This window comes from Heteronotia binoei, unplaced genomic scaffold (genome assembly GCF_032191835.1).
Source record: "Heteronotia binoei isolate CCM8104 ecotype False Entrance Well unplaced genomic scaffold, APGP_CSIRO_Hbin_v1 ptg000878l, whole genome shotgun sequence".
Classification (NCBI taxonomy): Eukaryota; Metazoa; Chordata; class Lepidosauria; order Squamata; family Gekkonidae; genus Heteronotia; species Heteronotia binoei.
Window position 1 is genome coordinate 1 of NW_026800116.1, and position 108762 is coordinate 108762.

A 108762-nucleotide genomic window follows, 5' to 3' on the forward strand; every position below is an offset into this window, starting at 1 on the left:
CAAAAAATGTAATACCAAGAGAGCCGTTTTGGTGTAGTGGTGAAGCGTGCGGACTCTTACCTGGGAGAACCGGGTTTGATTCCCCACTCCTCCACTGGAATGGCCTTGGGTCAGCCAGAGCTCTCACAGGAGTTGTCCTTGAAAGGGCATAAGAACATAAGAAGAAGATGATGTAGAAGATATTGGATTTATATCCCACCCTCCACTCCGAATCTCAGCGTCTCAGAGCGGCTCACAATCTCATTTATCTTCCTCCCCCGCAACAGACACCCTGTGAGGTGGGTGGGGCTGAGAGGGCTCTCCCAGAAGCTGCCCTTTCAAGGATAACTTGTGCCAGAGCTGTGGCTAACCCAAGGCCATCCCAGCAGGTGCAAGTGGAGGAGTGGGGAATCAAACCCGGTTCTCCCGGATAAGAGTCCATGCACTTAACCATTACACCAAACTGGCTCTCTTCATAAGAACATAAGAGAAGCCATGTTGGATCAGGCCAATGGCCCATCTAGTCCAACACTCTGTGTCACATAAGAACATAAGAGAAGCCATGTTGAATCAGGCCAGTGGCCCCTCTAGTCCAACACTCTGTGTCACACAGTGGGCAAAAAAACCATCAGGAGGTTGCCATCAGGAGGTTCACAAGTGGGGCTAGAAGCCCTTCCACTTTGCCCCCCTCCCCCCAAGCACCAAGAATACAGAGCATCACTGCCCCAGACAGTTCCAACAATATCCTGTGTCTAATAGCCACTGATGGACCTCTGCTCCATATTTTTATCCAATCCCCTTTTGAAGCTGGCTATGCTTGTAGCCGCCACCACCTCTGTGGCAGCTTCTGGGAGAGCTCTCTCAGCCCCACCTACCTCACAGGGTGTCTGTTGTTGGTGTGGGGGGGAAGGTAAAGGAGATTGTGAGCCACTCTGAGATTCAGCGTATAGGACAGGATATAAAACCAGTATCATCATATAAGAGTCCACACACCACACCAAAAGAGGAGAAGGCGGGCCCTATTGGGTGTTTTCATGAGGGTTCTTTTCCCACTCTGATTCCCCCCCCCCCCCAAATCAACCGGGAAGGCAGTTGCCACTCTCGACCATTCTCAGCGGTAACAGGTATTTGCACACGGTCCCTCCTGCAGCCCTGGGATGTCCTGCACCCGTTTTTTCTCTTCTGGCCCCATGCCCGCCTTTCCCAGGTCCTGGCAGAAGCGCTCTTGACCCTCTGAATAAATTACCTTCCGCTCTCTTTGCCGTCTCTGTTCCCTCTCCGTGTCTCGGATCTTTCAACAAAAGGACTCTGGTGCGAGACTCACTTAGCGTCTGGCGGCGTCGCCTTGTTGATTGGGCAGCCACTCAGCTTCTGACAGGACAGGCGGAAATCTGAAACTCCCATCTGTGGTGCAGACCTGACCCCCTTCATTTGAGACAAACACCTCCCCACCATTCACTTCACAGCTCAGAGCTTCGAAGAAGAAGAAGATGTGCTTTCTGTCCTTGCAGAAAGGGGTGGGGGTGAGGGGTGGGGGGAAGCTGCCATTCTAAATCCAGAAAGAAAAGGGCAGTTTCCTCTCTAGAGCAGACCATAACATAAAAACATAAGAGAAGCCATGTTGGATCAGGCCAATGGCCCCTCCAGTCCAACGCTCTGTGTCACATAAGAGAAGCCATGTTGGATCAGGCCAATGGCCCATCCAGTCCAACACTCTGTGTCACATAAGAGAAGCCATGTTGGATCAGGCCAATGGCCCATCCAGTCCAGCACTCTGTGTCACATAAGAGAAGCCATGTTGGATCAGGCCAATGGCCCATCCAGTCCAACACTCTGTGTCACATAAGAGAAGCCATGTTGGATCACGCCAATGGCCCATCCAGTCCAACATTCTGTGTCACATAAGAACATAAGAGAAGCCATGTTGTATCAGGCCAATGGCCCCTCCAGTCCAACACTCTGTGTCACATAAGAACATAAGGGAAGCCATGTTGGATCAGGCCAATGGCCCACCCAGTCCAACACTCTATGTTACACAGTGGCCAAGAAAACCAGGTGCCATCAGGAGGTCCACCAGTGGGGCCAGGACACTAGAAGCCCTCCCACTGTGCCCCCCCAAAACACCCAGAATACAGAGCATCACTGCCCCAGACATAAGGACATAAGAGAAGCCATGTTGGATCAGGCCAGTGGCCCCTCCAGTCCAACACTCTGTGTCACATAAGAACATAAGAGAAGCCCTGTTGGATCAGGCCAGTGGCCCCTCCAGTCCAACATTCTGTGTCACATAAGAACATAAGGGAAGCCCTGTTGGATCAGGCCAATGGCCCACCCCAGTCCAACACTCTGTGTCACATAAGAGAAGCCATGTTGGATCAGGCCAGTGGCCCCTCCAGTCCAACACTCTGTGTCACATAAGAACATAAGAGAAGCCATGTTGGGTCAGGCCAGTGGCCCATCCAGTCCAACACTCTGTGTCACATAAGAACATAAGAGAAGCCATCTTGGATCAGGCCAGTGGCCCATCCAGTCCAACACTCTGTGTCACACAGTGGCCAAAAAACCCAGGTGCCATCAGGAGGCCCATCAGTGGGGCCAGGACACTAGAAGCCCTCCCACTTTTGCCGCCCCTAGCAGAATCCTTGTTGCCGTTGCCAGCCACCTCCTGAAATTCTCACTCGATCTAGGCAGGCTGCAGGCCCTCTATCTTGGACAAACTGGCCAATCTTTACGACAAAGAATCAAGGAGCGTAAGTCTGGCATTAGAAACCGCAATGTTCGAAAACCAGTGCTGACTTACAAAGGGATTTCAAAGGGAGATTAGAAAGAGGGACTGCCGAATTGCAACTGATAATGAAGCTCAAGACAAAGCGTCCCCCTGGACTGAATCGAGATCTCGGTTTCCTGTCTCATGGCCAAGGCTGATTTCTCCATGACTAGGACCCCTCTGCAGATCACCCCTCGTCCAATCACATCCTTTGTTGTCATCCACCTGCTATTGCCGTTTGGCATCTGAAATCACTCCACTCTCCAAGATACAAGGACAGAGGAACTCACCTTCTAGCTTTCAGGGCTGTTTCTGAGCAGGAACGCAAAGGAATGCAGGAATGGCTTGGCATCAGGGGGTGTGGCCTAATATGCAAATGTGTCCCTGCTGGGCTTTTTCTAAAAAAAAAAGAAGCGCTGTCTAACTGTACCTGAAGCAGCGACTCACGAAAGCTCATTGCTTGCCTCAAATTTTGTTAGTCTAAGGCAAGCGTGTCGAACCCATTTGCTATGAGGGCCGAATCTGACATAAATGAGACCATGTTGGGCCAATTTAAGATTAGATAGCAGAGATATAAACTTTATGAAGGACACAGACAAACAGTAAGTTTAAGGGCAAAAAACCTTTAAAAACATGCTTAAAACATTAGCACTCGATGGTCTTAAAGGTGCTTTCTTTGTATCTCTTCCTTTGGAACTGAGCAAAGGAAGCTCTGACTCTATCCTTCCTTCTCCAGGGGACCAGGAGGAGGAAGAGCCTCAGCCAATAGAAGGAAGAGAGGCTTGGCTCAGTAGCTCTGCTGTGTGATTGAGAGAGCCTGGCAAAGCAAGCTCTGCCTCCCCCCCTGCTTCCTCCCCAAGGGAGGAGCCTAAGCCAATGGAGAAAATAGAGGTTTTGCTGTGTAGCTCCTGTGTGATTGAGCAAGCCTGGCAAAGCAAGCTCTGCCTTCCCCCCGCTTCCTCCCCGAGGGAGGAGCCTAAGCCAATGAAGAAAATAGAGGTTTTTGCTCTGTAGCTCCTGTGCGATTGAGCAAGCCTGGCAAAGCAAGCTCTGCCTTCTCCCCCACTTCCCCCCAAGGGAGGAGCCTCAGCCAATGGAGAAAATAGAGGTTTTTGCTCTGTAGCTCCTGTGCGACTGAGCAAGCCTGGCAAAGCAAGCTGTTATACAGAAGGAAGCAAGAAAGAGGGAGAAGGAAGCAGATGACAGCCAGTTGCTCGAGGGCCTGATTCAACCCCTGGGCCGCACGTTTGACACCCTTGGTCTGAGGCACTACTGGACGCTTGCTCTTGTCACATTCCGTCTGCATCTAAAGAGGAGACCGCTGACTCACGAAATTGCCTCCTCTGCCACGAATTTTGTTAGCCTTTGTGGCGCTACTGAGCTCTTGCTGTGTTCCGGGGAGGGACGGTGGCTCAGTGGTAGAGCATGTGCTTGGGAAGCAGAAGGTCCCAGGTTCAATCCCTGGCATCTCCAAAAAAGGGTCCAGGCAAATAGGTGTGAAAGACCTCCGCTTGAGACCCTGGAGAGCCGCTGCCAGTCTGAGAAGACAATACTGACTTTGATGGACCAAGGGTCTGATTCAGTAGAAGGCAGCTTCATATGTCCATATATGTCCATATGTTCTGCTGCTGCGGTCTTTGAGACGGGTGTAACTGCTGGGTGAGCATATTCTATTCAAACCTGCACAGTTGGGTATGATACGGGCTCCAGAGTAGCTGACTTACAGGTGCCTCGTCGGAGCTCCTCTTAAGCGCAACATCAGGCCAACATCAGGCAACATCAGACCAAGCGGAATTTGCACCTCTGCCAGAGTTGCTCTGTAGCTCCTTTTCTTCAGAAAAGGTGGTCTTGCCCAGGGGTCACAGTCGGGTCACCCCAGCGACTGGCTTCTTTCGTAAAGCAAGGAGCTGCTTGCAGAGGGGATCGCAAGAAGTGATCACGGGATTTGCTAGCTTTGTGGGCAGACACCAAAAGCACGCACTGACACCTAAGTAGTAAGTTTCAACTCAGAAGTCCCAAGCAGTCCCCCCGCCTTCCTTTTAAAACTATGCATCTTTTAAAACTCGAAGGAGGCAGCAGACGGGTGGTGGCTAAACAGGATTGGTGGGAAGGAGAAAGGAGATCTGAAGGAAGAACTTCCTGACTGTTAGAGTGGCTCCTCAGTGGAACAGGCTTCCTCCTTGGGAGGTGGTGGGCTCTCCTTCCTTGGAGGTTTTTCAACAGAGGCTAGATGGCCATCTGACAGCGATGAAGATCCTGTGAATTTAGGGGGAGGTGTTTGTGAGTTTCCTGCATTGTGCAGGGGGTTGGACGAGATGACCCTAGAGGTACCTTCTAACTCTAGGATTCCTGACCGTGGGAGCGGTTCCTCAGTGGAACAGGCTTCCTCCTCGGGAGTTGGTGGGCTCTCCTTCCTTGGAGGTTTTTCAACAGAGGCTAGATGGCCATCTGACAGTGAAGAAGATCCTGTGAATTTAGGGGGAGGTGTTTGTGAGTTTCCTGGATGGTGCAGGGGGTTGAACTAGATGACCCTAAAGGTCCCTTCAACTCTATGATTCTATAAGGAAGAAATAGTACGGGGTACAGATTAATAGAATGAAGGTTTTAGTATGAATTCAAACCCTTCCTCCTCAGATGGAGGTCTCTTTTGATGATAGCCAGATCCGAAAGACCACTTTCTCCTTTTATAATCAATGAGTCCTCCCAGGGTCTCCACTTCCTGTGACTCAAGGTATAACCCCTTCCTTCCTCTTTTTCCCTGCAGCTGGCCTTGCGTGGCGCTCCAGGACCAATGGGATACACTGGCCGTTCTGGGATCTTGGTGGGTATGAGCAGTGTGTGGGGGGTCTCTCCATTACATCTTCTGGGGCTCCAATAGGGGGGACATGTCTACACGCAGCAGAAACTTTGACGTATGTGGGGGGAAAGGGTCTGCGTGTGTTTGTGTGTGTCTGAACCCTTATCAGATAGTTTTCCGCCGTCTTAGAAATGAGAACATGAAAACATAAGAGAAGCCATGTTGAATCAGGCCAACGGCCCATCCAGTCCAACACTCTGTGTCACATAAGAACATAAGAGAAGCCATGTTGGATCAGGCCAATGGCCCCTCCAGTCCAACACTCTGTGTCACATAAGAACATAAGAGAAGCCCTGTTGGATCAGGCCAGTGGCCCATCCAGTCCTACACTCTGTGTCACATAAGAACATAAGTGAAGCCATGTTGGATCAGGCCAATGGCCCCTCCAGTCCAACACTCTGTGTCACATAAGAACATAAGAGAAGCCCTGTTGGATCATGCCAGTGGCCCATCCAGTCCAACACTCTGTGTCACATAAGAGAAGCCATGTTGGATCAGGCCAATGGCCCCTCCAGTCCAACACTCTGTGTCACATAAGAGAAGCCATGTTGGATCAGGCCAGTGGCCCATCCAGTCCAACACTCTGTGGCACATAAGAACATAAGAGAAGCCATGTTGGATCAGGCCAATGGCTCCTCCAGTCCAACACTCTGTGTCACATGAAAACATAAGAGAAGCCATGTTGAATCAGGCCAACGGCCCATCCAGTCCAACACTCTGTGTCACATAAGAGAAGTCATGTTGGATCAGGCCAACGGCCCATCCAGTCCAACACTCTGTGTCACATAAGAACATAAGAGAAGCCATGTTGAATCAGGCCAGTGGCCCATCCAGTCCAACACTCTGTGTCACATAAGAACATAAGAGAAGCCCTGTTGGATCAGGCCAGTGGCCCATCCAGTCCAACACTCTGTGTCACATAAGAACATAAGAGAAGCCATGTTGGATCAGGCCAGTGGCCCATCCAGTCCAACACTCTGTGTCACATAAGAACATAAGAGAAGCCCTGTTGGATCAGGCCAATGGCCCCTCCAGTCCAACACTCTGTGTCACATAAGAACATAAGAGAAGCCATGTTGGATCAAGCCAATGGCCCATCCAGTCCAACACTCTGTGTCACATAAGAACATAAGAGAAGCCCTGTTGGATCAGGCCAATGGCCCATCCAATCCAACACTCTGTGTCACATAAGAACATAAGAGAAGCCCTGTTGGATCAGGCCAGTGGCCCCTCCAGTCCAACACTCTGTTTCACATAAGAACATAAGAGAAGCCATGTTGGATCAGGCCAATGGCCCCTCCAGTCCAACACTCTGTGTCACATAAGAACATAAGAGAAGCCATGTTGGATCAAGCCAATGACCCATCCAGTCCAACACTCTGTGTCACATAAGAACATAAGAGAAGCCATGTTGGATCAGGCCAATGGCCCATCCAGTCCAACACTCTGTGTCACATAAGAACATAAGAGAAGCCCTGTTGGATCAGGCCAATGGCCCATCCAGTCCAACACTCTGTGTCACGTAAGAACATAAGAGAAGCCATGCTGGATCAGGCCAGTGGCCCCTCCAGTCCAAAACTCTGAGTCACATAAGAACATGAGAGAAGCCCTGTTGGATCAGGCCAGTGGCCCCTCCAGTCCAACACTCTGTGTCACACAGTGGATAATACATGTGTGTGTCTATATATATATATATAGACACACACACTCACACACATATATATACACTGTGGCTAATAGCCACTGATGGACCTCTGCTCCAGATGCTTATCCAATCCCCTCTTGAAGCTGGCTAAGCTTGTAGCCGCCACCACCTCCTGTCGCAGTGAATCCCACATGTTAATCCCCCTTTGGGTGAAGGACTTCCTTTGATCTGTTTTAACCCGACTGCTCAGCAATTTCATCGTTGGGAGCCCTCAACAGCCGCCGGACTAACTGCCGCTCCTTCTGCATACCAGCGCAGCTGTACGGAATGAGCCAGATTCAGCCCCCAAAGCGTTGCCCCCGGACTGCCAAATACGGCCACGGTGTGGAGCATGCCCAGATGTTGCCTGGTCCAGGCAGCCCGGCTTTCTCTCCCCTTCCTCTGGGCATGCTCGGAGCAGTTGCCTTGGCGTGCAGAAGGAGCTGAGCGTTCCTCACATGACTCTACTTTGGCGTGAGGGTAAAGCTGGGTTCCTTGCCTTCCATGGCTTTCTCCACGGAAACGCCAATTTGCCGGTGAAGGCGCACGAAAAACCCAGCTCCAAGGAGAAAGCGAGCGGGGCGGGCACCGTGGGCAAAGCCCTCTCCCCAGGTTTATGCATCACCGGCCGGACCAGAAGTGCCGTTGATGGGAACGTTCAAGCTCTCCCCCGATCCTTATTTCCCTGGCTTCCGATCCCTGCCTTCTATTGCCAGGACCGGCTTCTAGCATCTCAGGCAGGTGAGACAGCTGGTTCCCTTCCTTGAGCGCGGCGACCTGGCAACTGCGATCCACGCTACGGTCACCTTGAGATTGGACTACTTCAATGCCCTCTACGTGGGGCTGCCCTTGTCCTGAATCCGGAAACTGCAGCTGGGGCAGAATGTGGCGACCAGTCTGCTGGTGCCGGTTATCCCCTTTAAAGCGCTATATGGCCGAGGACCTGCCTACTTTTGGGACCCTCTCTCCCCACATGTCCCCCCAGAGGCTACTTCGATCGGGATCTCAACATCTCTTATCATCTTCTGGCTGAGGGAGGCAAGACTTAACAGAGAGGTGACAGAGCCTTCTCTACTGCTGCCCCCTTCTGGTGGGACCAACTGAGGGAGGAAAGATTGAAGACTAGGGAAAGAGCCTTCTCCATCGCTGCCCCCCCACATTGGTGCCCCCCAACTGCTCAAGGAGATTAGAGCCTTGTGGGACCTTGCTCAGTTCTGCCAGGCCTGCAAGAGGACATTATTTCGGTTAGCCTTTAACTGGAACTGCTGATATGCAGAGTGTTTAAGCTGCGGTCCTAAGCTCTGCTCATGACCTGAGTTCGATCCCCGGCGGAAGCTGGGTTTTCAGGTCGCCGGCTCGAGGTTGACTCAGCCTTCCATCCTTCCGAGGTCCGTAATATGAGTCCCCAGCTTGCTGGGGGGGGGGGAGTGTAGATGACTGGGGAAGGCAATGGCAAACCACCCCGTGAAAACGTTGTGAAAGCAACGTCCCCCAGAGTCAGAAATGACTGGTGCTTGCACAGGGGACTACCTTTACCTTTAAGAAAACTGCAAGAGCCCCATGGCGCAGAGTGGTAAAGCTGCAGTACTGCAGACGGAGCCCTCTGCTCACGACCTGAGTTCGATCCCAGTGGAAGCTGGTTCAGATTGCCGGCTCCAGGTTGTGTGTGTGTATATATATATACACACATACACACCCACACACACATACATACATACATACATATACACAACCGCACATCCACACACACATACATACATAATACTGTGGCTAATAGCCACTGATGGACCTCTGCTCCATATTTTTATCCAGTCCCCTCTTGAAGGGGTTTTTATGTATTTTATTGTATAATTTTATGTATTTTAAATTTATGTATTTTATTGTATAATTTTAATCATATTTAAATTGACCTCTGTTAGCTTCTATTGTTGTAAGCCGCCCTGAGCCCACCTCGGTGGGGTAGGGCGGGATATAAATCGAATAAAGTAAAGTAAAGTAAAGTGAAGCTGCCTATGCTTGCAGCCGCCACCACCTCCTGTGGCAGTGAATTCCACATCCTTCCGAAGTCGGTCAAATGAGTCCCCAGCTTGCTGAGGGGGAAAGTGCAGAGGACTGGGGAAGGCAATGAACGGCAAACCTTCCCGTCAAAAGTCTGCCATGAAAACGTTGTGAAAGCAACGTCACCCCAGAGTCCTAAACGACTGGTGCTTGCACAGGGGACCTTTCCTTTTCCTAAGACTACTGAACGCCATCTGTAATCCAAATGGCGATGAGCACCGAATTGTTTGACATTGTTTGACGGTTTCATTAATGTTCATTTCGGTTGTTACTGCGATTTTATTGCGTACTGCTTTGGCGGGGAGGGCAGGGCACAAATCTAAGAAGCTAACTAACTGACAGAGGTCACTAACTAACTAACACAACAGAGGTGTGTTTCGTCTTCCAGGGTCCACCCGGCAACCCCGGCTTAAAGGGTGAGCCTGGAGACTTCGGGCCCCAGGTAAGAGGACCCTCGACCACAGCGACGAACCTCCCACCCTGGCCCCGGGCTTTGTCTTTTCTGCCCTGGTCTTTGACACATCTCCCCAACCCAGAACTTCTCCTTCCATCTCCACCACTCTCTCCGGAGCCCGTTGCAGCCTCCAGGTGTAACTGAGAAGGAGGGACGCGGCTCCTTTGGACAGCCACAAGGCCTTCGGGCCTGCGTCACTGTCCACGCGAGTCCACCTCCTGTGACCCCCGTGCCACCGCTAAAACGGCAGGCGACTGGAGTGGAAGCCGCAGCGTAAGTCTCTGTCGTCTGTCTCCCTTTCTCTCTCTAGGGCCCGCGGGGGCCTTCGGGGCTGACTGGCCCGCCAGGGAAAGCAGGCCGCCGGGTAAGTCACTGGGGGGGGACGGAGGGCTGTGTGCGGAGAGCAGGCCTGAGGCCCAGGAGATGGGCCAGTTTGGTGTAATGGTGAAGTGGGCGGACTCTTATCTGGGAGAACCAGGTTTGATTCCGCGCTCCTCCACTTACAGCTGCTGGAATGGCTTTGGGTCAGCCATAGCTGTCTCAGGAGTTGTCCTTGAAAGGGCAGCTTCCAGGAGAGCCCTCTCAGCCCCACCCACCTCACAGGGTGTCTGTTGTGGGGGGAGAAGATATAGGAGATTGTAGGCCACTCTGAGCCTCTGTCCTTGTAAGGGCAGCTTTTGGGAGATCTCTCTCAGCCCCACCCACCTCACAGGGTGTCTGTTGTTGGGGAGGAAGGGAAAGGAGATTGTGAGCCGCTCTGAGACTCTGTCCTTGAAAGGGCAGCTGCTGGCAGAGCCCTCTCAGCCCCACCCACCTCACAGGGTGTCTGTTGTGGGGGAGGAAGGGAAAGGAGATTGTGAGCCGCTCTGAGACTCTTCGGAGTGGAGGGCAGGATATAAATCCAATATCTTCATCTACCTCACAGGGTGTCTGTTGTGGGGGAGGAAGGGAAAGGAGATTGTGAGCCACTCTGAGACTCTTCAGAGTGGAGGGCGGGATATAAATCCAATATCTTCTTCTTCTCATGCCTTCTCTCGGTGTGCTCTCCCCTCCCCAGGGTCGAGCTGGAGCTGACGGGGCCCGGGGCATGCCTGGAGAAAATGGGGTCAAGGTAAGGCAGCATCTCCCCCACCGGGGAGCCCCAAATCCCTTTCTGAGCTCTTCTTCGCGGCTCCCACACCAAGACGTCAAGGGGCAGAGAGTGAGGAGGGCGGGCACCCTTTCCCTGGTCTCAAGGTTTTCTCTCTGCAGGGCGACCGTGGTTTTGACGGACTCCCGGGCCTGCCAGGGGAAAAGGGACATCGGGTAAGTGGGGCAGGAAGGTTGGGGAGGGAGGGCAAACCACAATGACCCCATCTTCGTAGCCCTTCTACCTTTTCCCCCCAGCAGCTGCCTGACAGCGTCTTTGGCACCCTGCACTACACCTGTGTGTGAACTAACTCACCTTCAATGCTCTGTGAACAAATGCTGTCTGCTGCCCCCCAATGGCGTCCGAATGCTACAACGCCTGACTCCCCTCACGTCAATGCCCCCCCCCTTCATTTCTGCAGAGCCTCCTCATCTTCCTTCCCACCCCCCACCCCCCGGGGACATATTTTCCATTTCTGTCTCCAATTCTGCACTACAGACTCTGGCTGGTTTTCACGGTCATTTCTTAGAAAGCCAGTTTGGTGTAGTGGTTAAGTGCACAGACTATTACCTGGGAGAACGGGGTATGATTCCCCACTCCTCCACTTGCAGCTGCTGGAATGGCCTTGGATCAGCCAGAGCTCTCTTATCTGGGAGAACGGGGTTTGATTCCCCACTCCTCCACTTGCAGCTGCTGGAATGGCCTTGGGTCAGCCATAGCTCTTTTATCTGGGAGAACCGGGTTTGATTCCCCACTCCTCCACTTGCAGCTGCTGGAATGGCCTTGGGTCAGCCATAGCTCTCTTATCTGGAAGAACCGGGTTTGATTCCCCACTCCTTCACTTGCAGCTGCTGGAATGGCCTTGGGTCAGCCATAGCTCTCTTATTTGGGAGAACCGGGTTTGATTCCCCACTCCTCCACTTGCAGCTGCTGGAACGGCCTTGGGTCAGCCAGAGCTCTCGCAGAGCTGTCCTTGAATGGGCAGCTGCTGTGAGAGCTCTCACAGCCCCACCCACCACACAGAGTGTTTCTTGTGGGGGGAGAAGATATAGGAGATTGTAAGCCACCCTGAGTCTCTGATTCAGAGAGAAGGGCGGGGTATAAATCTGCAGTCTTCTTCTTTTTAGAAAAAGAGGTGCCAGAGCTCATTAGCACACCTCGCAGAGCTCCTCTGCATATGCCATACGCCCCTGACATCAGGTGTACAAATTATATCAGCTCAGCATCTTCCTTAAAATGCTTCTTGAATTACAGCTGTAATTTACAAAACCTTATTCCCATCATAAAAAAGAGCCCCATGGCACAGAGTGGTAAAACTGCAGTACTGCACTCGGAGCCCTCTGCTTACGACCTGAGTTCAATCCCAACGGAAGCTGGTTCAGGTCGCCGCCTCCAGGTTGACTCAGCCTTCCATCCTTCCGAGGTCGGTAAAATGAGTCCCCAGCTTACTGGGGGGAAAGTGCAGAGGACTGGGGAAGGCAATGGTAAAAAGTCTGCCGTGAAAACATTGTGAAAGCAACGTCACCCCAGAGTCGGAAACGATAGGTACTTGCACAGGGGTCTACCTTTACCTTTTTTATTCCCATCATACTTTTAAAACTAGTTTCTCCTCTGTGGCCACAGTGCTAGGATGAAAATGTCCATATGTCTGCTTCAAATGTTTTGACTATTTTCCCATTTTTCGTTGGGGGGAAATATTAGAAAGTGTGTCAAATCTTAAGAGTCAGGCTCATGGTTTTGTTTCTCTCCTCCTCCACACCAGGGTGACTCCGGTGCGCAAGGGCTTCCTGGGCCCCATGGCGAAGACGGCGAGAGGGTCAGTACTGGTGGCGGAAAATGGAACGGAGGGAGTGGGGTGGGATCTGTGTGCGAAACCAGCCCAGTTCAGCAAGTCCTGGACACTCCAGTCTAGTGGCTGTGTTGCCCCACACACCCTCAGCCTAGCCTACCTCACAGGGTCGTTGTGAGTGCACAACGAGAAAAGTCCCAGAGGGCAGTTGTGTTGATCTAGCCAGTTTGGTGTAGTGGTCAAGTGTGCGGACTCTTATCTGGGAGAACCGGGTTTGATTCCCCACTCTTCCACTTGCACCTGCTAGCATGGCCTTGGGTCAGCCATAGCTCTGGCAGAGGTTGTCCTTGAAAGGGCAGCTGCTGTGAGAGCCCTCTCCAGCCCCACCCACCTCACAGGGTGTCTGTTGTGGGGGAGGAAGGGAAAGGAGATTGTGAGCCGCTCTGAGACTCTCCGGAGTGGAGGGCGGGATATAAATCCAATATCTTCATCTACCTCACAGGGTGTCTGTTGTGGGGGAGGAAGGGAAAGGAGATTGTGAGCCACTCTGAGACTCTCCGGAGTGGAGGGCGGGATATAAATCCAATATCTTCATCAACCTCACAGGGTGTCTGTTGTGGGGGGAGGAAGGGAAAGGAGATTGTGAGCCGCTCTGAGACTCTTCGGAGTGGAGGGCGGGATATAAATCCAATATCTTCTTCTTCTTCTTTGGTGGATCGGCTCGATCAGAGCCCACGAGTGCCTCAGAGACCAACAAAATACTCGCCAAAAATAAAATAAAATTGAGAAGTGGGAGGAAATGTTTAAGCCCATTTGGATCCCCTTTAGGTAGAAATTGCGGCCCCGTGGCGCAGAGTGGTAAAGCAGCAGTACTGCAGTACTGTGATCTGAGCTCTCTGCTCACGACCTGAGTTCAATCCCAGCGGAAGCTAGTTCAGGTAACCAGCCCAAGGTTGACTCAGCCTTCCATCCTTCCGGGGTCGGTCAAATTTGTACCCAGCTTGCTGGAGGGAAAGACTGGGGAAGGCAATGGCAAAGCACCCCATCAGAAGTCTGCCGTGAAAACATTGTGAAAGCAACGTCACCCCAGAGTTGGAAACGACTGGTGCTTGCACAGGGGACCTTTCCTTTCCTTTTGTAGAAAAGCGAGATACGAATAAGCTGAAATTAAATACAATAAGAAATTCCGTGTGCTGGAAAAGAGTGTCGAAATTCAGCAGCCAACCCCAGGGTCATCAGGTTCTGCCAAGTATCGAGAAATTAGTAGCTGATCTTGCTTGCTCGTGGGGATTCATTCAGCTCGCCCTATTCACAGATGGGAGGAAAGAGGGACCAAGCCTCACCCGGCCCACTCATGAGGCTTCCTTATTCTTCCCACAGTCCTGAGAACGAGACGTTCCCGTGTTCCTCTCAAAGCCCTAAAACTGAGGTCCTCAGGATGAGAAGCACCTATCATGACTCCGGGGGGGTGGTCTTACTGTGCTGCCACCACTCTGGGTTAAAGGTTCCCCTCGAGAAGGCCTAGAGACGCCCCCCTCCCAAACCCTTCAAGCCTCCTGTAGCTTAGGCCAAATAGGTGCGAGGACCAGGCAGAGTGAGCAACAAAAAGGTTCATTTCAGTGCAATAAAAATTAACTCTCTTATCTGGGAGAACCGGGTTTGAGTCCCCCCTCCTCCGCTTGCAGCTGCTGGAATAGCCTTGGGTCAGCCAGAGCTCCCTTATCTGGGAGAACTGGGTTTGATTCCACACTCCTCCACTTGCACCTGCTGGAATGGCCTCGGGTCAGCCAGAGCTCTCTTATCTGGGAGAACCGGGTTTGATCCCCCACTCCTCCACTTGCAGCTGCTGGAATGGCCGTGGGTCAGCCAGAGCTCTCTTATCTGGGAGAACAGGGTTTGATTCCCCACTCCTCCACTTGCACCTGCTGGAATGGCCTCGGGTCAGCCAGAGCTCTCTTATCTGGGAGAACCGGGTTTGATCCCCCACTCCTCCACTTGCAGCTGCTGGAATGGCCGTGGGTCAGCCAGAGCTCTCTTATCTGGGAGAACAGGGTTTGATTCCCCACTCCTCCACTTGCACCTGCTGGGATGGCCTTGGGTCAGCCAGAGCTCTCTTATCTGGGAGAACCGGGTTTGATTCCCCCCTCCTCCACTTGCACCTGCTGGAATGGCCTTGGGTCAGCCAGAGCTCTCTTATCTGGGAGAACCGGGTTTGATCCCCCACTCCTCCACTTGCAGCTGCTGGAATGGCCGTGGGTCAGCCAGAGCTCTCTTATCTGGGAGAACAGGGTTTGATTCCCCACTCCTCCACTTGCACCTGCTGGGATGGCCTTGGGTCAGCCATAGCTCTGGCAGAGGTTGTCCTTGAAAGGACAGCTGCTGTAAGAGCCCTCTCAGTCCCACCCACCTCACAGGGTGTCTGTTGTGGGGGAGGAAGGGAAAGGAGATTGTAGGCCACTCTGAGTCTCTGTCCTTGAAAGGGCAGCTGCTGTAAGAGCCCTCTCAGCCCCACCGACCTCACAGGGTGTCTGTTGTGGGGGAGGAAGGGAAAGGAGATTGTGAGCTCTGAGACTCTTTGGAGTGGAGGGCGGGTTATAAATCCAATATTTTCTTCCTCCTCCTCTTCTTCTTCTTCTTCTTCTTCTTCTTCTTCTTCTTCTTCTTCTTCTTCTTCTTCTTCTTCTTCTTCTTCTTCTTCTTCTTCTTCTTCTTCTTCTTCTTCTTCTTCTTCTTCTTCTTCTTCTTCTTCTTCTGTCAGACCTGGGGCTACTCACCTTACCTCACAGGGTGAGGATCTCTCCCTGGCAGCAGCCCTTCCTCCTAGGAAAAGAACCCCCGCTTTCTGGGCTTGGCCTTTATATATTCTCTTCCCAGGCCCCACCTGGGCCTGTTTCCCTCCAAACTTCTTGCTACCCAATCAGAGGGGATCCTGAGCGATGTAGGCTTTTCCCAGTAACTCCCAAGCAGGCTTCCCTGGGGCCTGCAGGCCTCGCTAGGCCCAGCATCATGACAGTACCTCAGCAGGGTCTCTGGCCCAATTAAATGGGGCAGCTATTGTGAGGGGGGCACCTCTCTGAGCTGAATCCCCCCCCCCCGCCCCCGGCCCACAACAGACTATCCCCCGTGTGACGCTGAGATTCTTTCTTTTCCTGTAGGGAGACGATGGAGACGTGGGGCCACGTGGGCTTCCTGGAGAACCGGTAGGTGCCGCCCTGCCCTTGGCTCCTGCAAAGGATTCTGGGAAAGATGGCGCAGCTAAGGACTCCGCAAAGACCTTGGTGCTGCGCTTGTGTAGCCCAGGCTTCTGAAACGTCGAAGGAAGGGGGTCCTGGATTCTCAAACAGCACACAAGGGGAGCAACTGGACCATGCAATGCCCCCCCTCTTTTTTTTTTCTACAGAGGACTATTTCAGCCCTGTGAACCCTGAGCAGGGGTGATTTTGTAGAAAGATAGGTGGTGGAGCTCAGTAATCACTCACTAGCATATGCCGCCCCCAATGCTTCCTCTAAGTTGCAGAGTCTTGTGAGCAAAAAATTCTACTTTGTGAGCTCCTGGCAGTAAAGTGGTGAGCTCCTGCATCAATGAATGTGCCCTGGGGTCATCCTTTAGGGTTGCCAATCCCCAGGTGGGGGCAGGGGATCCCCCGGTTTGGAGGCCCTCCCCCCCGCTTCAGGGTCGTCAGAAAGCGGGGGGAGGGGAGGGAAATGTCTGCTGGGAACTCTGTCATTCCCTATGGAGATTTATTCCCACAGAAAATCAACGAGAATTGATCCACGGGTATCTGGGGCTCTGGGGGGGCTGTTTTTTGGGGTAGAGGCACCAAATTTTCAGTATAGCATCTAGTGCCTCTCCCCAAAATACCCCCCCAATTTTCAAAAGGATTGGACCAGGGCGTCCAATTCTATGAGCCCCAAAAGAAGGTGCCCCTATCCTTCATTATTTCCTATGGAAGGAAGGCATTGAAAAGGTGTGCCGTCCCTTTAAATGTGATGGCCAGAACTCCCTTTGGAATTCAATTATGCCTGTCACAGCCTTGAGCTTTGCTCCACCCCTAATGTCTCCTGGCTCCACCCCCAAAGTCCCCAGATATTTCTTGAATTGGACTTGGCAACCCTATCATCCTTCCTGAGCTAAGACAAAAATGTGTGAGCCGGAGGCTGAAAATCTGTGAGCCAGCTCACACTAACTCAGCCTACAGGGAACACTGGCCGCCCCCCCCGCCAGCCAAAAGCAACCCGACGCAAGAAAGGAGAGCCCCCGGCGAGCGAGGCCTGCCTGGGCTGGCTAGAGATCCAGCCGTTCCAAGCAGGCCTCGCTCACCTGGGGCTCTACTCGGCCACTACCCCCCCAGTCAAGAGGCCAACAAGCCTCCTGCCACCCAAAATCACCTAAGTAGTGGAGAAAGGGTGGCAGGGGCTTCTCCAGGGGTTCGTGAGGGCTGCTGGGGGTGTGGCAAAGCCCCTGCTGGCTGGCTGGCTGCCCGCTCTCCTCATCCACGGATTGTTATGCAGCTGCATCTCCTGTTAAGTGCTAAAAACAGTATGCAGTTGGTGCTAGATGAGATGTTACTCATTCTCAAGACAACAGTTGTTCCAGGATGCTCCTACAGTCAACTGAAATTGTGCTTTGCTTCTTCGGCTCCAGATATCAGCCCTTTGCTGCCCCCGGGGCTTTGAGTGCCAAGAGAAGCTGGCAGCCCGGGGTGCCCAAAACTCATTGGGAAGCAATCTAGGAAATTATGTTGCTGGAGAGCAGAGCGACGCTGGGGGGAGGCACCCAGGGTGTGGAGAAGGACGACCGTGGGCCTCAAAAAGCCTGCCTTGCGGGGGGCGGGGGGACCTAGGGTTGCCCAGTCCAATTCAAGAAATATCTGGGGACTTTGGGGTGGAGCCAGGAAACTTTGGGGGTGGAGCCAGGAGACATTGGGGGTGGAGCCAAGATCAAGGCTGTGACAAGCATAATTGAACTCCAAAGGGTGTTCTGGCCATCACATTGAAAGGGACGGCACACCTTTTCAATTCTTTCCTTCCATAGGAAATAATGAAGGATAGGGACACCTTCTTTTGGGGCTCATAGAATTGGACCCCCTGGTCCAATCTTTTTGAAACTTGGGAGGTATTTTGGGGAGACGCACTAGATGCTATACTAAAAATTTGGTGCCTCTACCCCAAAAAACAGCCTCCCCAGAGCTCCAGATACCCTCAGATCAATATATATATATATATAATTTTTTGCCACTGTGTGACACAGAGTGTTGGACTGGATGGGCCATTGGCCTGATCTAACATGGCTTCTCTTATGTTCTCCATGATTTTCTATGGGAATAAATCTCCCTTGGAGGACAGCTCAGATCTGAGGTCTTGCAAGCCGGGCTCTCTGCCTTGCTTGGAATGAGCCAGATTCCAGGAGCACTGTGAAGGCTAACAACATTTGTGGCAGGTGGAGAAGCTTGCGGAAGTCACAGCTCACTTATTCTTTCAGTATGCCAGTTTGGTGTAGTGGTGAAGTGCATGGACTCTTATCTGGGAGAACCGGGATTGATTCGCCACTCCTCCACTTGCACCTGCTGGGATGGCCTTGGGTCAGCCATAGCTCTGGCAGAGCTGTCCTTGAAAGAGCAGCTGCTGGGAGAGCTCTCTTGGCCCCACCCACCTCACAGGGTGTCAGTTGTGGGGGAGGAAGGTAAAGGAGATTGTGAGCCGCTCTGAGACTCTTCGGAGTGGAGGGCAGGATATAAATCCAATATCTTCATCTACTTCACAGGGTGTCTGTTGTGGGGGAGGAAGGGAAAGGAGATTGTGAGCTGCTCTGAGACTCTTCGGAGTGGAGGGCAGGATATAAATCCAATATCTTCATCTACCTCACAGGGTGTCTGTTGTGGGAGAGGAAGGGAAAGGAGATTGTGAGCTGCTCTGAGACTCTTCGGAGTGGAGGGCGGGATATAAATCCAATATCTTCATCTACCTCACAGGGTGTCTGTTGTGGGGGGGTGGAAGGGAAAGGAGATTGTGAGCCGCTCTGAGACTCTTCGGAGTGGAGGGCGGGATATAAATCCAATATCTTCATCTACCTCACAGGGTGTGTGTATGGGGGAGGAAGGTAAAGGAGATGGTGAGCCGCTCTGAGACTCTTCGGAGTGGAGGGCGGGATATAAATCCAATATCTTCATCTACCTCACAGGGTGTGTATATGGGGGAGGAAGGTAAAGGAGATGGTGAGCCGCTCTGAGACTCTTCGGAGTGGAGGGCGGAATATAAATCCAATATCTTCATCTACCTCACAGGGTAACTGTTGTGGGGGAGGAAGGGAAAGGAGATTGTGAGCTGCTCTGAGACTCTGAGATTCAGAGTATAGGGCAGGATATAAATCCAGTTTCTTCTTTTTCTTGGTTGCAGCTGAGCTGCTATGCAAAGCGCTCTCTCAGGGTCCGCGTGGAGGAATTACTCCCATCCCTTTCGTACACCTTTACAGCTTAAAAGTGTTGGGGGAGGGGCATATGGGCAGGAACCCTTTCATTTTCTTCAGATCTGTATGATGATCTCGCATTTTAAAACTCGTCCTCTCAGCCTCTCCAGTAGGGTTCCTACAGCCCGCTCTTCTTTCTCCTGCCTCTTTACAGGGACCCCGTGGTTTGCTCGGACCGAAAGGGCCCCCCGGAATCGCAGGCCCCCCGGTAAGTCTTGGGGAAGGGATCTGCCGTCTCCCAGAGATGCAGCTCTCGAGTTCTGCCACTAATTGCCTCACCTCTCTGTCTATCCGTGTCTCGGCAGGGCGTGCGTGGAATGGATGGACCTCATGGATCGAAGGGGAACCTGGTGAGTATCTGTGTCACACGTGGCCATGCAGTACGGCTGCCAAGTTTCTCCCGCCCCTGAGGTTCCCAACCCGCCGGCCCACATAGGGTCAGCGGTGGGGATCCTCCCCCAACTTCGCCAACGCGATGATGTGACTCACAGTGATATCATCGCGCCGGCGACGAGGAGCTTCCAGGGAAACTCTATGGTTTTTTTCTCCCTAGACACTCTAGTAATTTGGGAGGGAAAACTCTATGGTATCAATTGTACCATAGAGTTTTCCCTCCCAAATTGCTAGAGTGTCTGACAAAACCATAGAGTTTTCTAAGGAAGCTCCTAGAGCAGCCACAAAGAAGCAAACTTGCGTGTACCTCTGGGCATGGGCAGAGTGCCCTTCCAGCACTGTTCCGTAGCCGCAACCCGACTTCTGAGATTAGAGCACGGTTTCCAGGGAGTTTGGCGCACCGGCAACTTCCCAGTTGGTGGGATGGGAGAAAAATATTTGTTTCCCCCGGAGGAACAGGGAGGTTCTCCTGACAGTTCCTTCCGTACATCAGGCCAGCAGGGCCAGTGGGGTGGTGGCCCCAGGCCCCTGGCTTTCACCCAAAACCCAACCTGGAGGAATTTAGGGGAGATAGAGGACAAAAGACTTCCCAGGCCCCATTTCTTCTGGCCTTAAAGATCTCCTTTTAAGCTGTCTTGTGTTGTTTGGTTGTTTCGCCTTAAGTGGCACAGGGAGCTGCCCGCGGAAGAGACCGCCAGCTTTGTGAGTTTAAACCTCTTCTTTTTTTCCCAACCAGGGGCCACAAGGAGAGCCGGGCCCTCCCGGCCAGCAGGGAACCCCAGGGACTCAGGTAAGTGGGGGCCTTGGAGGAAGGTGAGCCCCGCTGGGTCGGAAGGGTGGGGCACCTGGGCCCGTCTCCTGTTTCCCACAATGGCTGGCCAGATGCCTCCAAGGAGGCCCCCACAACTGGGGAATGGTGGTAGCAGCCCCCACCTGCCTTTTCATGGTCCCGAACATCTAGGGCAGGGGTGTCGAACTCATATGTTATGAGGGCCGGATCTGGCATAAATGAGACTTTGTCGGGCCGGACCGCGTTGGACCGGAACATATGTGTACCTAGGGTTGCCAATCCCCAGGTGGGGGCAGGGGATCCCCTGGTTTGGAGACCCTCCCCCCGCTTCAGGGTCGTCAGACAGTGGGGGGAGGGGAGGGAAATGTCTGCTGGGAACTCTATTATTCCCTAGGGAGATTTATTCCCATAGAAAATAATAGAGAATTGATCCGCGGGTATCTGGGGCTCTGGGGAGCTGTTTTTTGAGGTAGAGGCACCAAATTTTCAGTATAGCATCTAGTGCCTCCCCCCAAAATACCCCCCAAGTTTCAAAAAGATTGGACGAGGGGGTCCAATTCTATGAGCCTCAAAAGAAGGTGCCTGTATCCTTCATTATTTCCTATGGAAGGAAGGCATTGAAAAGGTGTGCCGTCCCTTTAAATGTGATGGCCAGAACTCCCTTTGGAGTTCAATTATGCTTGTCACAGCCTTCCTCCTGGCTCCACCCTCAAAGTCTCCTGGCTCCACCCCCAAAGTCCCCAGATATTTCTTAAATTGGACTTGGCAACCCTATGTGTACCTATTTAAGATTAAATAGCAAATATATAAACTTTACAAAGGACACACACAGAGACAAACACAATTAAAGATTTTTTTAAACAAAACTTAAAACATGCTTAAAACATTAGCACTCATGGGTCTTAAAGGTGCTTTCTTTGTATCTCTCCCATGGGATCCAGGGAACCGGGCAAAGGAAGCTCTGGCTCTTTCCTTCCTTCCCCAGGGGACTAGGAGGGGGATGAGCCTCAGCCAATAGAAGGAGGAGAGGCTTGGCTCAGTAGCTCTGCTGTGCGACTGTGATAGTCTGGCAAAGCAAGCTCTTACTCTCCCCCCTTTTCTCCCCAAGGGAGGAGGTTCAGCCAGTGAAGAAAACAGAGGTTTTGCTCTGTAGCTCCTGTGCGATTGAGCAAACCTCAAAGATCTTTTTAAAAACTTAAAACATGCTTAAAACATTAGCACTCATGGGTCTTAAAGGTGCTTTCTTTGTATCTCTCCCATGGGATCCAGGGAACCAGGCAAAGGAATCTCTGGCTCTTTCCTTCCTTCCCCAGGGGACCAGGAAGGGGAGGAGCCTCAGCCAATAGAAGGAAGAGAGGCTTGGCTCAGTAGCTCTGCTGTGCAACTGTGATAGCCTGGCAAAGCAAGCTCTTACTCCCCCCCCTTCCTCCCCAAGGGAGGAGTCTCAGTCGGTGAAGAAAATAGAGGCTTTGCTCTGTAGCTCCTGTGCGATTGAGCAAACCTGGCAAAGCAAGCTGTGATGCAGAAGGAAGCAAGGGAGAAGGAGAAGGAAGCAGATGACAGCCAGATCTTTGGGGGCCTGATTCGGCCCCCAAGCCAGATGTTTGACACTCTTGATCTAGGGTAACCAAGTCCAATTCAAGAAATGTTTGGGGATTTTGGGGGTGGAGCCAGGAGACTTTGGGGATGGGGCTGGAAGGCATTGAGGTTGGAACCAGGAGCCAGGTTGTGACAAGCACAACTGAACCCCAAAGGGAGTTTTGGTCATCATATTTAAAGGGACCGCACACCTTTTAAAATGCCTTCCCTCCATTGGAAATAATGAAGGATGGGGCAGCTTCTTTTGGAGCTCATAGAATTGGACCCCCTACTCCAATCTTTTTGAAACTTGGAGGGTGTTTGGAAGGGAGGCACTGGATGCTGTGCTGAAAATTTGGTGCCTCTACCTCACAAAACAGCCTGCCACAGGAAGTTGCAAACCAAGAAAAATGTGTTCTTTGCAAATGAATCGCAACACCTTAAAGAAGACTTTCAAATTCGCTAATCTTATTTATCAAATGGGAAATTACTTCGAGAATTAAACCACTCTTTCAATAGAGTCATTCACAAAACCAATGTATTTATATAAACAAAACAACAATAAAGAATTCAGTACAAGGTAGAAAAGCCCATCGCATAAGAGTCCATAAGGATGCACTACTGAAAAGTAGTTTTTTTGTTGACACGCAGACTTCTCCTTGCCAAAAATAGACAGGCTATTCAACGATGCTATGAATGTTCTGTCGAATGGATTCAGATATTGAAGAGAATTACTATCGATAACACGATCCCCAGGTAAAATTTCGTGTTTCGATTAGTAACTTCTTCCGATTGATATACTTCGATAATCTGGAAGCAATGCTCAGAGGTAATTTACATGCAGGAAGTCTATTTCTTGCAGTGGCTTTAGCAGTTCTCGACTGGGGACTGGGGGACTGGAAACGTGGGGGGATCCAGGGGGTTGGTGTCAGAAAAGTCAGCCCGGACTATCTGACGTTGTGTCTTCCTCCGGGTTTCTTTCTAGGGTCTGCCTGGACCACAAGGCGCCATGGGGCCTCCGGGAGAAAAGGTGAGATTTGCCCCACTCGACTGCTGTGGGGACGTCTGGGCTAGGGTGCCGAGCCACTGCTGGTCTGACATGTTTCTTCCTCTCTCCCACTCAGGGCCCCAGAGGGAAACCTGGCGTACCAGGGATGTCTGGCATGGACGGACCCGCTGTGAGTATTTGCCCCCTCCCTGCAGTCTCTCAAGCCCGTCTCTTGCCCCACACGTAGGGTTGCCAATCCCCAGGTGGGGGCAGGGGATCCCCCGGCTCGGAGGCCCTCCCCCCGCTTCAGGGTCTCCAGAAAGCGGGGGGAGGGGAGGGAAATGTCTGCTGGGAACTCTGTTATTCCCTATGGAGATTTATTCCCATAGAAAATCATGGAGAATTGATCTGCGCGTAACTGGGGCTCTGGGGGGGGCTGTTTTTTGGGGTAGAGGTACCAAATTTTCAGTATAGCATCTAGTGCCTCTTCCCAAAATACCCCCCAAGTTTCAAAAGGATTGGACCAGGGGGTCCAATTCTATGAGCCTAGCTACTGTTTTGAACAGGAAGTGCTCAGGTTTTCTCTGGCCTAGCAGCCATTTTGAACAGGAAGTGCTCAGGTTTTCTCTGGCCTAGCAGCCATTTTGAACAGGAAGTACTCAGGCTTTCTCTGGCCTAGCAGCTATTTTGATCATAAAGTGCTTAAGCTTTCTCTGGCCTAGTGACCGTTTTGAACAGGAAGTGCTCAGGTTTTCTTTGGCCTAGCAGCCATTTTGAACAGGAAGTACTCAGGCTTTCTCTGGCCTAGCAGCTATTTTGATCATAAAGTGCTTAAGCTTTCTCTGGCCTAGCGACCGATTTGAACAGGAAGTGCTCAGGCTGGCCTAGCAGCCATTTTGAACAGGAAGTACTCAGGCTTTCTCTGGCCTAGCAGCTATTTTGATCATAAAGTGCTTAAGCTTTCTCTGGCCTAGCGACCGATTTGAACAGGAAGTGCTCAGGCTGGCCTAGCAGCCATTTTGAACAGGAAGTACTCAGGCTTTCTCTGGCCTAGCAGCTATTTTGATCATAAAGTGCTTAAGCTTTCTCTGGCCTAGCGACCGATTTGAACAGGAAGTGCTCAGGCTGGCCTAGCAGCCATTTTGAACAGGAAGTTCTCTGGTCTCCACTACCTACAGATGCCATTTCCTAGCCAAATTCAAACCCATTATCACTAAACCAATGTTCTCACACCGATTCTGTTCTCTTAGGGCCACCCTGGAAAAGAAGGTCACCCTGGAAGCAAAGGAAACCAGGTAAGAACAGGCCGTGAAAGGCATCATCCAAAGATTTTTTTTCTCAGGTGGGGGCTTTCTGAAACTCAGGGCCCTGCAAAGTTCAGTTCAGTGCAGTAAGGCCACAACACAACTGATGCCCACGGCATCCAAGCGACCGGATCCCCTCCAAAACAGCCAGAGAAGGGAAGACACATTTTAGAACAATGCGGTTATAGCATTGGAGAAAGTCCAGAAAAGGGCAACTAGAATGATTAAAGGGCTGGAACACTTTCCCTATGAAGAAAGGTTTCTCTTTAGCTTGGAGAAACGTCGACTGCGGGGTGACATGATAGAGGTTGACAAGATTATGCATGGGATGGAGAAAGCAGAGAAAGAAGTCCTTTTCTCCCTTTCTCACAATACAAGAACTCCTGGGCATTCGATGAAATTGCTGAGCAGACAGGTTAAAACGGATAAAAGGAAGTCCTTCTTCACCCAAAGGGTGATTAACATGTGGAATGCACTGCCACAGGAGGTGGTGGCGGCCACAAGCATAGCCACCTTCAAGAGGGCTAACTTAAAATCCTTTTATATTTAATGAGAAGCTGGTTTTATTTTCCATAGCCTTGAGATTCCTTAGTAACTGAAATCTCTGGTCAATAAGCTTGTATTGAAGACCAGAATCTGAACTTTCCCCCCCCCCCTTTTCTTTCTTTCTTTGGTTGTTCTGTGTAGATTAAAGATTAACATAAGAGAAGCCATGTTAGATCAGGCCAATGGCCCATCCAGTCCATCAGTGGCTATTAGCCACAGTGTGTGTGTATGTATAAAAATTTTGGCCACTGTTTGACACAGAGTGTTGGACTGGAGGGGCCACTGGCCTGATCCAACAGGGCTTCTCTTCTGTTCTTATGTGACACAGAGTGTTGGACTGGATGGGCCATTGGCCTGATCCAACATGGCTTCTCTTCTGTTCTTATGTGACACAGAGTGTTGGACTGGATGGGCCATTGGCCTGATCCAACATGGCTTCTCTTATGTTTTTATGTAAACTGTGACTTTCCTGACACGAAGTGAGACACACATGATCCCACCCATGTTCCCTCTAAGCCGCAGAGTCTTGCGAGCAAAAATTCTACTTCGTGAGCTACCGGCATTCAAGTTCTGGGCTGCTGCCTAGATTAGTTTGTTCTGGGGGGTCATTTTTCCTGAGCTATGACAAAAATATGTGAGCCGGAGGCTAAAAAAACTGCGAGCTCGCTGACACACTCTCAACTTAGAGAGGACCCCACGCACGCGAAGGTGCCTTGGGCTGAATCAGACCCTTGGTCACTCAAGAAGATACTTTGCAGACACAGCCTCGGTCCGTATTCACATGTTCTGTTTCCCCGCCTCCTCCCTTGAAGAGGTGTCCATTGAAGCTCCCAGGGGGGGTGGGAGAAATGGATGCCTTCTCTATCCACCAGGGGGCAGCACAACCACGGCCCACAAAAGGGGACCACAGATTTAAGGCATTGGAGACACATTGGGCGTTTTCGCACTTACCTTACGCCGGAGCGACGTCCCTCTTCACCGCGCAGCGTCTGCGCAGATTTCGCACTAATTGCTCCGCAGAACCCGGAAAAGCCGCAAAGTCCCGCGGCCTTTGCGTCGCAAATGTAAACTGGTTTTTGGTGGTTTACATTTGCGACACAAAAGCCGCGGGACTTTGCGGCTCTTCCGGGCTCTGCGGAGCAATTAGTGCGAAATCCGCGCAGACGCTGTGCGGTGAAGAGGGACGTCGCTCCGGCGTAAGGTAAGTGCGAAAACGCCCATTGTATGTGTGGGTGTATCTGTTCACAAACACACGCACATATACACCTCTCCCTGCAGGGAGCACAGTGGTGTGGAGGAAAAAAGGGCCCTTATTTCAGGAGCAGAGAGAGATTCCAAGCAGCCCTGGGATAAGGACGGGAGAGCTAGTTAAGTGACAAAGAATCGTAGAATCCTAGAGTTGGAAGGGACCTCTAGGGTCATCTAGTCCAAAACCTGCACAATGCAGGAAAGCCACAAATACCTAACCCAAATTCACAGGATCATCATTGCTGTCAGATGGCCATCTAGCCTCTGTTGAAAAACCTCCAGGGAAGGAGAGCCCACCACCTCCCGAGGAAGCCTGTTCCACTGAGGAACTACTCTCATGGTCAGGAATTACAGAGTTGGAAGGGACCTCCAGAGTCATCTAGTCCAACCCCCTGCACAATGCAGAAAACCCACAAATACCTAACCCAAATGCACAGGATCTTCATTGCTGTCAGATAGCCATCTAGCCTCTGTTGAAAAACCTCCAAGGAAGGAGAGCCCACCACCTCCCAAGGAGGAAGCCTGTTCCACTGAGGAATCGCTCTAACGGTCAGGAAGTTCTTCCTAACGTTGAGCCGGAAACTCTTTTGATTTAATTTCAACCCAATGGTTCTGGTCCTACCTTCCGGGGCCACAGAAAACAGTTCCACACCATCCTGTAGATGACAGCCTTTCAAGGACTTGAAGATGGTGATCCTATCACCTCTCAGCCACCTCCTCTCCAGGCTAAACATCTCCAGCTCCTTCACCCTTTCCTCATAGGACTTGGTCTCCAGACCCCTCACCATCTTCGTCGCCCTCCTCTGGACCTGCTCCAGCTTGTCTAGAGCCTTCTTAAAATGTGGTGCCCAAAACCGAACACAATACTCCAGGTGAGGTCATACCAGAGCAGAGTAAAGCGATACCATCACATTACGTGATCTGGACACTAGACTTCTGTTGATACAGCCCCCCCCAAAAGGCGGCGAGGTGCCATCTCCATTTCCTGTGCCTTTTTTCACCGCCGCGTAGCCGGTCGAAATTCAGTTCTTCTTTTTGACGTAGAGGCAGTGATAGAGGAAAGCTACTCCAGCTGGATTTCTGTCTGCCACCCAGCATTTAAAAGACCTAGGAGTCAGATTGCTGGTGGGGTGAGGAGAAAAGTTCGGACTGTTCTGTAAGTGGATTCAGGCGCAGAGCTATGTTGCTCTGATGCGGCAGAACAAAGCTTTAAGTCCAGGGGCACCTTGAAGACGGGCCAAGTTTTATTCTGAGGATAAGCTTTTGTGTGTAAGCACACTTCTTCAGATACGCTCTGCATCTGCATGCATGCGAAAGCTTCTTCCTTTTCTTGTGTAAGTGTTCAGGGTGAAGGAACTGATCGTTGTGCTTCTAAATTGGTCTCCCTCCCTGCTTTTTCTCTGTGTCTTCCAGGGCCCGTCTGGTCCTCAAGGTCCAATTGGCTACCCAGGCCCTCGTGGCGGGAAGGTAAGTACCCGATTGGCTCACAGGGCTTGACACGACCAGGTTACCCATCATCCCTAGCATGCGATACGCAGAAGTGCCATTTCTCACCCCCAAAGGACATCCTTTCTGCATTGGCAAGCAGAGTGAAAGGAAGAAGAAGAAGATGAAGAAGATATTGAATTTATATCCCGCCCTTCACTCCGAAGAGTCTCAGAGCGGCTCACAATCTCCTTTACCTTCCTCCCCCACAACAGACACCCTGTGAGGTGGGTGGGGCTGGAGAGGGCTCTCACAGCAGCTGCCCTTTCAAGGACAACCTCTGCCAGAGCTATGGCTGACCCAAGGCCATTCCAGCAGGGGCAAGTGGAGGAGTGGGGAATCAAACCCGGTTCTCCCAGATAAGAGAGCTCTGGCTGACCCAAGGCCATTCCAGCAGGTGCAAGTGGAGGAGTGGGGGATCAAACCCGGTTCTCCCAGATAAGAGAGCTCTGGCTGACCCAAGGCCATTCCAGCAGGTGCAAGTGGAGGAGTGGGGAATCAAACCCGGTTCTCCCAGATAAGAGACCGCACACTTAACCACTACACCAAACTGGCTCTCCAGGTATCGAGCGCCATGCCCTTGAGAAAGGGGGAGGGGCAAGGCCCCTGGCTTTTGGGGGGGTTGGGAGGAACCATATTTGGGAGTAGAGCAGACTTCACCCCACTCAGATCCTTGAATTGTGGAGCCGAAGAGGGTCAGATTATCAAGGGATCTGTAGGACAAGGAGGGGCATCGAGGTCTGAAGCTGCCAACGCTTCTTCCTGGGGGCCGCCCCTGTGCTTCCATTCTCAGCTACGCAGGAGCCAAAATTCAACTGGCAGCAGAATTTGTCCCATCACTGCACTTGGTTAAGAGCCAGCTCGGTGTAGTGGTTAAGTGGGTGGACTCTTTAGCTGGGAAAACAGGGTTTGATTCCCCACTCCTCCACTTGCACCTGCTGGAATGGCCTTCGGTCAGCCGCGGCTCTTGCAAAGCTGTCCTTGAAAGGGCAGCTTCTGGGAGAGCTCACTCAGCCCCACCCACTTCACAGGGTGTCTGTTGTAGGGGGAGAAGATATAGGAGATTGTAGGCTGCTCTGAGACTCTGATTCAGAGAGAAGGGCGGGTTATTAATTTTCTTCTTCTCCTTTCCTCCTCCTTCTTCTTTTCCTTCTTCTTCTTCTTCTCCCTCTCCTTCGTCTTCTTCTTCTTCTTCTCCCTCTCCTTCGTCTTCTTCTCCTTCTTCTCCTCCTCCTTCTTCTCCTTCTCCTCCTCTATCGCCTCCTCCTTCTTCTCTCCTCCTCCTCCTCCTCCTCCTTTTCTCCTTCTTTTCCTTCTCCTCCTTCTCTTTCTTCTTCTCCTTCTTCTCCTTCCTCCTCTCCTCCTCCTTCTTTGCCTTCTCCTCCTTTTTCTTCAGCTTCTCTTCCTCCTGCTTCTCCTCCGCCTTCTCCTTTCTCTTCTTCTCCTCCTTTTTCTTTTTCTCCTTCTTCTTTTCCTTCTCTTCCTCCCCTTTCTTCTCCTCCTCCGCCTTCTTCTTCTTGTTCTCCTCTTCCTCCTCCTTTTTCTTTTTCTCCTTCTTCTTTTCCTTCTCCTCCTCCCCTTTCTCCTCCTCCTCCTCCTTCTTCTTTTCCTTCTTCTCCTCCTTTTTCTTTTTCTCCTTCTTTTCCTTCTCTTCCTCCCCTTTCTTCTTCTCCTCCTCTGCCTTCTTCTCCTTCTTCTTCTCGTTCTCCTCTTCCTCCTCCTTTTCCATTTTCTCCTTCTTCTTTTCCTTCTCCTCCTCCACTTTCTTCTTCTCCTCCTCCTCCTTCTTCTCCTTCTCCTCCTTCTTCTTCAGGGAGATCTCCACAGCTGAATCACAGCTGAATATCTCCTCACCGTCCTGTGTGCAGCTCTTTGAAAAACATAATGAGAAAAGAATCCCTTTAGCCCAGGGAGAAATAATTTTAATACATGTAATACCTGGGGAAGACCGTTGCATGGGGTGGGGGCTCCCCTTAGGACCCTCCCTCACCCTGGCCAAGTTGTTGTCCCAAAGGTGGAGACCAAGAGCTGAGGTCTTCTCTGCCTTTAAGACTCACCTCCCCCACCCCCCGCCCCACACTATAACCTCCCTGTACTTTCTCACCCCTCCCCAGGGCGTTGATGGCATCCGTGGATTGAAAGGGCACAAAGGGGAGAAGGTAAGTGTGGTGTCTTGGGGACGAAGATCGGGAAGGGAACTGGGGTGAGGGATATTCCAAGATACAGATTTCCTGGGGCCAGTCAGAGGTTTCCTTTCCCATGAGCCATGGTCCGTCCACGCAAGCCAACTCAGCCTAGGGTGGGCTTCCGTCATTGGCTCTGTCGTGCCAGAAATCCTTCTGATAAAAAAATATTTCAGCTGTCCTTAAACTGTGAGTGACTGTGCTGATTATCGGGCCTCAGATTCAGCAGGAGCTCACAGGAGCACGCAGCTCCTGAACCTTTCTAAGGGTTCCCCCTCCTCCTCCCCACCTACCTTGTCCACTGAATAGGAGGTGCAGCTGCATAACAATCCCTGGATGAGGAGAGCAAGCAGCCAGCCAGCCGCCAGGGGCTTTGCCACACCCCCAGCAGCCCTCATGAGCCCCTGGGGAAGCCCCTGCCACCCTTTCCCCACTTCTTCTGTGATTTTGGGTGGCGGGTGGCTTTGACTATGGAGGGGGGGCGGCTAAGGAGAGCCCCAGGTGAGCGAGGCCTGCTTGGGCTGGCTGGATCTCTAGCAGGCCTCACTCACCCAGGGCTCTCCTTTCTTGCATCGAGTTCCTTTCGGCTTGGGGGGGCGGGGCGGCAACTGCTCATTAATTATGCTAATGAGCTCCACCACCTATTTTTCTACAAAACGACCCCTGCCGATTATCAAACTTGCATGTGCTTACAGTGAAGAGAGAGATGGATCGGCGGAGGTGGGGGAGGTGTCGCTTTGTTGGTCTGAAGCGGCAGAACAAAGTCGGAGGCCAGTGGAACCTTCAAGACCAACCAAGTTTTATTCTGTGTATAATCATGCAGCACCCAGGATGAAACTTCATTGGTCTTAAAGGTGCCAATAAACTCAAACTTTGTTCAGTAAAGACAGAGGTGATAGACCTTGAAAAAGACAGACGAAGGTGGGGGTGCAGTTATAACAAGGGGACAGAACTAAAATATATGCCAAAGACAAAGAAAACAGAGATACTACGGCAGTTTGGATGGCTGACTTGATTAAGTTATGGGCTTCCCAGCCATCCTTCAGGTGGGATAAGAGCATAACATAAGAGAGGCCATGTTGGATCAGGCCAACGGCCCCTCCAGTCCAGCCTCTGTGTCACATAAGAACATAAGAGAAGCCATGTTGGATCAGGCCAATGGCCCATCCAGTCCAACACTCTGTGTCACATAAGAACATAAGAGAAGCCCTGTTGGATCAGGCCAATGGCCCCTCCAGTCCAACACTCTGTGTCACATAAGGACATAAGAGAAGCCCTGCTGGATCAGGCCAATGGTCCATCCAGTCCAACACTCTGTGTCACATAAGGACATAAGAGAAGCCATGTTGGATCAGGCCAACGGCCCCTCCAGTCCAGCACTCTGTGTCACATAAGAACATAAGAGAAGCCATGTTGGATCAGGCCAATGGCCCCTCCAGTCCAGCACTCTGTGTCACATAAGAACATAAGAGAAGCCATGTTGGATCAGGCCAGTGGCCCATCCGGTCCAACACTCTGTGTCACATAAGAACATAAGAGAAGCCATGTTGGATCAGGCCAATGACCCCTCCAGTCCAACACTCTGAGTCACATAAGAACAAAAGAGAAGCCATGTTGGATCAAGCCAATGGCCCATCCAGTCCAACACTCTGTGTCACATAAGAACATGAGAAGCCCTGTTGGATCAGGCCAGTGGCCCCTCCAGTACAACACTCTGTGTCACATAAGAACATGAGAAGCCCTGTTGGATCAGGCCAATGGCCCCTCCAGTCCAACACTCTGTGTCACATAAGAACATAAGAGAAGCCCTGTTGGATCAGGCCAACGGCCCCTCCAGTCCAGCACTCTGTGTCACATAAGAACATAAGAGAAGCCATGTTGGATCAGGCCAATGGCCCCTCCAGTCCAGCACTCTGTGTCACATAAGAACATAAGAGAAGCCATGTTGGATCAGGCCAGTGGCCCATCCAGTCCAACACTCTGTGTCACATAAGAACATAAGAGAAGCCATGTTGGATCAGGCCAATGACCCCTCCAGTCCAACACTCTGAGTCACATAAGAACAAAAGAGAAGCCATGTTGGATCAAGCCAATGGCCCATCCAGTCCAACACTCTGTGTCACATAAGAACATGAGAAGCCCTGTTGGATCAGGCCAGTGGCCCCTCCAGTACAACACTCTGTGTCACATAAGAACATGAGAAGCCCTGTTGGATCAGGCCAATGGCCCCTCCAGTCCAACACTCTGTGTCACATAAGAACATAAGAGAAGCCCTGTTGGATCAGGCCAATGGCCCATCCAGTCCAACACTCTGTGTCACATAAGAACATAAGAGAAGCCATGTTGGATCAGGCCAATGACCCCTCCAGTCCAACACTCTGAGTCACATAAGAGAAGCCATGTTGGATCAGGCCAATGGCCCATCCAGTCCAACACTCTGTGTCACATAAGAACATAACAGAAGCCATGTTGGATCAGGCCAATGACCCCTCCAGTCCAACACTCTGAGTCACATAAGAACATAACAGAAGCCATGTTGGATCAGGCCAATGGCCCCTCCAGTCCAACACTCTGTGTCACATAAGAACATGAGAAGCCCTGTTGGATCAGGCCAATGGCCCATCCAGTCCAACACTCTGTGTCACATAAGAACATAAGAGAAGCCCTGTTGGATCAGGCCAATGGCCCATCCAGTCCAACACTCTGTGTCACATAAGAGGAGCCATGTTGGATCAGGCCAATGGCCCATCCAGTCCAACACTCTGTGTCACATAAGAACATGAGAAGCCCTGTTGGATCAGGCCAGTGGCCCCTCCAGTACAACACTCTGTGTCACATAAAAACATAAGAGAAGCCCTGTTGGATCAGGCCAGTGGCCCATCCAGTCCAACACTCTGTGTCACATAAGAACATAATAGAAGCCATGTTGGATCAGGCCAATGGCCCATCCAGTCCAACACTGTGTCACATAACAACATAAGAGGAGCCATAAGAGGACACTCCTGTGTCCTACACTTACTCACCCTGCACACCACGGCCCAAGAGCAACATTTGCCTCCTGACAGAGATGGCGTGCTTGTTTGTGGGGTGGGAGGGGAGACCCAGAAATCGATGACTCCCCCCAATTCGACCTCATGGTTTTTGTTTCCTGCAGGGAGAAGAAGGATTCCCTGGCTTCAAGGGGGACCTGGGGGTGAAAGGCGACCGGGTGAGTGTGCCCCCCTTTGCTCCTCCCTCCAGGAAACCGCCCCTGTCTTCTCCACGCCTGTTTGGGCAGTTCTGCTTTCCGCTTCACCCACTCTGCCTTCTCTCCATGCTCAGGGGGAAGTCGGTGTCCCAGGATCCCGAGGTGAGGACGGCCCAGAGGGTCCCAAAGGGCGGACCGGCCCCCCTGGAGATCCAGGCCCCCTCGGTCTTCTTGGAGAGAAGGTGAGGAAGGGTCTCGGCTGGCTGCGGCCAGGCTCCTTGAAGGGGGTGGGGGGATGGTGGGTGTCCTCTGCGGCGTGTGGCTGGAGCTCGTCTCTTCCAACAGGGCTGGTGCGTGGAAGTAGGCAAAATAGGCAGTCGTCTTGGGCGCCACCTGACCTAGGGGGCACCACTGGGCATCCCCTCCCCTCCCCGACGCCTGACTCTGGCTCCTGCCAGCTGTCACCTTGTCCTCTCCCATCACCCAGCTGCCCTCAACAAAGCCAAGCCACCCCCTCGCTCTCCCCGATGCACGACTCGGCCTCTCACCTCATCCTATCCCGCCATCCTGCTTTCTGGCGTAGCCGGCGAGCACCCGTTTCCACAATCTTTTAAAATAACTATCACATTTCCTTTTGGGTTTTTTTGGAAAAATCAGACGTTAAAAATCGGTAAATTAAAAATGTAAAAAAGTTTCAAGTTTGGCACCTTCATTTTCTCCTATATTTTTAAATAAGGGGGGGGAGCGCTAGTGGGTGATTCACCTAGGGCGCCAGATTTTTGACAATAGTTAAAGGCTAGAGGAAACGTAAACGAACTATAGTTTAAAAATGTGATTATGGGACTAGGGTTGCCAATCCCCAGGTGGGGGCAGGGGATCCCCCGGTTTGGAGGCCCCCCCCCGCTTCAGGGTCATCAGAAAGTGGGGGGAGGGGAGGGGAGGGAAATGTCTGCTGGGAACTCTATTATTCCCTATGGAGATTTATTCCCATAGAAAATGATGGAGAAATGATCCGTGGGTATCTGGGGCTCTGGGGGGGCTGTTTTTTGGGGTAGAAGCACCAAATTTTCAGTATAGCATCTAGTGCCTCTCCCCAAAATACCCCCCAAGTTTCAAAAATATTGCACCAGGGGGTCCAATTCTATGAGCCCCAAAAGAAGCTGCCCCTATCCTTCATAATTTCCTATGGAAGGAAGGCATTCAAAAGGTGTGCCGTCCCTTTCAATGTGATGGCCAGAACTCCCTTTGGAGTTCAATTATGCTTGTCACAGCCTTGATCTTGGCTCCACCCCTAATGTCTCCTGGCCCCACCCCCAAAGTCTCCTGGCTCCACCCCCAAAGTCCCCAGATATTTCTTGGCAACCCTATATGGGATTATACCCTTTCTTATTTTTTTTCCCAACCTATTTTGATAAGGATTATCGTTAAAGTGAGACTATGGGAATTTATTTTTCTTCCATTTTATTTTTACGAAAAAGACTGAGGACTAAAGGAGTATAAAGAAGATGGATCGTCATCATAGTGAATGGTTTTTCCCCTTATTTTTAATTTACTATAGCTAAACTTTTTTTTTTAATGAAGATTCTTAAAATGTTAACACTACCTTTTATTTCTTTTTAGCACTCTAAGTAAAATGCACCGGTGGAGGTCACGAAAAAGGGGGAGGGAGGTGGCAGATGGGATGCAATGCAACGGTACTAAACATTTAATAACAGTTGAATGTTATTATAATACGTTGCAGAATAATAAAAATTTGTTTTAAACGAGACAGCCTGATACCGGCCCTGCTTCTTCATCTCTCTCTCTCTCATTTTTCCGCAGGGGAAGCTGGGAGTTCCGGGTCTGCCTGGCTACCCGGGGAGACTGGGCCCCAAGGTCAGTAGCTCCTGCTCAAGAAGGCCCTTGACCCTGATGGTTTGAAGGAAGGGAAGCAGAAGGGCATGAGGCCCAAACGCTGTCCTCTGAGGCTGCCCTTTTCAGTCCACGTTCGGTGTTATCCTTTGAGGTCCGGAGAGCCCACGTGATGGAATTTTGGTTAAAAATCAAGATGGGCTAATACATGGAGGAGGGGGAGGGGGAAAGAAAGCAACTTGAACTTTAGGAAGAACTTCCTGACCGTTAGTGCGATTCCTCAGTGGAACAGGCTTCCTCCTTGGGAGGTGGTGGACTCTGCTTCCTTGGAGGTTTTTAAGCAGAGGCTAGATGGCCATCTGACGGCGATGAAGATCCTGTGAATTTGGGGGGAGGCATTTGTGAGTTTCCTGCATTGTGCAGGGGGTTGGACTAGATGACCCTGGAGGTCCCTTCCAGCTCTATGATTCTATGAAATGCATCCTCCAAGCCATTGTTCCTTAATGCTTTGGAGTTGGGAGGAAGCAGTGAAGTGGCCAAGTTTGAGGGTGACACTGAATTGTTCAGGGTGGTGAGAACCAGAGAGGATTGTGAGGAACTCCAAAGGGATCTGTTGAGGCTGGGTGAGTGGGCGTCAATGTGGCAGATGAGGTTCGATGTGGCCAAGTGCAAAGTAATGCACATTGTGGCCAAGAATCCCAGCTACAAATACAAGCTTATGGCTTTGGCATTCCCATACCTGTGGGACCACCTCTCCCGCCATTTTCTGCCACCCCAGTTTTGTTGCTTCAAGTGCCAACCTGCCAAGGGGCAAAACCGATAACTACCTTCACATATAGCCTTTTCTGTTGTGGCCCCCCCACCCTGTGGAACAGTTTTCTGGAGGAGTGTGGGAGGCTGTGCAAAACAGAGCCGGTCCAGAGGCATTTTGGCCCAGGAAATCGGGCTGCCCTGTAACAGCTACGTTTCAGCGTGAAGTGTGGCATAAGGGGGTGGGGGGCCATAGATTGTTCCTCTGTGCCTACTTTGTTTTATCCGTGGCTGCAACTGTGCTCTTACACTGTAGTAAGAGCCAGTTTGGTGTAGTGGTTAAGTGTGGGGACTTTTATTTGGAAGAACCAGGTTTGATTCCCCACTCCTCCGCTTGCAGCTGCTGGAATGGCCTTGAGTCAGCCAGAGCTCTCTAATCTGGGAGAACCGGGTTTGATTCCCCACTCCTCCACTTGCAGCTGGTGGAATGGCCTTGGGTCAGCCAGAGCTCTCTTATCTGGGAGAACCGGGTTTGATTCCCCACTCCTCCACTTACACCTGCTGGAATGGCCTTGGGTCAGCCAGAGCTCTCTTATCTGGGAGAACCGGGTTTGATTCCCCACTCCTCCACTTGCAGCTGCTGGAATGGCCTTGGGTCAGCCAGAGCTCTCTTTTCTGGGAGAACCGGGTTTGATTCCCCACTCCTCCACTTGCAGCTGCTGGAATGGCCTTGGGTCAGCCAGAGCTCTCTTATCTGGGAGAACCGGGTTTGATTCCCCACTCCTCCGCTTGCAGCTGCTGGAATGGCCTTGGGTCAGCCAGAGCTCTCTTGTCTGGGAGAACCGGGTTGGATTCCCCACTCCTCCACTTGCAGCTGCTGGAATGGCCTTGGGTCAGCCAGGGCTCTCTTATCTGGGAGAACCGGGTTGGATTCCCCACTCCTCCACTTGCAGCTGCTGGAATGGCCTTGAGTCAGCCATAGCTCTCTTATCTGGGAGAACCGGGTTGGATTCCCCACTCCTCCCCTTGCACCTGCTGGAATGGCCTTGGGTCAGCCAGAGCTCTCTTATCTGGGAGAACCGGGTTTGATTCTCCACTCCTCCACTTGCAGCTGCTGGAATGGCCTTGAGTCAGCCATAGCTCTCTTATCTGGGAGAACTGGGTTTGATTCCCCACTCCTCCGCTTGCAGCTTCTGGAGTGGCCTTGGGTCAGCCATAGCTCTCTTATCTGGGAGAACCGGGTTTGATTCCCCACTCCTCCGCTTGCAGCTGCTGGAATGGACTTGGGTCAGCCATAGCTCTCTTATCTGGGAGAACCGGGTTGGATTCCCCCCTCCTCTGCTTGCAGCTGCTGGAATGGCCTTGGGTCAGCCAGAGCTCTCTTATCTGGGAGAACCGGGTTTGATTCTCCACTCCTCCACTTGCAGCTGCTGGAATGGCCTTGGGTCAGCCATAGCTCTCTTATCTGGGAGAACCGGGTTGGATTCCCCCCTCCTCCACTTGCAGCTGCTGGAATGGCCTTGGGTCAGCCAGGGCTCTCTTATCTGGGAGAACCGGGTTTGATTCCCCACTCCTCCACTTGCAGCTGCTGGAATGGCCTTGGGTCAGCCAGGGCTCTCTTATCTGGGAGAACCGGGTTTGATTCCCCACTCCTCCACTTGCACCTGCTGGAATGGCCTTGGGTTAGCCACAGCTACGGCTGGAGTTGTCCTTGAAAGGGCAGCTTCTGGGAAAACCTTCTCAGCCCCACCCACCTCACAGGGTGTCTGTTGTGGGGGGATAAGATATAGGAGATGGAAAGCTTTAAAGTGCTGTCCTCTAGAGGATGGTGTGGAATTGTTTTCTATGGCCCCAGAAGGTAGGACCAGAACCAATGAATTGAAATTAAATGAAAAGAGTTTCCAGATCAACATTAGGAAGAACTTCCTGACCATTTGAGCAATTCCTCAGTGGAACAGGCTTCCTCGGAAGGTGGAGGGCTCTCCTTCCTTGGAGGTGTATAAACAGGGGCTAGACGGCCATCTGACAGCAATGAAGATCCTGTGAATTCAGCGGGAGGTGTTTGTGAGTTTCCTGCATTGTGCAGGGGGTTGGACTAGATGACCCTGGAGATCCCTTCCAACTCTATGATTCCTGACCATTAGAGCGGTTCCTCAGTGGAACAGGCTTCCTCCTTGGGAGGTGGTGGGCTCTCCTTCCTTGGAGGTTTTTAAACAGAGGGCAGATGGCCATCTGACAGCAATGAAGATCCTGTGAATTTAGGGGGAGGTGTTTGTGAGTTTCCTGCCTTGTGCAGGAGGTTGGACTAGATGACCCTGGAGGTCCCTTCCAGCTCTATGATTCTAAGCCGCTTTGAGTCTCTGATCCAGAGAGAAGGGCTGGGTATAAATCTCCAGTCTTCTTCTTTCTGCATTGTTTAACAGGCCGCATTAATCCTCGCGCTTTGTTTCAGCTCCTTATTGCTTTCTTAACTGAGTGTCCCGTCCTGTCAGTTGTGTTTGGTCTGCCTTGTAGAAGCAGGCGGAGGATAAACAGCGTAAATACATACAATTCCTTCCTCTCCCTGGGGCCTTTGATGCCTTCTGTGGTTCTGCGTTCCTAGGAGGGATCTGCCAAGCACTTTTCCTCCGGGTGACTTTCTTCTTTCTCGCCTCCACGCCACCTTCCTCACCGCCTGTCTCTTCCCCCTTCTCTTTCCCCAGGGCTCACAAGGTTTCCCCGGATTCCCTGGGACAAACGGCGAGAAAGGAGGACGGGTAAGCAGCAGCCCCTGTCGTATTCCAAGATCCTCTCTGAAGGGGGGAGGTATCCCGGCCTTGGAAGGGATAAGAAGGGTGGGAGGAAGGCCTAATTTTGGGGCCAGGAGGCTCCTCTTGTGTTGCCCCGATATGCAGAGTGGGGGGCTGAGAAGAGAGGGTCTTCCAGGGGCCAGGCAGGGAAATGCCCTAGAGCAGAAGTTTCAAATATCCAACTTAGGGGCCAGATTAGACCCCTGAAGGGCTCCTATCAGGCCCGCAAGCAAATCTGCTTCCTTCTCCCTTTCTCTCACTTCCTTCAGTTATCAGAGACGATCGAATAAAACAGGGGCGGCCAACGGTAGCTCTCCAGATGTTTTTTTTTGCCTACAACTCCCATCAGCCCCAGCCAGCGTGGCCAATGGCTGGGGCTGATGGGAGTTATCTGGAGAGATACCGTTGGCCACCCCCAGAATAAAATATTGCAGAATTGCTCATCTTTTAAGCATGTTTTATTTAAAAAAAAAGAAAACCTTTAATTGTGTTTGCCTGTGTCCTTTATAATATCTCTGCTACCTGGCATTACATTTTATGACATGCATGGTCTGGCCCAACAAGGTTTCATTTATGTCAGATCTGGCCCTCATATGTAAACATCTGAAGCTGCCTTCTACTGAATCAGACCCCCCTGGGTCCATCCAAGTCAGTATTGTCTTCTCAGACGGGCAGTGGCTCTCCAGGGTCTCAAGCTGAGGTTTTTCACACCTATTTGCCGGGACCCTTTTTAGTTGGAGATGCCAGGGATTGAACCTGGGACCTTCTGCTTACCAAGCAGATGCTCTACCCCTGAGCCACAGCCCCATTCATGGCTCTCCAGCTGAGGTTATTCACGCCTACTTGCCTAGACCCTTTTGAGTTGGAGATGCCAGGGATTGAACCTGGGACCTTCTGCTTACCAAGCAGATGCTCTACCACTGAGCCACAGCCCCATTCATGACTCTCCAGGGTCTCAAGCTGAGGTTCTTCACACCTACTTGCCTGGACCTTTTTGAGTTGGAGATGCCGGGGATTGAACATGGGACCTCCTGCTTACCAAGCAGATGCTCTACCACTGAGCCACCGTCCCTCCCTTAAAGAACATATGCAGCTGCCTTCTACTGAATCAGACCTCCCTCGGTCCATCAAAGTCAGTATTGTCTGCTCAGACTGGCAGCAGCTCTCCAGGGTCTCCAGCTGAGGTTTTTCACATCTACTTGCGTGGACCCTTTTTAGTTGGAGATGCCGGGGATTGAACCTGGGACCTTCTGCTTACCAAGCAGATGCTCTACCCCTGAGCCACAGCCCCATTCATGGCTCTCCAGCTGAGGTTCTTCACGCCTACTTGCCTGGACCCTTTTGAGTTGGAGATGCCAGGGATTGAACCTGGGACCTTCTGCTTACCAAGCAGATGCTCTACCACTGAGCCACAGCCCCATTCATGGCTCTCCAGGGTCTCAAGCTGAGGTCTTTCACGCCTATTTGCCTGGACCCTTTTTAGTTGGAGATGCTGGGGATTGAACCTGGGACCTTCTGCTTACCAAGCAGATGCTCTACCACTGAGCCACAGCCCCATTCATGGCTCTCCAGGGTCTCAAGCTGAGGTCTTTCACGCCTATTTGCCTGGACCCTTTTGAGTTGGAGATGCCGGGGATTGAACCTGGGACCTTCTGCTTACCAAGCAGATGCTCTACCCCTGAGCCACCCTCCCTCCCCACATCACAAATGAGTTTGGCACCCCTGCCCTGGAAGCTTCAGATGTGATTTGCGGGTGGAAAGGATCCCACTCCATTGGTGGGGAACTGAGGAGAGCCGTCCTGCTGTTAGACTCTCTGGTTTTTGGTACTTCCAGGAATCCAGATCAAGCGCCACAGTGCTCAAACGCTATCTAATTCAGCAGAACCGGGACTGTATGTGTGCAGTCCACCTACAGAGCGGCGCAGTTTTTCTCAGTTTCAAAGTAATAATAGACGCAAGGAGAGTCAACAGGAAGATTGGCCCACAGTAGTCCTGTCTGTCTCACAGACTCTTTTGTAACCCCCCCCCCCCCGGGAGGTTCCAGCACTTCCGAGTCCCACTCTCTGGCCTGGGAAGACCCTTTCTGGTCTTTCATCCAGACTGCACAAGATTTGTTGGGGTGGGAGTATGTGGAGAAAAAAAGCACTCTGTACATGCTCAGTGGTCCCTCGTTCAGTGTTTTACAGCTCCCCTGCATGTATTTTACTTGCTTCTGTGTAGGCCAGTTGGGGATTTTGCCCCTCCCTCACTTGCTGAACCCCGTGGCGCAGAGTGGTAAAGCTGCAGTATTGCAGTCGAAACCCTCTGCTCACGACCTGAGTTCGATCCCCGGCGGAAGCTGGGTCTTCAGGTAGCCAACTCGAGGTTGACTCACCCTTCCATCCTTCTGAGATCGGTAAAATGAGTCCCCAGCTTGCTGGGGGGAAAGTGTAGAGGACTGGGGAAGGCAATGGCAAACCACCCCATACAAATCTGCCGTGAAAACGTTGAGAAAGCAACGTCACCCCAGAGTCGGAAGCGACTGGTACTTGCACAGGGGACCTTTCCTTTTCCTTTTCCCCCATGCTTACAGGGCCCTGTGGCGCAGAGTGGTAAAGCTGCAGTACTGCAGTCGGAGCCCTCTGCTCAGGTCCCTAGTTCGATCCCAGCGGAAGCTGGATTCAGGTCACCGTCTCCAGGTTGACTCAGCCTTCCATCCTTCCGAAGTGGGTCAAAGGAGTCCCCAGCTTGCTGGGGGTGAAGTGGAGATGACTGGGGAAGGCGATGGCAAACCACTCCGTCAAAAGTCTGCCGTGAAAACGTTGTGAAAGCAACGTCACCCCAGAGTCGGAAACGACTGGTGCTTGCACAGGGGACCTTTCCTTTCCTTTCCACTTGCTGGTAGGGCCGCGTCAAAAGAAGGGAAAGGTCTTTGCAGCGTTCGGCTTTTGAGGCCTTGCCTTGTTCTCTTCCTCCATTGCAGGGTCTCTCTGGGAAGGCAGGCCCCCGAGGAGAGCGCGGGCCCACGGTGAGTACTTCGGAGCTGTGTTGGTATTTTTGAATTTTAAGTAGAGTTGCCGGTGGGGGACTTCTTTCACACATGCACACGGCACAACGACATCCCCCAGAAATCGTACCATAGAGTTCCCCTCCCCAAAATTGCTAGAGTGTCGCCATGTGAAACCACAGAGTTTTCCACAAATTCCTAGAGCATCCCCGTGTGACATATTCCACTTCCAGGCACTGCACACGCGGTGCGGGAACAGGACCCTTTGGGCCCTCTTTCCGTTCCAGCTGCTCTCCTTCTGGCCTCTCACGGGCCCTTCGTTTCCAGCAAGAGGCCTGGGAGATGCTCCCTTCCCTCCTTCTGAATACTTAGGAAGTCGTTGTTCCTGGAGTTGTTTGACCTCCCTTGTAGAATTTGCTTTGAGTCTCAGTGAGAAAGTGGAGTAGAAATCATTTGACCCAGTCCAGTTCACGTGTAAGTGATGGGGTTGGTTTACTCTGCTCTGGGAAGAACTCACCTGGAGTCTTGTGTTCAGTTTTGGGCACCACATTTCAAGAAGGGTATAGACAAGCTGGAAAGGGTCCAGAGGAGGGCGACGAAGATGGTGAGGAGTCTGGAGACCAAGTCCTATGAGGAAAGGTTGAAGGAGCTGGGGATGTTTAGCCTGGAGAGGAGGCGGCTGAGAGGTGATAGGATCACCATCTTCAAGTCCTTGAAGGGCTGTCATATAGAGGATGGTGTGGAATTGTTTTCTGTGGCCCCGGAAGGTAGGACCAGAACCATTGGGTTGAAATTAAATCAAAAGAGTTTCTGGCTCAACATTAGGAAGAACGTCCTGACCGTTAGAGCGGTTCTTCAGCGGAACAGGCTTCCTCCTCAGGAGGTGGTGGGCTCTCCTTCCTTTTAAGAAGGATATAGACAAGCTGGAACGGGTCCAGAGGAGAGCAACAAAGATAGTGAGGGGTCTGGAGACCAAGTCGTATGAAGAAAGGTTGAAGGAGTTGGGCACATTTAGCCTGGAGAGGAGGCGGCTGAGAGGTGATAGGATCACCATCTTCAAGGACTTGAAGGGCTGTCTAGAGGATGGTGTAGAATTGTTTTCTGTGGCCCCGGAAGGCAGGACCAGAACCAAAGGGTTGAAATTAGGTCAAAAGAGTTTCCAGCTCAACATTAGGAAGAACTTCCTGACAGTTAGAGCGGTTCCTCAGTGGAACAGGCTTTCTCCTTGGGAGGTGGTGGGCTCTCCTTCTTGGGAGGTTTTTAGCAGAGGTTGGATGGCTCTCTGACAGCGATGAAGATCCTGTGAATTTAGGGGGAGGTGTTCGTAAGTTTCCTGCATTGTGCAGGGGTTGGACTAGATGACCCTGGAGGTCCCTTCCAACTCTAGGATTCCTGACCTTTAGAACGGTTCCTCAGTGGAACAGGCTTCCTCCTCGGGAGGTGGTGGGCTCTCCTTCCTTGGAGGTTTTTCAACAGAGGCTAGATGGCCATCTGACAGCAATGAAGATCCTTTGAATTTAGGGGGAGGTGTTTGTGAGTTTAGAGTGGTTCCTCAGTGGAACAGGCTTCCTCCTCTTGAGGTGGTGGGCTCTCCTTCCTTGGAGGTTTTTCAGCAGAGGCTAGATGGCCATCTGACAGCAATGAAGATCCTTTGAATTTAGGGGGAGGTGTTTGTGAGTTTAGAGTGGTTCCTCAGTGGAACAGGCTTCCTCCTTGGGAGGTGGTGGGCTCTCCTTCCTTGGAGGTCTTGAAACAGAGGCTAGATGGCCATCTGACAGCAATGAAGATCCTGTGAATTTAGGGGGAGGTGTTTGTGAGTTTCCTGCATTCTGCAGGGGGTTGACTAGATGGCCCTGGAGGTCCCTTCCAACTCTGTTTGTTAATTTATTTCCATTTATTGTTTAGGCTTCTAGGCTGCCCCTCCCTGCATGTGGGGCTCGGGGCAGCTTATAACAAGAGAAGACACTAAAACAACGTACAGTCTAAACCAAGATGAAATATTAAAAGTTGAATCTATGATTCTGTGATTCAGGATGGTGGATTCAGGATGGCCCTAGGGGTGCCACTTCAGTTTGGGACATACCCGGAGGGCAGAGGGGGTGGAGCCTGAAGAAGGCGGGGTCTGGGGAGGGGCTTCAGTGGGGTTCTATGCTCTGGAAGGCCGCTCCCAAAGCGACCATTTTCTTCAGAGGCATGGATCTCTGTTGCCTGGAAATCAGTTATAAGCAGTGTTCCCTCTGAGCTGAGCTAGTGTGAGCTAGCTCACAGTTTTTTAGCCTCTTGCTCACACATTTTTGTCTCAGCTCAGGAAAAATGGCCCCAGAGCAACCTATTTGAGGCAGTCACTCACAACGTTCATGCCAGTAGCTCACAAAGTAGAATTTTTGCTCACAAGACTGCACAGCTTAGAGGAGACACGAAGAGCTTGTAAGGTTATAGCAGTGAGAGGTCTCTGGCTACCACCAGGCGATTGGGAAGAACAACAAGGTGCTCTCTCTGCTTATGAAACTATTTCTTGGTGTAATATTTAGCCACAATACATAGTACAAAAAAATTTCACAGTACAGAATGCAGTTAGAAAGACATCCTGTGCACGAATCCAGTCCAGTTTGGATTAGTGGTTAAGTGTGCGGACTCTTATCTGGCAGAACCGGGTTTGATTCCCCACTCCTCCACTTGCACCTGCTGGAATGGCCCTGGGTCAGCCATAGCTCTCTTATCTGGCAGAACTGGGTTTGATTTCCCACTCCTCCACTTGCACCTGCTGGAATGGCCTTGGGTCAGCCAGAGCTCTCTTATCTGGCAGAACTGGGTTTGATTCCCCACTCCTCCACTTGCAGCTGCTGGAATGGCCCTGGGTCAGCCAGAGCTCTGTTATCTGGGAGAACCGGGTTTGATTCCCCACTCCTCCACTTGCACCTGCTGCAATGGCCTTGCGTCAGCCAGAGCTCTCTTATCTGGGAGAACTGGGTTTGATTCCCCACTCCTCCACTTGCAGGTACTGGAATGGCCTTGGGTCAGCCATAGCTCTCTTATCTGGGAGAACCGGGTTTGATTCCCCACTCCTCCACTTGCACCTGCTGTAATGGCCTTGCGTCAGCCAGAGCTCTCTTATCTGGCAGAACTGGGTTTGATTCCCCACTCCTCCACTTGCAGCTGCTGGAATGGCCTTGGGTCAGCCATAGCTCTCTTATCTGGGAGAACCGGGTTTGATTCCCCACTCCTCCACTTGCAGCTACTGGAATGGCCTTGGGTCAGCCATGGCTATCACAGAGAGCCAGTTTGGTGTAGCGGTTAAGCGTGCGGATGCTTATCTGGGAGAACCGGGTTTGATTCCCCACTCTTCCACTTGCACCTGCTGGAATGGCCTTGGGTCAGCCAGAGCTCTGACAGAGGTTTTCCTTGAAAGGGCAGCTGCTGGGAGAGCTCTCTCAGCGCCAACCACCTCACAGGGTGTCTGTTGTGGGGGAGGGAGATAAAGGAGATTGTGAGCCGCTCTGAGACTCTTCGGAGTGGAGGGCGGGATATAAATCCAATATCATCTTCTTCTTCAGTCCGACGACTAAAGAGAACTGGTCCAATTTCGTTTTGGGTGTGAACCACCCTTCTAGGGACTGTGTTCCGTATTCATAGGTTCAACAGGAACAACAGTATGCACAACTCAATCGTTATAGTTGTGAGACTCTTCGGAGTGGAGGGCGGGATAGAAATCCAATATCTTCTTCTTCTTTAGTGACAAATTACTGTGTAATAAAGTGCGAATACAAAATACAAAACATAATTCATGAAATTTCTTCCACAAGTTATCTCGATGTGCAGGCTGCCGACTTTAAAAAGTCCCGCTTCGATCGCTACTCTTCCAGCAAAGGGCGCTCCGTAAATTTTCAAAAAGGACGTCCTCGTTCAACACCGCTCACTGTTGATCACAGTGCGTCGTTTACTGCTAATTGCTTTTTAAAGATAGTGTGGGAATGTAACTTCTCCAGGAGAAGTTGAGCCGCCTTACAGCATCACGCCAATTTGGAATCCTCCTGGAGAAGTTACATTCCCACACTACCTTAAAAAACGTTTAGCAGTAAGCAACGCACTGGGAAGGTCAACGGCGAGCGGCGTTGAACGGGGACGTCTTTTTTTGAAAATTCATGGGGCACCCTTTGCTGGAAGAGTGGCAATCGAAGCGGGACTTTTTAAAGTCGGCAGCCTGCACGTCAGGATTCCTTGTGAATTGTGTTTTGCATTTCGCGTGTGCGCTTTATTACATAGTAATCTGTCACTACGGCGATCGAGTTGCGCACATTGTTGTCTTCGTAGGTTCCGCAGGCTTGCGGCGCTGCAGCAGTTCTGCGATATCGTAAAATGCGTCCCAGCATTACAAAAAAGAACTACATCGAGATTGGGATAGCCGACAAACCGCATGGCATAGAATTGGCGGCTCTCAAGCAGCTGCAATTTACTCTGTGCGGCTCTTACTTTAACCTAGTTCGGCCACCCCTGTTCTGGATCCTCCGGGCTCCGGGACATGCCAACAGGCGTGGTCAAGCTTGGAACCTGATTGGCAGCCGGTCAGACGTCACAGTCTTGCCACAGAAGATATTTTTGCCTCTAAGTGGTGTTGGGAGGGGTGCGGGGGAGGAGAAGGCCCTTCAGTATAGATCTCTCAATGCTTGTGGTTCTGCTGGGCGGGGGCCTTCTTTTCTGGGCTCCTGAAGACAGCAGAGGGAGGGGGGCGGTCTGTGGGGAGAAGCCCCGGCTTTAATTCTGTGCTTCACCTCCCCATGTTTTCTCCTCCCTTTCTCTAGGGCCCCCGAGGTCAGCGCGGGCCAAGAGGAGCCACGGGGAAGCCGGGAGCAAAGGTTGGCTTAAGGGGCCACGAGGGAATGGGGGGGGGAGGCTGGTGTACCCCCAAGGGGTTGCGTGGGGCTTCTGGGGGAGGGGGGGGGGACGGGGCATGGCCTGTGCCATTCAGTGTGTGAAAAAGTGACAGCCGGAGCAGCTGCAGCCGGCCTCAGAGGCCCAATGCAAAAACTGCCGGGCATTTGTAATGCAAGTGAGCCTTCTGGCTCTCGCCCGTGTAATATTTACAGGAAAATGCTTTTCTCCCACGTAACCACGGGCTGGTCCTAAGGCTGGGGGTGGGGCAAATGGAGGTTTAAGCCTCACGTGGAAATGGTACGCGTGCGCTTATATGCGCCCATGAACACGCAAGCCACGCAGCAGGTGCAGGATAGCGGCTCTGCGGGCACAACCGTTCCCACCTGCGCGCCCCTCTGAGATCTCCCTTCCCCTCTTCCTTGTCGTCTCTCCACGCAGGGCACCTCCGGCAGTGAAGGACCGGCAGGACCTCCCGGCGAGCGGGTGAGTGAGCCCCCCGGACCACCTCAGCCGGGCACAACTGGCGCTCCATGCCACAGGGCGGCGGGACTCACAAGACCCTCCCTTCCTTCCTCACGGGCTGCTCTTTCTCCTTCAGGGGCTGCCGGGACCGCAAGGGCCAAACGGGTTCCCTGGACCGAAAGGACCGCCGGTGAGTCAGCAGCCCCCCTCTGCCCTTCTCCCCCACTCCCCCTTCCTGGCCCCCTGACGCCTTTCCTACCCTCTGTCCGCAGGGTCCCCCCGGAAAGGACGGGTTGCCAGGCCACCCTGGACAGCGTGGAGAAGTTGTAAGTCCCCTTCTGGATGGGTTTCTCTTGCCCCGTTTCTCTTGCTGCTGCTACTACTACTTAATGCTTCTGGTTGCTTCTAGGTTGTTCCGCCCCCGCTACTCTCTTCCGCTTCCTTCTACTCTGCTTGTACTCCTTATTTCCACGCTACCAGGTAATGATTTATCTCCGATCTTTATATTTTCACCTTTCGATGTAGTCGCCCGGCCGCCTTCTGGAAAGGTGGCCTAGAAATGTTCTACGGAAAATGAGTTCTTGAAGTACTCAGAGGTTACTCTCTGCTTAAGCCTTTTTGTGTTTCCTTTGCAGTAACATTAGCCCCTCCTTGAGGGTTAAAATTCTAACCACCTGCCACTAACTCGTCAAACGTGCGATGCATTTTTGGTTTCTCTCCTGTGCATTGTTACTCCAGCGTTACTCCGGATTTACTCCTAGGTTACACACTAGTCATAGAAACGGTTTTGCAGACACGTCATAGAAACGGTTTTGCAGACACTTCTGTTGACCCTAGTCTTCAGTTATTTCCCCCCTTTGGCCGCCTCTTCGCTTGGAGGTCAGCTCAAGACCTGGTCCCCGAAGGGGGTCCCATTTTGGAACATGGAGGCTGGGCTTATGCGGTCACCTTTAGGATCCCTGCAGCTATTCAGCGCAACTGAGGTTAGTTCGGCAACTTGTGGGAGGAGCAGGCAGTCTGTGGCCTGGGGTCTTCCGGTGGATCTCCAACCCACCTTCTGCTCACCCACGGACTAATAACGTCCATCTCTTTCCCCGCATAACCCCACGAACCATCCTCCGTTGTTTGCCTTGCCAACTCGCGTTCAAAGGTAGACTGCTGATGAATATAAATGTTCCACTCCCAGTCCTGCTACTAGATTTCTGTGCCAGAAACCAAAACTATCCCCACAGCCTAAAATGCTGATCCAGATCAGACCCTCCCCAGCCCTGCATCCCGGCGGACTCTCAGAAGGCACCGAACGGCGCCTCAGGCAATCAGCCCTTCTGTACTGCAGCCGTGGGCACTTTGTGCTTGTTCGGGGCAGGGGGGTGGGAAGGGGGGTTACTCTTTCTTCTCTGCATGCCTTCTCTGGAGCCGGGAGCAAACTCACCAACACCTCCCCCCTAAATTCACAGGATCTACGTTGCTGCCAGATGGCCATCCTGCCTCTGTTTAAAAACCTAGAATCATAGAATTGCCAAAACGAAGTGTCCGATCTGAGCCTAGCGAAATGTTTAGAGTTGCCAAGTCCAATTCAAGAAATATCTGGGGACTTTGGGTGAGCCGCGAGACTTTGGGGGGGGGAGCCAGGAGCAAGGGTGTGGCAAGCACCATTGAACTCCAAAGGGGGTTCTGGCTATCCCATTTCAAGCGACCGCACACCTTTCAAACGCCTTCCCTCCACTGGAAATAATGAAGGGCAGCTTCTTTGGGGGCTCCTAGAATTGGACCCCCTGATCCAATCCTTTTGAAACTTGGAGAGTATTTTGGGGAGAGGCACTGGGTGGTGTGCTGAAAAATTGGTGCCTCTGTCTCAAAAAACAGCCCCCCCCCCAGATACCCGCAGATCAATTCTCCATTATACCCTGTGGGAATCAATCTCCATAGGGAACAATCGAGTGTCCAACAGAAACTCACCAACACCTCCCCCTAAATTCACAGGATCCACGTTGCTGCCAGACGGCCATCCAGGCTCTGTTTAAAATCCTAGAATCCTAGAGTTGGAAGGGACCTCTAAGGTCATTTAGTCCAACCCCCTGCACAAGGCAGGAAACTCACAAACACCTCTCCCTAAATCCACAGGGTCCACATTGCTGCCAGACAGCCATCTAGCCTCTGTTTAAAAACCTAGAATCACAGAATCCTAGAGTTGGAAGGGACCTCCAGGGTCATCTAGTCCAACCCCCTTCACAACACAGGGAACTCACCAACACCTCCCCCTAAATTCACAGGATCCACATCGCTGCCATACAGCCATCTAGCCTCTGTTTAAAAACCTAGAATCATAGAATCCTAGAGTTGGAAGGGACCTTCAGGGTCATCTAGTCCAACCCCCTGCACAATGCAGGGAACTCACCAACACCTCCCCCTAAATTCACAGGATCCTCATTGCTGCCAAACGGCCATCTAGCCTCTGTTGAAAAACCTCCAAGGAAGGAGAGCCCACCACCTCCCGAGGAGGAAGCCTGTTCCACTGAGTAATTGCTCTAACGGTCAGGAATCCTAGAGTTGGAAGGGACCTTCAGGGTCATCTAGTCCAACCCCCTGCACAAGGCAGGAAACTCACCAACACCTCCCCCTAAATTCACAGGATCCTCATTGCTGCCAAACGGCCATCTAGCCTCTGTTTAAAAACCTAGAATCCTAGAGTTGGAAGGGACCTCTAAGGTCATCTAGTCCAACCCCTGCACGATGCAGGGAACTCACCAACACCTCCCCCTAAATTCACAGGATCCATATTGCTGCCATACAGCCATCTAGCCTCTGTTTTAAAACCTAGAATAATAGAATCCTAGAGTTGAAAGGGACCTCCGGGGTCATCTAGTCCAACCCCCTGCACAATGCAGGGAACTCACTAACACCTCCCCCTAAAGCCTGTGCAAGAACACAGACACACAAGCCCTCTTTCTCTCCCGTCCACAGGGCTTCCAAGGCAAGACGGGCACCACTGGGCCTCCCGGAGTGGTGGGACCTCAGGTAAGGAGCGGCTGGTCTCGTTGCCCCCTTCCCCTTGCAGATCCGGGGCACGGGCCTCCCGATGCTGAGGGAACTGCCTGGCTCTTAGGGCGGGCACGGAAGGTGGGAGCGGGTAGAGGGAGCTTGCCCATGCCGGTTTGGGGATCAAGACCAGCTTCGCAATCCTGAGACCTGTGGCAGCCATCTTCCTCCTTCCTCTGACAGGGAGCTGCAGGAGAAACGGGACAGATGGGGGAGCGAGGGCACCCCGGACCACCCGGACCCCCCGGAGAGCAAGGCCTGCCTGGACCGTCTGGCAAAGAAGGCACAAAGGTCAGGAGCCTTTCGATTCGGGTGTCGTCCCTCGGGGGCTGCGGGAAGAAGGGGGGTGGTCCACGGGGAGGAGGGGACGCCTCCACATGGAAGGATTTGAAGCAGGAAGAGTTTCTCTGTGCTCGCCCTGCAGAAGTGAATCGAGGCCTGCAATTGCCTTCCCTTGAAGGGGGGTGTTGGGGGCCAGAGTCGTCTTTGTGCTTGTGGGCTGTGCGTGTTTGCGGGACAGCCAGATATTGTGTCTGTGTTTCAGGGGGATCCCGGCCCTCCTGGGGGCTTAGGAAAAGACGGCCCAGCGGGACTGCGAGGTTTCCCTGGAGAACGCGGCCTTCCTGGGACTCCCGTATGTATCTTCCTCTCTTTCCAGGGGGATGTGTAGTTTCCGGAAACGTGGAGGCATGAATGGTTCACCTTCCAGTCTGAGAGCCAGTTTAGCACAGCGGTTAAGTGTGTGGAATCTTATCTGGGAGAACCCGGTTTGATTGCTGGGCTCAATGCCTGCTGGGTACTGAGTCATGGCATGTCAAGCTAACCTGATCTCTTTTTTTAAGAAAGTGACTACCTTGCTGGATCAGGGGAATGCTGTAGATGTCATTTATCTTGATTTCAGTAAGGCTTTTGATAAGAAGAATTCAGATTTATAACCCACCCTTCTCTATGAATCAGAGTCTCAGAGCAGCTTACAATCTCCTATATCTTCTACCCCCGCAACAGACACCCTGTGAGGTGGGTGAGGCTGAGAGGGCTCTCGCAGCAGCTGCCTTTCAAGGACAACTCCTGCGATAGCTATGGCTGACCCAAGGCCATTCCAGCAGCTGCAAGTGGAAGAGTGGGGAATCAAACCCGGTTCTCCCAGATAAGAGAGCTATGGCTGACCCAAGGCCATTCCAGCAGCTGCAAGTGGAGGAGTGGGGAATCAAACCCGGTTCTCCCAGATAAGAGAGCTATGGCTGACCCAAGGCCATTCCAGCAGCTGCAAGTGGAGGAGTGGGGAATCAAACCCGGTTCTCCCAGATAAGAGAGCTATGGCTGACCCAAGGCCATTCCAGCAGCTGCAAGTGGAGGAGTGGGGAATCCAACCCGGTTCTCCCAGATAAGAGAGCTATGGCTGACCCAAGGCCATTCCAGCAGCTGCAAGTGGAGGAGTGGGGAATCGAACCCGGTTCTCCCAGATAAGAGTCCGCACACTTAACCACTACACCAAACTGGCTCCACATACTATCCCTGTTAAAGGAAGGAGGAAGAAGGTTCCACATACTATCCTTGTTGATAAGTTGGTATGTGGTTTGGATCCTGTTACTGTTAGGTGGATCTGTAACTGGCTGATACATCGCACCCAAAGAGTGCTTGTGAATGGTTCCTCATCCTCTTGGAGAGGAGTGACAAGTGGAGTGCCTCAAGGATCTGTCCTGGGACCTGTTTTGTTCAACAACTTTATAAACGATTTGGATGAAGGAATAGAGGGAATGCTTATTAAATTTGCCGATGATACGAAATTGGGAGGGGTTGCAAATACAGTAGAAGACAGAAACAGGATACAGGATGACCTTGACAGGCTGGAAAACTGGGCTAAAACCAACAAAACGAATTTGAACAGGGATAAATGTAAAGTTCTGCAATTCGGTAGGAAAAATCCAATGCATGGTGATAGGATGGAGAAGTCTTGTGTTAGCAGGAGTCTGTGCGAAAAGGATCCAGGGGTCTTAGTGGATCATACGCTGAGCATGAGTCAACAGTGTGATGCCGTGGCTAAAAAGGCAAATGCAATTTTGGGCTGTATCAACAGAAGTCTAGCGTCCAGATCATGTGATGTGATGGTATCGCTTTACTCTGGTCTGGTAAGACCTCACTTGGAGTCCTGTGTTCATTTTGGGGCACCACATATTAAGAAGGATCTAGACAAGCTGGAAGGGTCCAGAGGAGGGTGACAAAGATGGTGAGGAGTCTGGAGGCCAAGTCCTATGAGGAAAGGCTGAAGGAGCTGGGGATGTTTAGCCTGGAGAGGAGGCGGCTGAGAGGTGATAGGATCACCATCTTCAAGGACTTGAAGGGCTGTCATATAGAGGAGGGTTTGGAATTGTTTTCTGTGGCCCCGGAAGGTAGGACCAGACCCAGTGGGTTGAAATTAAACCAAAAGAGCTCAACATTAGGAAGAACTTCCTGACCGTTAGAGCGGTTCCTCAGTGGAACAGGCTTCCTCGGGAGGTGGTGGGCTCTCCTTCCTTGGAGGTTTTTAAACAGAGGCTAGATGGCCACCTGACAGCAATGAAGATCCTGTGAATATAGGGGGAGGTGTTTGTGAGTTTCCTGCATTGTGCAGGGGGTTGGACTAGATGACCCTGGAGGTCCCTTCCAACTCTATGATTCTATGGGTAATCTGGTGTACTCAGGGCACGTTTGACCCCCCACACACACACACACACATTTTATACCTCCTGTTTCACCTTGCCACCACCTTCCACCCTGATATCAGTCTGCCTGCTAACAAAATCAGGGCAAAGGCAGACCCACAGAAAGAAAAGGGGCTCTTGTGGTATCCCAGCTCTAGAGGAAGTCCCATCCTCCAGATAAAATGACAGATATGCCAGCCAATAAAACCAGCATTGGCTGGGGCTGCCCTCCCCGAGTTCCTCTTGGGATTGGATGAAGGGGGGCATGTTTCTTGGAGATGTCACAAGCGCTGACCAGTCAGGCCTGTGCACAGGCAAGTTCCACCTCAAACTGACTGCAGAGCCCAGCTTTGGGCAAAAGAGGTTCGAGGTCTGGGCTGGATGCAACCAAGGCACTTCTGGGTTGGTTCTGCCGCTTTAAAGGTGTTGTCTCTGCCTTCACGGCATTGCCGTCCCTCAGGAGAGGACTAGCTTTCTCACAAGGCTCGTCCCGACGCCCCACCGTTTTCCACTGTTGCGTCTGCTCCCGAGTAGCGGCGTCACTGGGAAATCGCTTTGGGCATCTGCTGCGGGAGTGTTCTCTCGTGCGTGTCTCGGGGTCGGAGGAAAGGAGGAGAAAGTCGCTCGGGAACGAAAACCATCCAAAGCAACGAGAACATCCAGCGAAGAGGGTGGTTCTGTCTGGGGTGGCTCCGGCGGGGGTCCTCTTCGAGTCTCTCTTGGGAGCTGTGCCAGCCTGGCCAACAGGATTCTCTCTCTCTGTCTCTCTTTCTCCGCAGGGCGGAGGTGGTTTGAAAGGCAACGAGGGACCTCCCGGCCCCCCAGGACCTGCCGTGAGTACTTCTACCCCCTCCTGGCCTTGCGGTCCCCTCTGGCCCCAGCGATCCTCTATCTCAGCCTGCGCATGGCTATAGCTTTGCTCTCCCTGTGGCATTCCGGCTGAGATGCCCTCTTTCTGTCCTGGGGATGTGGCATGGGAGAGAAAAAAGGTTGAAGGAGCTGGGGATGTTTAGCCTGGAGAGGAGGCGGCTGAGAGGTGATAGGATCACCATCTTCGAGTTCTTGAAGGGCTGTCCTATAGAGGATGGGGTGGAATTGTTTTCCGTGACCCCGGAAGGCAGGACCAGAACCAATGGGTTGAAATTAAATCAAAAGAGTTTCTGGCTCAACATTAGGAAGAACTTCCTGACCGTTAGAGCAGTTCCTCAGTGGAATAGGCTTCCTCCTTGGGAGGTGGCGGGCTCTCCTTCCTTGGAGGTTTTTCAACAGAGGCTAGATGGTCATCTGACAGCAATGAGGATCCTGTGAATTTAGGGGGAGGTGTTTGTGAGTTTCCTGCATTGTGCAGGGGGTTGGACTAGATGACCCTAGAGGTCCCTTCCAACTCTAGGATTCTATTCTATGAATAGAGTTTCCGGCTCAACATTAGGAAGAACTTCTTGACCGTCAGAGCGATTCCTCAGTGGAACAGGCTTCCTCGGGAGGTGGGGGGTGCTCCTTACTTGGAGGCTGGATGGTCACCTGACAGCAATGAAGATCCTGTGAATTTAGGGGGAGGTATTTGTGAGTTTCCCGTATTGTGCAGGGGGTTGGACTAGATGACCCTGGAGGTCCCTTCCAACTCTAGGATTCCTGACTGTTAGAGTGGTTCCTCAGTGGAACAGCCTTCCTCCTTGGGAGGTAGTGGGCTCTTCTTCTTTAGAGGTTTTTAAACAGAAGCTAGATGGCCATCTGATAACAATGAGGATCCTGTGAGTTTAGAGGAGCTGGAATGGGTCCAGAGAAGGGCGACGAAGATGGTGAGGGGTCTGGAGACCAAGTCCTATGAAGAAAGGCTGAAGGAGCTGGGCATGTTTAGCCTGGAGAGCTAAGAGGTGACATGATCACCATCTTCAAGTACTTGGAAGGGCTGTCATCTAGAGGATGGTGCAGAATTGTTTTCTGTGGCCCTGGAAGGTCGGACCAGAACCAATGGGTTGAAATTAAATCAGAAGAGTTTCCGACTCAACATTAGGAAGAACTTCCTGACTGTTAGAGCGATTCCTCAGTGGAACAGGCTCCCTCGGGAGGTGGTGGGCTCTCCTTCCTGGGAGGTTTTTAAACAGAGTCTAGATGGCCATCTGACAGCAAGGAAGATCCTGTGAATTTAGTGGGGAGGTGTTTGTGAGTTTCCTGCATTCTGCAGGGGGTTGGACTAGATGACCCTGGGGGTCCCTTCCAACTCTAGGATTCATGACCAATAGAGCAGTTCCTCAGTGGAACAGGCTTCCTCCTTGGGAGCTGGTAAGCTCTCCTTCCTTGGAGGTTTTTCAACTGAGGCTAGAGGGCCATCTGAGAGCAATGAGGATCCTGTGAATTTAGGGGGAGGTGTCTGTGAGTTTCCTGCATTGTGCAGGGGGTTGGACTAGATGACCCTGGAGGTCCCTTCCAACTCTAGGATTCTGTAATTCTAAGGGAGAGGGGGAAATGCCCTCCTCTGTAGGCTGAGATCAAGAATGTCCTTGTGAGCGAACCCCCACCCCAAATCTTAGAGCAGCCAAGAGGGTTGTAAACAGGCCCAAGTGTTATTAGCCTGGCCTTTTGGCAGAGGCTTTTCAGCCAGACCATTCAAAAGTAGGAGAGTTCAGAGGTTCCCTGAGGGAATTGCCTTGTATGGAAATGACCAAAAAAAATATCACCATGTGGAAGCAGATGCCCCCTTCTCCACTTTCTGTTCATTGCCAGTGGCCAGCCAACATTTTGGTGAGAGCCTGCACCCCTTTTGAGCACTGCACTGCACTGTGGTATCGGATGGCACCTCTGAGGCAATTGGGAAGGTCAGTCTTCCACTGTTTTCTCCCCCGTGGCTGGTAGACTGCTTCTGGCCCTAGAGGCTCAGCCGTCGCAGCTGAAAGCCCGCACTAGACTCATTCTCCAAACATTTATTTAATAGCGGTTTGTATAAATCCAAGGAGCCCCGTGGCACAGAGTGGTAAAGCTGCAGTACTGCAGTCTGAGCTGTCTGCTTATGACCTGAGTTCGATCCCGGCGGAGGCTGGGTTCAGATAGGCGACTCAAGGTTGACACAGCCTTCCATCCTTCCGAGGTCGGTCAAAGGAGTCCCCAGCTTGCTTGGGGGGAAAGCGCAGAGGACTGGCAAACCACCCCGTAAAAAAGTCTGCCGTGAAAACGTTGTGAAAGCAACGTCACCCCAGAGTCGGAAACGACTGGTGCTTGCACAGGGGACCTTTCCTTCTTTTCCCCCCATGCTTAAGAGCCCCATGGCGCAGAGTGGTAAAGCTGTAGTCCTGCAGTCCTAAGCTCTGCTCATGACCTGAGTTCGATCCCTGGTGGAAGCTGGGTTTTCAGGTAGCCGGCTCGAGGTTGACTCAGCTTTCCATCCTTCCGAGGTCGGTCAAAGGAGTCCCCAGCTTCCTGGGGTGGGGTAAGTGTAGATAACTGGGGAAGTCAATGGCAAACAGTGCCGTGAAAACGTTGTGACGCAACGTCGCCCCAGTGTCGGAAATGACCTGTGCTTGCACAGGGGACTGCCTTGACCTTTTTACCTTTTTTTTGTGGCTCCAGTTGCCCTGCGCATTTTAAATTTTTCGTGCAACTGTTTTTGGTACAGGAATTCTTCTTGCAACTATTCTAAGTGATCCCTTCAAGGAGGGGCAGACAGCTGTTCCTGTTGGCAGTTGATGAGAGGACTTGAAATAATACGTTTAAATTAAAGGCGGGAAGGTACCAGCTGGATATTAGGAAAAACGTTTTTACAGTCAAAGTTGTTCAGCAGTGGAATCAGCACCCGACAGAGGTGTCGTGCTCCGCCTCCCTAGCAGTCTTGAAGCAGCGGCTGGACAAACACTGATCCTCTAGCCTGATCTTGCTTGGAGTAGGGGGTTGGATTAGATGGCCTCTATGCCCCATTCCTACGCTATGATTCTCTCTATATATTCCCCTGATTCAGGCTTCCGGCCACTCGCTTTGCGTCCTTTGTTCGGCAAGAGCCTGCGCCACTTTTGAGCATTGCACTGCACTGTGGTATATCTGGTGGTAAATCTGAGGCGAGCGGGACAGAGTGATGCCGGCACGAACTCCTTTTCTCCTGAACTCAGCTTCCTCTGGGTCTTGACTCCGCAATACTCTTTTTTTCTCTCTTCCAGGGTTCTCCAGGAGAGAGAGGAACACCCGGGACCGGAGGCCCCATCGGTCCCCCAGGAAGGCCGGGGCCTCAAGGACCGCCTGGCCCTGCTGGGGAGAAGGGGGTGCCTGTAAGTAGCGCGTAGAACCAGGACGGGCGGAGAAGAGGACGGTTTAATTTAATTTAATTTTTAGGATTTATATCCCGCCCTATCCCGCAAGCGGGCTCAGGGCGGCTCACAACAGCAAAACAACAGAGTTAAAATAATACCATAAAAACAGACGTTACGAAACAGGAGCAGCACAGCAAACACTCTTACAGGCAGTAAACAGCATGAGGTGATGGCTAACAGCATCGCATAACACCGCAAGGGTGAAATGTTGGGGGAAGTGACAACTTTCAGAGAACGCCTGCCGGATTAATTAAAAGCCTGGCAGAAGAGTCCGTCTTACAGGCCCTGTGGAACCTTGGTAAGTCCCGCAGGGCCTGGATCTCCAGCGGGAGCTCATTCCACCCGGTAGGGGCCTGGACCGAAAAGGCCCTGTCCCTTGTCAAAGCCATCTGGGCGTCCTTCGCACCAGGGACTATGAGATGTTGAGCAGCGGACCTCAGAGCCTGAGGGGAGAGACGGACCAGTGTTCATATGTGTGATGTGGGCTGGTGTCTACAGACAAGGAGAACTGGGAACGAAAACAGAGTGTGGCGGGATGGGGGGGGGAGGAGGAATGCCAGGACTTCTGTGAGCTTCGATCCAGGAGCTGTAGGCTTTTGGGCCCAACTGCGACGACTGAGATGAGGGACGGAGGACCTGAAGGCCTGCGTCTCCCTCCACACTCTGCGCCTCGGCCTCACTGCCCCTTTTCCTCCCCTCAGGGCGAGAAAGGTCCGCTTGGCCCCGCTGGCCGCGACGGAGTCCAGGGCCCTGTTGGGCTACCCGGCCCAGCAGGACCGCCGGGGGGCTCAGGTGAGGACGGCGACAAGGTAAGAGCCCCCCCCCCTCCACATGACTCTCAACCACCCACCCACCCATCCCTCTGGCCTTTGGACAGGGCCTCCTCCTCACACGTTTCTCCTTCCTCCTCTCAGGGCGAAGTGGGCGATCCAGGGCAGAAGGGGGCCAAGGGCGGCAAAGGGGAGCACGTAAGTGTGGTCTGGCTGGGTTTGGAGGAGGGAGGGAGGGAGGAGAAGTGGGGGGCAGTTGTTGTTTCCACCTCCCCCCTCAGAGTCACTCACGACATCCTCTTTCTGTTCTCCGCAGGGGCCACCCGGCCCACCCGGCCCGTTGGGACCTGTCGGGCAACCAGGAGCTGCAGTAAGTACCCCTGCGGTGCGGGACGCCTCCGGTGCACTGACTGGTAGGTTTGGAATGTCAGGTGCCCGGGAGAATCATTCGGTCCAAAAGTCAGGGTTCTAGAAAATCGGGCAAGGCAGAGTCGGTGGTTGAGTGTCTGTTGTCTGTGTTGTGTTCCCACCTGACAGCCTCCCTTGGCTGGTTTTTAGAGCCATGAGGTCAAGGGTCGTGCTTGCAGCCGGCTGCTCAGAAATCATCCTGTGACTACCCATCTTTGCTATAAGCAAGCAGCCGGCGTTAGTCCAGGAGGCGTGCACTTTGCTGTCTTGTCTGTAGCTCTGTTCTCAGCCTTCGTCTGCGGTGCTCTAGGGGTGTGGGTGATACTGGAGGACTGGAAACAGCCAATTGAGGTTCGCCTGTTGAATCTGGGCTGGAGGGCACGGGAGGCTCTGCACAGGCACTTGGTAGTGAATCCCGACCAGCCTGCAGCTCATCTTCCTGCTTCCCAGCTTCTGCTGACTCAGAGCTGGCTGCACAGGGCTCCTCTTCTCCTGGGAGAACCGGGTTTGATTCCCCACTCCTCCACTTGCTGCTGCTGGAATGACCTTGGGTCAGCCATAGCTATGGCAGGAGTTGTCCTTGAAAGGGCAGCTGCTGGGAGAGCCCTCTCAGCCCCACTGACCTCACAGGGTGTCTGTTGTGGGGGGAGAAGACATAGGAGATTGTAAGCCGCTCTGAGTCTCCGATTCAGGGAGAAGGGAGGGTATAAATCTGCAGTTTTCTTCTTCTTAGCATGAGCTGGCTCACAGATTTTTAGGTCCAGGCATCCATTCTGAGTCCACACTACCTTCTAGAGAGACAGTTTGGTGTAGTGGTTAAGTGTGTGGACTCTTATCTGGGAGAACCAGGTTTGATTCCCCACTCCTTCCCTTGCACCTGCCGGAATGGCCTTGGGTCAGCCATTAGCTCTGGCAGGAATTGTCCTTGAAAGGGCAGCTGCGGGAGAGCCCTCTCAGCCCCACCCACCTCACAGAGTGTCTGTTGTGGGGGGAGAAGATATAGGAGATTGTGAGCCACTCTGGGTCTGATTCAGAGAGAAGGGCAGGGTATAAATCTGCAGTCGTCGTCTTCTTCTTCTTGAAGAGTCCTTGCTATCACTGAGACCTGGTGGACTCATGACATCTGGCTTCTCTCAAGCCCCCTGTGTAGCCCAAGGGCACATGCATCCCCTCCTCTTAACCCTAAGGTGTAAGGGAGACGCCTCTTCACCCAGCAGCGGGCAGCGCCGTTCTCACAGTGTGAGAACCATAAGGCAGTGTGGTTCCATAAGGCCTCCTTGTGTGGAGTGAGAGATTCTTCAATCAGTTTGGTGTAGTGGTTAAGTGTGCGGACTCTTATCTGGGAGAACCGGGTTTGATTCCCCACTCCTCCACTTGCACCTGCTTGAATAGCCTTGGGTGAGCCAGAGCTCTAGCAGAGGTTGTCCTTGAAAGGGCAGCTGCTGTGAGAGCCCTCTCCAGCCCCACCCACCTCACAGGGTGTCTGTTGTGGGGGAGGAAGGGAAAGGAGATCGTAGGCCGTTCTGAGACTCTGTCCTTCAAAGGGCAGCTGCTGTGAGAGCCCTCTCAGCCCCACCCACCTCACAGGGTGTTCGTTGTGGGGGAGAGAGATAAAGGAGATTGTGAGCCGCTCTGAGACTCTTCGGAGTGCAGGGTGGGATATAAATCCAATATCTTCTTCTTCTTCTTTCCTCCCCCCGCCAGGTCCACCCGGTGCACTGTGAGGCTTGGCACCCACCTTTCCATCTCAGCTGCAGTCTTAACGCAACGATGCATGAATTCTGCAGTGGGGGGGGGAGTTTTGTTTCCCCAGCGGGGGCTCTGTGCAACAGACGTTTTTAGCAGCCGCTCCTCTCTTCTCTCTCTCCTGCCGTAGGGAGCTGATGGGGAGTCCGGAGCGAGAGGTCTTCAAGGCCACTTTGGGGCCAAAGGGGACGAGGGGACACGGGGGTTCAACGGCCCCCCTGGGCCCATCGGGTTGCAGGTGAGCACGGGAGATGTGGTACCTCCCCCCCCCCCCCGGTTGGTGCACCGAAACCTTTGGGACTTTTCTTTTCTCTTTCTCTCACTTGCGACAGGGTCTCCCGGGACCAGCCGGAGAAAAGGGCGAGACGGGAGACGTGGGGCCGATGGTACGTACCCCCCTGCCTCTCAAGCTTTCCTTTCAAAACCAGGTCTGGGAGCTATCTTCGATAATAACGACTCTCCATGGGCTCAGGATAAGCGTTTATTTTAAGATAGCATTGGGGGGTTCGAGTCAATGTCAGAACTGGGGTACAATTTCCGAGGCTTTAGATATATACCGGAGGGGGGGCCAAACTGCAGCTCGGGAGCCACGTGTGGCTCTTTCTCACACGTTCCGTGTCCCTTGAAGCCCCCACCGCCCCGTCAGCTGCCTTGAAGAAGGGATATGTCTCTTTAAATTACTTCACTGCCCCAGGAGGTGGTGGCGGCCACAAGCATGGCCACCTTCAAGAGGGGTTTAGATAAAAATATGGAGCAGAGGTCCATCAGTGGCTATTAGCCACAGTGTATGTGTATATATAAAAATTTTTGCCACTGTGTGACACAGAGTGTTGGACTGGATGGGCCGTTGGCCTGATCCAACATGGCTTCTCTTATGTTCTTTCTTATGTTCTCCAAGCCAAGCCAGCCAGTGGCTTAGCAAATGTATTTAAAGTTGCTTTCTCTTCCCTCCCCCTATTGCCAAGCATCGATATATCTCAATAATCGGTCTTTTGTTCTTAACTTTTGATTTAAGAACATAAGAGAACCCCTGTTGGATCAGGCCAATGGCCCCTCCAGTCCAACACTCTGTGTCACATAAGAACATAAGAGAAGCCCTGTTGGATCAGGCCAGTGGCCCATCCAGTCCAACACTCTGTGTCACATAAGAACGTAAGAGAAGCCCTGTTGGATCAGGCCAATGGCCCCTCCAGTCCAACACTCTGTGTCACATAAGAACATAAGAGAAGCCATGTTGGATCAGGCTAGTGGCCCCTCCAGTCCAACACTCTGTGTCACATAAGAACATAAGAGAAGCCATGTTGGATCAGGCCAGTGGCCCAACCAGTCCAGCACTCTGTGTCACTTAAGAACATAAGAGAAGCCTTGTTGGATCAGGCCAATGGCCCCTCCAGTCCAACACTCTGTGTAACATAAGAACATAAGAGAAGCCATGTTGGATCAGGCCAGTGGCCCATCCAGTCCAGCACTCTGTGTCACTTAAGAACATAAGAGAAGCCCTGTTGGATCAGGCCAGTGGCCTCTCCAGTCCAACACTCTGTGTCACATAAGAACATAAGAGAAGCTCTGTTGGATCAGGCCAGTGGCCCATCCAGTCCAACACTCTGTGTCACATAAGAACATAAGAGAAGCCCTGTTGGATCAGGCCAATGGCCCCTCCAGTCCAGCACTCTGTGTCACTTAAGAACATAAGAGAAGCCCTGTTGGATCAGGCCAATGGCCCCTCCAGTCCAGCACTCTGTGTCACTTAAGAACATAAGAGAAGCCATGTTGGATCAGGCCAATGGCCCCTCCAGTCCAACACTCTGTGTCACATAAGAACATAAGAGAAGCCATGTTGGATCAGGCCAATGGCCCATCCAGTCCAGCACTCTGTGTCACTTAAGAACATAAGAGAAGCCCTGTTGGATCAGGCCAATGGCCCATCCAGTCCAACACTCTGTGTCACATAAGAGAAGTCCTGTTGGATCAGGCCAATGGCCCATCCAGTCCAACACTCTGTGTCACATAAGAACATAAGAGAAGCCCTGTTGGATCAGGCCAATGGCCCATCCAGTCCAACACTCTGTGTCACATAAGAACATGAGAAGCCCTGTTGGATAAGGCCAATGGCCCCTCCAGTCCAACACTCTGTGTCACATAAGAACATAAGAGAAGCCATGTTGGATAAGGCCAATGGCCCCTCCAGTCCAACACTCTGTGTCACATAAGAACATAAGAGAAGCCATGTTGGATCAGGCCAATGGCCCATCCAGTCCAGCACTCTGTGTCACTTAAGAACATAAGAGAAGCCCTGTTGGATCAGGCCAATGGCCCCTCCAGTCCAACACTCTGTGTCACATAAGAGGAGTCCTGTTGGATCAGGCCAACGGCCCATCCAGTCCAACACTCTGTGTCACATAAGAACATAAGAGAAGCCATGTTGGATCAGGCCAATGGCCCATCCAGTCCAACACTCTGTGTCACATAAGAACATAAGAGAAGCCATGTTGGATCAGGCCAATGGCCATCCAGTCCAACACTCTATGTCACATAAGAACATAAGAGAAGCCCTGTTGGATCAGGCCAATGGCCCATCCAGTCCAACACTCTGTGTCACATAAGAACTTAAGAGAAGCCCTGTTGGATCAGGCCAATGGCCCATCCAGTCCAACACTCTGTGTCACATAAGAACATAAGAGAAGCCATGTTGGATCAGGCCAATGGCCCATCCAGTCCAACACTCTGTGTCACATAAGAACATAAGAGAAGCCATGTTGGATCAGGCCAATGGCCCCTCCAGTCCAACACTCTGTGTCACATAAGAACATAAGAGAAGCCATGTTGGATCAGGCCAATGGCCCCTCCAGTCCAACACTCTGTGTCACATAAGAACATAAGAGAAGCCATGTTGGATCAGGCCAATGGCCATCCAGTCCAACACTCTGTGTCACATAAGAACATAAGAGAAGCCATGTTGGATCAGGCCAATGGCCATCCAGTCCAACACTCTATGTCACATAAGAACATAAGAGAAGCCCTGTTGGATCAGGCCAATGGCCCATCCAGTCCAACACTCTGTGTCACATAAGAACTTAAGAGAAGCCCTGTTGGATCAGGCCAATGGCCCATCCAGTCCAACACTCTGTGTCACATAAGAACATAAGAGAAGCCATGTTGGATCAGGCCAATGGCCCATCCAGTCCAACACTCTGTGTCACATAAGAACATAAGAGAAGCCATGTTGGATCAGGCCAATGGCCCCTCCAGTCCAACACTCTGTGTCACATAAGAACATAAGAGAAGCCATGTTGGATCAGGCCAATGGCCCCTCCAGTCCAACACTCTGTGTCACATAAGAACATAAGAGAAGCCATGTTGGATCAGGCCAATGGCCCCTCCAGTCCAACACTCTGTGTCACATAAGAACATAAGAGAAGCCATCTTGGATCAGGCCAATGGCCCATCCAGTCCAACACTCTGTGTCACATAAGAACATAAGAGAAGCCATGTTGGATCAGGCCAATGGCTCATCCAGTCCAACACTCTGTGTCACATAAGAACATAAGAGAAGCCATGTTGGATCAGGCCAATGGCCATCCAGTCCAACACTCTGTGTCACATAAGAACATAAGAGAAGCCATGTTGGATCAGGCCAATGGCCCCTCCAGTCCAACACTCTGTGTCACACAGTGGCCAAAAGAACCAGGTGCCATCAGGAGGTCCATCAGTGTGGCCAGGACACTAGAAGCCCTCCCACTGTTGCACCAAAATACAGAGTCTACAGATCATCTGTTATTACTTAGCATCTTAGCCAGGGTTGGCTCCTGAAGCGGTTCTGAGAAATCAGAACCCAGGAATGTTCAGTACCGAAACATTCTTCTTTGTCTCCACCTTCACCTTCCGATCTCTCCCCATAGGGACCACCCGGACCTCCAGGCCCACGAGGCCCAGCCGGACCTTCCGGAGCTGACGTAAGTGTGAGCCTGTCCCTCCCTCCCTCCCTCACCCCATGACTTCCGGGGTTGACTGAACTGTAATGTGAACAACGGCTTTTTTCACCACAGGGTCCACAAGGCCCCCCCGGAGGTGTGGGAAACCTTGGCCCCCCAGGGCAGAAGGTAAGTGTGGTCCTGATCTTTTGAGACTTCATGAGGTCCCAGGCTGAGAGATGAAACTCCTGGGTTCTTTGGAAGAGGGGGCCTGAGAAGATGAGTAGTGGGGAGAGCTAAAACTTCAAACCCCTCAGTTTCCCACTAAGAGAACAGGGTGTGTATAAGTGTGACAAGGGGCTTAAAAGTGTAAAAGGTTCTGCTCCTCTCCCTTCCCCCAGTTCCCAGACATGCTCTGAATCTTAGTGGGGGGCGGAGAGAATAAAGTATAATAAGAACCTCAGAAGAGCCCTGCTGGGTCAGACCAGGGAGGGTCCATCTAGTCCAGCCTCCTGTCTCACAAAATGGCCAACCAGTTCCTCTGGAGGGCCAACAACAGGGCAGAGAAGCCGAGGACTCCCCCTGAGAAGAACATCAGAAAAGCCCTGCTGGGTCAGACCTGGGAGGGTCCATCTAGTCCAGCCTCCTGTCTCACACAGGGGCCAGCCAGTTCCTCTGGAGGGCCAACAACAGGGCAGAGAGGCTAAGACTGTCCCCTGAGAAGAACATCAGGAGAGCCCTGCTGGGTCAGACCAGTGAGGGTCCATCTAGTCCAGCCTCCTGTCTCACACAGTGGCCAGCCAGTTCATCTGGAGGGCCAACAACAGGGCAGAGAGGCCGAGGCCTTCCCCTAATGTCGCCTCCTGGCTCTGGGATTCAGAGGATTAAACCTCTGAATAAGGAGGTTCCACTCCATTACCATGGCTAGCAGCCACTGATAGACTTCTCCTCCACGAATCTATCACAGTCTCCTTTTAAAGCTGCCTGTTCTTCTGGCCATCACAACATCCTCTGGCGGCAAATTCCACATTATTTGTTTATTTATCCGAGACTCAAACATTTCTATCCTGCCTTTGCTCCTTGTGGCTCAAACCAGTTTACAAACGATCCTTAGCCCTGGAGTCCTTGGTATGCCCTTCCTCCGTGGAGCTGCCGTATCCCCTTTTGAAGCCATCTATGCGTCTGCTGCTGACTTCCTCCTCTTCTCATTTCAGGGGGAGCCAGGGGAGCAAGGAGGACCGGGAGTCACTGGAGAGCCAGGTGGAAAGGTGAGGGCTTCCATTACTTCTCCCTTTATTTCCTCATTCCTGCCCTACAGACACGGAAGCTACCCAGCCCCCCTGCCTCCTGTCAAAGTACCGCGGGATGGCTAGCAGAAGTGCAACATGAAAACGTCCCACTCCCTTAACTGGGTCTACACAGATCCTCAAATTCATAAGAATCTCAGAAGAGCCCTGCTGGATCAGACCAGGGAGGGTCCATCTAGTCCAGACTCCTGTCTCACAAAGTGGCCAACCAGTTCCTCTGGAGGGCCAACAACAGGGCAGAGTGGCTGAGGCCTTCCCTTGAGAAGAACATCAAAAGAGCCCTGCTGGATCAGACCAGAGAGGCCGAGGCCTTCCCCTGAGAAGAACCTGAGAACAGCCCTGCTGGATTGGACCAGGGAGGGTCCATCTAGTCCAGACTCCTGTCTCCCACAGTGGCCAGCCAGTTCCTCTGGAGGACCATCAACAGGGAACAGAGAGGCCAAAGTCTTCCCCTGATGTTGCCTCCTGGCTCTGGGTCTCAGAGATTTAGTACCTCTGAATGTGGAGGTTCCCCTCAGTCACCATGTCTAATAACCATTGAAAGATTTTTTTCCTCCATGTAATTTCTATCATCCCGTTTGAAAGCTGTTCCCGTGGCCATCATGACATCCTCCGGCAGCAATTTCCACTTTTTAATCGCTCTTTGTGTAAGGAGGTGCTTCCTTTTTGTCCATCCGCAACCTTCTGCCCATCCGCTACATTGAATGCCCTTGAATTCTATTATTTTTGAGAGGGAGAAAATCCAGCCTTTCTCTCCAAAACTCAGCCCGCGGCCCTCACCTCCCACCTCCACATCCAGGGTGGGTGCAGCAAATCCCCTCCCCCCATCACTCTAAACCCTCCCTCTTTTTTCCTCCTTTCAGGGTCCGCGGGGTGAAAGAGGCGAGAAGGGGGAAGCAGGGGCATCTGGCGTTCCCGGCCCCCCTGGTGGGAAAGGACCAACTGGGGATGACGGACCCAAAGGGAACCCAGTAAGTGATATTACAGAGATTTTGGGTGGGGGGGGCAGTCCCAAAGGAGGGGTAAGTCCTGGTCCTTAGAAGATTTCCAAGAAATGCCATGGAAACCATCCAGATGGAGAAGTTTCCGGGGTTTCCCAAGAGGCCACAGACAGGAGGAGAGATTCCAGCTGGGCTGGTGTTGCATCCGGTTAATACAGTTGGTGGGTTCAGGTGTTGTTCCGGCAAAGTGGCAAGCCTGTTTGGTTGGAAGTGGACACAATTGAAGAAGGATGTAGACAAGCTGGAACGGGTCCAGAGGAGGGCGACGAAGATGGTGAGGGGTCCGGAGACCGAGTCCTATGAGGAAAGGTTGAAGGAGCTGGGGATGTTTAGCCTGGAGAGGAGGCGGCTGAGAGGTGATAGGATCACCATCTTCAAGTCCTGGAAGGGCTGTCCTACAGAGGATGGGGTGGAATTGTTTTCTGTGGCCCCGGAAGGTCGGACCAGAACCAATGGGTTGAAATTAAATCAAAAGAGTTTCCGGCTCAAGATTAGGAAGAACTTCCTGACTGTGAGAGCGGTTCCTCAGTGGAACAGGCTTCCTCCTCGGAAGGTGGTGGGCTCTCCTTCCTTGGAGGTTTTTCAACAGAGGGTAGATGGCCATCTGACAGCCATGAAGATCCTGTGAATTTAGGGGGAGGGGTTTGTGAGTTTCCTGCATTTTGCAAGCGGTTGGACTAGATGACCCTGGAGGTCCCTTCCAACTCTAGGATTGCAAAAAAAAAAAAAATTACCACCTGTTGAAATAGCACCAGGATGTCGATTTTATTAATTTTATTAATTTTAGAATTTTAATTAAATTGTTAAATTAGTTATTGTTTCGAATATTATTGTATAATTTAATGTATTGATTTAATGTTGCTAGCCGCCCTGAGCCTGCTTCGGCGGGGAGGGCGGGATACAAATAAAATGATGGTGATGATATATTAGTTCATGGTAGACTGTACAATTAGCCCTTAGCCAAGAATCAGTCCAATCTTTCTAGCAATCATTGTTCTGTTCACTCCAAGGAATCCTAGTGAAATAGTTGTGCAATTGATGAGTGTCTCTCAATCTATGCAGCCAGCAATCCAAAAGGTTGAAAAGAACAAGGTCGTACTGGAACCCTTGTTTCGCACACGCTTCTTCGAGTGGCAAAAATCCTTTTTACAACATTTTCATACCCTGTGCAAAAAATGCCATTCCATTACATCATTGAAAAGCGCTTGAAGTGCCCAGGGTATGAAAACGTTGTAAAAAAGGATTTTTGCAGCTCGAAGAAGTGTTTGAGAAACAGCAAGGAAGATCCTGTGAATTTAGGGGGAGGGGTTTGTGAGCTTCCTGCATTGTGCAGGGGGTTGGGCTAGATGACCCTTGAGATCCCTTCCAACTCTAGGATTGCTGACCGTTAGAGCGGTTCCTCAGTGGAACAGGCTTCCTCGGGAGGTGGTGGGCTCTCCTTCCTTGGAGGTTTTTCAACAGAGGCTAGATGGCCATCTGACAGCAAGGAAGATCCTGTGAATTTAGGGAGAGGTGTTTGTGAGTTTCCTGCTTTGTGCAGGGTGTTTGGCTAGATGACCCTGGAGGTCCCTTCCAACTCCGATTCTACGATAGAAATGTGAGAGAAGCGAACCGCTTTCATGAAACGTAGATAGATAGTCAAGCTGAAATGTCCAGGTAGTCCCTTACGAAACCGAATGGTTAGAAGACTGAGAAGAGGAAGCTGGATTTCCACAGCCACGAACCGCAGTACTGGGCCTTTCTTTGGCGCTTTCAAAATTACTCTGTAGTTCTGACATTGTGAAAGAAGAGAGGCTGGACGGGCTGGGGTGTGGAGAAGAGAGGCCTGGATCTGTCGTGCGAAGAGTCTGGCGGGAGGGATGAAATGTTAGATTCTTCCCCCCGCAATTCCTGACGTCTCTCTGTGTCTGCCTCTGTCAGGGCCCAGTCGGTTTCCCTGGAGATCCAGGGCCCCCAGGTGAAATGGGACCCCGGGTGAGTATAGGCCCTCCCGTCTTCCTTGGCTTAGAGCCACCTGGGAGGTCGGTGCCAGAGACCAACCGTGTCCTCTTCCTCCTCTCTCTTTCGACAGGGCCAAGATGGAGCCAAAGGCGAGCGGGGAGAAGATGGAGAGCCAGGGGAAGCGGTGAGTTGGGGGTGGGGGGTTCGGCTCAGACTGCAAACGAGGTCAAGACTCTTTTGAGGCCGTCTCTCTTGTGCTGGACTGAAGCCCCCCGAATGCTGGTCTTGAAAGAGACCCCCGCCCCATCGTCTTTGATCCCCAGTGGATGTTCTTGGGCGTGAGCTGCGCCTTCCTCCTCCTTCGGACCGGTCTTTCGGGTTCCGTGTTCCCTCTGACCTGCTCTCTCCTCTCTCCCTTGCAGGGTTCTCCGGGCCCAACCGGTGAGAACGGCCCTCCTGGCCCTCCAGGGAAGAGGGTAAGTGAGAAGGGTCTTTGAGAAGCCCACGCCCTGTTAGTTCCCCATTCGCCGTCCCCTTTGCCTTTTGCAGAGAGCGTATCGATTGTATCGCTCTCAAAAAGTTCTCTCCACACTCCGTGCCCTTCAGTTGCAGTAAAACATAAATTGCCAATGCACGTTTTCAAAGGCCTTCGGCGAATCTCCGGAAGAGACGAGACGTTTATTAACTGATATGAATACAGCAGCTAGAATTCTTCTGGCAGAGAAGTGGAGACTGCAGGAAATTCCCATGAGTTCGGACTTGATGGGGAAAATATTGGAAACGGCTGAGATGGACTACTTATCCCAGCTGCTTGCTGGGAAGTCAAAGGAAGAAGCAAGAAAACATTGGGTGAAATTATGTGTGTGGTTAGATACTCAAGATTCTCTGGTGTGAACTTTTATCTTTTCTTTTTTTTGTTACCATATATATTAGAAAGGAAAGGAAAAGTCCCCTGTGCAAGCACCAGTCGTTTCCAACTCTGGGGTGATGTTGCTTTCACAATGTTTTCACGGCAGACTTTTTTGCAGGGTGGTTTGCAGCTGCGTTCCCCAGTCTTTTACACTTTCCCCCCAGCAAGCTGGGGACTCCTTTGACCGACCTCGGAAGGATGGAAGGCTGAGTCAGCCTTGGGCTGGCTACCTGAATCCAGCTTCCGCCAGAATCGAACTCAGGTCGTGAGCAGAGAGTTCAGACCACAGTACTGCAGTATTGCTGCTTTACCACTCTGCGCCACGGGGCTGCTATATATTGGAAAGATAAGCGTAAATAGACAATTCAAATGATGACTTACAACTTCTAGAATACTTTATTTGGGTTATGATGACACAATGTAAAATGAATGGTAATATCTTAACAACGTTTGACTTTAAGAAAGCATCTTCATGCAGTCTAGACTATATTGGTACTGTTATTTGTATTTTTAATTTTCTATCCTTCTTTCCCCTTTTCCCTATGTTTCTGGAAAACTAATAACACTTTAAAAAAAGAGAGAAGCCCACACCCTGCCTTTGGGGTGGGGCTGGCCAACTGCTCGGTTCTTCCCCCCCCCCCAAGGCTTCTGGAGCTGCTACTCTGGCTGCCCCCCACCCCACCCCACCCAGGGCAATGCAGCCTCCCACTTTATTCTTTCGTTTATGTTCTACTTTTCTATCTCATCAGGGGAGCTTTTTGCATTATTTGTCCCCCTCCACGTGTGATCACAAAACAAAGGCGGAAAACACCTTGGGAGGCGGTGGGCTCTCCTTCTTTGGAGCTTTTTAAGAAGAGGTTAGATGGCCATCTGACAGCAATGAAGATCCTGTGAATTTAGGGGGAGGTGTTTGTGAGTTTCCTGCATTGTGCAGCGGGTTGGACTAGATGACTCTGGAGGTCCCTTCCAACTCTAGGATTCCTGACCGTGAGAGCGATTCCTCAGTGGAACAGGCTTCCTCCTCGGGAGGTGGTGGGCTCTCCTTCCTTGGAGGTTTTTAAGCACAGGCTAGATGGCCATCTGACAGCAATGAAGATCCTGTGAATTTAGAGGAAGGTATTTGTGAGTTTCCTGCATTGTGCAGGGGGTTGGGCTAGATGACCGTGGAGGTCCCTTCTAACTCTAGGATTCCTGACCATTAGAGTGGTTCCTCAGTGGAACAGGCTTCCTCCTGGGAAGGTGGTGGGCTCTACTTCCTTGGAGGTTTTTCAACAGAGGCTAGGTGGCCATCTGACAGCAATGAAGATCCTGTGAATTTAGAGGAAGGTATTTGTGAGTTTCCTGCATTGTGCAGGGGGTTGGTCTGGATGACCCTGGAGGTCCCTTCCAACTCTAGGATTCCTGACCATGAGAGCGATTCCTCAGTGGAACAGGCTTCCTCCTCGGGAGGTGGTGGGCTCTCCTTCTTTGGAAGTTTTGAAGCAGAGGCTGAATGCCCATCTGACAGCAATGCTGATCCTGTGAATTTAGGGGGGAGGGGTTTGTGAGTTTCCTGCATTGTGCAGGGGGTTGGGCTAGATGACCTTGGAGGTCCCTTCCAACTCTAGGATTCTATTATTAGGAAGAACTTCCTGACCGTTAGAGCGGTTCCTCAGTGGAACAGGCTTCCTCCTTGGGAGGTGGTGGGCTCTCCCTCCTTGGAGGTTTTTAAGCAGAGGCTGGATGGCCACCTGACAGCGCTGTGGATCCTGTGAACTTGGGCGGATCCTGAGAAGGAGGGCGGGAAGGGCTGCATCATTGCTTCGTTCTCGTGGCCTTTTCTTACACGCTCAGGGAAATGCTGATGGCTACTTTGGAGTCAGTCAACCATTTTCCTTCAGGCCAGTTTGACTAGGGATCCTGGAGGTTTCTGCCATCTTCTGGGCATGGGGTCGCTGGGGATGGGTGTATGCAGGGGGAGGTAGTCCTGCCTTGTGCAAGGGGGTGGGATTAGACGACTTCCAACTCTGTGATTCTTTGAAACTTAGGCAAGCCTCGAGACCAAGGGTATAATTAAAACTTGCCATCTTATCCCCTATATCAGGGGTGGCCGACGGTAGCTCTCCAGATGTTTTTTTGCCTACAACTCCCATCAGCCCCAGCCACTGGCCATGCTGTAGGCAAAAAACATCTGGAGAGCTACCGTTGGTCACCCCTGCCCTAAATGATGGCTACTAGTTAAGAAATTATTACTCACTCTGTCCCAAATGCGTGGAAGAGCTTGGCCACCTTGCAACTGGGGGCCGGCGGAGGGGGAGACACAACCCCAAGTTTTCAAGCGTCAAGCTTCAAAATCTAAGGCATCATCCAAACTTCAGGAGCCCCGTGGCACGGAGTGGTAAAGCTGCAGTACTACAGTCCAAGCTCTCTGCTCGCAATCTGAGTTTGATCCTGGTGGAAGCTGGGTTCAGGTAGCTGGCTCCAGGTTGACTCATCCTTCCATCCTTCCGAGGTCAGTAATATGAGTACCCAGCTTGCTGGGGGGGGGGGGGGGAAGTGTAGAGGACTGGGGAAGGCAATGGCAATCCATCCCGTAAAAAAGTCTGCCGTGAAAACATCGAGATGTGACATCACCCCAGAGTCGGAAATGACTGGAGCTTGCACAGGGGGACTACCTTTACCTTTTGGGGAAGGATGGTGGCTCAGTGGTAGAGCCTCTGCTTGGTAAGCAGAAGGTCCCAGGTTCAATCCCTGGCATCTCCAACTCAAAAGGGGTCCATGCAAGTAGGCGTGAAAAACCTCCGCTTGAGACCCTGGAGAGCCATGCATGGGGCTGTGGCTCAGTGGTAGAGCATCCGCTTGGTAAGCAGAAGGCCCCAGGTTCAATCCCCGGCATCTCCAACTCAAAAGGGTCCAGGCAAGTAGGCATGAAAAATCTCAGCTGGAGACACTGGAGAGCCATGAATGGGGCTGTGACTCAGGGGTAGAGTCTCTGCTTGGTAAGCAGAAGGTCCCAGGTTCAATCCCCGGCATCTCCAACTCAAAAGGGGTCCAGGCAAGTAGGTGTGAAAAACCTCCGCTGGAGACCCTGGAGAGTCTGCCAGTCTGAGTAGACCATACTTTGATGGACCGAGGGTCTGATTCAGTAGAAGGCAGCTTCATATGTTCTTTAGGGGAGGGACAGTGGCTCAGAGGTGGAGCATCTGCTTGGTAAGCAGAAGGTCCCAGATTCAATCCCCGGCATCTCCAACTAAAAAGGATCCAGGCAAGTAGACGTGAAAAACCTCCGCTCGAGACCCTGGAGAGCCGCTGCCCATCTGAGTAGACAAGACTGACTTGGATGGACCCAGGGGGTCTGATTCAGTAGAAGTCAGCTTCGTAGGTTCATAGGAAGATAAGGGCTGCTAACAAGCACGAGAGAGGAAAGTTCCCTGGGAAGTGACTGAGCACTGTCCTCTCCCATGACTCGGGACAACTAAGCCCCAGCCTGTAACAAAGATGGAGTCAGGCAGGCCCTACAACCAGAGAGCGGGAAGCTTTCTCTTGGGGCAGCTCTCCAGCGTTCGGGGCTGCCGTTTCCTGACGTCTGTCCCCTGATCCCCCTTCCTCTCTTCTTGTCTCTCCACAGGGTCCCGCCGGCACTGCAGGCCCAGAGGGACGTCAGGGGGAGAAAGGGGCCAAGGTGAGAGTTTGGGGGCGGGTCTCCCACCACGTGCGCAAGGGAGATCCTGGGACCGGTTGGGCTGGGATTTTGTCAAGCACAACCGGAAAAGCTTCTGGGGTCACGCAGGCCTCCGTTCTCCGGGGTGGAGCGCCGGTATTTTCGTTTCTTCTTTGCCGCGCTCACATTTGCCACGACTTGGGTGGCCCACGCTAACCCGATTCTCATCCCGATCCCACAAACTAAGCCGCATCGGCCGCCATTAGATGGGGAAACCCACCTCTGGGCGCCTCTTGTCTTGAAAGCGGTCTCCATAAATCGATGGCCCTTTCCCCACACACCAGCTCACATTCGTGTCTCCACGGTGGGGGCCACAGGAGGGCTTGCTGTTCGAGGGGGAAGGAAAGCACACCCAGGGGCATGTGGCGGGGCTGCTGCTGTAACTGCCTGGAGCTATTGGGCATCGACACATCCACACCCAAGGACACCCTTGAAATAAGTGCCTGGGAGGTGCAGCCGCAGTGTCAAGAGCTCAGATGACAGGACGTTTCTCCCTGCAAACTCCACTTGCATCAAACTCTTATATTGAAGACCAGCATGGCCACCCTCTGAAGAGATCAAGTATTCACCCACTTGCTTGTTGTATCTGTCTGTCTGTGGGTGCGTGCGTGCCTGAGAGGGAGAGAAGGCAGACCCACCTCTCAAAAGCCAGTTTGATGTAGTGGTGAAGTGTGCGGACTCTTATCTGGGAGAACCGGGTTTGATTCCCCACTCCTCCACTTGCAGCTGCTGGAGTGGCCTTGGGTCAGCCAGAGCTCTCTTATCTGGGAGAACCGGGTTTGATTCCCAACTCCTCCACTTGCAGCTGCTGGAATGGCCTTGGGTCAGCCAGAGCTCTCTTATCTGGGAGAACCGGGTTTGATTCCCCACTCCTCCACTTGCAGCTGCTGGAATGGCCTTGGGTCAGCCAGAGCTCTCTTATCTGGGAGAACCGGGTTGGATTCCCCACTCCTCCACTTGCAGCTGCTGGAATGGCCTTGGGTCAGCCAGAGCTCTCTTATCTGGGAGAACCGGGTTTGATTCCCCACTCCTCCACTTGCAGCTGCTGGAATGGCCTTGGGTCAGCCAGAGCTCTCTTATCTGGGAGAACCGGGTTTGATTCCCCACTCCTCCACTTGCAGCTGCTGGAATGGCCTTGGGTCAGCCAGAGCTCTCTTATCTGGGAGAACCGGGTTTGATTCCCCACTCCTCCACTTGCAGCTGCTGGAATGGCCTTGGGTCAGCCAGAGCTCTCTTATCTGGGAGAACCGGGTTGGATTCCCCACTCCTCCACTTACAGCTGCTGAAATGGCCTTGGGTCAGCCAGAGCTCTCTTATCTGGGAGAACCGGGTTTGATTCCCCACTCCTCCACTTGCAGCTGCTGGAATGGCCTTGGGTCAGCCAGAGCTCTCTTATCTGGGAGAACCGGGTTTGATTCCCCACTCCTGCACTTGCAGCTGCTGGAATGGCCTTGGGTCAGCCAGAGCTCTCTTATCTGGGAGAACCGGGTTTGATTCCCCACTCCTCCACTTGCACCTGCTGGAATGGCCTTGGGTCAGCCAGAGCTCTCTTATCTGGGAGAACCGGGTTTGATTCCCCACTCCTCCACTTGCAGCTGCTGGAATGGCCTTGGGTCAGCCAGAGCTCTCTTATCTGGGAGAACCGGGTTGGATTCCCCACTCCTCCACTTACAGCTGCTGAAATGGCCTTGGGTCAGCCAGAGCTCTCTTATCTGGGAGAACCGGGTTTGATTCCCCACTCCTCCACTTGCAGCTGCTGGAATGGCCTTGGGTCAGCCAGAGCTCTCTTATCTGGGAGAACCGGGTTTGATTCTCCACTCCTCCACTTGCAGCTGCTGGAATGGCCTTGGGTCAGCCAGAGCTCTCTTATCTGGGAGAACCGGGTTTGATTCCCCACTCCTCCACTTGCAGCTGCTGGAATGGCCTTGGGTCAGCCAGAGCTCTCTTATCTGGGAGAACCGGGTTGGATTCCCCACTCCTCCACTTCCAGCTGCTGGGATGGCCTTGGGTCAGCCAGAGCTCTCTTATCTGGGAGAACCAGGTTTGATTCCCCACTCCTCCACTTGCAGCTGCTGGAATGGCCTTGGGTCAGCCAGAGCTCTCTTATCTGGGAGAACCGGGTTTGATTCCCCACTCCTGCACTTGCAGCTGCTGGAATGGCCTTGGGTCAGCCAGAGCTCTCTTATCTGGGAGAACCGGGTTGGATTCCCCACTCCTCCACTTACAGCTGCTGAAATGGCCTTGGGTCAGCCAGAGCTCTTATCTGGGAAAACCGGGTTTGATTCCCCACTCCTCCATTTGCAGCTGCTGGAATGGCCTTGGTCAACCATAGCTCTCTTATCTGGGAGAACCGGGTTTGATTCCCCACTCCTCCACTTGCACCTGCTGGAATGGCCTTGGGTCAGCCATAGCTCTCTTATCTGGGAGAACCGGGTTTGATTCCCCACTCCTCCACTTGCACCTGCTGACATGGCCTTGGGTCAGCCAGAGCTCTCTTATCTGGGAGAACCGGGTTTGATTCCCCACTCCTCCACTTGCACCTGCTGGAATGGCCTTGGGTCAGCCAGAGCTCTCTTATCTGGGAGAACCGAGTTTGATTCCCCACTCCTCCACTTGCAGCTGCTGGAATGGCCTTGGGTCAGCCAGAGCTCTCTTGTCTGGGAGAACCGGGTTTGATTCCCAACTCCTCCACTTGCAGCTGCTGGAATGGCCTTGGGTCAGCCGTAGCTCTCTTATCTGGGAGAACCGGGTTTGATTCCCCACTCCTCCACTTGCAGCTGTTGGAATGGCCTTGGGCGAGCCATAGCTCTCTCAGAAGTTGCCCTTGAAAGGGCAGCTGCTGTTAAGAGCTCTCTCAGCCTCAACTACCTCACAGGGTGTCTGTTGTGTGTGTGTAGGGGGAAGTAAAGGAGATTGTGACTGCTCTGAAACTCTGAGATTCAGAGTATAGGGCGGGTTATAAATCCAATATCTTCATCTTCTCCTTCACCTGAAGTCACCTTCCTGCAAACTCACTATCCAGCTTGCTGTTCAAATCCAGGTTTTCCTCTTTAGCTTAAATCCCTGCCTGCCTGGGAGAAAATGTGTGAGGAGTACCAAATATTCACCAAGACGGGAGTGTGGAGCTCCTTCTAGACCAATAAGATTTTTTGAGGGGGGGGGGAGCCTTATAAGCTCTTGAAAGTCCATATCCGCCTTAGATGTATGGGGGAGGTGTTTGTGAGTTTCCTGCATTGTGTAGGGGGTTGGACTAGATGACCCCCAGAGGTCCCTTCCAACTCTGATTCTGTGACTCATTTTCAGAGCTTGAGCCTTCCAGAGTCAAAGCTGCCTTGGGCAGATGCCAGATGCTGGACTCTCAGGAGATGATCCTGGCCCTCCAAAATCTTGTGTGTGTGTGTGTGTGCGTGTGTGTGTGTGTGCATGCATGTGTGTCTCTGTGTATTTTCCAGCTCCTGGAAGCAGTGTTCCTTCTAGACTGAGTCAGTGTGAGCTAGCTCACCATTTTTTAGCCTCTGGCTCCAACGTTTTTGTCTCAGCTCAGGAAAAATGGTCCTAGAGCAAGCTAATTTATGTAGCCAATAGCTCACAAAGTGGAATTCTTGCTCACAAGTCTCCACAGGTTTAGCAGGAACATTGGAAGTCATGTTGTCCTCTGGTGACTGACCCCTACTGGGGTCCTGGAGGCTAGTCAGAGAGGTGGCTGAATAAAACCTGCCCCTGTCTCCCACCTTGGGTATTCCAAGGAGGTCTCCCAGGCAAGGACTTGCTGGAGTGAGCCAGATTGGGCTTGCCTGGACTATCCAGGTCAGGGAGACCCCTAAAATCTTGTTACAATCCAGTGTGGCCACCCTCTGAAACGATCAGGTATTCCCCCAGTTTTGTGTGTGTGTGTGTGAGAGAGAGAGAGAGAGAGAGAGAAAAGGCAGCCCGCCTCTCACCTGAATTCTGCCCTCCCCAGGGAGAACCGGGGGCCCTGGGACCTCCTGGGAAGACGGGGCCGGTGGGACCTCAGGGAACGCCTGGGAAACCCGGACCGGATGGGCTGAGAGGCATCCCCGGATCAGTGGTAAGAAAAGCGGGCCCGGACGCCTAGGGGGCGTTTCTGGGTGAATTGGGCTGTATGTGGGTGGGGGGGAGTCAGCCGAGTTGGACTGTTGGAGGGAGGAGGAGCCCTGTGGGTGGGTGGGTGGGTGGGGGCTGTGGGGGGTATCAGAGCCCTTAATGGGAGGGGAACAGATGTTGGCGCCCCACCCCGAATTCCATCCCAGGACTCCTGGGTTCCAAGCAAATCGGGGAGGATCAAGGGAATGCGTGGAGCAGAGCTCCATCGGTGGCTCTTAGCCACAGCGTATTGTTGGAGCTGTCTGGGGCAGGGATGCTCTGTATTCTGGGTGGTTGGTACAGGGCCCAGTGGGAGGGCTTCTGGTGTCCTGGCCCCACTGGAGGACCTCCTAATGGCACCTGGGTTTTTTGGCCACTGTGTGGCACAGAGTGTTGGACTGGATGGGCCATTGGCCTGCTCCAACATGGCTTCTCTTATGTTCTTATGTCCGGGGCAGTGATGCTCTGTATTTTTGGTGGCTTGGAGGGCACAGTAGGAGGGCTTCTAGTGTCCTGGCCCCACTGCTGGACCCTCCTTGTGGCGCCTGAATTTTTTTGGCCACTGTGTGACACAGAGTGTTGGACTGGAGGGGCCACTGGCCTGATCCAACATGGCTTCTGTTATGTTCTTATGTGACACACAGTGTTGGTCTGGAGGGGCCATTGGCCTGATCCAACATGGCTTCTGTTATGTTCTTATGTGACACACAGTGTTGGTCTGGAGGGGCCATTGGCCTGATCCAACAGGGCTTCTCTTATGTTCTTATGTGACTCAGAGTGTTGGACTGGAGGGGCCATTGGCCTGATCCAACATGGCTTCTGTTATGTTCTTATGTGACACAGAGTGTTGGACTGGAGGGGCCACTGGCCTGATCCAACAGGGCTTCTCTTATGTTCTTATGTGAAACAGAGCGTTGGACTGGATGGGCCATTGGCCTGATCCAACATGGCTTCTGTTATGTTCTTATGTGACACAGAGTGTTGGACTGGAGGGGCCACTGGCCTGATCCAACATGGCTTCTCTTATGTTCTTATGTGACTCAGAGTGTTGGACTGGAGGGGCCACTGGCCTGATCCAACAGGGCTTTTCTTCTGTTCTTATGTGACACAGAGTGTTGGACTGGAGGGGCCACTGGCCTCATCCAACAGGGCTTCTCTTGTGTTCTTATTTGACCCCTTCACTCCTGTCTCTTCCAGGGTGCACAAGGCAAACCAGGAGCCACCGGCCAGGCCGGCCCCCCGGGACCAGTGGTGAGTGTGTGGGGCTCTCCCTCTTTGGGGGGTGGGGCGGGGCTCGTGGGTAAAGGAGTGGGGCTAAACATTTCCCTGGTGGTGTCTCTTCCTGCAGGGCCCCCCTGGCTTACCTGGGCTGAAAGGCGACTCTGGACCCAAAGGAGAGAAGGTGAGCCCAACTTTCTGGTCCCCCAGAGCTTAGCCTGGGGGGGGTGCTGGTTCCGGGACTGTCGTGACCCCGAGTGGCGTGGGGCACCGTTGGGTGCAAAGCCAGAGCGAGTTTCTCCGTGGAACTTGGCCTTCACTTGTCTCTTGGGTGTGATTTGCAGGATCCCAGAAGATGGGCCTCTGCCCCAGAGAACCTGCTAAGCCTCAGGGGAGGGGAATCGAGGTTTAGGGCTACCAATCCCCAGGTGGGGCAGGGATAAAGGTATAAACCTCTGTGAAAACCAGCCTCTGCATTCACACAAAAGGTTTACTTGTAATGCGAAAAGGATCTCGGGGTCTTAGCGGATCATACGCTGAACATGAGCCAGCGGTGTGATGCAGTGGCTAAAAAGGCCAATGCAGTTTTGGGCTGTATCAACAGAAGTATAGTGTCCGGATCACGTGATGTGATGGTATCGCTTTACTCTGCTCTGGTAAGACCTCCCCTGGAGTCTTGTGTTCAGTTTTGGGCGCCACATTTTAAGAAGGATCTAGACAAGATGGAACAGATCCAGAGGAGGGCGACGAAGATGTTGAGGGGTCTGGAGACCAAGTCCTGTGAGGAAAGGTTGAAGGAGCTGGGGATGTTTAGCCTGGAGAGGAGGCGGCTGAGAGGTGATAGGATCACCATCTTCAAGTACTTGAAGGGCTGTCATATAGAGGATGGCGTGGAATTGTTTTCTGTGGCCCCAGAAGGTCGGACCAGAACCAATGGGTTGAAATTAAATCAAAAGAGTTTCCAGCTCAACATTAGGAAGAACTTTTAGAGCGATTCCCCTGTGGAACAGGCTTCCTCCTTGCGAGGTGGTGGGCTCAACATTAGGAAGAACCTTTAGAGCGATTCCTCAGTGGAACAGGCTTCCTCCTTGGGAGGTGGTGGGCTCTCCTTCCTTGGAGGTTTTTAAACAGAGGCTAGATGGCCATCTGACAGCAATGAGGATCCTGTGAATTTAGGGGGAGGTGTTTGTGAGTTTCCTGCATTGTGCAGGGGGTTGGACTACATGACCCTGGAGGTCCCTTCCAACTCTATGATTCTATAACTGTCGCCAATAAAAATCTCTCAGAGCTGTCACCGACAGATTCATACAGAACTAAGCATTAAGGAACATCACCCAGTCACCCGGAGTCACTAAACAGCAAATACATGTCCGCTTTTCATAATAAGAGGGTCCATTCCAACAGTGCAGCCTTTCACGGAGACCGGAGCTCCAAACGGCTTTATCTTCTACAGCCGGCATAAATATAATTCGCGACGCGGTTGGACCGAATCCCACGTTTCGTTTTTGCTTCGACGAGCTTTCAAAAATGACTTCGTATTCCAACTGCTGTCGCTTGTAACGTTTCCCAACGTTTTTAAATTGACCGTACTGTAAACTGAAATCTGGAGTGATGTCGCATCCCATTTTCTTTGCAGACTTTTTAACGGGGTGGTTTGGCCTTGCCTTCCCCAGTCATCTCCACTTCCCCCCACAGCAAGCTGGGGACTCATTTGACCGACCTCGGAAGGATGGAAGGCTGAGTCATCCTCGAGCCGGCTACCTGAATACCCGGCTTCTGCCGGGATTGAACTCAGGTCATGAGCAGAGCTTGGACTGCAGTACTGCAGCTTTAACACTCTGCGCCACGGGGCTCTTTAGTGAGAGCTGGATCGTAGTTTTTTCACCTCCGGCTCATATGGTTTTGTCCTAGCTCAGGAAAGATGGTCCCAGAGCAAAGCAATTTATGTAGTTATCAAAGATTTCAGGTTTTCACGGCTGGGAACATCATTAGGGTTTGTAGAATCTTTCGGGCTCAAGTGCTGTGTTCTACTGGAGAAAGTTTTCCTTCCAGACGTTTCGTTCTCGGCTGCAGAGAGCATCCTCAGTGGCGTTGCAGCCGGAGCAGGCGCTCTGACCTTCTTGGCTGCTGTGCATTGAGTGAGGCCAGGGCTGCTGGAGAGCTGCTATTTCTAGGCTGGAGGGGGTGTGGTGAAAAGGCAATAGGTTTGTGGATGTGCCCATTGTTTGGTGGGGCTTCCTGGAAGGGTAGTGATAAGGAAACTGGCTGTTGAATGTGACCATTGTTCTGTGTTAATTGCTGGGAGGGTTGGAAGGGGTGTGAAGATAAGGAAGATGGTTGTTAACCAGTACATTCCACAGAACAATCAGCACAGTCAACAACCATCTTCTTTATCTTCACACCCCTTCCAACCCTCCCAGCAATTAACTCAGAACAATGGTCACATTCAACAGCCAGTTTCCTTATCACTACCCTTCCAGGAAGCCCCACCAAACAATGGGCACATCCACAAACCTATTGCCCTTTCACCATACCCCCTCCAGCCTAGAAATAGCAGCTCTCCAGCAGCCCTGGCCTCACTCAATGCACAGCAGCCAAGAAGGTCAGCGTGCCTGCTCCGGCTGCAACGCCACTGAGGATGTTCTCCGCAGCTGAGAACGAAACGTCTGGAAGAAAAACTTTCTCCAGTGGAATGCGGCACTTGAGCCCGAAAGATTCTACAAACCTTAATTTATGTAGTAGCCAAACCTTAATGCCAGTGGCTCGCAAAGTAGGATTCTTGCTCAGAAGACCCACAGCTTGGAGGGACTATTGCCCCCCCCCCTCCAGTTATACTGCTAGTTCTCATGCAGGTAACGTTGGATTGGGAGCAAGAAGGAGAAAGTCCGCTGCTGTTCCACCTGCTGGCCAGAATGGGGAAAGAGGCCAGTGGGCCGCGGGTAGAAGGTTGTGTCTGTCTTTTGAGAACCTTTGACTGTCTCTCTGTCCTTCCCTAGGGGCACCCGGGTCTCATTGGCCTGATCGGACCCCCGGGAGAGCAGGGAGAGAAGGGAGACCGGGGTCTGCCCGGCCCACAAGGCAACAAGGGACCCAAAGGAGAGTCCGTGAGTATGGAGGTCGGGGTGGGGGGGGCTTGCATGGAGGGTCTCCTGCCCGAGTTCCTGTGCCCGCCATTTTGCCTCTCCTGCCTTGGCCTTCAGCTGATGTTAAAATCCTTTTTCTGCATCATTTACGGGATGCCGTGCCTTAGAATTTTTGTCCCCCGGGTCGGCTTCTAACTTGGTAACCCGAATCCTGTTGCATTGGGTGTCCCGTGCTGTTGGGATTCTATCTTTTTTGACATTTTGTAGTCTGTCTTGAGACCCAGTGAGAAAGACAGACTACAAAGGAAGGGAGTAAACCGGTTAATAGTGGTCGAGCACCCCCATGTTTGGTGCAGCGAGAAAGGAGATGATTCCCTGGACCAGAGAATTTGAAGGAGGGAGAGTGAGAAAATTTTGCTATCCCAGTATAGTTTCTGGGAATCAATCCGTATTTGGTTCCCAGCATATTTTACAATACGTTTAAAAACCAAGCCCATAACCAAACCAAGCTCAGCGCCCAGATAAAATGAGCAGCGCTTTCAGGCTTCAGCGTTCTCTGAGTTCAGGGAGTTCCGAGGTCTGAAAGCACCGTTGTTTCTGGGCGCTAAAGGGCGGGGGAGTTCCTCCAATCCTTCAGCGCCCAGATATAATGAGCAGCGCTTTCAGGCCGCAGCGTTCTCCAAATTCGGGGAGTGCCAAGGCCTGAAAGCGCTGTTGTTTCTGGGTGCTGAGGGGCAGGAGAGTTCCTCCAACCCTTCGGCACCCAGATATAATGAGCAGTGCTTTCAGGCCTCAGCGTTCTCTAAATTCAGACAGCGCAGAGGCCTGAAAGCGCCGTTGTTTCTGGGGACTGAGGGGTGGGAGTTCCTCCAACACTTCAGTCGCCAGAAACGAGTAGCGATTTCAGGTCTCAGCGTTCTCCAAGTTCGGAGAGCGCAGAGGCCTGAAAGCGCCGTTGTTTCTGGGCACTGAGGGGCGGGGGAGTTCCTCCGATCCTTCACCACCCAGTTACAATGAGCAGCGCTTTCAGGCCTCAGCGTTCCTTGAGTTCGAGGAGCGCCGAGGCCTGAAAGCGCCGTTGTTTCTGGGTGCTGAGGGGCGAGGGAGTTCTTCCGATCCTTCAGTGCCCAGTTACAATGAGCAGCACTTCCAGGTCTTGGTGTTCTCTGAGTTCGGAGAGCGCAAAGGCCTGAAAGCGCGTTGTTTCTGGGCACTGAGGGGCGAGGGAGTTCCTTTGACCCTTCAGCGCCCAGATACAATGAGAGGTACTTTCAAACCTCAGCATTCTCTGCGTTCGGGGAGTGCTGAGGCCTGAAAGTGCTGTTGTTTCTGGGCGCTGAGGGCCGGGGGAGTTCCTCCAACCCTTCAGCGCCCAGATACAATGAGCAGCGCTTTCAGGCCTCAGCGTTCTCTGAGTTTGGGGAGCTGAGGGACGGGAGGTTCTGTTTCTGGGTGCTGAGGGGCGGGAGATTCCTCCAACACTTCAGTCGCCAGAAACGAGTAGTGATTTCAGGTCTCGACGTTTCTCTGAGTTCGGAGAGCGCAGAGGCCTGAAAGCGCCATTGTTTCTGGGTGCTGAGGAGTGGGGAAGTTCCTCTGACCCTTCAGCGCCCAGAAACAACGGTTTGCAGGGTGGTTGTGACTGGAGAGTGAAAGCGTGTGGCTCTTTGGGGGCGGTGGGGGCTGCAGCAGCTTTGAGGGCCTGAATTCCCTGGCTCACGGTCCTACGGATTGTGAAGTGGGGGGTGGGGGGGTCGCCACCCCTCGACAGTTTCACTCTGATGGCTTCGCCTCGCCCTCTAGCTCATTCTGTCTCTCTGCTCTTTTTCTGTAGGGCATTCCGGGCCCCACTGGCCCCATCGGTCCTGGAGGGGCCCCCGGACTTCCTGTGAGTGCCCCCCCCCAGTGTCCTCTTGACCCCACTTCTAGAGTTTTGACTCCCCACTGACACTCTTTCTTGCTTCCTCAGGGTCCACCCGGCCTCCCCGGCCCCAAGGGAGCCATGGTAAGAGCATCCCCCCCTCCAAAAAAAACCATTCTCCTAGAGTGGTCTGGGAGCCACCGCCTCTGTTCCCAGCAGCTGCTCACATCTAAGGCTTCTCTTTCTAGGGTCAAGCCGGTCCGAAAGGTCAGCGTGGAGTTCCTGGACCCCCCGGACACCCGGTAACAGCCCCCCCCCCTTCAAAACCCCTCCCTCAACCGTCTCAGTGCCATCTTTGGCTTCCCCACCGGTTGTTTTCCATTGAAATGAACCCAGAGAAGAAATTGTCTCCACTTCGTGTTTCAATATTTTGGGGTTTTTTTTTTCAGTTTATAAGGAGGGGGTTGGGAATGGGGGGGGGGGATACAGAAAAAAAGAAAGGAAATGGGGGGGGGATCAATTTGCTTTCTGCATCATAAATCTACAAAATGTTGTTCCACGATTTACACGATCGAGATTAAAAAACTAAGTTAATTCTTGGTAATGGACAAATTTACACAGTTGCAGTTTCAGGGATAGACACAGGGATAGAATATAATATGCGTCTTTTGCCAATTTTGAGCCTGCTTCGGCGGGGAGCTTTGTGGGCCTGGGTGGTGGGGCTGCCACGTGCCTCCCAGTCCCCCAGCCAACAGTTTAGAAGGAGGCTTTCAGCAGCAAACGCTTTCACACAGCACATTCCCCCCCCCCGCCCGGCTTTCTTGTGGCTTCTCCCCCTCCCAACCTCCCACAGGGGCCCCCCTGGCGAAGTGATCCAGCCGCTGCCCATCCAGAGGCCCAAGAAGAACAAGCGATCCATCGATGGCAGCCAGCTCCTCCCGGAGGAGGAGATGGCATCCGATGCAGCCGGCCGCTCCCCCTCGGAGGGCATGGAGGAGATCTACGGGTCGCTCAACTCCCTTGCGTCAGGAAATCGAGCAAATGAGGAAGCCGCTGGGTACTCAGGGACAACCCCGGCCGCACCTGCCAGGACCTGCAGCTCTGCCATCCGGGACCTGCCTGATGGTGGGTGAGGCGGGAAGGCTGGATTGGGGAGGGGGGTGGTGGGAAACCATTCAGGGTGACTGCTGCGGCAGTTCCGTTCAGATCCATTCAAACATTAGGAAGGACCGTTAGAGCGGTTCCTCAGTGGAAACAGGCTTCCTCCTCGGGAGGTGGCGGGGCTCTCCTTCCTTGGAGGTTTTTCAACAGTTTTTTATTATCATCGTACAGCATTGTGTGGAGATCCAAAGAGTGTCTGGCAGCCTGAAGCTCTAGCTCTTTTTAACGCAATGCAGCGCTTGGTGGCAAGCTGGGCTTGTGTTTTTGTTTTGTTTTTTTGTCAAGATATATAACACAATCACAGTTTTTGGTGTAGAGATTATACAATGTAAAGACAAATCACCGAAATGAACGGACACTTTAAATGATGACATCTTGAACATATGAACGTATGAAGCTGCCTTATACTGAATTAGACCCTCGGTCCATCAAAGTCAGTATTGTCTTCTCAGACTGGCAGCGGCTCTCAGGGTCTCAAGCTGAGGTTTTTCACACCTATTTGCCTGGACCCTTTTTTTTTGGAGATGCCAGGGATTGAACCTGGGACCTTCTGCTTTCCCAAGCAGATGCTCTCCCACTAAGCCACCATTCCTAAGCTACCACTAAGCCACCATCTTGTTTTGATTTATATGAAGACCTTCTCACGCTATAAATAATACACCCAAGTACAGCTTGTTAAAAAAGTCCATGTCAAATAGCGTCCGTATACTGAAAACGAGCGGTCTCTTTAAGCTGAAGAATCTTTAGATGATGCCATTTGCATCTGCAAGGAAATGTCCAGTGTTCTGCCGATGGTCCACTCTAGATTCCAAACCAGGTCAGTAAAATACCAAACTCCCCATTCTTCTTAAAGCGATATGGCATTGTACAAAAATTCTTCAGTTTAAAGAGGACCGTTTCAGTATACCGCAGGATTGCGGAAGCTATTTGGCACGGATTTTTTAAAAAGCTGTACTTGGTGTATTGAACATATGAAGCTGCCTTCTACTGAATCAGACCCTCGGTCCATCAAAGTCAGTACTGTCTACTCAGACTGGCAGCGGCTCTCCAGGGTTTCAAGCTGAGATTTTTTCACACCAATTTGCCTGGACCCTTTTTTTTTTGGAGATGCCGGGGATTGAACCTGGGAACTTCTGCTTACCAAGCAGATGCTCTATCACTGAGCCACCGTCCCTCCCCTAATATTTATAGTGTGAGAAGGTGTTCATATTAATCAGATCAAGATAACTTATTGTTTTAAGTGTTGTTTATTTCGGTGATTTTTCTTTGTACTGGATTTATATTTTTGAGCTAAGAGTGCCGTGACAAACAAAGAAAGCGATATAAAACACACAAAAACATTACTTTCAACTCTCCTGTGAGATTTATTAGAAGGCTGGCAGCGCCCTTTTCAGTTAAAACATTACTTTCAACTCTCCTGTGAGATTTATTAGAAGGCTGGCAGCGCCCTTTTCAGTTCTGGCACCAACCACCCCACGCCACAAAGGGGCAGCTTTTCCTGAGAGGCTGGCTGCATCCTGAACTCCCCTCTCAGATCCTGAGCAGTTTTTGTGCCTGGCTGCAGAATCCCAGCTGTAGTGGACTGATCCTCAGTGAATATTTCACATCCAAACTGAACGAGAAGAAGATATTGGATTTATATCCTGCCCTCCACGCAGAGTCTCAGAGTCGCTCACAATCTCCTTTCCCTTCCTCCCCCCCACAACAGACACCCTGTGAAGTGGGTGGGGCTGAGAGGGCTCTCCCAGCAGGTGCCCTTCAAGGACAACGTCTCAGAGCGGCCTACAATCCCCTTCCTCCCCCACAACAGACACCCTGTGAGGTGGGTGGGGCTGAGAGGGCTCTCTCAGCAGCTGCCCTTTCAAGGACAGAGTCTCAGAGTAGCTCACAATCTTCCAAATCTTCTCCCCCAACAGACACCCTGTGAGGTGGATGGGGCTGAGAGCGCTCTCACAGCAGCTGCCCTTCAAGGACAGAGTCTCAGAGTGGCTTACAATCTCCCATATCTTCTCCCCCAACAACAGACACCCTGTGAGGTGGGTGGGGATGAGAGGGCTCTCACAGCAGCTGCCCTTTCAAGGACAGAGTGGCTTACAATCTCCCATATCTTCTCCCCCCACAACAGACACCCTGTGAGGTGGGTGGGGATGAGAGGGCTCTCACAGCAGCTGCCCTTTCAAGGACAACCTCGGCCAGAGCTATGGCTGACCCAAGGCCATTCCAGCAGCTGCAAGTGGAGGAGTGGGGAATCAAACCCGGTTCTCCCAGATAAGAGTCCACACACTTAACCACTACACCAAACTGGCTCTCGAGGGGCTATTTATGGAGCAAATCACCTCCTGTGTTAGGCCGAACCCCCTGTTCAGTTGGGGTGGGGGGTGTGCTGTGGAACGTGAAGCTGAGACGGGAGTTCGCGGCCATTCAGTTGGGGTTTTTCTCTTTCCCTCCCCCTCCAGGCGAATATTGGATCGACCCCAATCAGGGCTGCTCGAGAGACTCCTTCAAGGTCTTCTGCAACTTCACGGCAGGTGGCGAGACGTGCGTTTTCCCCAGCCAGGCAACTCAGGAGGTGAGAGCAGAGGCAGGGGGGCTGGAATTGGGGGGTGGGGCAGGCTGCTGCTTATGTGGGTGGGAGCTGGCCAGAGCAGAGGAAGTGATGGAGAAGCCCCTTCCTCTCACTTGGAAAGGCCCCTGGGCACCTCTGGGCTGGCTCATCTAGGGGAATACCCCAAACCCTGTGGGGTATAACTTCTGTCATGACTCTTTTCTAAATGATCCCTTTGAAGCCATGTCAGACTAACAAGTCATGTCAGACTAACCTGATCTCTTTTTTTGAGAAAGTGACTACCTTGCTGGATCAGGGGAATGCAGTAGACATTGTTTATCTTGATTTCAGTAAGGCTTTCGATAAGGTTCCGCATAATATCCTTGTTGACAAGTTGGTAAAATGTGGTTTGGATCCTGTTACCGTAGGTTGATCTGTAACTGGTTGACAGATCGCACCCAAAGAGTGCTTGTGAATGGTTCCTCATCCTCTTGGAGAGGAGTGACAAGCGGAAGTGCCTCAAGGATCTGTCCTGGGACGTGTTTTGTTCAACATCTTTATCAATGATTTGGATGAAGGAATAGAGGGAATGCTTATTAAATTTGCAGATGATACTAAATTGGGAGGGGTTGCAAGCACAGAAGAAGACAGAAACAGGATACAGGATGACCTTGACAGGCTGGAAAACTGGGCTAAAATCAATAAATGAATTTTAACGGGATAAATGTAAAGTTCTGCATTTAGGTAGGAAAAATCCAATGCATGGCTATAGGATGGGGAGACTTGTCTTAGCAGTAGTCTGTGTGAAAAGGATCAGGGGTCTTGGTGGACCATACGCTGAACATGAGTCCACAGTGTGATGCGGTGGCTAAAAAGGCAAATGCAATTTTGGGCTGTATCAACAGAAGTCTAGTGTCCAGATCACGTGATGTGATGGTATCGCTTTCCTCTGCTCTGGCAAGGCCTCACCTGGAGTCTTGTGTCCAGTTTTGGGCACCACATTTAAGAAGGATCTAGACAAGCTGGAAGGGGTCCAGAGAGGGTGACAAAGATGTTGAGGGTCTGGAGGACCAAGTCCTGTGAGGAAAGGTTGAAGGAGCTGGGGATGTTTAGCCTGGAGAGGAGGCGGCTGAGAGGTGATAGGATCACCGTCTTCAAGTCCTTGAAGGGCTGTCCTATAGAGGATTGTGTGGAATTGTTTTCTGTGGCCCCAGAAGGTAGGACCAGAACCAATGGGTTGAATTAAATCAAAAGAGTTCCGACTCAACATCAGGAAGAACTTCCTGACCGTTAGAGCGATTCCTCAGTGGAACAGGCTTCCTCCTTGGGAGGTGGTGGGCTCTCCTTCCTTGGAGGTTTTTCAACAGAGGCTAGATGGCCATCTGGCAGCAATGAGGATCCTGTGAATTTAGGGGGAGGTGTTTGTGAGTTTCCTGCACTGTGCAGGGGGTTGGGCTAGATGACCCTCAAGGTTCCTTCCAACTCTAGGATTCCTGACCATTAGAGTGGTTCTTCAGTGGAAAAGGCTTCCTCCTTGGTAGGGGGTGGGCTCTCCTTCCTTGGAAGTTTTTCAACAGAGGCTAGATGGCCATCTGACAGTGATAAAGATCCTGTGAATTTAGGGGAGGAGTTTGTGGGTTTCCTGCATTGTGCAGGGGTTGGAATAGATGACCCATGAGGTCCCTTCGAACTCGAGGATCCTTTTCTAAATGATCCCTTTGAAGCCAGTCCTGGGCTCAGAGCAGGCCTGCCTTCTGCACATGGGGGGGGGGGCGTTGGGCGGGAATGTCCCCTTTTCTGAGAGGATGCCCACGGACACTGGCACTGTTTGATTGAGACAGCGGTTTTAAAAATCTGCTGCCCCCATTAACTGCATGTTTTCAGGCGGCCAATTTTTTTTCTTAAAAAAGAGGTATTTGAATCGTATTGATTGAATTTTTCTTGGGAGGGACAGTGGCTCAGTGGTAGAGCATCTGCTTGGGAAGCAGAAGGTCCAGTTCAATCCCTGGCATCTCTAAAAAAGGGTCCAGGCAAACAGGCGTGAAAAACCTCAGCTGGAGACCCTGGAGAGCCGCTGCCAGTCTGAGAAGACAATACTGACTTTGATGGACCAAGGGTCTGATTCAGTATAAGGCAGCTTCATATGTTCATATGTTGTTCTTGAGTGGTGAGGATATAAATATTTCCCACAAATAAAAACACATTAACGAGTTGAAATGCAGCAGCCCTAAGAAACATTGATTAGTATTTTTCCCTCGCCCCTGACTTTCTCTCCTGGTCCTGCCCTCCTTTCCAGTCGCCAAGTGAGGCCTCTTCTTAGCTTGCCTTCGTTTTCTCTCTCTCCCCCTCCTCACAGGTGAAGATGTCCACGTGGGACCACGAGACCCCCCCGAGTTGGTTCAGCCAGTTCCGGAAGGCAGCAAGGTGAGTGGGGAGTCTGTGGGCAAGAGCCAGCAAGCAAGCAAAGGGTACTTGCAGCTGCTGGAATGGTCTTGGGTTAGCCATAGCTTTGGCAGAGGTTGTCCTTGAAAGGGCAGCATCTGGGAGAGCCTCTCAGTCCCACCCACCTCACAGGGTGTCTGTTGTGGGGGGAGAGAAGATATAGGAGATTGAAGGCCGCTCTGAGACTCTGTCCTTGAAAGGGCAGCTGCTGTGAGAGCCCTCTCAGCCCCACCCACCTCACAGGGTGTCTGTTGTGGGGGAGGAAGGGAAAGGAGATTGTAGGCCCGCTCTGAGCCTCTGTCCTTGAACGGCAGCTGCTGTGACAGCCCTCTCAGCCCCACCCACCTCCTAGGGTGTCTGTTGTGGGGGAGGAAGGGAAAGGAGATTGTAGGCCGCTCTGAGCCTCTGTCCTTGAAAGGGCAGCTGCTGTGAGTGCCCTCTCAGACCCACCCACCTCACAGGGTGTCTGTTGTGGGGGAGGAAGGGAAAGGAGATTGTAGGCCGCTCTGAGACTCTGTCCTTGAAAGGGCAGCTGCTGTGAGTGCCCTCTCAGCCCCACCCACCTCACAGGGTGTCTGTTGTGGGGAGAAGGGAAAGGAGATTGTAGGCCGCTCTGAGCCTCTGTCCTTGAAAGGGCAGCTGCTGTGAGGGCTCTCTCAGCCCCACCCACCTCACAGGGTGTCTGCTGTGGGGGAGGAAGGGAAAGGAGATTGTAGGCCGCTCTGAGCCTCTGTCCTTGAAAGGGCAGCTGTGGGAGTGCCCTCTCAGCCCCACCCACCTCACAGGGTGTCTGTTGTGGGGGAGGAAGGGAAAGGAGATTGTAGGCCGCTCTGAGCCTCTGTCCTTGAAAGGGCAGCTGCTGTGAGGGCTCTCTCAGCCCCACCCACCTCACAGGGTGTCTGTTGTGGGGGAGGAAGGGAAAGGAGATTGTAGGCCGCTCTGAGCCTCTGTCCTTGAAAGGGCAGCTGCTGTGAGTGCCCTCTCAGCCCCACCCACCTCACAGGGTGTCTGTTGTGGGGGAGGAAGGGAAAGGAGATTGTAGGCCGCTCTGAGCCTCTGTCCTTGAAAGGGCAGCTGCTGTGAGAGCTCTCTCAGCCCCACCCACCTCACAGGGTGTCTGTTGTGGGGGGAATGTGGATCAGGAAGAGGTAGTTGTGAATTTCCTGCATTGTGCAGAGATTTGAGTGAGAGGACCCCGGAGGTGCCCTCCAACTCTATGATTCTGTGATTCCACTAAACATTAGCAAAGACTTCCAGACAGAGCGGTTCCTCAGTGGAACGGACTTCCTCAGGAGGTGGCGAGCTCTCCATCTTTGGAGGTTCTTGAACAGAGGCTAGATGGTCATCTGATTCTGTGAACTTGGGCAGATCATGGGAAAGGGGGCGGGAAGGGCTGAATCGGTCCTTATTTCTTGTGGCCTTTTCTTACACGCCCAGGGAAATGCTGAGCACCAGGGATTCAGAGGTATAAGAACAGAAGAGAAGCCATGTTGGATCAGGCCAGTGGCCCATCCAGTCCAACACTCCGTGTCACACAGTGGCCAAAAAAATCCCCAAGTGCCATCAGGAGGTCCATCAGTGGGGCCAGGACACTAGAAGCCTTCCCACTGTTGCCCCTCCGGAAGCACCAAGAATACAGAGCATCACTGCCCCAGACATAAGAACATGAGAGAAGCCATGTTGGATCAGGCCAATGGCCCATCCAGTCCAACACTCTGTGTCACATAAGAACATAAGAGAAGCCATGTTGGATCAGGCCAGTGGCCCATCCAGTCCAACACTCTGTGTCACATAAGAACATAAGAGAAGCCATGTTGGATCAGGCCAGTGGCCCATCCAGTCCAACACTCTGTGTCACATAAGAACATAAGAGAAGCCATGTTGGATCAGGCCAGTGGCCCCTCCAGTCCAACACTCTGTGTCACATAAGAACATAAGAGAAGCCATGTTGGATCAGGCCAGTGGCCCATGCAGTCCAACACTCTGTGTCACATAAGAACATAAGACAAGCCATGTTGGATCAGGCCAGTGGCCCCTCCAGTCCAACCCTCTGTGTCACATAAGAACATAAGAGAAGCTATGTTGGATCAGGCCTGTGGCCCATTCAGTCCAACACTCTGTGTCACATAAGAACATAAGAGAAGCCATGTTGGATCAGGCCAGTGGCCCATCCAGTCCAACACTCTGGGTCACATAAGAACATAAGAGAAGCCATGTTGGATCAGGCCAGTGGCCCATCCAGTCCAACACTCTGGGTCACATAAGAACATAAGAGAAGCCATGTTGGATCAGGCCTGTGGCCCATTCAGTCCAACACTCTGTGTCACACAGGAGCCAAAAAAAACAGGTGCCATCAGGAGGTCCATCAGTGGGGCCAGGACACTAGAAGCCCTTCCACTGTGCCCCCTCCCCCAATCACCAAGAATACAGAGCATCACTGTCCCAGACATAAGAACAGAAGAGAAGCCATGTTGGATCAGGCCAGTGGCCCATCCAGTCCAACACTCTGGGTCACATAAGAACATAAGAGAAGCCATGTTGGATCAGGCCAATGGCCCCTCCAGTCCAACACTCTGTGTCACATAAGAACATAAAAGAAGCCATGTTGGATCAGGCCAATGGCCCCTCCAGTCCAACACTCTGAGTCACATAAGAACATAAGAGAAGCCATGTTGGATCAGGCCAGTGGCCCCTCCAGTCCAACACTCTGTGTCACATAACATAAGAGAAGCCATGTTGGATCAGGCCAATGGCCCCTCCAGTCCAACACTCTGGGTCACATAAGAACATAAGAGAAGCCATGTTGGATCAGGCCTGTGGCCCATTCAGTCCAACACTCTGTGTCACACAGGAGCCAAAAAAAAACAGGTGCCATCAGGAGGTCCATCAGTGGGGCCAGGACACTAGAAGCCCTCCCACTGTGCCCCCCCACAAAGCACAAAAATACAGAGCATCACTGCCCCAGACAGAGAGCTCCATCAATACTCTGTGGCTAAGAGCCACTGATGGACACCTGCCCCAGATGTTTATCCAATCCCCTCTTGAAGCTCTCTTCGCTTGTAGCTGCCCCCACCTCTTGCGGCATACTCGTGGTTTTCCTTGGAGGTCTCCCATCCTTATACAATCCAGAGCCATCGCTGCTTAGCTTCCAAAATCTGATGAGATCCAGCTAGCCTGAGCTACCCGGAGTCAGAGCCAAATGCAAAAAAAGATCACGGATTCAAAACAGCAGTCCTTCGCCTTCCCATCCCACCGTTTGGCTTCTGTTTTAGGCTTAGGGCAGGGGTGGCCAAACTGTGGCTTAGGAGCCACATGTGGCCCTTTCATACGTATTGTGCTGCTCCCAGAGGTCAAGGAGGAACTTAATGCAGGCTTACTCTCAAGTAAGCCTGCTTAGCATTGGGACCTCAGTCGGCCTCTGATTGCTGACTCACTATTTCCACCCTGTGTGAAGCAGGAAAGGCGGAGGGGGGGTGGTGGAACAGGAAGGTTTTCAAGCTCTTCTCTTCTACCACAAATGTCACCAGAAGACCTAGAGAAGGGAAAGAGAGAACAAGGGAGCCACTGGAAGGAGGGGACGGAATTAGTGAGGGGAGGGGGGCTTCCCCCCCCTTAGTTTCATAGCTGTTGTAGGAGCTGCATTTCCACTCCTCCACTTGCACCTGCTGAGATGGCCTTGGGGTCAGCCATAGCTTTCATAGAAGCTGTCCTTGCAAGGGCAGCTGCTGTGAGAGCCTACTCAGCCCCACCCACCTCACAGGGTGTCTGTTGTGGGGGGGGGAGAAGATAAAGGAGATTGTAGGCCGCTCTGAGCCTCTGTCCTTGAAAGGGCAGCTGCTGTGAGAGCCCTCTCAGCCCCACCCACCTCACAGGGTGTCTGTTGTGGGGGGGAGAAGATAAAGGAGATTGTAGGCCGCTCTGAGCCCTCTCAGCCCCACCCACCTCACAGGGTGTCTGTTGTGGCGGGGAGAAGATATAGGAGATTGTAGGCTGCTCTGAGCCTCTGTCCTTGAAAGGGCAGCTGCTGTGAGAGCCCTTTCAGACCCACCCACCTCACAGGCTGTCTGTTGTAGGGGAGGAAGGGAAAGGAGATTGTAGGCCGCTCTGAGACTCTGTCCTTGAAAGGGCAGCTTCTGGGAGAGCCCTCTCAGCCTCACTCACCTCACAGGGTGTCTGTTGTGGGGGAGGAAGGGAAAGGAGATTGTAGGCAGCTCTGAGACTCTGTCCTTGAAAGGGCAGCTTCTGGGAGAGCTCTCTCAGCACCACCCGCCTCACAGGGTGTTTGTTGTGGGGGGGGGGGGTGGGAAGTCAGAGGAGATTGTGACTGCTCTGAGACTCTGAGATTCAGAGTATAGAGCGGGATATAAATACAAAGTCGTCGTCTTCTTATTTACTAACCTTGGTGTCAAGGCAAAGAGAGATGCACAATGATGCAAACAGTGGCCAGTGATTTATATCGTACATGAGTGTTTCCTTCTCCCTCTGATGCCAAAAAAAACAATTCCCTATGGCAGGGGTGGCAAACGGTAGGTCTCCAGATGGTTTTTTTTGCCTACAACTCCCATCAGCCCCAGCCAGCGTGGCCAACGGCTGGGGCTGATGGGAGTTGTAGGCAAAAAAACATCTGGAGAGCTACCGTTGGTCACCCCTGCCCTACGCTGGTCTTGTGAGTACTGATAGTCCCAGCTTTTGTTTTTTTTAGCATGTTCTTCTAGCATGGTCATGGTCTAAAGGGCACACGTGTATTTTATCTTCCTGTGCAAAAAAAGGATTAAGAGTTCTGATAAAGACAGGTGTGCAATATTTGTTCGTGTCTTGCAGCTCCCAAACGATCCAATGTTTATTCTGCGCGGCTCTTACGTTAAGCAATTTTGGCCACCCCTGGCTTAGGGTATACTGCCTCTGACCATGGAGGATTCGTTGAACTACGACAGCTAGCGAGTCAGCGGGTTCCACCGCAGCCTAGGGGAGGAAGGAAGGGCGGGTTCAGTGGCCCAGAAAGACCCAGAGGGGTCCCACGAGGGCGGGAGGGGGGCCTGAGAGGTGATGTTACAATTGCTGGTAGGCAGCAGTCAGATCCGTAGGTCCCTAGATTATGCGTGGGATGGAGAAAGTAGAGAAAGAAGTACTTTTCTCCCTTTCTCACAATACAAGAACTCGTGGGCATTCAATGAAATTGCTGAGCAGTTGGGTTAGAACGGATAAAAGGAAGTACTTCTTCACCCAAAGGGTGATTAACATGTGGAATTCACTGCCACAGGAGGTGGTGGCGGCCACAAGTATAGCCATCTTCAAGAAGGGGTTAGATAAAAATATGGAGCAGAGGTCCATCAGTGGCTATTAGCCACAGTGTGTGTGTGTGTGTGTGTATATATATATAAAAATTTGGCCACTGTGTGACACAGAGTGTTGGACTGGATGGGCCTTTGGCCTGATCCAACAGGGCTTCTCTTCTGTTCTTATGTGACACAGAGTGTTGGACTGGAGGGACCACTGGCCTGATCCAACATGGCTTCTCTTATGTTTTTATGTGACTCAGAGTGTTGGACTGGAGGGACCACTGGCCTGATCCAACATGGCTTCTCTTATGTTCTTATGTGACACAGAGTGTTGGACTGGATGGGCCTTTGGCCTGATCCAACAGGGCTTCTCTTCTGTTCTTATGTGACACAGAGTGTTGGACTGGAGGGACCACTGGCCTGATCCAACATGGCTTCTCTTATGTTTTTATGTGACTCAGAGTGTTGGACTGGAGGGACCACTGGCCTGATCCAACATGGCTTCTCTTATGTTCTTATGTGACACAGAGTGTTGGACTGGATGGGCCTTTGGCCTGATCCAACAGGGCTTCTCTTCTGTTCTTATGTGACACAGAGTGTTGGACTGGAGGGACCACTGGCCTGATCCAACATGGCTTCTCTTATGTTTTTATGTGACTCAGAGTGTTGGACTGGAGGGACCACTGGCCTGATCCAACATGGCTTCTCTTATGTTCTTATGTGACACAGAGTGTTGGACTGGATGGGCGATTGGACTGATCCAACAGGGCTTCTCTTATGTTTTTATGTGACACAGAGTGTTGGACTGGATGGGCGATTGGACTGATCCAACAGGGCTTCTTTTATGTTTTTATGTGACACAGAGTGTTGGACTGGATGGGCGATTGGACTGATCCAACAGGGCTTCTCTTATGTTTTTATGTGACACAGAGTGTTGGACTGGATGGGCGATTGGACTGATCCAACAGGGCTTCTCTTATGTTTTTATGTGACACAGAGTGTTGGACTGGATGGGCGATTGGACTGATCCAACAGGGCTTCTCTTATGTTTTTATGTGACACAGAGTGTTGGACTGGATGGGCGATTGGCCTGATCCAACATGGCTTCTCTTATGTTTTTATGTGACTCAGAGTGTTGGACTGGATGGGCCTTTGGCCTGATCCAACAGGGCTTCTCTTCTGTTCTTATGTGACACAGAGTGTTGGACTGGAGGGACCACTGGCCTGATCCAACATGGCTTCTCTTATGTTTTTATGTGACTCAGAGTGTTGGACTGGAGGGACCACTGGCCTGATCCAACATGGCTTCTCTTATGTTCTTATGTGACACAGAGTGTTGGACTGGATGGGCCTTTGGCCTGATCCAACAGGGCTTCTCTTCTGTTCTTATGTGACACAGAGTGTTGGACTGGAGGGACCACTGGCCTGATCCAACATGGCTTCTCTTATGTTTTTATGTGACTCAGAGTGTTGGACTGGAGGGACCACTGGCCTGATCCAACATGGCTTCTCTTATGTTCTTATGTGACACAGAGTGTTGGACTGGATGGGCGATTGGACTGATCCAACAGGGCTTCTCTTATGTTTTTATGTGACACAGAGTGTTGGACTGGATGGGCGATTGGACTGATCCAACAGGGCTTCTCTTATGTTTTTATGTGACACAGAGTGTTGGACTGGATGGGCGATTGGACTGATCCAACAGGGCTTCTCTTATGTTTTTATGTGACACAGAGTGTTGGACTGGATGGGCGATTGGACTGATCCAACAGGGCTTCTCTTATGTTTTTATGTGACACAGAGTGTTGGACTGGATGGGCGATTGGCCTGATCCAACATGGCTTCTCTTATGTTTTTATGTGACTCAGAGTGTTGGACTGGATGGGCGATTGGACTGATCCAACAGGGCTTCTCTTATGTTTTTATGTGACACAGAGTGTTGGACTGGATGGGCGATTGGACTGATCCAACATGGCTTCTCTTATGTTTTTATGTGACACAGAGTGTTGGACTGGATGGGCGATTGGACTGATCCAACAGGGCTTCTCTTATGTTTTTATGTGACACAGAGTGTTGGACTGGATGGGCGATTGGCCTGATCCAACATGGCTTCTCTTATGTTTTTATGTGACTCAGAGTGTTGGACTGGATGGGCGATTGGACTGATCCAACAGGGCTTCTCTTATGTTTTTATGTGACACAGAGTGTTGGACTGGATGGGCCATTGGCCTGATCCAACATGGCTTCTCTTATGTTCTTATGTGACACAGAGTGTTGGACTGGATGGGCGATTGGACTGATCCAACAGGGCTTCTCTTATGTTTTTATGTGACACAGAGTGTTGGACTGGATGGGCCATTGGCCTGATCCAACATGGCTTCTCTTATGTTCTTATGTGACTCAGAGTGTTGGACTGGATGGGCGATTGGCCTGATCCAACATGGCTTCTCTTATGTTTTTATGTGACTCAGAGTGTTGGACTGGATCGGCGATTGGACTGATCCAACAGGGCTTCTCTTATGTTTTTATGTGACACAGAGTGTTGGACTGGATGGGCCATTGGCCTGATCCAACATGGCTTCTCTTATGTTCTTATGTGACACAGAGTGTTGGACTGGATGGGCGATTGAACTGATCCAACAGGGCTTCTCTTATGTTTTTATGTGACACAGAGTGTTGGACTGGAGGGACCACTGGCCTGATCCAACATGGCTTCTCTTATGTTCTTATGTGACACAGAGTGTTGGACTGGATGGGCGATTGGACTGATCCAACAGGGCTTCTCTTATGTTTTTATGTGACACAGAGTGTTGGACTGGATGGGCGATTGGCCTGATCCAACATGGCTTCTCTTATGTTTTTATGTGACTCAGAGTGTTGGACTGGAGGGGCGATTGGCCTGATCCAACATGGCTTCTCTTATGTTCTTATGTGACACAGAGTGTTGGACTGGATGGGCGACTGGACTGATCCAACAGGGCTTCTCTTATGTTTTTATGGGACACAGAGTGTTGGACTGGATGGGTGATTGGCCTGATCCAACAGGACTTCTCTTATGTGACACAGAGTGTTGGACTGGAGGGGCCAATGGCCTGATCCAACAGGGCTTCTCTTATGTTCTTATGTGACACAGAGTGTTGGACTGGAGGGGCCAATGGCCTGATCCAACAGGGCTTCTCTCATGTTCTTATGTGACACAGAGTGTTGGACTGGAGGGGCCAAGGGCCTGATCCAACAGGGCTTCTCTTATGTTCTTATGTGACACAGAGTGTTGGACTGGAGGGGCCACTGGCCTGATCCAGCAGGGCTTCTCGTATGTTCTTATGTCCCGCAGGGCCCTAATAGCTTCCGGGAGGGTGTTCCACAGCACCGGGGCTGCCACGGAGAAGGCCCTGGCCTTGGTGGAACTCAGCCTGCCCTTCCTTGGCCCAGGGATTGAGAGGAGTTTTTGGGTTCCCAAATGCAGTACTCCCTGGGGAATTTAGTGGCCCAGAGCGGGCCAGCAAAGGTGGAAGGGGACCGGGCGGAGGGCAGCAGTTGGTTGGGGAACATGAATCACAAAGCCCTTCCAATCCGGCTTTCCCCTCTCTAGTTCTCCTACGTGGATGCCGACGGCAACCCCCTGGGCATCGTCCAGCTGACATTCCTGCGGCTGCTCAGCGTCTCAGCTCGGCAGAGCTTCACCTACCACTGCCAGCGTTCGGTGGCATGGCATAGCCGCGGCACAGCCCCCTGGGGCTACCAGCATGCCCTCCGCTTCCTGGGCGCCAACGAGGAGGACATGAGCTACGACAACAGCCCCTACATCAAGGCCCTGGCTGACGGCTGCGCGGTGAGTCCCGGAACAGGGGAGGAGGAGGGGTTAGTCCTGGGCCCACTGGAAGGGGAGGGAGAGCCACTGGGGAGCAGTGTTCCCTCTAAGCTGAGCTAGTTTGGTGTCGTGGTGAAGTGGGTGGACTCTTATCTGGGAGAACTGGGTTTGATTCCCCACTCCTCCGCTTGCAGCTTCTGGAGTGGCCTTGGGTCAGCCATAGCTCTCTTATCTGGGAGAACCGGGTTTGATTCCCCACTCCTCCACTTGCACCTGCTGGAATGGCCTTGGGTCAGCCATAGCTCTCTCATCTGGGAGAACCGGGTTTGATTCCCCACTCCTCCACTTGCAGCTGCTGGAATGGCCTTGGGTCAGCCAGAGCTCTCTCATCTGGGAGAACCGGGTTTGATTCCCCCCTCCTCCACTTGCACCTGCTGGAATGGCCTTGGGTCAGCCAGAGCTCTCTTATCTGGGAGAACCGGGTTTGATTCCCCACTCCTCCACTTGCACCTGCTGGAATGGCCTTGGGTCAGCCAGAGCTCTCTTATCTGGGAGAACAGGGTTTGATTCCCCACTCCTCCACTTGCAGCTGCTGGAATGGCCTTGGGTCAGCCAGAGCTCTCTTATCTGGGAGAACCGGGTTTGATTCCCCACTCCTCCACTTGCAGCTGCTGGAATGGCCTTGGGTCAGCCATAGCTCTCTTATCTGGGAGAACCGGGTTTGATTCCCCACTCCTCCACTTGCAGCTGCTGGAATGGCCTTGGGTCAGCCAGAGCTCTCTTATCTGGGAGAACCGGGTTTGATTCCCCACTCCTCCCCTTGCACCTGCTGGAATGGCCTTGGGTCAGCCAGAGCTCTCTTATCTGGGAGAACCGGGTTTGATTCCCCACTCCTCCACTTGCAGCTGCTGGAATGGCCTTGGGTCAGCCAGAGCTCTCTTATCTGGGAGAACCGGGTTTGATTCCCCACTCCTCCGCATGCAGCTGCAGGTATGGCCTTGGGTCAGCCAGAGCTCTCTTAGCTGGGAGAACCGGGGTTTGATTCCCCACTCCTCCACTTGCAGCTGCTGGAATGGCCTTGGGTCAGCCATAGCTCCCTTATCTGGGAGAACCGGATTTGATTCCCCACTCCTCCACTTGCAGCTGCTGGAATGGCCTTGGGTCAGCCAGAGCTCTCTTATCTGGGAGAACCGGGTTTGATTCCCCACTCCTCCACTTGCAGCTGCTGGAATGGCCTTGGGTCAGCCATAGCTCTCTTATCTGGGAGAACCGGGTTGGATTCCCCACTCCTCCACTTGCAACTGCTGGAATGGCCTTGGGTCAGCCATAGCTCTCTTATCTGGGAGAACCGGGTTGGATTCCCCACTCCTCCACTTGCAACTGCTGGAATGGCCTTGGGTCAGCCATAGCTCTCTTATCTGGGAGAACCGGGTTGGATTCCCCACTCCTCCACTTGCAACTGCTGGAATGGCCTTGGGTCAGCCATAGCTCTCTTATCTGGGAGAACCGGGTTGGATTCCCCACTCCTCCACTTGCAACTGCTGGAATGGCCTTGGGTCAGCCATAGCTCTCTTATCTGGGAGAACCGGGTTTGATTCCCCACTCCTCCACTTGCAACTGCTGGAATGGCCTTGGGTCGGCCATAGCTCTCTTATCTGGGAGAACCGGGTTGGATTCCCCCCTCCTCCACTTGCGACTGCTGGAATGGCCTTGGGTCAGCCATAGATCTCTTATCTGGGAGAACCGGGTTCGATTCCCCACTCCTCCACTTGCAACTGCTGGAATGGCCTTGGGTCAGCCATAGCTCTCTTATCTGGGAGAACCGGATTGGATTCCCCACTCCTGCACTTGCAGCTGCTGGAATGGCCTTAGGTCAGCCATAGATCTCTTATCTGGGAGAACCGGGTTTGATTCCCCACTCCTCCACTTGCAGCTGCTGGAATGGCCTTGGGTCAGCCATAGCTCTCTTATCTGGGAGAACCGGATTGGATTCCCCACTCCTGCACTTGCAGCTGCTGGAATGGCCTTAGGTCAGCCAGAGTTCTCTTATCTGGGAGAACCGGGTTGTATTCCCCAGTCCTTCATTTGCACCTGCTGGAATGGCCTTGGGTCAGCCATAGCTCTGGCAGAGGTTGTCCTTGAAAGGGCAGCTGCTGTGAGGGCCTTTTCAGCCCCACCCGCCTCACAGGGTGTCTGTTGTGGGGAAGGAGACAAAGGCGATTGTGAGCCGCTCTGAGACTCTGATTCAGGGAGAAAGGCGGGGTGTAAATCTGCAGTCCTCTTCTTAGCATGAGCTAGCTCACAGATTTGTAGCCTCCACCTCGCACGTTTTTGTCTTAGCTTAGGGAGGAGGACCCCACAGCACCCTCCTTTATGCAGCAGCTCACGACTTGAATGCCAGCAGCTCACCAAGTAGAGGTTTTGCTGACAAGACTCTGCAGCTGAGAGGGAACACTGCTTGGGAGAGAAGCCGTGGGCAGGGCAGGTGGTGGGGTGGGGAGAAGAGAGCTAAGTTGCAAAGAGACAGGAAGAATTTGGAGCTGGTTGATCCGGGAGGATCCTCTCGTGCCACAGGCTAAGAATTCGCCCAAGGATTCCTATCCCAACTCGGAGTTTACGCTTTCGCCGACTGTCGCCCCCCAGAACCCCCAACCCAACCCCCTTCCAACACTGAACGGCGTCTTCCCTTGTCTCCCCTTCTCCCCGAACAGATGCGGAAAGGTTCGGACAAGACAGTGCTGGAGGTGAACACGCCCCGCGTGGAGCAGCTCCCCCTGCTGGACGTGCGGGTGACGGACTTTGGGGAGCCCGGCCAGCGGTTCGGGTTCAAAGTGGGGCCCGTGTGTTTCCTCGGCTAGAACGGAGTCCCTCGGCCCAACGGAGCCTCCCCCGTGCGCCCCGTCAACCTCCCCCCGCCCCCTTTCCAATGGAACAGAGACCCTCTTCGCCCCGCCCCATCTAGCAGTGGCTGAAGAGGATCCGTCCAGCCCTTACCCCCCACTTGGCAAGCTATCCTCCCCTGCTCTCTCACACCACAGACATCCCCCCCCCAGCTACCAAGAGGGTGCATTAGCTAGGTTGAAGGTCATATCCAGCTGTGCTCTCTCTGGGACATCCCCTACCCCCCCACACTCAATATGTCTCCAAGCCCCAGAAAACTCACTAGCCCCTTTGGCTTTGCTGACCCCCCCCCCAAATGCCCTACAGGAGAGACCGCTGCCCCACGGCTTCACCCCCAGTGAACTCTGCACATGAGCCCTTGGAGGGGGTGGGGGTCTCTTCATTGCCTGATCCAGGCTGGTGGGGCTGAAGCCGTTCTCGAGCCCGCGGCCTCCATCGGGTCTTCCCAGTTCAGCCCCCTCGAGGGAACCGTACCCGGGGGGGACCCTTTTGCACAAAGTCGGCCCACGAAGGGAACCCCGTGAAATCCGCCTCCCTTCCCTTCCGCCTTAAGGCTTCCCACCTAAAGTTCTTTCGCCCAAACGCCACACTCCACGAGCCGCCCGACGACGAGGAAGGAAACTGTGTGTTTTATTTTGTTTTTATAAAATTTAAATTAATTCTATTATTTAAAGGAGTGGATGCAAAAGAAAGGAAAAAAAAAAGACTATTTTCATCTCCTGCGGAACATTTCCAGTCTTTAAAAAGAAAAAGAGGGGGGGGGGGGGGAAATATGAGTTTCAAACCCTGTTTTGGTGCTTGGGAAATTTTAAAAAAAAAAGTTTATTGCCTCTCGGCTGCCTGAAAATTCAAAGTTTTTTTTAAAATATTATTATTATTATTATTATTATTATGGGTGCCCCTCCCCTTTGGCTTTTTTGTTTTCTAAAAAGCAGCAAAGGGCGCCCCCTGGTGCTGGAATACAGGCATGCCACCGTTTTGTGTAATGTTTTGTAAAGTAATTGTGGAAACTGTATTGTGTAATAGATCATCTCTAATTTTGCTGCTTTCTTTGCGTCTCTTATTTCGGCTTCTCCGTCCCTCTCACAGACTTTCAGTTGTCCTCCAGAGCTGCCTGGGGGGGGGGGTGGAGGGGCATAATCCTGCACCATTCCTTGGAAGAAAGCTCACCTCCAGCTAGAGAAACGGAGGCTTTGGCAGAGCCAGGGGCTGCTCTGGATCCCCGCCCCCCCCATTCCCCACGACAAGTGGGGCAGAGATGAGGCAACGAAGCTAGCAGAAGGGCAGAGTCTGGAAGCATCAGCTCCCCCCCCTCACTTTCCCCCCTCCCGCAAAGCCAAGGATGAAAATATCCCTGCCTCTTTAGGGAGGGACGGTGGCTCAGGGGTAGAGCATCTGCTTGGTAAGCAGAAGGTCCCAGGTTCAATCCCCGGCATCTCCAGCTAAAAAGGGACCAATTTCGCACTAGACCGTTAATCCTGGTTTAGCCCTGTCCCCAAGCTGAAATTCTACACTTGAATTATAGAGTCATAGAACAGGCTTGAAACTCAACATCAAAAAAACTAAGATCATGGCATCCGGCCCCATCACACCTTGGCAAATAGAAGAGGAAGTCGTGACAGACGTCACATTTCTGGATCCAAGATCACTGCAGATGGTGACTGTAGCCATGAAATTAAAAGACATTTGCTCCTTGGGAGGACAGCTATGGCGAACCTGGGCAGTATAATAAAAAGTAGAGACATCGCCCTGCCAACGAAAGTCCATATAGTCAAAGTGATGGTATTCCCAGTAGTAATGTATGGTTGTGAGAGCTGGACCATAAGGAAAGCCGAGTGCAGAAGAATAGATGCTTTTGAGATGTGGCGCTGGAGAAGGCTCTGGAGAGTCCCTTGGACTGCAAGAAGATCCAATCAGTCAGTCCGAAGGGAAATCAACCCAGACTGTTCCCTGGAATGTCAGATGCTGAAGCTGAAGCTCCAATACTTTGGCCACCCCATGAGAAGGGAGCACTCCCTGGAGAAGACCCTGATGCTGGGAAAGACAGAAGGCCAAAGAAGAAGGGGACGGCAAAAGATGAGATGGCTGGATGTTACTGATGTAACAAACACGAATTGGAGCAGACTTCGGAGGATGGTGGAAGACAGGAGGGCCTGGCGTGACTTGGTCCAGGGGGTCGCAAAGACCTGGACTAAACAGTGCGACTGAACAGCAAAGAGTTGGTTTCTCAGATTCTCTTATTCTAGCGTAGAATGTCATTTTGGGGACAGAACAAAACCAGGATTACAGGTCTAGTGTGAAATTGGTCAGGGTCCAGGCAAGCAGGCATGAAAAACCTCCACTTGAGACCCTGGAGAGCCATGAATGGGGCTGTGGCTCAGTGGTAGAGCCTCTGCTTGGTAAGCAGAAGGTCCCAGGTTCAATCCCCGGCATCTCCAACTAAAAAGGGTCCAGGCAAATAGGTGTGAAAAACCTCAGCTTGAGACCCTGGAGAGCCATGAATGGGGCTGTGGCTCAGTCGTAGAGCATCCGCTTGGTAAGCAGGAGGTCCCAGGTTCAATCCCCGGCATCTCCAACTAAAAAGGGCCCAGGCAAGAAGGCGTGAAAAACCTCAGCTGGAGAGCCATGAATGGGGCTGTGGCTCGGGGGTAGAGCATCTGCTTGGTAAGCAGAAGGTCCCAGGTTCAATCCCCGGCATCTCCAACTCAAAAGGGTCCAGGCAAATAGGCGTGAAAAACCTCAGCTGGAGACCCTGGAGAGCCATGAATGGGGCTGTGGCTCAGTGGTAGAGCATCTGCTTGGTAAGCAGAAGGTCCCAGGTTCAAGCCCCGGCATCTCCAACTAAAAAAGGGTCCAGGTAGGTGTGAAGAACCTCAGCTTGAGACCTTGGAGAGCCATGAATGGGGCTGTGGCTCAGTGGTAGAGCATCCGCTTGGTAAGCAGGAGGTCCCAGGTTCAATCCCCGGCATCTCCAACTAAAAAGGGCCCAGGCAAGAAGGCGTGAAAAACCTCAGCTGGAGAGCCATGAATGGGGCTGTGGCTCAGTGGCAGAGCATCTGCTTGGTAAGCAGAAGGTCCCAGGTTCAATCCCCGGCATCTCCAACTAAAAAGGGCCCAGGCAAGAAGGCGTGAAAAACCTCAGCTGGAGAGCCATGAATGGGGCTGTGGCTCGGGGGTAGAGCATCTGCTTGGTAAGCAGAAGGTCCCAGGTTCAATCCCCGGCATCTCCAACTCAAAAGGGTCCAGGCAAATAGGCGTGAAAAACCTCAGCTGGAGACCCTGGAGAGCCATGAATGGGGCTGTGGCTCAGTGGTAGAGCCTCTGCTTGGTAAGCAGAAGGTCCCAGGTTCAATCCCCGGCATCTCCAACTAAAAAGGGTCCAGGCAAGTAGGCGTGAAAAACCTCAGCTTGAGACCCTGGAGAGCCATGAATGGGGCTGTGGCTCAGTGGTAGAGCATCCGCTTGGTAAGCAGGAGGTCCCAGGTTCAATCCCCGGCATCTCCAACTAAAAAGGGTCCAGGCAAGAAGGTGTAAAAAACCTCCGCTTGAGTCCCTGGAGAGCGGCTGCCAGTCTGAGTAGACAATGGTGACTTTGATGGATCGAGGGAGGTCTGATTCAGTAGAAGGCAGCTTCATAGGTTCATATTCCCAATGAGAGGACGATTTCTCAACTTGAACTGCAAGAGACTTTATTGCAACTGTACAAAGCAAAAGACAGACAGCAGACACACGGAAGTTTAGCTCACAGGTGAAACAAGGCGTTGGCCAGTGGAGGTGTTTATTCCTACCCCAGGATGCAGGGGAAGGGGGGAGACACCAGTCGCCACGCCTGCCCCGTTTCAGAAATTGGGCTTGTGTTTCTTCACCTCGACCATGAGATGGTGGATATTGATGAGCTCCGAGCGGACGGGCAGGGCCTTGAGGGGGGCCAGCGCCATGACCTTGTGGAAGCGGTGGTAGTACTGGATCAGCTGTGTCAGCGCCCCCTGCAGGGAGAGATGGGCAGGGAGGGGGCGAGAAGCAAACAGGCTCAAGCTGCACGCGCACATACACACAAATCTCCCAGCCCCACCCTTCTCGAACTCTGCCCCCACCCTCTGCAGCTGCCAACATCTGGGAGAGGAGCGATTGCTGGCCCCAGGTTTGGCCCCCTTCTTTGCAATGGGCCCTGGGTTAAGAATCTAAGAGAAGCCATGTTAGATCCGGTCAATAGCCCCTCCAGTCCAACATTCTGTGTGACAGTGGCCAAAACCCAGGGGCCATCAGGAGTTCCACCAAAGGGGCCAGAACTTCAGAAGACCTCCCATTGTTGACCTCCCCGCCACAATCACCAAGAATACAGAGCAACAATGCCCCAGATATAAGTGCATAAAAGAAGCCATGTTGGATCAGGCCAGTGGCCCCTCCAGTCCAACACTGAGTCACATAAGAACGTAAGAGAAGCCATGTTGGATCAGGCCAGTGGCCCCTCCAGTCCAACACTCTGTCACACAGTGGCCAAGAAAACCAGGTGCCATAAGGAGGTCCACTAGTGGGGCCAGGACACTAGAAGCCCTCACACTGTTGCCCCCTCAAGCACCAAGAATACAGAGCAACAGTGTCCCAGATATAGGTGCATAAGAGAAGCCATGTTGGATCAGGCCAATGGCCTATCCAGTCCAACACTCTGTGTCACATAAGAACATAACAGAAGCCCTGTTGGATCAGGCCAATGGCCTATCCAGTCCAACACTTTGAGTCACATAAGAACATAAGAGAAGCCATGCTGGATCAGGCCAATGGCCTATCCAGTCCAACACTCTGAGTCACATAAGAACATAAGACAAGCCATGTTGGATCAGGCCAATGGCCTATCCAGTCCAACGCTCTGTGTCACATAAGAACATAAGAGAAGCCCTGTTGGATCAGGCCAATGGCCCATCCAGTCCAACACTCTGTGTCACATAAGAACATAACAGAAGCCCTGTTGGATCAGGCCAATGGCCTATCCAGTCCAACACTTTGAGTCACATAAGAACATAAGAGAAGCCATGCTGGATCAGGCCAATGGCCTATCCAGTCCAACACTCTGAGTCACATAAGAACATAAGACAAGCCATGTTGGATCAGGCCAATGGCCTATCCAGTCCAACACTCTGTGTCACATAAGAACATAAGAGAAGCCCTGTTGGATCAGGCCAATGGCCCATCCAGTCCAACACTCAGTGTCACATAAGAACATAACAGAAGCCCTGTTGGATCAGGCCAATGGCCTATCCAGTCCAACACTTGAGTCACATAAGAACATAAGAGAAGCCATGCTGGATCAGGCCAATGGCCTATCCAGTCCAACACTCTGAGTCACATAAGAACATAAGACAAGCCATGTTGGATCAGGCCAATGGCCTATCCAGTCCAACACTCTGTGTCATACAATGGCCAAAAAAACCAAGTGCCATCAAGAGGTCCACCAGTGGGCTTGAAGCCCTCCCTCTGTGGCCCCCGAAGCACAAGAATACAGGGCATCACTGCCCCAGACATAAGAACATTATAGAAGCCATGTTGGATCAGGCCAGTGGCCCATCCAGTTCAACACTCTGTGTCCACACAGTGACCAACAAACCAGATACCCTCAGGAGATCCATCAGTGGGGCCAGGACCATCCCCCTCCTTTCCTGGGGACAACAGGTTATCTGGCTTGAGCTTCTCTTTCTTCCTGCCTGCACTGCACCCCGAATCCCCCTAATGCCATGGGGAAGAGGGGACAAGGGCCAGGAAATATCCCCTGCATTGGGGGCATTTCAGCCCTGGGATGGTGCTCGCTCTGGGCCTCCTGCCCCTCACCTGCTACGGCCAAAAGCCCCCTGGCCCCCTCCCGCCTCTGCCCGCTCTGGCCTGTTGCTCACCTGGATGATGGTGGTGCCAGTTCTTGAAGTTGGTGAAGGAGCGCATCACGTCCTGGCTCAGGACTCCACAGCCGCCTTCCACGTCCCAGCAAACCCTCGCACCAGCTGTGTCACCCGGCTGAGGAAATAGGGCATGCCCCACAGATTTTACTATGGATCCATTTATTCCAGGGGTGGGGAATGTCTGTCCCGAGGGCCCATTACAGCCCCTGAGACTACTTGGTGTGGCCCTCAGGGATTGCTGGGCCGAGCCTTTATTACGCTTTCTTCCCCCCATTTTCTTTATTTCCATTTCTTTTCTACCTTTCTTTGTTTCCTTTATTCCCATTTTATTCCTATTCTTTATTTCCCTTTCTTCCTCACATTTCTTTATTTCCATTTCTTTCTATTTCTTCCCCACCATTCTTTATTTCCCTTTATTCCCATTTCTTTATTACTCTTTCTCCCCCCCATTTCTTTATTTCCATTTCTTTCCATTTCTTCCCCACCTTTCTTTATTTCCCTTTATTCCCATTTTATTCCCATTTCTTTATATCTCTTTCTTCCCCACATTTCTTTATTTCTCTTTCTTCTCCCCTTTCTTTCCATTCTTCCCCCCATTTGTTTATTTCCCTTTATTCTCCATTCTTCCCCCCCCTTATCTTCCCCCCTTTATTATTTATTACCCAGCTACCACCAATTTGCACCTGATTAATCCCAGATAGTGTGGCCTAATATGCTTAATGAGTGTGTGACCCTAATATGCTAATATTAGGGGATGTGGTCTAATATGCTAATGAGTTCCTGCTGGGCTTTTCTACCAAAAAAAGCTCTGGACTGAGGCATTTGCCTTAGGGCGGTGGTTTGGTTGTGTGTGCCAATTAGGCTCTCCCTACATGACTTCAAATAGAAAAACAATTTTTTGCATCAATTTTGCCGGCCTTAATCGTTCTCCCTTGAAGGAGCACTTTTTTTTTTAAGATGATAGTTTTGTATGGCCCGCAAATGATGTTATAAATATCCAAATGGCCCTTGGCAGAAAAAAGGTTCCCCACCCGATTTATTCAAACGTTTCTATCCCTCCTTTCCTCTTGGTTCGAAGCCGCTTGTCGAGGGGAGCTCTGGGGTCTGGAATCCCCCCTTTTCTTCTCCCACCCCCCCAGCTCAGCAAGTGACTCACCTTCCTCCCCCCGCAGCCGCTCCAACTGGCCCCGCTTCCGCCAGCGCCTCGGCTTCCTTCACGAAGGCGATCATCCCCCCAAACCCAGGGGCCAGGAGTTCTTCAATGAATTCCTGGGGAGGGGGGAAAGAAGGAGAGAATGAGGAGAGGGAACCTGCCGTCCCCAATCAATTGCTCCTTTCCCTTCTAGCTCGCCTTCAAGCAGCTAGGCCTCAATGGCTTCCTAAGCAGAGGTCTGAAGCCAGCGTGGCTGAACCTCAGCGTGGCCGATAGAGGTTTACAAGATAATGCATGGGATGGAGAAGGCAGGGAGAAGAAGTCCCTTTTATCTCCCTTTCTCACAATACAAGACTGGTGGGCATTCGATGAAATTGCTGAGCAGTCGGGTTAGAAGAGATAAAAGGAAGGTCCTTCTTCACCCAAAGGGTGATTAACCTGTGGAATTCACTGCCACAGGAGGTGGTGGTGGCTACAAGCATAGCCAGCTTCAAGAGGGGTTTTGGATACAAATATGGAGCAGAGGTCCGTCAGTGGCTATTAGCCACAGTATATTATTGCAACTGTCTGGGGCAGTGCATGCTCTAATTCTTGGTGCTGGGGGGGGGGCAAAGTGAAGGGCTTCTAGTCCCATTGATGGACCTTCTGATGGCACCTGGGTTTCTTTGGCCACTTGTGTGACACAGAGTGTTGGACTGGATGGGCCATTGGCCTGATCCAACATGGCTTCTCTTATGTGACACAGAGTGTTGGACTACGAGGGCCCATTGGCCTGATCCTACAATGGCTTCTCTTATGTGACACAGAGTGTTGGACTAGATGGGCCATTGGCCTGATCCTACATGGCTTCTCTTATGTGACACAAGAGTGTTGGACTAGATGGGCCATTGGCCTGATCCAACATGGCTTCTCATGTTCTTAACCCCCAAAGCCAGGAGTGGCCAAAGTTGCTTAATGTAAGAGACGTAAAGAATAAATGTCAGACGTTTGAGAGCCAGAAGATCACCATCTT

The 108762-nt window shown here is 52.1% G+C and overlaps 1 protein-coding gene, 1 long non-coding RNA gene and 2 other non-coding genes across 4 annotated transcripts; 1 reads left to right on the plus strand and 3 right to left on the minus strand.

Moving 5' to 3' along the window:
* Positions 1-5510: 5510 nt before the first annotated feature.
* LOC132590849 (collagen alpha-2(XI) chain-like) lies at positions 5511-100679 on the plus strand (the record flags this gene model as incomplete). Its single annotated transcript, XM_060263781.1, is given in 56 exon segments — positions 5511-5567; positions 9734-9787; positions 10857-10910; positions 11051-11104; positions 12691-12744; positions 15873-15917; positions 19338-19391; positions 19489-19533; positions 20313-20366; positions 22930-22974; positions 23069-23122; positions 24183-24227; positions 27444-27497; positions 29630-29674; positions 32853-32906; positions 33020-33127; positions 34707-34760; positions 38189-38242; positions 41238-41282; positions 46061-46114; positions 46572-46616; positions 46732-46785; positions 46868-46921; positions 49560-49613; positions 49818-49925; positions 50179-50268; positions 53095-53148; positions 56461-56568; positions 57312-57419; positions 57525-57578; positions 57697-57750; positions 59665-59772; positions 59867-59920; positions 63434-63487; positions 63581-63634; positions 64660-64713; positions 65616-65723; positions 67674-67727; positions 67825-67878; positions 68117-68170; positions 72212-72265; positions 76266-76373; positions 77606-77659; positions 77757-77810; positions 80623-80730; positions 82544-82597; positions 82679-82714; positions 82819-82871; positions 83424-83589; positions 83591-83635; positions 83637-83681; positions 83683-83695; positions 86188-86300; positions 88633-88704; positions 97590-97829; positions 100520-100679. Coding segments are annotated over 56 exon segments (3822 nt in total), but the record flags the coding sequence as incomplete, so codon positions are not given.
* On the minus strand, positions 39139-39210 carry TRNAT-GGU (transfer RNA threonine (anticodon GGU)). Its single transcript has one exon. It is a non-coding gene; the product is annotated as a tRNA-Thr (tRNA).
* Positions 39623-39694, minus strand: TRNAT-GGU (transfer RNA threonine (anticodon GGU)). Its single transcript has one exon. It is a non-coding gene; the product is annotated as a tRNA-Thr (tRNA).
* A 3702-nt stretch (positions 100680-104381) lies between the features above and the next one.
* Positions 104382-106712, minus strand: LOC132590850 (uncharacterized). The gene is made up of 2 exons (XR_009556770.1): positions 106595-106712; positions 104382-104695 (listed from the first exon to the last, which is right to left on the minus strand). It is a non-coding gene; the product is annotated as an uncharacterized LOC132590850 (long non-coding RNA).
* Between the last annotated feature and the right edge of the window lie 2050 nt (positions 106713-108762).